This window comes from Neurospora tetrasperma (assembly GCF_000213175.1).
Source record: "Neurospora tetrasperma FGSC 2508 unplaced genomic scaffold NEUTE1scaffold_81, whole genome shotgun sequence".
Lineage (NCBI taxonomy): Eukaryota > Fungi > Ascomycota > Sordariomycetes > Sordariales > Sordariaceae > Neurospora > Neurospora tetrasperma.
Window position 1 is genome coordinate 2,902,701 of NW_009799179.1, and position 140,521 is coordinate 3,043,221.

At 42.8% G+C, this 140,521-nt stretch overlaps 33 protein-coding genes across 33 annotated transcripts in view; 16 read left to right on the forward strand and 17 right to left on the reverse strand.

Annotated features, from left to right (window-relative positions):
* Window positions 1-12,118: 12,118 nt before the first annotated feature.
* NEUTE1DRAFT_149678 (uncharacterized protein) lies at window positions 12,119-13,592 on the forward strand (the record flags this gene model as incomplete). Its single annotated transcript, XM_009857406.1, has 2 exons — window positions 12,119-12,905; window positions 12,976-13,592. 2 exons carry the CDS (start codon window positions 12,119-12,121, stop codon window positions 13,377-13,379), a joined length of 1,191 nt encoding a protein of 396 aa, XP_009855708.1.
* Window positions 13,593-14,327: 735 nt separating this feature from the next.
* Window positions 14,328-15,667, reverse strand: NEUTE1DRAFT_89978 (uncharacterized protein; the record flags this gene model as incomplete). The annotated part of the gene is made up of 4 exons (XM_009857407.1): window positions 14,328-14,459; window positions 14,547-14,693; window positions 14,903-15,038; window positions 15,136-15,667. The coding sequence occupies 4 exons, from the start codon at window positions 15,603-15,605 to the stop codon at window positions 14,328-14,330; spliced, it is 885 nt and encodes a 294-aa protein (XP_009855709.1).
* Window positions 15,668-16,737: 1,070 nt separating this feature from the next.
* NEUTE1DRAFT_105066 (uncharacterized protein) lies at window positions 16,738-18,207 on the reverse strand (the record flags this gene model as incomplete). The annotated part of the gene is made up of 3 exons (XM_009857408.1): window positions 16,738-16,866; window positions 16,973-17,990; window positions 18,026-18,207. 3 exons carry the CDS (start codon window positions 18,205-18,207, stop codon window positions 16,738-16,740), a joined length of 1,329 nt encoding a protein of 442 aa, XP_009855710.1.
* A 533-nt stretch (window positions 18,208-18,740) lies between these two features.
* Window positions 18,741-19,905, forward strand: NEUTE1DRAFT_125624 (uncharacterized protein; the record flags this gene model as incomplete). Its single annotated transcript, XM_009857409.1, has 1 exon — window positions 18,741-19,905. The coding sequence occupies one exon, from the start codon at window positions 18,791-18,793 to the stop codon at window positions 19,811-19,813; it is 1,023 nt and encodes a 340-aa protein (XP_009855711.1).
* Window positions 19,906-20,162: 257 nt separating this feature from the next.
* Window positions 20,163-21,278, reverse strand: NEUTE1DRAFT_55102 (uncharacterized protein; the record flags this gene model as incomplete). Its single annotated transcript, XM_009857410.1, has 2 exons — window positions 20,163-20,923; window positions 21,008-21,278. The coding sequence occupies 2 exons, from the start codon at window positions 21,276-21,278 to the stop codon at window positions 20,163-20,165; spliced, it is 1,032 nt and encodes a 343-aa protein (XP_009855712.1).
* A 20,291-nt stretch (window positions 21,279-41,569) lies between these two features.
* Window positions 41,570-44,661, forward strand: NEUTE1DRAFT_105069 (uncharacterized protein; the record flags this gene model as incomplete). Its single annotated transcript, XM_009857411.1, has 4 exons — window positions 41,570-42,076; window positions 42,112-43,686; window positions 43,966-43,967; window positions 44,154-44,661. 4 exons carry the CDS (start codon window positions 41,570-41,572, stop codon window positions 44,659-44,661), a joined length of 2,592 nt encoding a protein of 863 aa, XP_009855713.1.
* Window positions 44,662-46,918: 2,257 nt separating this feature from the next.
* Window positions 46,919-47,688, forward strand: NEUTE1DRAFT_55426 (uncharacterized protein; the record flags this gene model as incomplete). Its single annotated transcript, XM_009857412.1, has 4 exons — window positions 46,919-46,962; window positions 47,040-47,093; window positions 47,187-47,311; window positions 47,429-47,688. 4 exons carry the CDS (start codon window positions 46,919-46,921, stop codon window positions 47,686-47,688), a joined length of 483 nt encoding a protein of 160 aa, XP_009855714.1.
* Window positions 47,689-49,014: 1,326 nt separating this feature from the next.
* NEUTE1DRAFT_118621 (uncharacterized protein) lies at window positions 49,015-49,996 on the forward strand (the record flags this gene model as incomplete). The annotated part of the gene is made up of 2 exons (XM_009857413.1): window positions 49,015-49,538; window positions 49,620-49,996. The coding sequence occupies 2 exons, from the start codon at window positions 49,115-49,117 to the stop codon at window positions 49,889-49,891; spliced, it is 696 nt and encodes a 231-aa protein (XP_009855715.1).
* Window positions 49,997-50,346: 350 nt separating this feature from the next.
* Window positions 50,347-50,499, forward strand: NEUTE1DRAFT_53567 (uncharacterized protein; the record flags this gene model as incomplete). Its single annotated transcript, XM_009857414.1, has 1 exon — window positions 50,347-50,499. A coding segment is annotated over one exon (153 nt), but the record flags the coding sequence as incomplete, so codon positions are not given.
* Window positions 50,500-50,685: 186 nt separating this feature from the next.
* On the reverse strand, window positions 50,686-52,635 carry NEUTE1DRAFT_105072 (uncharacterized protein; the record flags this gene model as incomplete). The annotated part of the gene is made up of 4 exons (XM_009857415.1): window positions 50,686-51,596; window positions 51,926-52,126; window positions 52,197-52,485; window positions 52,540-52,635. 4 exons carry the CDS (start codon window positions 52,633-52,635, stop codon window positions 50,686-50,688), a joined length of 1,497 nt encoding a protein of 498 aa, XP_009855717.1.
* A 1,691-nt stretch (window positions 52,636-54,326) lies between these two features.
* Window positions 54,327-55,952, forward strand: NEUTE1DRAFT_125626 (uncharacterized protein; the record flags this gene model as incomplete). The annotated part of the gene is made up of 2 exons (XM_009857416.1): window positions 54,327-55,076; window positions 55,148-55,952. 2 exons carry the CDS (start codon window positions 54,327-54,329, stop codon window positions 55,850-55,852), a joined length of 1,455 nt encoding a protein of 484 aa, XP_009855718.1.
* A 133-nt stretch (window positions 55,953-56,085) lies between these two features.
* On the reverse strand, window positions 56,086-57,532 carry NEUTE1DRAFT_149684 (uncharacterized protein; the record flags this gene model as incomplete). The annotated part of the gene is made up of 7 exons (XM_009857417.1): window positions 56,086-56,307; window positions 56,384-56,479; window positions 56,539-56,915; window positions 56,976-57,049; window positions 57,129-57,165; window positions 57,233-57,252; window positions 57,340-57,532. Coding segments are annotated over 7 exons (1,017 nt in total), but the record flags the coding sequence as incomplete, so codon positions are not given.
* Window positions 57,533-61,698: 4,166 nt separating this feature from the next.
* On the forward strand, window positions 61,699-64,690 carry NEUTE1DRAFT_50659 (uncharacterized protein; the record flags this gene model as incomplete). Its single annotated transcript, XM_009856637.1, has 6 exons — window positions 61,699-62,469; window positions 62,526-62,962; window positions 63,030-63,266; window positions 63,320-63,403; window positions 63,656-64,538; window positions 64,658-64,690. 6 exons carry the CDS (start codon window positions 61,699-61,701, stop codon window positions 64,688-64,690), a joined length of 2,445 nt encoding a protein of 814 aa, XP_009854939.1.
* Window positions 64,691-64,958: 268 nt separating this feature from the next.
* On the reverse strand, window positions 64,959-65,903 carry NEUTE1DRAFT_51060 (uncharacterized protein; the record flags this gene model as incomplete). Its single annotated transcript, XM_009856653.1, has 1 exon — window positions 64,959-65,903. One exon carries the CDS (start codon window positions 65,901-65,903, stop codon window positions 64,959-64,961), a length of 945 nt encoding a protein of 314 aa, XP_009854955.1.
* Window positions 65,904-67,435: 1,532 nt separating this feature from the next.
* NEUTE1DRAFT_125629 (uncharacterized protein) lies at window positions 67,436-69,029 on the reverse strand (the record flags this gene model as incomplete). Its single annotated transcript, XM_009857418.1, has 1 exon — window positions 67,436-69,029. The coding sequence occupies one exon, from the start codon at window positions 68,990-68,992 to the stop codon at window positions 67,436-67,438; it is 1,557 nt and encodes a 518-aa protein (XP_009855720.1).
* A 1,673-nt stretch (window positions 69,030-70,702) lies between these two features.
* On the forward strand, window positions 70,703-72,617 carry NEUTE1DRAFT_114089 (uncharacterized protein; the record flags this gene model as incomplete). The annotated part of the gene is made up of 6 exons (XM_009857419.1): window positions 70,703-70,791; window positions 71,014-71,359; window positions 71,750-71,833; window positions 72,084-72,218; window positions 72,266-72,429; window positions 72,464-72,617. 6 exons carry the CDS (start codon window positions 70,703-70,705, stop codon window positions 72,615-72,617), a joined length of 972 nt encoding a protein of 323 aa, XP_009855721.1.
* Window positions 72,618-73,441: 824 nt separating this feature from the next.
* NEUTE1DRAFT_141989 (uncharacterized protein) lies at window positions 73,442-73,732 on the forward strand (the record flags this gene model as incomplete). The annotated part of the gene is made up of 2 exons (XM_009857420.1): window positions 73,442-73,463; window positions 73,563-73,732. 2 exons carry the CDS (start codon window positions 73,442-73,444, stop codon window positions 73,730-73,732), a joined length of 192 nt encoding a protein of 63 aa, XP_009855722.1.
* An 874-nt stretch (window positions 73,733-74,606) lies between these two features.
* Window positions 74,607-78,151, reverse strand: NEUTE1DRAFT_89996 (uncharacterized protein; the record flags this gene model as incomplete). The annotated part of the gene is made up of 4 exons (XM_009857421.1): window positions 74,607-74,715; window positions 74,784-74,923; window positions 77,313-77,581; window positions 77,676-78,151. The coding sequence occupies 4 exons, from the start codon at window positions 77,923-77,925 to the stop codon at window positions 74,607-74,609; spliced, it is 768 nt and encodes a 255-aa protein (XP_009855723.1).
* Window positions 78,152-82,025: 3,874 nt separating this feature from the next.
* Window positions 82,026-83,012, forward strand: NEUTE1DRAFT_114091 (uncharacterized protein; the record flags this gene model as incomplete). Its single annotated transcript, XM_009857422.1, has 1 exon — window positions 82,026-83,012. The coding sequence occupies one exon, from the start codon at window positions 82,026-82,028 to the stop codon at window positions 83,010-83,012; it is 987 nt and encodes a 328-aa protein (XP_009855724.1).
* A 1,305-nt stretch (window positions 83,013-84,317) lies between these two features.
* On the reverse strand, window positions 84,318-85,157 carry NEUTE1DRAFT_53326 (uncharacterized protein; the record flags this gene model as incomplete). The annotated part of the gene is made up of 1 exon (XM_009857423.1): window positions 84,318-85,157. The coding sequence occupies one exon, from the start codon at window positions 85,155-85,157 to the stop codon at window positions 84,318-84,320; it is 840 nt and encodes a 279-aa protein (XP_009855725.1).
* A 1,569-nt stretch (window positions 85,158-86,726) lies between these two features.
* Window positions 86,727-88,007, reverse strand: NEUTE1DRAFT_89997 (uncharacterized protein; the record flags this gene model as incomplete). Its single annotated transcript, XM_009857424.1, has 1 exon — window positions 86,727-88,007. One exon carries the CDS (start codon window positions 88,005-88,007, stop codon window positions 86,727-86,729), a length of 1,281 nt encoding a protein of 426 aa, XP_009855726.1.
* Window positions 88,008-91,596: 3,589 nt separating this feature from the next.
* Window positions 91,597-92,218, reverse strand: NEUTE1DRAFT_125632 (uncharacterized protein; the record flags this gene model as incomplete). Its single annotated transcript, XM_009857425.1, has 3 exons — window positions 91,597-91,735; window positions 91,796-91,944; window positions 92,016-92,218. The coding sequence occupies 3 exons, from the start codon at window positions 92,124-92,126 to the stop codon at window positions 91,597-91,599; spliced, it is 399 nt and encodes a 132-aa protein (XP_009855727.1).
* A 780-nt stretch (window positions 92,219-92,998) lies between these two features.
* Window positions 92,999-93,259, reverse strand: NEUTE1DRAFT_118625 (uncharacterized protein; the record flags this gene model as incomplete). Its single annotated transcript, XM_009857426.1, has 1 exon — window positions 92,999-93,259. One exon carries the CDS (start codon window positions 93,213-93,215, stop codon window positions 93,042-93,044), a length of 174 nt encoding a protein of 57 aa, XP_009855728.1.
* A 44-nt stretch (window positions 93,260-93,303) lies between these two features.
* NEUTE1DRAFT_125634 (uncharacterized protein) lies at window positions 93,304-95,526 on the reverse strand (the record flags this gene model as incomplete). Its single annotated transcript, XM_009857427.1, has 3 exons — window positions 93,304-94,823; window positions 95,186-95,274; window positions 95,336-95,526. The coding sequence occupies 3 exons, from the start codon at window positions 95,524-95,526 to the stop codon at window positions 93,517-93,519; spliced, it is 1,587 nt and encodes a 528-aa protein (XP_009855729.1).
* A 581-nt stretch (window positions 95,527-96,107) lies between these two features.
* Window positions 96,108-97,940, reverse strand: NEUTE1DRAFT_141996 (uncharacterized protein; the record flags this gene model as incomplete). Its single annotated transcript, XM_009857428.1, has 1 exon — window positions 96,108-97,940. One exon carries the CDS (start codon window positions 97,938-97,940, stop codon window positions 96,108-96,110), a length of 1,833 nt encoding a protein of 610 aa, XP_009855730.1.
* A 5,719-nt stretch (window positions 97,941-103,659) lies between these two features.
* Window positions 103,660-104,470, forward strand: NEUTE1DRAFT_90003 (uncharacterized protein; the record flags this gene model as incomplete). The annotated part of the gene is made up of 2 exons (XM_009857429.1): window positions 103,660-104,346; window positions 104,411-104,470. 2 exons carry the CDS (start codon window positions 103,660-103,662, stop codon window positions 104,468-104,470), a joined length of 747 nt encoding a protein of 248 aa, XP_009855731.1.
* A 2,903-nt stretch (window positions 104,471-107,373) lies between these two features.
* Window positions 107,374-109,113, forward strand: NEUTE1DRAFT_125636 (uncharacterized protein; the record flags this gene model as incomplete). The annotated part of the gene is made up of 3 exons (XM_009857430.1): window positions 107,374-107,668; window positions 107,753-107,920; window positions 107,984-109,113. 3 exons carry the CDS (start codon window positions 107,641-107,643, stop codon window positions 109,111-109,113), a joined length of 1,326 nt encoding a protein of 441 aa, XP_009855732.1.
* A 1,190-nt stretch (window positions 109,114-110,303) lies between these two features.
* NEUTE1DRAFT_149693 (uncharacterized protein) lies at window positions 110,304-112,183 on the forward strand (the record flags this gene model as incomplete). The annotated part of the gene is made up of 7 exons (XM_009857431.1): window positions 110,304-110,391; window positions 110,445-110,494; window positions 110,556-110,811; window positions 110,882-110,954; window positions 111,012-111,132; window positions 111,197-111,445; window positions 111,545-112,183. The coding sequence occupies 7 exons, from the start codon at window positions 110,304-110,306 to the stop codon at window positions 112,181-112,183; spliced, it is 1,476 nt and encodes a 491-aa protein (XP_009855733.1).
* A 21,629-nt stretch (window positions 112,184-133,812) lies between these two features.
* Window positions 133,813-135,452, forward strand: NEUTE1DRAFT_125638 (uncharacterized protein; the record flags this gene model as incomplete). Its single annotated transcript, XM_009857432.1, has 3 exons — window positions 133,813-133,825; window positions 133,891-134,442; window positions 134,515-135,452. 3 exons carry the CDS (start codon window positions 133,813-133,815, stop codon window positions 135,450-135,452), a joined length of 1,503 nt encoding a protein of 500 aa, XP_009855734.1.
* Window positions 135,453-135,653: 201 nt separating this feature from the next.
* Window positions 135,654-136,976, reverse strand: NEUTE1DRAFT_149695 (uncharacterized protein; the record flags this gene model as incomplete). The annotated part of the gene is made up of 1 exon (XM_009857433.1): window positions 135,654-136,976. The coding sequence occupies one exon, from the start codon at window positions 136,974-136,976 to the stop codon at window positions 135,654-135,656; it is 1,323 nt and encodes a 440-aa protein (XP_009855735.1).
* Window positions 136,977-137,432: 456 nt separating this feature from the next.
* On the forward strand, window positions 137,433-138,443 carry NEUTE1DRAFT_142003 (uncharacterized protein; the record flags this gene model as incomplete). The annotated part of the gene is made up of 2 exons (XM_009857434.1): window positions 137,433-137,666; window positions 137,826-138,443. 2 exons carry the CDS (start codon window positions 137,433-137,435, stop codon window positions 138,441-138,443), a joined length of 852 nt encoding a protein of 283 aa, XP_009855736.1.
* A 249-nt stretch (window positions 138,444-138,692) lies between these two features.
* Window positions 138,693-140,060, reverse strand: NEUTE1DRAFT_105092 (oxalate decarboxylase oxdC; the record flags this gene model as incomplete). Its single annotated transcript, XM_009857435.1, has 1 exon — window positions 138,693-140,060. One exon carries the CDS (start codon window positions 140,058-140,060, stop codon window positions 138,693-138,695), a length of 1,368 nt encoding a protein of 455 aa, XP_009855737.1.
* A 52-nt stretch (window positions 140,061-140,112) lies between these two features.
* The window catches only part of NEUTE1DRAFT_149698 (uncharacterized protein), a gene marked incomplete at both ends in the record, with an annotated part of 584 nt that continues 175 nt past the window's right edge, over window positions 140,113-140,521 (reverse strand). Inside the window, one exon of the mRNA XM_009857436.1 lies at window positions 140,113-140,521. This exon is cut by the window's right edge and continues 175 nt beyond it. Within this exon, the coding sequence (XP_009855738.1) occupies window positions 140,113-140,521 (409 nt within the window).

The following is a 140,521-nucleotide window of genomic DNA, read 5'->3' on the forward strand; positions in this document are numbered from 1 at the left end:
AATGCTATAATCATAAAATTCGGACCTAAAGAATAGAAAATACACTATAAATAAAAAAAATATTAGAAATAAAGTCTATATTATATACCAAATTTATATAAAAGTAACTCTATCCTATTATTATTCGTCGCTGTCGCTATTTCTATACTCTCTATTATTATTATTCCTAGTAGTATTTTATTAAAAGTTAAAATTAAATAAAGGAAGTTAGAAATATTTCTAAAATTTGTTCTTAGTAAAACGTGAATATTTAGCAGCCGATTTCTTTATTACTTTAGTCTTTAATTTAAAAACAAAATCTTTCTTTTTTAGCTTATTACTATTAGATTAATTATCTATAAGAGTCTCTTAAAGTTTAATAAGCTCTTCGTCGTTATAATCGTACATTTTAGGAAGGTTCTCCTTATAGACTATATTAGTATAATAGTCCCATATCTTAGCTATAGTTATAATTTGGTAGTAGATGCCTATTTTTTTTATTAGTTTATATATTTTATAGTAAAAATAATTATAATTCACTATGAACCTAATATTAGGCTTTAGGAAACGACGCTCTAATATTAAAGCCTATAAACTAATAAAATACTCTAATAAACTTATTAATACCGCCGGACTCTTCTTAACACTACTAAAAGAAATATTCAATCGTCTTTACGTCCTTATAGCTGGTAAATAGTATATTATTAGTATTAATAAATTCAATTTTAACTTTCGCCCTCTTTAGAATACCAAAACGCTATTAACCGAAATTATTATCCTATTTACTTTAAACTTCCTAGTACGCTTATACCCGTCTATCCTCCCCCTCGATACCTTCGACGCTAATAGTATAAATTCTATTATACTTCGCCTATTAATTTCTAATATAAATTATATTATATAAGCGTTGAATAACATAAAACTAGGTTTAATAAACGGTTATTTTAGGTTTGTAGAGTTTATATTAGGTAACATCTTTATATTATTTATCCGAAATTCCCTCCTCTTTAATAGCCTCTTTTCTGTTTTCTTCGATTATTATAATATCGGCTAATATGCCGACGTCCTTAAATTGCCTCTTAGGACGGGCCGCTTCTACATCCTTCTTATTGCGGCGCTTCTTACGGTTAGCTAATCGGGCCGCTTTATTAGAAGTATCCTATAAAAAAATTAATAAAAGTAAAATAACATTAATATATTAAAATAATTTATAGTATTAATTTAGAAAGGATCCGAAGGGTTAATCTAATTACCCGGGGGTTGAATTTATTAACCGGAAAATAATTAGCCTCCCAATTACTATATTTAAATACTTAAAAAATTAGTCTATTAATCAGTAGGAGGATAGCCTCCCGGTTACTACGTTTAAATATTTAAAAAATTAATCTATTAACCGGAAAATAGTTGGCCTTCCGATTATTACGTTTAAATACCCGAAAAATTAATCTATTAATTATTAGGAGGATAGCCTCCTGGTTACTATATTTAAATATCCGGTTACTACGTTTAATTACCGGGAAAATATAATAATTAAATACTAGATTAGTACTAGGGAAACTTGGGCGGGGGCTATTAAGAAGATGAGGGGGCTATAAAAATAAAAAATTAATATAATAGTAGTATAAAAAAAATAGAGAGGAAGAAACTTATATAGGATAAGGTATATTAGCCTAGTCCGGGCTAAAATAAATTGGTTAATATTATAGTAGATTGAAATAATATATAGATAGAGAAAATTGAGGGCGGACGTATAGTAAATAAAAGAAACTTAAACGAATATATATATTGCTATTAGGGCGTTTTATTAATATAAATAATACTTTAGGGTAGTAATAGTATAGTAATTATAAAGTAAATATAATATAGTAATAACAATTATAATAGTATTTAGGGAGGGATAAAAAAAAGAAAAAAATAAATATTAGACGAGGAATTATTTAATGAAATTAAAGTGAATTAGAGTTAAGGTTATTATTAATTTAGGGATTAGTAATTGAAGGAGGAAGAAAGGAGGAGTAAATTTAGAGAAGGAGAGGATAAGGAGGGGAAGTAAAAATTAAATAGTTTTGAGCTTTATTATATAATAATTATAAGGTTGAAGGGTAACTTCGTTTTATCGAACTTTTATTTTAAGTATATATTTAGTAGTATAATTAAGGAGTATTCCCTACTATTCCTAATTCGGATTAGGTAATATAGGAGCCTTCAATAATAACGATAGGGATAGGGTTTTATAGTTATATAAAAATATAAATAAAGAAAAGGGATCGGTTAAATTAGTAATAAATATATATATATATATATATAAAATTAACCCTAACTCTACTATCTACTAACGGTTTAAAATTAATTGGCCGATAGTATTGTAATAATTATATATTTATATACCCCTCTTCACTAGACAATAAGTAGCTTTTATAATATTTAATTATTATTATATTTTATACTTATCCTCGCTATATTTCGATATAGTAATAATACTATAGAATTATTATTCTTTATTCCTACTATAGTAGGGGAGTAATTTTGGACTGCTAAAAGGAAGCGGGAGCTAAGCAACGCTAATGACTCTTCTAATATACATATAGATTAGAATTGTATTGAAAATTCCAATTCTAGGAGCGAAGTAGAAAGTAGGAGTAGAATAAATATAGAGTAGCCAGGTAGCGAGTAAGTTAAATTAAATATTACTATTTAATTAAATACAATTACCGTCCTTAATACTACATTATTAGATAGGGTTATAGTATAGGTTAATAATTATAATATTTTCAGAAATGATTAAAATATTAATATATTACCTATTGAGCCCGATAAGGCTTTTACTAGGGTATTCGGCTATAAAATCCCTGAGGAGGAATAAATAATATTAGATATTATTAATACTATATTAGAGAACCCGAATATTATAAACGAATAGGATAATATATTAGATATAAATATAAAAATAATCGAGCGGGAGTTAAATAAGGAAGAGGCTTAGAAGTGGATAAAGTTCGGCATTACCAATTTAGAAGACGACGCTATATTCGAAGTAAATAAAATAGGTAGCGATTTTAATAAAGGAAATATTAATAATAAGGGAACTAAATATGGAACGGATACTATAGACTCGGTAATATTCGATTTAACTATAATAATAAATATTAATACAAATTAAGATTTACCCCTGGATAACGTTCGTAGTACCGAATATATACTTATACCTATACCTTTATTTACAATTATACTCTAAATAGCCTTTAAGGTTCTAATTATAAATACCCATATCTCCGAGGAAGCTATAGGTATATTTAATCCTATAATAGAAGAACCTTGGATTTAAAAGGATATTAAAATAATATTTTTTTAGGATATCTTTGTATTATAGTTATAGGATATTAAAATATTACGAGAATAGTATAAGAAATTTATTTATACTTTCAAAGCGGTTATAAATATTAATAAATTTTATAATTTACTTATTTTTAAAGAAATTCTAATTAAGAAGTTTAAGAATAATTTACCTTGGGGTAAAATACGAAGCTACTTTATTATACTTAATACCCGCTCTCTCCCCAACCAAGTTTTATAGTAAAAAAAATATTATATTATTAATATTAAATATATATTTAAAATAATCTTTAGTTTAGTATATATACGGAATAAAGTATATAGGGGTATAGTAATTTATACCAATAAACTAATTATTGAGCTATAGGAGTATCTTTAGTAGGGATAATCCTTACGTACTATATTAGGGTAATATTTTAAATACCCGGATAGTACCCTTTTATTCTCGTTAGATTTTATTTATTAGTATAATTGTAGTAATATATATTATAAATACTTAAAGTAAAAGTATAAAACCGTTTATATAGGAAGGGTGGTTCATTATAGTTTTAATTATTCAATTCGTATATAATGAAAGGAGAGGATTAGCGATAAAATTCTATAAATTTAGCGAATTATTATAAAAGATTAATTTAATAATTATATAAAAAGAGTTTATTAATCTCTTTTATTCCTACGATTAAAGCCGAATTCCAAAGAAATATTTATTATCGAGGACAATTATATTATAATTAGCCGACGGTAAATATTTAGGTATATAAGTAACGTTAAAATTAATTACAACTTTAACCTTAAGCTTCCTACTATATAAATAAAATATAGCGCTCCTTTTACAATTCGGTATTATTTTAATAAGGGAGAAGTCTAATTCCGGCCAACTATTACTATATTATTACTATAAAGGGAATTTAAATTATATATATATTTTAGAATGTATTTTATAAATAAATAGGCTTAATAAGAGACGGATATATAATTATTACTATTATAAATATTTATAAACGAATTCGGGTTATTTCGTTCTATATAGTAGTTAATATTAGAAATATACCTATTTTACTAATTTCTACCCAAGACTATTCGAGAGCGACAATCTAGCGTAGTCCTTATTATATTTAGACTATTTGGAGTATACCTAGCAAATATTCTAGAGTTATTCGTTTATATAATTAAATTAAATAGAGGGATAGAAATTAATATTAAGAATAATAAATAAATTTTTATTCATCCCTTTCTTAATACTCTAATTAGCGATATACTTTAATAGTAGAAAATATTTAAGTATCTTTTATATATAATTAAAAGACCTTATTAGTTTTATTTAATATGGAAAGAAAAGCGATCTGATTTCAAATTTAATATATAGAATTAGGGCTATTACTACTTTTAATATTTTAGAAATATTGCTAAAATTGAAGAGATGCTAGTACAATATTAGAAAGTAAAGTTTACTAAATTAGGGTTATTATTTAATTTCCGGGTATTAGATATATTAAAGAATTTATTCTTAGTATTAAATATTATTTGATCATAATTAGACGATACTGCTTATTTAGAATATTAAGGTTTCGGAAAATATTTCCTCCATTTAATCTTCGATATAAATAAAGGTAGTTTTTTAATTAAAAAGGCCTCCGACGAAATTATCGTCAAGTTTAAAAATTTTCTATTTCCTAGCGGTTAGAGTTAAATTCTATTTATTAAAAAATATATCAACTTTATAAATATATAGTAAGCCGGTAGAATAATAATTATAGTACTAGTATTTCTTTATACTTAGTTTAAAGACGAATATATTAAGAAGAATTTAATTAGACTTATTAATTAATTAGGTAATAACGAAAAGTATTATAAATACTTTAATTTAATAGAATTAAAAAATTCCTTTCTAAAAGGAATATACTTAATTGTACGATATTATATTATATTTATATTTTGGATATTCGTATTGAGCTTTATAGTAATAAACGGGAAGTAGAATAGATAATAGAACCGGGGTTTATTTAAATTAATAGTACTAGTAGGTAGGAAGGCTATTCAATTTATATTTTATATCCAAAAAGATACATTATTTAAAGATAAGAAAGATAGGAAATTTATAAAGCTAGTAAAACCCTAACGAGATATAGGGTTATATAACTTAATTATTTATTTCCGGTTTAAAACTCTAGTTTTAATACTATAGTACCTAGGGTCCCCCAATATTAGACCTAATACTTCTCGTATTCCCTTAGTAATATTACAGCTAGCCTTAACAATATTAAGTAAAGTATTAAATAGAGTATTAAGTAAAGTATTAAGCCGGGCGGAGGGGAGAATAGATATAGATAATAGTAATAGTAATAAGTTGATCGAAGTAGTGGGGAATAAAATAGAAGTTAGAAATTTCAATAATATAAACGGGGGGAATAAAGGTAGGTAGGGTAGAAAATTAACGCTACCTAATATTTATTAGGGGCTTTACTATTATAATACAATAAGTAAATATAGCATTCTCTATATAATTTCTATACTACTTAGTAAATTATAGTATAGATAAATAATAAGTTGGGAATTCTCTCCTTCTTTATTTATTATACTAACTACGCTTTTTTTTTAGGAAATATAAATCTAACATTAGTTCGACGAACTTATATAATATAGTATTTATATTATTATAGAGGGATTAATTACGGTAAATTATTATATATTTTTTTTATTAGCTGCTTCGAATATACAAATACTATTAACTATAAGAGATTTACTAAATTTAAGGAATTATATCCTAGTATTGTAAAAGTATACAATCCGTAGCTTAAAGAATAATTTAAGGAGGAGGGGGATATTTTAATATTCGAAGTAATATATACCTTAAAGTACCTTTTACCGTCTATATACTTCCGGATTAATACAAAAGTTGTTAAACAGCGGTAAAATAAACTTCTTAGCGTCTACTAAGTAGAGGAAGGTATAGATTTTACTATACTCCTTCGCTCCGTATTTTACGCTAACTATAATATACAATCGGAATTTTTAGAGGATTTGGAACGTTATAATCTAATGTAGTACAAGAAAGCTTTATTTATAGATAAGTACAATAAAGAATTCGATTTTAATATTAGTAGGTTTATTAAAATTAAACACTATGCTGAAAATTCGTATTAGTTTAAATATAGTAAGGTTAAGGGAATTTTTAATTATAAAATAATTATATAGTTTCAGGTATTTATTATTTTAATATATTTCAATACCCCCGATAGGGGTAAAAAGACGGAGCCTATTATTAATTACCCGATATATTAGTAGGGAAATAATTATAATATTGTTAGGCTTCCGGTAGTCGTCCTAGAATGTATATAGATAGTGCCGAGGTTAGAAGGCGATAGATTTATATATATTCGTTATAATATTTACTTTATTTAATATCTCTAAGTTATTTAAGTTAGTAGCTACTATAGGTTTTATATTATATATATATATATATTAGGGGTTTTATATTATAATATTAAATACGTTATATAGCCGAGAGGTAGTATATTGGTAATTATTTATTTATATAATAACCTATCTACTAAAGTATATTATAAATAACTTTTTGTATTGTAGGAAAGAGTATAATAGATTCTAATATCGTTACTTCCCAATTATATATAATATTGTTATTATTTTGGTCGATTTTATTAGAAATACTATTAATCGGATATATAAAAGAAGGTGTAAAATATTACCAGTTTTTTTAATTTCCTACTATAAAAAAAATAGACTTTATTTATAATTTCCCTCCCGCTATATATTTTAGTACTTCAACCTGCGTTTCCTTCTACTTACTATACGTACGATTGCGAAGGAAACTCCCGTTTATTCTATAATTTAGAAATCTTTTACTTTTTTTATTTTTTTATACTAATTACCAATTCTCCGCCAGGGATAACCTTGGTTATTGTAATTCCTATTGTTACTGTATAGTAATTTTATTTCCCGTTTTTAATAAAAGTAAAAGTATTATTACTAATTATATATTTATTTTCCCCCCGCCCTTCTATTATTTATTTTCGTAGTATATTTCCTCCCTCCTATTTATCCTTCCTTATATTTCCTCTACCTATAAATTGCTACCCTACTTATATTACTAAACTATAATTAAAAATATAATACTTAAGTTTAATAAAGTAAATTATAAAATCCAATAGTAAATTTTACTATATATTTACTATTTTTAGAAGATATATATAATAATCGAACGCCGAAGTAGATACGATCGTGCGTTTAAAGTATAATAATATAGTAAGGATCTATAAAATTATTAACTCCCGTTTTTCCTCCCCTCTTTCTTCTTTCTTCTTCCGTTTATTATTCCCCCCTTTTATTATTCTCCTTTCTCCTCCCACTCCCTCGTCCTTCTCTTTTCTTTTTCCTTTTATTATTATTTCTTTTTTTTTTATTATTCTTATTTCTTTTTATCTCTTCCCTCCTTCGTCCCCCCTAACTATCTTTATCCCTTATCTTTTTCCTTTCGAAGGTTATATTAGTATTCCTATTAATATTAGCCTAACTTTATTTTAAATTTATAAAAGTCCTACCCTACTACCTTTAAAGTTAGCGTTAGTATATATAAAAAATAAATTAACTTATTCCCGGTAATATAAATTATATTAGAAAAAACTAACTACTTTTATAAGTAAAATAAAATATTAAATAGAGTTTAATATTAATTTATACTTACTTTATACTCCTATACTAATAACCCGCCGGTACTATTTTAATTCCTAATTTAATTATTAAATTTATATTCTATTTATTATACTCTGGTTTAATTATTTAACCCCCTAATATAGTTATTAAATAATTATCCATACTCTAAAATCCTAGTCTAATTATTTACCCCTCTAATTTAATTATTAAACATCTATCTATATTTTAGGATTTTGGTTTAATTATCGAAGGTCCGGCTTATTTATTGAAATTTAAGTTTAACGACCGAAGTTCTGGTTTGACCGTCGAAGTCTTAGTTAGATAATTAATTATATAGAAAGTTAAATATAATTAGGAAGTTAATAAACTTTAATTTTAAATATAATTATAATATAAATTAATTGCTTTGTTTTATAAGTACCTTATTATTTTCTATAGTTAGTTATTTGCTAATTGGAGGGGGTTAGTTCTCTATTGTTAGTACTTATTGGGCGAATTCGGGGTTTTAAGGTATATTGACGCTATTAATTAGAAAACCTACTAATTAGATATAAAGAATATTAATTCGATATTAAACTAATAGTAGTTCAACTTTTCTAATACTATTAAATATAAGTAAATTTCTTACTTTATTATATATAAGCGGTACTAATATAATAGTGCGTTGGGTTATTGTAGGTATTCTTGGGGATAAATGAAGGAAGAGGTAATAAAGTTTATAGTATATAAATAGGGTAAGGGAGAGAAAAGAAGAATAGGTTTTAAATTTATAAGGTTACTAATTTGGAATAATAAGAAGAAATTCCCCTCGCCATTGCTAAATACCTAATAATTCCCGCTACTCTTCATTCCTTCTTTTAATTATATATATACTTTTATTTAAGTATAAATATTAATTACCTATTTAATTTATATTATATATTTATACCTTTCTTACTATCTACCTAATATTTGAGCTTTATTGGGGTAGAGTTCTAAGTAGGATATTAAATATAGTTTGCCGAAGGTTCGGGGTAGGGATTGGTAGGGTAGGGATCCTCTAATATAATATTAAGGGAATTATTATAAATATAAATATATAAGTAGGATAGTGTAGTATTCTATATATACCTTTTATACGTAGGGGACTTCTATAAGTATAGGGTAAAAATAAAGGTAGCAACCCTTAACTCCTACCCCTATCCCCCTTAAGTATATAATATTTATTAATATAATATAATAAAATTACCCATACTTATAGATATTTATTAATATTATTATATAGTTTCCGCCTAATAATATATAAATATTAGTAGAGAATACTACTAATAGCTGAGACCCTATAATATATATTAAGGTACTATATAAAGTCCCAAGAAAAAGCAAAGGGTAAGCGATATCCTATACTAAAGTATAAAATAGAAGGAGGAGTAAACGACTACTATTAGTTGGCAAGTGGAGAGTTTAATTAGTAGCCTAGAGTAGTAGAGTAGTAGAATAGTAGAGTAATAGAGTAGTAGAGCAGCAGAGCAGTAGAGTAGCAGAGCAGTAGAGTAGTAGAGTAGTAGAGCAATAGAGTAGTAAAGTAGTAGAATAATAGTAGAAGTCAGCGCCGGGAGGCATTACGATAGCTTTAGAGTAGAAATACATTATAGATCCTTTACACCTTTCATTAGCCAAATATACAGCGAGAGCAAATGTCCAATTACACTACTAAATATATAGCGAGAGTAAATATCCAACTACACTACTAAATATATAATAAAAGCTAATTCCCATTTACAATTCAAATATACTTCGAAAGACAAAATATAACTATAGACAAATATATACCGGAATAAAAATAATAATATACTAAAATATTCTTTTATTATCGGGCAATATTTATATACGCGATACGATAATATAAATATAGGAATATTGAAAGTAAAAGGTTTATTTATTATTCAAAATTATTTTATTTTATATAATAGATTAAAAATTAAACGAGTTGCTAATATAATTATATAGTTGTACGTACAACGGGAAGCGTTATTGAACGCTCCGTTGGTTTTTAAATTCGCCGTTGAAGCGTGCAGCGTAGTTGGCTATATTGCGTACGGTTCAATCGAGCCAAAACATTAAGCACAGGATACAGCGACCATATAAACGCACTATAATACTACTACAATTGTTATCTTCAATATATAATTATCTTAACAGTATATGTGCAGCCAGATATTTTTTAAGACCCCGTTAGTCAACCAACGACACGTTGAGCCCCTGTTGAATATACTATTATTAGCCCCTCTTCTACCTCCAGTGTAACTAGTGGCTCGCCCGCTAGTCTGACGGTCGATTTTGTAGACCTGACGAGTAGTTGTATAACATGGCTAATAGCAGGGGGGGTGGTTCTGTTAAGGCCCTGATCGGCATCCTGCACACTCGGGGCGTGCAGAGGGTTTTCAATAAATTTTGGACGTTTAGTTACAATGCAAATGGATAACCTCTTCTTTTATCACAGCCGCCTTTCCTTTCTCGTCGACGCCCGGGCCTTTTTTGGTCTCTGTACGCGTAGTCGCTAAGACCGGATGTATCTTTTTCTCTACCGTATCTACCTATAGGCTAAGCACCAATAGAAATTAGAATTTCGTCTGCACGCGCACCCTTATTGATGGTTTTTTGGTGTTTTCAACAATAGTCCTCAGACCAGTATTTTTGAGCTCGTGCAGAACACCTCGTGCAGACACCTCGTATAGACAACGATACTTTCTCCCCGCCCTACCTAGAGCTCTACACTTCTCAAGTACCTAGCACCGTCTGCACGCCCCCAGTGTGCAGGATACCGATCAGGGCCTAAGCAGGGAGAGGACGTTTGCCCCTGCTCTCTAACTGGGGCACGGGTTGTCGAGATCAGGTGGTTGTTACCGGGAAGGATCAAAGAACTGAAGCGTTCGCAGACGGGATGAGAACAAGTTCCCGTCGGCATGGATGCCGCTGGATGGGATGGAAGGGAAGCCCGGGTCCTGCCGATTGTTGAAGACTTCGTTATACACCTCATATGAAGTTAGTGTAGGGATTCACAGTGCACATCAAGCTGGAGAACAATCGTTTACGCGGGCGCCCAACCCCAAATCGAATTCCTGATGCCAAGCCTGTAGTGCACTGCCTGACACAGCCCGCTCCCCGCCTTCCCGTTGGCACTTCTACCTAATTTTTAGGTTTGTTCTTGACCCAGTTTTGGTCCATTTTTCTCCGCATTTTCGGGTCAAAAAAAAACCCAACGCGATGATGATCATGTCCACCATTTCACCACTCTTAACGAGACATCCCTCGACCTCACCAAATCCGACCCTCCCACACCGGCCCAGCCTCAAACGCCAAAGTCATCATACCATATCTCGACATGCGCAAGGTATGCAATGAGAGCTGGGGTGTTCATCAAAGTCCGCCACAGAGACGATGACGACCCAGCCGTCGTCGAAGGGTCTCCCGCCGGTGGATCGCCATCCTTTTTCTCTTTCCGTCAGGCGTCCGCCAACAAGCCGTCTGCCAATTTGTCATTCACATTTCACCGCCAGCACCGACTGGATGCAGCAATGCAGGCTGGGTCACAGCAGAAGTGGAAGGACAATACTGTCGTCTTCTGCATTCAAACCTGGGCGAGAACAACATAACTTTCAAGAACCCCTTGCCTTGCTGGGCGGACGGTTCAGTTAGCATGTTGAAGTGTATGCCCGCACTGGGGACACTGCGTCTCTTCGTGTTCCCCTCGTGCTGGAACCCAATTAGAATGGTGCTGCCTTCGGGCCAAGCCTTTCCATGTCAGCTTTTGGCTCATCCTTTGATGAAACCTTCTTCACTTGTCGTTACTCCTTTGGGTAAGGTTGATTTCAGCCCATCAAGGCCACCTCTTTGGTCATGATCATGGTCCGTCTTGGGTCCCGGGTCCAGTATCAACTGCACTCGTTTTCCAGCCATTGTTCTTACTGGCCCATCCTCTACAAGCATTGGAATCCCGTCAGCTACCATATGATGTAAAAAGCTTTGGGATTGCCTACGTGCAGGTTCTTGAACCTCTCCCTTTTATCTCTTCTCGTCGTCAACCTCTTCCCGTCCAGTCCCAAGATTTCCTCCCTCTCCCATTCCTGATTCCCATCATACCACTGGACTCACCATGGCAAGCAGTGCAGAGGTCATCTCTCAACTCATCGCATACTGGGGCTTCTCGTGCCCAAAGGATGGAAGCTTCTACATCTGTCCTGAAATGAAGCACGAGTTTCTCGGTTGCTGCACCGTCGACCCATGCACCGAGGAACGAAATGGTGTCTGCCCGGACGACGAACTCCAAGTTGCATCCTTTTCTTCCGCAAAATACAAACTTCTTCCGGGTCAATCATGCGACGTCTCAATTCAAGAGGCAGTATTCTACACATGCGCAAATGCTGCGCCTCCATTTATGGGTTGTTGCGCTGACAATCCCTGTAACGCTGGTTGTCCCAAGGATAAATTAAGACCGACGGTTTTGAACAAGTTCCCGGGTGAGGAATGGAAACGTGACTATATACTCAACCCTGCCGGCACCGGCATCAGCTATAACAGCACCAAGACCAAACCCGAGTCCCCCAGCAGCAGCAGCAGCAGTACCGAGCCCAAGCCCGAGCCCCCCAGCAGCAGCACTAGAGGACTATCCACTGGCGCCATTGCCGGAATCGCTGTCGGGGCTGTTATTGCAGTCCTCATCATTGTTGCTGGGATTCTGTGGAAGTGTGGATGGTTCCCAAGGAAGAAGAAGGAAGGGGATGTGCAGGAAGGGGATGTGCCCGGAGCAGCCATGTCTCAAATGGGTCCCATGACTCCCATGGGCCAGCAAGCATACCTACACCAAGGACATCAAGGATACGGCTACGTCGATGAGAGCGGACGGTCAGTCATGAGCAGCCCAAGCACAGGCTACATGCGAGGTAAGAGCCAAGATTCTACTATCCTCTGTTCTTCCCCGCCATCGCACTAATCAGACCGGCTAATGCTCAGTCTCCCAAAATGCAGACTCATATGTGAGTGGCCTCACTGCTACCGGCAGCCAGTATGGCCCTCTCTCTCCCGCCCTTTCCAAGGCAGGTTTCCAGAGCCAACACACGTCACCGAATCTTGGGCACGAAGGCTTTGATCAAAAGTACGGCTACAATGCTTTCACAGGCTACCAGAACAACGGGTTGGGACTAGATACTGTTTCAGAATTACCCGTCGCCGACCACCATTTTGGCGCGCAGGAACTACCCGCGGGGAATCATCCCGGATTTGAAATGGACGCCGGCACCGTTCAGCGCCCACAGGAACAAAATCAGCCACAGCAGCATGTGGGCCACCAGGAGGGCGACCGGCAGGACGTTAACCAGGAGCAAGCTACTTTGCATGGCGATGAGATGAGGAATTGACCAGAAAGAACATTGAAAATTAAAAAGGAAAAATAGAAAAAGAGGGATGGGCAAATAAGAGGATGGAGAGGGAGCCATTGCCCACAGAAGTAATGATATTATGGAAATTCAAGATACCACGGCGTCATGGCGAACAAGGGCATCGGACGTTATATATGCACGCATATTACTCCCCCAAACCGGGGCCTTAATGCAGATATCTATGTTTGTGATATCTGTGAAATACCTCTTTATCCTTTGGCAATCTGACCGCATATCATTTTACTTCTCCTGCAGCCTGCTTTCAGTTTCTACCATTTACCGTACTGATAAAGCTTCCTTACTGGGCCTTCAAGGTTTATGCATATTATGGATTGATACCAGACTTGTACCTTATCTACTATTGAAGAGCAGCCGCAAAGAATACACGGCAACGCTTATCTTAAGACCTTCATGTCCTCTTTCCCCAACACAAGACATTTGACCAATAACCACTTTGCCCGGTGCCCATATTCCCCCGAATATCCCAGTACAACGCCAGCAAGTCACATCACAAACACCTTGTCTTTACTACAGTCGCCTGTGGGCACCTTGATGTAAACCTGGATGCAAGTACGATTTTGAATCGCTACTAGGTATGATGCTATATCAAACGACCAATCTATTCCAAACATACAAGACCGTGGCCTGATGCTTGCACCAGCACTTCCACCAACGGCCAAGTGAAGAAGTAAAAGAACTATATACAGATATCAGGGGGCCTTTCGCTCCCAGCCGAGTGTGCTATCACCGACCAAAAGCGCGAATGCCCCAAATTGAAGTTATTCACAAGAATATTAAAATTTCCCTTTCCCCTTCCTTCTCCTCTTCCAGGTCAAGTCCCACATGCAGCCCATCACCCTCTTCTCAATCCATGCTCCTCACTCCTTCCCCTTCATTCCCCTTCCCTTCTCATAAGGACGGGGGCCCTTACAAACACTGCGAGTAATAGTCATTGCCAATTTTGCAGGTCGACCCGCTAGCGCAGCTCGTGCACCCGCTGTATCCAATGCCACCGCACTGTCCGTACTTGGCCACCGTGCAGCCCGAAGGGCTGGTGGGCTGGCTGCCTGAAGAAGAGGCCGACGAAGTGGTGCTGCTGCTCTTGGTCGTGGCGACGACAGTCGAAGTCTTGAGGGTGGTTGCGACAATGGTCGAAGTCGGGAGGGTGGTAGAAGTGGTCGGCTGGGATGGGGGGGTAGTAGAGCCGGAGCCGGAGCCGGAACCGGAGCCGGAACCGCTGCAGGTGAATACTTCGGGGCCAGGGACGGTGTAGTTGTTGAAGTTTGAGTAGATCTGTTCAGTTTGGGGGGCTCGGGGTTAGTAGAGGTACTTGGTAAGTACAACTGATAGGCGAGGAGAGGGGTTGAATCGGATCATATGTAGTGGCAGGACAATGGATGGACCCGACTTCAGAAGGTTTCTAGGCAAGAACCCCACCAGAAGGATAATATAGGCAGGAGCGACCTGGTGATCTGGGCAAAAGTAGGACAGAAAGAACTTACGTTGACAGTGTAGCCGGGATCGGTCTCCTTGAAGGCTCCAGGGATGGAGACAGTGGCGGGGGAGGCGCTACCACCGCCCGTCACGGAGATGTGAGCGCAGGAGAGATAGAACTGGGGAACACCTGCGGGCCAGGGGCTGTTGTTGGAGGACGATTTCGTTAGCTCTGTGTCCATCCTTTCTTGTTCCTCGATCACGTCACGGCACGGCACGGCACGGCAATGGTTCAACTCACTTGTGGATACCAATCTGCTGAATACGCAAAAGGTAATCACCCGAGGGAATGCACGAAGGGATCGTGAAAGTGTAAGTATCCGACAAAGTCCATTCACCACCGGGGAAGGTAGCGCCCCAGTCCTTGATCTTGAACCAACCGCCCGAGCCATCGTAGCTGGAAAGGGAACCGTCGGCCTTGGAGAGGTAGACGGAAGTGGGACCCTGGTGGTAGACGGCCGTGTCGGTCTTGAAGGTGACCTGGGAGCCGGCGGCAACGGAGAGGGTTTCGACACCCTCAGCGCTGGCGCCGACGTTGCACACAAGGTCTTTGGAAGTCAAGTCGGTCACGGGCGAGTTGTAGTTGGTGTGCTTGCGGATGTACTTCCAAACCGGGTTGACCGAGGTCCCGGCGCCGACTTGCTGGAAGATGTAGTGGGCCGAGGCCTCGCTGGCGGCGAGAGAAAGGGCGGCAGCGACTGAAAGCTTCATGATGGGCTATTGGTGTAAAGTGATGTCGGGTGGTACAGAATGGGTTGTTGAAGCTGCGATTTGACCGTGCTAGCAGGAAGATCCGAAGTCTGGTGTCTTGGGGCTGAAGGCTTGAGGGATGGAGAGGTAAAGGGAACAAGAGCTGGCAGAGTGCGCCCCGGATGGATATATACCACTTGACCCAAAGACCATGTTCCGTCCTTGAACACACCATCTACCATCCGAACTTGAACACATCGATCCCAAACCTGATAATCTGTGATATTGGAGGATGGGAAGCCCCCACCTCGACGGCGACACCATCCCAGAATTTGGCACCAACGTTGCATGGCGCGACAAACCGCGGCCCGGTAACCGGATTCACGGTGCCTGGAAGCCGTACTTGGACCTCGGCGAGCAAAGACTTGGTGTTCTTGTCGAATCCAGTCATGTTCAGTGGAAGTGGTTCCGGTTCCCGTTACGGACATCGACCTCCGCCATTCCCAAAGCGGTTCTAAGTCGTGGTTATGCGGACCAATGGGCATTCAGGGGGGTAATTAAGGGCCATGCGAACAGCTTCCTTGCACCCCACAACCCGATGACAAACTCGAAGAGCTAAGAGCGTGCTTGGGCTTAGCGCCGAATTGTTTTGGTGATCAGTGTCACCTTCTTGGCATCTATCATGAGTTTCGGAACGTGGCCCTCCTTGTCTACCTCTACACTAGGGCCTGGGCGGTGATCGGAACCACGGGACCGCAGTTAGGTCGAAAACTCCACATGTTTCATCAACATCCCTCCCCGGCGGCACAATGTTTCATGAAGGCGACCAATGTCCATGCTTGCCGTTGAACTGCCTTTCACTTTGCTGCATCCACAACCTGGGCGATGGTCGGTACATGGTGGTTTGCAATCTAAATCTTCCATGTCAAGCGATGGCCCTGTCTATGTTGAGGAAGCATTCTTGGGAATTGCGATGGATGAGCCGCTTATGCGTGGGCAAGATTGCGTAAAGGGGTGAAGGGAAGATAGTCCAATCCGTTGATATGTCGGGAGTTCCCTTGTATTGAGGGTCATTGTCTAGGTACTAGCATCTTGAACACACAATACGTCGTATCTCGTTCTCTGAATTTCCAGTCAGGACTGCAAAAACTCTTTAGTCGTCCGTCTCCAGAATACCTCTTGCGGGCTTCCACTCAAAGTGGTGTTTACCCGTCACCGGCTTACCCGGCTCAGCAGTTTTTAGGTCGAACATGTGAGCCCCGAAGTAGTCCAACTCGGCCTCCTGGAATTGGGTGGGTATGTAGTTCAGTCGAACCCGAGTACTTGTAGTATTCGAGACTGGTGCCCAGCGCTCCAGCATGTAGATCAAACTCGATAGCCTTCAGTACAACCCTCTTGAGCGACGGGTACGTTTTTGCGAGCTCGCCAGCAATCGTTTGGTGTCCTAGGAGATCATCGTTGTCGTGCTCCCTCGAGCGATACACAGTCTCGAGCAAATCGGCAATTCCGTCGCTTTGAATGATGCATCCATTGCGCCAGAGCTGCAGGACATCAGCAAAGTCGAGCTTCCAGTCGTTTTCCTCGTTTGCCTTGGAAAGGACGTGCAGGCCCTGGATGAAGCACATGAGGAAGGAGGCATAGACGGCGTTGTACAAGTCTTCCAGGAACTTGTCCTTATCGACACCCTCGATTCGAGCCGGCTTCACCCCCTTTCCGTTCAACGCCTTGCTGACTGTCAGTCTCCTCGCTGCATCTGCTGAAGCTACCCGGAAAAGGTGCGAAACGGCAATGGTTGGATCTGGCACATGGAGTCTGGTACCCTCCTGGACCGACCACGTTCCCGTCCCCTCGGAGTTGTCTACATCCTGAACGACCTTGTCACGCACGTTGGCCAGCACATAGTTGCCCTTCTCATCCTTGGTCCGGCAGATATCGGCACCAATGTCAATCAAGAAGTTGTCCCTCAATGGCCTTTCCTTGTCACCATTCCACTTCTCAAACACGGTGCCGATCTCTTCGTAGTCCATGCCCAAGCCGATGTTCATGATGGCCCAGGCTTCACAGAGGGCAGTCATCATTCCGTGCTCAATGCCGTTATGGATCATCTTGACGTAGTGCCCGCATCCGCCCGGTCCAAGCTTGGCCACGCATGGTTGTCCCTTTTTGTCTTTGGACGCGATTTTCTGGAGGAAGGGGAACACTTTGTCGAGGGCCTCCTTGCTGCCACCCGGGGAGATGGAAGGACCATGGCGAGCAGACTGGTAGCCCCCAGAGACGCCCATTCCAATGTAATGGATTCCCTTTGGCTCAAGGCGGGCCTGTCGTCTCTCGGTCGCCTTCCAGTGCTCGTTGGAGGCGTCCATGATGATGTCGCCTGGCTTGAGGTAGGGTTCGAGGGCATCGATACTGTCGTCGGCGGGGCCGCCATGGGGATGCTGAACATGAAGACCTTGGGCTTATCACCGTCCTCTAGAGCCTCGCACAATGACTTGTGGTCGTCGTGGTAGGTGATCTTGTCTTCGTGCTTGCTTTCCTTGGCGTGGGATTGGAGGGCTTCGATGTTCTTCTTGGAAGGGTCGTAGTAGTGCGTATGAATTCCGTACTCGGCGAACAGAAGAGACATCATGCCGCCCATGCTGCCGGTTCCAATCATTCCAATCTGAAAACGCCATGATCATCAGCTAAGCCGCATCTGTCGAGTGTCTCGGGAGCATCCGTACTTTTTCAACGTCCATTTTGGTCCAATGTTGCCGGGGTTAGGGTCTCGCGTGGGGTCTTCTGTACTGCAGTGGTCTTCAGGGATGATTGGTGCTGTTGCAAATGTCTTCAACAGAACCAGGAATCGTGTCGGTAAAGTTGTTGGATGAAAGGCTATATGGCTCTTGTCTTATCTTTTGATGTCGTTAATGCAAACGCTCTTCGTTTCAAGTGAGAACCCTCCATTTTGTAGTTGTGTCTCTGTTGGGAGAAGCGGTTGTTGTCGGTGTTGTGGGGCATCGACAACCTGATATAATGTGGGACGAACCGCCTGGGGTGACAATCGTTGACATCATCGACAGCCAGCAAGGTGCCCACCGAGCCGTCAAAACAACACAAACAACACCTCAGAAACCACCCCCAACAATAAATCACATAAATTCCTACCATACTTTGATTATCAATCTCTGCGTCATTTTCGATCCCAAATTGTCCATACAGCAAGCACAATGCCGTTCGCTCTCGCCTCCTGCTCCATCGGCCTTCCCAAACACACGCTCCACCAAAAGATCGAAGCCATCCGTCACGCCGGCTTCGACGGCATCGAGCTCTCCTTCCCCGACCTCCAGTCCTACGCCAACCTGCACTTCGGCCGCGACATTGCCGAAGACGACTACGACACCCTCTGCGAAGCCGGGCAAGCAGTTCGAACCCTCGTCGAGCGCCACAACCTCAAGATCTTCGTCCTACAGCCCTTCTCCAACTTTGAAGGATGGCCCGAGGGCAGCAAGAAGCGTGAGGACGCCTTTGCGCGTGCAAGAGGATGGATAAGAATTATGGAAGCAGTGGGGACGGACATGCTCCAGGTTGGCTCGTCCGATTCCGAGGGCATCGCCACCGATCCCGAGCGAGTGGCAGCCGATCTTCGAGAGTTGGCGGACATGCTGGCCGAGAAGGGGTTCAAGCTTGCGTATGAGAACTGGTGCTGGTCCACGCACGCCCCAAAATGGTCGGATGTTTGGAACATTGTGCAAAAGGTGGACAGGCCCAACGTCGGACTGTGCCTTGATACGTTCCAGTCCGCTGGAGGGGAGTGGGGAGATCCTACAACTGAGTCTGGCAGGATCGAGACGCCGGCCATCACGGAGATGGAGTTGTCTGTCAGATACAGAGCTAGCTTAAAGGAGTTGGCCGAGACAGTGCCGGCCGACAAGATCTTCTTCTTCCAGATCAGCGATGCGTACAAGGTCCAGCCACCGTTGGATGACAAGCCCGATCCGGAGTCGGGATTGCGGCCGAGGGGGCGTTGGAGTCACGACTATCGTCCGCTTCCCTACGACGGTGGTTACCTCCCCATTGAGCAGTTTGCCAAAGCAGTGTTAGACACGGGCTTCAAGGGATGGTTCAGCGTGGAAGTGTTTGACGGGAAGTTTGAGGAGAAGTTTGGCCAGGACTTGAACAAGTATGCTCAGAAGGCGATGGATTCCTGCAAGGAGTTACTCTCAAAAGCGAAGGAAAAGGAGACCCAGTGAATGTCATAAAGACAACTACGGCACTTCTTACCTTACAGGACACCCCACGATTAGACACAGCGAATCTTGTTAGCCATTATTCTCTCTCTTTCACTACTTCTCTTCCTCATTTTGTTCTTTGCTTCTGTTTCCTTGGCCATCTGGGTGATGCAGCGTTGTTAAGGTATCTAACAACAATCAGGCCGCAAAAGCGTGTTGACCTCGACGATAAGCCGATTGTCAATAGTACGCTAACCCATGCTTCCTTCTTGGGAGATCCGGGATCCTCATGAGGTGAAGCTTCTTCACTACGCTCAGTCTTTTCCTGGGCCTCTTTCTTAGGAGCCTCGGTGCTGGCAGCGGACTCCTACTATATCGTCCCCTCCTCCTTTTCACCACCGTTCTCCTTGTGCTCTTTCTCCGTCGTCAAATCACTTCCATGTAGAGACATGTTGCTGTCATCCTCGTCAAACGCATGACTAGCCCCCTCCTCCATCCACGCCCCCAATGCGCCACTCCAGGGCAACTCATCCGTCAACTTCTTTCCCGAGACCTTTTCGTCCGAGAACTCCTCCAAGTATATATCCTCACCCGTCCACTTCAACTGCACCATGAAATCCTCAAGTTCTTGCGTACACTCAGGGTTATTCTTCTTCTTCTGCTCTCCATGCGCCCGCACGCGTTCCTCAAACTCGCAACGTTCCAGGCACCACTCCATTGTGGCCACCTTCTCCTTGAAGGAACGGAAGTGCGTGACCACGATCTCCATCATAAAGAGTTTGTCAACCATGAAATCCAGTTTCATGCGTGAAAAGTACTTGATGGCGGTGCGCATATCGTGAGCTTCCTTCGCTAGCTCTTTGGCACGGTCAAACAGCCGCTTCACCTCCAAACTGTGACTCTCGCCATTCTCCTTGTAAGACTTCATCCACCGCTTACATCCCTCGTGGAGGTTCGACAGCTGATTTGTCGAGAGCTTCTCAATATCCACAGGTTCGGCATGGTTGACAGGCCGGGAGCCCTCCTTGGCCAGGCGCTCGCGGAGTTCGATGAAGCGCAGGTACGGAGACATGTTACCCCAGCGGGGCCAGAGCGTGGCGGCTTCCTTGGAAACATAATGAGGATTGGCCACTATAAAAAGTCAAAAATGGTCAGGCACAACTGAAGGGACTTCTGTGAAGCGCTTGCCTCAATTTGATCTCAGGTCGGACTTACTTTGCGCCTCCAAAACACCGATGCGGCCGGCTTCAACGAGTAGCTCAGCTTGCTGGTAAACGGGGTAGTTGCTACTGCCATCGATGATCTCCTTGTACACATCCTCCACCATCTCCTCGGGTCCATCGTAGATGCCCTTCTCCCTCAGGACCTCCTCAGTTTTCTCTTGCGTTCTCTTAAGCTTGATCTTGGCGATGTCACGCAAGTGCTTGCGAATCTCCTGGCTCGAGGTAGTCACGCACACGAAAACACCATCCTTCTTGACCTCCATCTTGGCCTGTGTCTTCTTTGTCACGACTAAGGGAAGTTCCGGTGTCCTGAAGTTGAGCTTGAGCTACAGGCGCGCCCGATGAGAGCGCTTTTGTGAAGGGAGTGTTAGGAACTTCATAAACAGAAGGTGTGTTGGTTGTCAACTTCTTCATACCTTGAAATCTTCGATGGCGCTCCTTCTGAAGTTGAGTCTGAGCTGGGCCCGGTGAGAGCAGCTTTGTGGAGTGAGTGTTGTGAACTTCATAAACAGAAGGTGTGTTGGATGTTGACATCTTCATACCTTGAAATCTTCGATGACGCCGCGCCCCTCAAAAGTAAAGGGAAGTGTCGTGCCAACCCACAATAGGGGCAGGAAATCCGGGCCCTTGATGGGGGGTGTATGAACCAAAGGCGCGGTCGCAAATCGTTTCAGCTTTATCTGGTGACCTTGGAGGAAGGTCATACTGAAAGGGAGAACTGTAACAAAGTCGCGGGCTGTTTTGATGATCAAGAAGCGAGGATCAAGAAAGCGACTGTGGGGTGAGAGGTGTTGCTTCTTGGTGGGTGAAGGAGGGGAAGGAAGTGAAGGAAGGTAATTCTTGCTTGTGGTCGAGGTTTCTGGGTCAACCCAGTGCTGTGGCTGGGGTAGGGCTCTCTGCCAGCTGTAAAGCAATGACGACGGGAGTGACAACGGAAGGAAGGCAATCGGATGAATGGGGGCTGACTAGTACTCGCTCTTGAGGACTTTCTACCCGTATACAACGTATTACGACTTGTGATACGCCGCTGCCTGGGTGCCTGTGTTATCAAGTACCAACCTGATTTAACCTTCTCATACCTCTAGATACCTCTGCCCATTGGCTACATCATCACATTTGACACCTTCTGGACATCCTCGTCATAGACATCGTCTTTAGCAATATGTCAACTTCCACTCATCAAGGACGCAGGTATTATGCCACCTGACGAACTTCTACTGTCTTGAAGACAAAATTTGTAGATTGTCGCAACTCATCTCAGGTTCGCGTTTGCATCTATTTTCTCTATAGGTGGGTGGCTCCCTCTGCAACAAAGATCTAAGGCAGTACCATATCACCAGACCAATCGACAAATGATGAGTACCTACTACATGTTATCCCTCAACTTCGCAAAGGAAAGAAACCTTTCTGTCTGGCGGATCCAAGCCGTCTTTACTATTGAAGTGAAGCGAGACATCACGAGGGTAAGCGAGTGTGGTGGTGAACTTATTGATTGAAGGATGAAGAAGAAGGAGAAGAGGAGAGTAGAAGTGTAAAGAATATATATAAGATATGAAACGAGAACGAGTAAGTTATCTATATGTGGATCGAAATACCAATTATTCAATACTCCCCCTCGAGCTAAATATGGTTCGGAAGTTGAAGTTATTCGTACTCCTTTCTTCTTAAGCTACCAAACGATAAGTACGGGCTAGTAAAAAACCCAGTGGGAAAAAGGTCCCCGTACTATCGGTAAAGAGAAATATTGTATTTTAGAACGAAATTGGTTATACTTCGCTATAGAAGTATGGTATGATAAAACGGAAATAAGATTCGGAATTTGTTCGTTGAGTTGAATACGATGGTGGGTAGAAATGCTACGAAAGGTTGAAGTTCGTCGTAAGACGATTTTTCGCAAATCCTATATAAATAAATTTCGCGGGAATTCGAAAGTCGCGATTTAGACCGTCCGATCATACGTACCTTAAGGTAGAGGTCGTAGGGACTATAATAGGACCGAGCCGAAAGATAGTAAATAATTGAATAGTGCTAAGACCTTTGTAGTTTAGTACTATAATAATTAATGTAGTAATTAAGTATAGGCTTTAGGGTTCTAAAGTTATTAGAGTATATACTTAACGGTATAAATAAGTAGTAATTATATAGTATTAAAGTAGATTAGTAAAGCCCCAATATATTACAAAATCTAACGAATGCGTCAATTAGTAACGCTTTAGTTAGGCTATCGGCGACTTATTTACTAGTAGGTATATATTGGAAATTGACCTTTTCGGAGGTTTACTTCTTATAGTAGAAGAACTATTGAATATCTATATATTTCGTTCTAGTATAAAACTTTAAATTCTTTATTAAAGATAGAGCTCCTTAATTATTACTATAAATAATAGTTATTAATATAGGGTACTTGTCTAATTCGTTTAGTAGCCGTTGTAGTTAGATCGCCTCTTTAATAGCCTACGTTTACTTAATTAATTCTATTTCGTAAAAGGATAGGGTAGTAGTAACCTATCTTTTTGAGCTCTAATTAATAATAGTACTACTAACGTTGAATATATAGCCGGAGGTAAACCGGCGTATTTAGGAATTACTAACCCAATCTACGTCGGTAAAACCGGTAAGGGGCTTAATATTCCCGGAATATATTAATTCGAACTTGATAGTACTATATAAGTATCTAAAGATCCGTTTGACTGCGCTAATATACGCTGCGGTAGGTCTTATTATACACCGATTATAGAAGGATACTGCGAAAGCTATATTTGGACGTATCCTAAGTATAGCGTATATTAACGAGTTAATTGTACTAGTATACTAGGTTTTAGTTTTATTGTTAGTTTCGAAATCGTTAGGTAGTTCTACTATTTTGGAGGTTTAAATAGGCGTCTTAACCTGGGCAACGTCCTAGAGCCCGAACTGTCTAATAATTTTTTTAAGGTAGGCTTTCTAAGATAGTCTAATTGACCGGTTGCGGCGGTCGCGTAAGATAGCCATGCCTAAATAGAATAAACAAGGTTTTATGTCGGATATTTTAAAGCGTTTATTGAGGGCGTCCTTTAGGGACTGTACCTCGGCCTTAGTTAGGCCGGCGATAAGCAAATTATTAATATATATTGTAATGTAAACGTGTCCTTTAATAAATACCCTATCGTCCGTACTGAGGGGTGAAAAACCGAGCTGTTTTAGAAAGGTGGACAGCTGTAAGATGAATAGCCCGATGGTTATGCTAATGATCTGATAGTATTGATTAGTCTAAGTCTAAGCTGCTGTCTAAAGGTTTTTAGCGCTGGGTTTTATACCTAAGCGCTTGAGCAGTTGAGCGCCCTGTTGGGCTTGCTCTTGCTCGTCGGTCTTGCTTGTCGGGCTTGCCCGACAGTGGTCGTCCCCGACTGCCATCCTTCTACTCCTCTCACAATGCCCCCTCCGTAATAATAATCGTCCTAATCATTTCTAAATACATGGCAGTGGGTGGTCTCAATCTGGTACGACCGTGAGAATGGAAATAATAACCGGCAACGAAGATTTAAAGCTGTAGATAAAAAAGGAAAAAGAAATCTGAGTTAGCGTTTAGTAAAATAGTTGGTAGATTACGCCCGTTTATTTTACGTAATAGTTACCTTGAGAGTAGCAGCGTACAGTTGGGAGCTATACAATAATAAAGAAGAAAAGGAAGATAGTAGTCTCGTTTGAAAATAGTACCTCGGTTATTAAAAAATAGAAAAACTTTTTATTCAGGAAAGCAAGAAAAGGAAATAGCAACCTACAAATTTATTAGTGGAAAATAAAAAAAAACGTTTTATTGAGGAAAGTAAAGAAAAGGAAAAAGCAGCGTCCAAGTTTATTGGCTTACAGTTTTTCTATAGAAGGTAGCGCGCAAAGTATCCCGTCCGTTAACGCTACGAACTAGAAAAGGCGGTAACGACGTTTACTCCTAGGATAAAGAATCCTATTTGTTTATATTATCCTTAGGTATCTCTTACTAGGCCGCTAGTTCGTTATAGCCGTTATTGTAACCGTAACTATTAAATATACTTCCTATATTAATAGGTTTCTCGAATCCGCCCTACAAACCTTCCTTAATATATATAAATTACTATAATCCATAGTAATAAATATTGTAAACGTACTACTTACTACTATTAATAGGGCCGATAGTATTATTAAATTCGAAGAGGTATATATCGTTCTAGGCAGCTTTTATTAATTATAGTAATTAAAATATTAATTCGAAGGCTAATAGCCGGAATGCCCTAATTACTACCGCTTTAATATTTATTTACGCGTTTAATCCGTTGGGGGCGCCGGCGGGCATATTATAAACTAGCCTAAAAAACTAAGTATAACGATAATTCGATACTTATATTGCGGCTACAATACCTTCGAAGGTATTATATTTTACAGTTAGGGCGTCATATTAATTAAATTTATCCGTTATTTCAATCATTAGTATAGCGAATATTTTAATAACCTTATTCAATTTTATAATAGTTGCATCGAACTTCGCAATAATCGTATTGAACTATTCTTAAAAAATCTCCCGCTTTTTCTATTTCTTAATTATACCCTCGGCGGAAGTCTTAGCTATACGTTTAGGGATGGTTGAATTAGCGGTAATTAATTAAATTTCGAACCCGTTAGTAGTGAAGGGACTCAGCGGAATTTAGGCGATTGGAGGGTTAATCGACCTAGTAGTATTATAATTACTATTATCTACAATAATAGGCGTTTAATTGTCCGCAGGCCTAATAGTCGCGGGTATAGCTACGGTAATTGAGGGTATAACGGTAGTAATTAATAGTATAGCTAGGGCGTTATCTAATAAATTTAATAAAGTTTAATTATTTATTGCCTACGGGTACTATTTAAGCCAATTGTAATGTAGTCCGGTAATATTAGTGTATTAACTATTAATAAATCCCGCGGTTCTTAAATATACGGTTATTACTTCGTATACTTTAAACTTCAATTTATTTTTACTAATAATTATTTAGGGTTTTACTTCGTTTAATACTTTAATTACCTTGTTAATAATATAATTAAGTAAATGTCTTATAGGGTTGTATATTAAAGCGACTATTCCGTAATCCTATAGTATAAAAATTACCGACGGATTTAATTTATAGAAGTATTCGCCCTTTTTATAGATTATTAATTCTAATCCAGCCTTCTTTATACGTATCGATTAATTTAATTTCTTAGTCGGGTTAAAAGTAGTAATAGTAAAATATATAACTTTAATTATAGTATAATTAATTAAGCGGAGGTTATCGGCTAATATAATAGCTTCGTTAATATTTTTAACTTTATTAATAATATCGAAGGACTTATAGCTTTGGTTATAATAATTATTATTTAAAATACGGCTACAAACGCTATAATCGTTAAATATAGCTATAACTTCGGTTTTCTCATCGTTTATAAGTGTATTACCGATAATTTACTCAATATGATTCTATAAACTATCTTTCGCCCCTTTAACTTTAGGCTTATTCGTACGTTTAATCGATAGGAGTATATTCTAAAAGGGACCCGGTATATTTTGTACTATTACGAACTAAGTAATGAAGTTTATACTTATTATATTAGTAACGGCTATAGTAACGGTAGGTTAAAATATAAATAAATAATTATTAATTTGAGGCGTATAGTATTAATTAACGGCGCGGACGGTTATAATAGGCTAAAATATAAATAACCGGCTATTAATTTAAGGCGTATAGTGCCGGTAAAGGAAGTAATTGGGTAAATATAAATAACGTTCTAATAATACCGACGATTAGCGGAGCGACGGTAATATTAAGGTTAATATTAGTTGGGGAGGAGGGGAAGTTTATAAAGATAGTCGAAGTAATAGTACCGACGTTAGTTAGGGAGGAAGAAACGTTTTTAAAGATAGTCGAAGTAATAATAGTAACGTTAGTTAGGGAGGAGAAAGGATTTATAACGATAGGTAAGGTAGTAAAAACAGCGTTTTAATATTAGTAATATATTTTTTTATTTTTTTTTATTATAAGCGAGGGTTGAATTAGCGTTGTAAGTAACGCCGCCTCTAACGCCTCGTTGCGTTTGTTTTTTCTTATTAGGATAGTAATAATAATATTAAACTTGGGAATTTAATTAACTTCTATAGTTCCGTTTAATACTAGCTTATTTGCGCGAGTAAGTAGTTTGGGATCGATAGAATAACGTTCTTTATAGTTACACACAAAGTCTTAAGCGTTTTCTATTAATTTATTAATATATAGGCTACCTTTAGAGTATTATTTATTATACTCTATACTATAAATTTTATATTTTAATTAATACTTAATTAATAGCTTACTACTATACTACGAAACTTTATAATCTATGATTTTTTCGATTTTGTATAACTACCAATCGTTGGTATTACTTTCAATTATAATATGCTCTCTTAATTATTCCTCGCAATAAAATAGGTTTTTGCCTTTAGAGTATTTTCTAAGATAGCTAACCGAAATAACGGGATGAATCTTCTATATATAGGGTAGTTCGAATTCGTATATAAGATCGTCGATTTTTCGTTTAATTTTAAATAGGCCGGTACGTTAGTCGGCGTATTTATATAATTTAGTACTAGGCTAGGTATATCCTTTATACAATTATAATATAACTTTATTCCCTTCAGTAAATTGGAGTAGCCGGTGACTTTTATTAAATATAAATTTATATTTCGTCGCCGCCCAATCGATAACTTTAATTACTTCGTAATTATATAATTTCCTAATAACCTCTAGATTATCGGCTTTATTATCAGGTTTAAAAAGGTCTAGCGCTATATTAGGTTTAAATCCTATTATAAGTTTATTAGGGGTATAACCTAATAGTATTAATAGATTATTATTAAGGTTATACTATAGAGTAGAAAGAATATTTAGCTATAGAATTTCCGGGTTCTTTATTATATAGTATTAAATCGCTAGCTCGACCTTTTAGTTTCGTCGTTCGATTTAGCCGTTCGACTTCGAGTTCTATATTATAGTATATATTAATATTGTGTTTAATTTTTGGAAAATTGTTTTTTATACTACGAATAAAAATTTTATATTTCGATTAGAAATGGATATTCGGAATAGACCCCAATCGTAGAGTAGTAATATAGTAATTAGACGTTCGGCCTATTACTCCGCTATATAGTTTGTACAGCTAGGGATTAATAGGGTTTTTTTACTAAAGTTATAAATAATAATTATTATTACATTATATTAGTCTCTACCCTAGACTATTAATTAATTTATTTACTTTAAAAGTCCTATAATAAAATCTATATAAATAGTATAGAACGGTATAGGGTAGGGTCGAATAGGTTTTATTAGTCCGGGGGTAGCCTTATAATCGGTTCTAGATTTGAGGCATTATAAATAATATTCTACGTATTACCTCAAGGCTTTTATTATATAAGGAAAATAAAGTCCTTCTAACTCCTATATTATTCTTACTAAACTAAAATAGTAGTATTTATTATATACGAAAGCAAATACTTCTTATAAAATATTGCTAAGGACGTATAGTTTTACCTTACCTACGCAAGGAAAGTAATATAGTAAGCCGTCTTTAAACCAGAAGGGGAATTATTTATTAGTATTAAAACTAAGCCTTATACTATATTTATTATATTCTTTAAACTTCTATACAACAGTAGCGTAGTATTTATCTTTTCTATAGCCGTTAATAAACTTTATTTTCGTATCCTTATTTATATAAACGTAAGTTGCGTAAGCGGCGTTTTTCTAAATATTATTAAACTCGCTCGTATTTAGTCGTAGTTCAACCTTGGCGCCGGGTAGCCTAAATAAAGCATCCAGGATGATATTGACTTTACCTAATATATAGCGAACGTCGAAATTAAATTAAAATAAATATATTAAAGCAACGATAAGCTTTAAATTCAACTTTATAAGGTCGGTAGTATCTAAGTTGGTTTACTTAATAATATTAATTAATACCTAATAGTTTATTAAAATAACGACGGGCTTAGTGCAAAACTATACTAATTAGCGGAGAGATCGGTAAGCTTAAATTAAATAGGCTATTTCTAACTTTATTAGCTAATAATTCTTTTCAGCGGCGGACAACCGTTTACTATAAAATAAAATAGACTAGATTTTGTAAATAGAAATAGATTTCCTATCCTACCAATCGCCTTCGATATAGAAGACTATAATTCCAAATTCCTATCTTTTTAAAGCGTTGATCTTAAAAAAATATAATCCGATTCGGGTAATAGTAGAAGACTATTATCTCCTTTATTAATTAATTTTATAAAATAGTGAATGCTTCTTTTTTAAGATCTATTAAAATAAAGTTTAATATATTAATAAACGTCTTCTATACTACTAGGGATTTCTTCTCTAGTATTTTACCTTCCTTTTTACTAAATTCAATAAATTTAACTTTCCTTTCTTCCAACGGACTGATTTTCTAAATAAATTAAAGGATAAACCTTTTTAAGAAATTAGCTAAACTGATATAGTACTCCAACAATACTAAATCAATTGGTTATTAGATATTTCGGATAACTACAATACGGTCCGTAATAATAACTATACCTAGCCTGTCTATACGGTAATTTAATAATTGAATAGAGGGATAAGCGACGAATAACTTCTTTAGTATAATATTAAGGTTAATGTCTTTAAATAGCTTAAGAATAATCTCTAAGTATTTTAAATAATCTTTAACTATATTGCTAAATATTATAATATTATTAATATATCCTACTGTAAAGGCGTGGTATAAATAGAGCTTTCAGTCGATAAATCGTTAGGCGTAAATTAGCGAATTTTTATACCCTATTAATACAATGTTTAATCATTCCAATCCTTTCGGACTAATTAGGATTATTCTATCTTAATAAGGCGGGTAAATACTAATTTAGTAGAAGAACGCTAAACTATCGAAATAGCTAGTAAAATTCTTACTTCTTATCTTAGCAATAATTAAGTCCTAGGTTAGTAATAGATACAAATTGCTAATAGTTATTCGGTTCAACGGCCGTAAATCAATTACAATACGGCCTTTATAAATGCTATTAATAGTATATTAAATAATAAAATAGAAGCAATTAAATAACGTTACTTTATATATTTACTCGAATTTACCGTATTCGTACATTTTATTTAGTATTTTATTGAGCAATTAGCGGTCTTAGATTCCTAATTGGTATAGTTTAAATAAGACTTTTTATTTATATTAATTTTCGACAAGGTTTACGCGAAGTATATTTTCGTTGTTTATTTTAATAATACTACGCCTATTATATATATTATATTTATCTAATAGTATTTTAATATATTACACGTACTTAGGGTCGCAATTATAAATTTTAACGCTGTAAATAGATTCGATTTCCAGAATATTTTTATCTTTACTAATATTTAAGGAGGGGCTCCGTTTTAATAATTTATAGAGGAGCTTCAACGCGTCTTCCTTAATTAGTTTGTAATTAGGGACGTCTTCGGTAATATTATTAATATTGCGTACGATCTTCGTATCGGGAGATAATATAATATTCTCTAACTCTATTATAAATGCGAATTCTTCGCCGGATTATATTTTTACTGCGGCTAGCAGAGCTTGAACTTATATAAAAGAAATAGCTCAGTAACTATTACTATTAAGATCTTTAATAGTACCTATTTACTAGGAGCGATAAATACGTATTAGTTTATTAGTAATATTAATAACGTTTATAAACTTAAGGGTTTTAATATTAAAAAGATAATTTTAAACGTAGGGATACCTACCTTCGAAAATATATTCTTTAAGTACGCCTACTAGTAACCTATCGGTAACGTATATAAAATTAATAGGGATAAAACGTTTAAAATATAATAAAATCATTATATTATATATTACTAATACTCTTCAGCGAAGTAGCTTCGCTGTACAATTAATTGCAATAATTATATTACTATATATCGGGATTTTTATAGAATCTTTTAAAGAGTTAATAACGATTTAATTTAATTGAGTCTATTATATTCCTAATAATAATCTCGTAGCCAGTCCTTTAATTACCTATACGGTTAATATAATAGCCTATTATATCAGACGATTATCGATAGTTCCTTTAATAAAGAAGTCGAATATTATTTGTCTAATAAGGATAACGTAGCTACCAATAATATTGAAGGACTTTATTTCGGAATTATCGAATTATATATTTAGGCTTTTAGAAATCTATTATTTATCGACTAAAATATTCGAATAACCGGTATCTATATAAATAGGGTATTTATTACCCTCTAGCTCTAGGCGAACGTTTATCCGTAGGTAGCCGTACTATATAAGGTTATTTAAAGGATTAAATAGACTTTAATAAATTCGTTCTATTACTCTAAAAGCTTCAGTTATCTCATCGCTTTTAATATTTATTACGAAGCCTACCGAACTATAGGTTTAATTAATGTACGGTAGTAGTTAATTAGATTGGCAGGGTTTAGGTTGATTGAGTTCGGGTCTTGAACCTAATAGCTTTAGGTTGGTATATAAATTAATATAAACGTAGGTAAATATTTCATTACATATATGGAAGACTTCGTTATACTTTCTATACGTTCGGCGATTTATATCGTCGTACAATAATAAATAAGTAGAACCGGGATTAATATTAGATTTAGAGTTGGTAGTAGTAGGGATACTTATTAATATATTATCCAACGACGGTTCTACGGCTAGGAATACTTCTTCCTCTTCCGAATTATAGTTTTAATTAACCTTTTTAAAACCTTATTCTTTAAGACGCTCTCCTTCAAAATCGGGCTCGTCTATTTCTCTATACGTTTTATATTTATTTTTAATAGTATAAACGCTATTATATACTAGACTAGGTTTAATATATTAATAATAAATATATTAGTACGGGCGATTTTGATAATATTAACTCCGACTAGACGAACTACTACGCTAGCTAGATAACGGGCCGTTATACCTACGAAATAATCCCTAATATTTATATAAGCCTCCCTAATATAATATTAAACTACTTCGGTAGCCGCCGGATAATAAGCCCTAGTATAATAACGATCCGCTATAATATTTATTGAACGACGGGTTTCTATAATTAGTAGAGAACGAAGATAATCGGTAATTATTGGTACGGTTGAAGGATGGATTGCAATAACCGCGCTAATTATTATCTCTCCCCTATAGCGCTATATTCGGGTCTTCTTTAGCGTCTTCTTCTTACTTTATAAAATTAATAGTTTCAATAGCTTTAATATTTAGGAATTTACTATCGAATTCAACCCTCAATATACGTTTATTAAAACTACTATTATAACTTCCCAAATTATCGATAATCTTAAAATAATATATTTCGGCCCGGCGATTTAAATAAATTAACTATTTATCGAAAGTTATATTATCGGCAGGTTTAACGACCAAATCCTTCAAGCCGGGGTATAGATAATTATAAATATATATTATATATATACCTTTATTCTTTTTACTTAACTCTTTAGAATATTAGATAATTTCTATTACAATATTATAGGGTAGTTTACTAAAGCGGTAATCCTTATATAAATACTCTAATGTATTGAATTTAGCTAATGCTTAGGCGCGGGGCATCTTCTAATATATAAGAATTGCAACGTACTAACTCTTAAAGCTTTATTTTATTATAGTTTAAATCTTTATATTGAATTAATTTATATACTATACTTTTATTCCGCCTATAAATAATTAGTAGAAATTCTTCTGGAGTATATTTACTTTCAAATTATTATTAACCATATTATTTCTAATAAATTTAATAAAGAAGTATAATAAAATAATATATATTTTATCTTTTAATTAAAAATAATTATTTCCTATATTACTATCTTTCTCTTTTACGTCGGGCTAGAAGTAGCCAGTTATCGAAATCTTTTAACTGTTAAGTATAGTAGATTAAAGGGATATAGTAAAGCGATTAGCTATAGCTTCGAGTTTGTTATTATTAATTTTGCCTATAGTTTAAACTATATATATAATATAGTAGAGTTCTTCGTCGGCGGTTATCTCCAATTCACCGGCTGTACCAACGTCATTATTGCCTATACTTTCGCTATAGTTATTATCTCCGGTAGTAGCGTTGCTACCGGTATTTACCTACGCGGAACTTATATTACTAATTTTAATTAGTTAACGCTGGCGTTAGATAGCTGCTTGGAGCCTACGAAGTATACGAAGTAGACTCTATAATACTTTCTATAGTTATTCAAACGACTAGGAACTAGAGGGCAGTTCAATTACGTATTAATCTTTAGGGGGTAGTCTAAATATATTTAGGGAAAGCGAGGGTTTTACTAATAAATATAACTTTAATAAGGGCGCGAATATAATACCGGCGGGACCTTGTAATTTATATTAGAGGGTATAAGGATAAGGGAGAATGAAGTTTGGGAGCGGGGTTTTAATAGATTTAAAAAGGGCGAATAATAATTTAGTTTTAGCTAGTACTTTCCTTTTCTATTATCTTAACAGCCTAGATAGCGTTATTAATTAAATATCTTACTATTTATTATACTATATTAAAGAAGGAGCTTATAGGCTTTATTATTTAAGTACCTTCTTAGGCGGTTCTAAAGATATTATTCGGCTATTTGGCGGTCGTTTATTATTAGTTGGGGTCGGATTATAGGGAATTGTTAATAAACTTAAGTTAATTATAATAATAATTAGTATTTCGATCGGTTCGTTCCTTCCGATATCTATTATTACTATATTAGTATCCTTAAGCAGTATTGGGGTAGTATAATCGGCGTTTAAACTAAAATCGGAGGAAATAACGATCGTAGCCCTAATTTATATCTACTATAATAGGTCGTATATTAATAGTTCTAACCTTATTTATAGGAAAGTCTATTGAAATCCAACGTTTACTAAGTATTAGGCGGTTTAATAAATAAAACTAATTATTATATTAGGTAATATATTAGGTATAGAAATATCCGACTCGGCTGATATAGAGGGTAAATTAGTACGGGGCTATAATATTAAATTCAATCCGTACTGATTAAACTATACTAGTAGTTCGTTTATTATTATATTATATTCTACCTTTGTATCGACTATTTCTATATTAACGTCTTCGATTATATTATTACATAGCGATATATTATTAAAGAGATAATAGTTAACATTTTTATTATCGTTATCCGGTTCTTTAAAGAGCCGACTATCGTTGTTACTAATAAATATCCTAATGTTTAGCGAGGAAAATAGCTCATCTATTAAATCGAAAAGACTTCAGCCCTCGAAATTGAACAATATAAGTAGAGTAGGCGTTCCAATATCCCTACTCAATTAAATATCTTCTTCAATATTATTTATAAGTAGTTGGTCGGGCGGTTGATCGTTAGACTATAAATATAGAGGAGGTGATTCTACCGGCGTAATCAACTTTAGAAGTTCGGCTTTATCTTGAGGAATTTATTAATAGCCGAATAGCGGTTCGTTATTAGTATTATCGGTATTCTAAATTATAGGTTCGTTCGAAACGTTTGTACTTTACTAGTTTAGGTTATTTTCTAGAGTAATATCCGCTCCTACATTAATATTAGGCGTTTAGTCGCCTCGTATATCCTTTCGGGTAACGGTCGGTTTATTACTAGGATGTTGTTAGGTAACGGAGGGTTCGTTATAACGGTTATCGATAGTTTTAACGGTGCGTATTTCGGTAGAAGGTCGATTATCTAATAGTTAATTCTCGTCTTATTCTATTATAGTAGGGAGAGGTGTAAGGAGTGGTTGATAGTTAGTAACTAGTTAATTTTCTTATTATTTATTATATTATTCGATCGGACGGGGAACCAGTGACGGTACAAGCTTAACCGCTGCGTCAAATAGTTATTTAGGGATATAGTAATTGAGAATCCAATTATTTGGGTAGGAGGATAAAAATGCCCGTTGTAATCGACGTATTATTCGCATCGTAAATGATAATAAAGCAACCGACATATTCTTATCGAAGGGGGGGAGAATTGTAATAATACGGTTAAAAGCTTTGTATTTTAATTAATTTAACCGTTCGACCTATTTAAAGCGTAGGTTTAAATAAATAAAATCTAATACGTAGCGTAGATCTTTAATAGTAGCCGGGTCGGCTATATCTATTTTAAGTATAGTATTAATAAATAATAATAATTAATTAGTTAGTTAATAGCGGTCCGGGAGCCGGCATACAGCTTACGTAAGCGAAGTGCAGTAGTCGGGCGAAGCGCTTGTCAACAAAGAGATAATTTCCAAAAGAAATCTAATAGTATAGTATAAGATGAATAGTTTACATCAACTGTTATTTAGGCACTATTGTAAAATAAATAGCCCGATAGTTATACTAATAATCTAATAATATTAATTAGTCTAAGTCTAAACTACTATCTAAAGGTTTTCAGCGCTAGGTTTTATACCTAAGCGCTTAAACAGTTAAGCGCCCTATTAGGCTTACTCTTACTCGTTAGTCTTACTTGTCGGGCTTGCCCAATAGTAGTCGTCCCCGACTGCCATCCTTCTACTCCTCTCACAACAGCATATTATACTAAATTCTTAACGACTATTTCAGCCTATACAGCGCCTTATTGAGTCGGTATATAAGACTCTTATCCTAATCAAAGCCTAGGGGCTATTCCACGTAAATTTCTTTATTAACTGAACTATGAAGAAAAGCTGTTTGTACATCTATTTACTCGAATTCTAAGTCGAGCGTAGCGGTAATAGCGAAAATAAGCTTGTAGCTTATAGGCTTAACTATAGCTGCAAAAGTTTTATTATAGTTAATACCCTCTTATTATTCAAAGCCCTTAACTACTTATCGGGCTTTGTAGTAGGTAATTTCGCTATTTATACTTATCTTAATCTTATAAACCTATTTTCTAGAAAGAATGCGCCGGCCAATAGGTTTAAATATTAAATTCTATATTTTATTATCTACTAAGGAATAATATTTACTATCTATTACTTACTTCCAATTTAGTTAGTATAGATCTTATAGCGCTTATCGGTAGGTTTTAGGTTTAAATAATATATTGTTATTTATAATAATACTAGCTAGTACGTAAAGTAAAGAAATAGTAATATTGGAGGTAAGCGCCGAAGGCGGCGGCGCTTATAATTTGGGATAGCGGTTAGTAATTTCCTAAATATACTACTAATCGTAAAAGTAGGGGTCGCCTCCGACTATAATTATATCCTTAACCAATAAAAGTAATAAAGGTACTAATAATAATAACAATAGTACTAATAATAATAGTAAGGATAGTAATACTAGTAATAGTAGTAGCTCTTAGGCTTTACTAGTACTAAAGGAATTCGGCTATTGAAATATATCCGATTCTAATTCTCCCTCTAATTAAATAGGCGGATTACTGAAGGGTATTCCCCTAACTTCCAAGCTGGAGTTAATTATCAGCGGGATGTATAGTCTAACTCTACGCCTATCGGCGGCTATAGAGTATTAAAATATAGTATAGTCTATAGTATAAGGGAATTATTTATTAAAAACTATATTATTAATAGTAATAACCCGGTTATTCTTAGTAAGTATAATATAATTCCGGGAGCTGTTATAACCTAATAAACGGTAAAGTACTCCAATAGGATTGAATTTTCCTTAGAAAGCCTTTCTAATTAAACGGTAAAACCCGGGTAAACCTAATACCTGTAAATAGGATAGGTCGGATTTATTACTAAATTAAGCTTCGTAGGGGGTTCTACTAATAATAGAACTTAGCGAGCGATTTTTTAAATATATAACAGATTAAATTAAATAAAGTTAATACTTAGGGGAGAATCCAATTTAGTAAAGGAGAATGGTAATTCGTTCTAGTAATATTTTATTTAATTACTCAATTATACTATTTTATTAATACTATTTTATAACTGTATAGTATAATATAATATAACGGTCGTAATACTATACCTTTAGCACTTCGCTAAAATTCTCCCCGGCCTAATCTAAATATATATTAAGAACTTTACGCTCTATTATCTCGTAGCGGTTAACTTAACGAATAAATACCTTATATAAATCTAACCTTCTTTTAAAGGTATAAATCTATGTAAATTATATAGAATTATCTATAATAACTAATTAGTAGTACTCTTTATTTATACCGTTCAAAGTAAATGGACTAGCGATATTTATATATATTTACTCTAGTAGTCGGGTATTATAGTAAATAATACTAGTATAAGGAATTTGCTTTAATTGACCGGTAGTATAATTCTTATAAAAGTACGCCGCTTTAATAGGTTTTATACCTATAAATATTATTTATAATGCTTGTAAATTCCTTTTACTAAAATAACCTAAACGATAATACTATAATTATATAATTTTATTAAATAAGTAATATATTTTTAGGGTAATACCGGTAGTAGTAGAGCGGGCTACTTAATTAAGGAAATATAGCCCCCTAACTTCGGACTTTCAAAAACGAAATTAGTTGCCCGAGGAGATGGTTAAATAACCGTCCCGGACTATAATATTATAAAAAATACTAATTTTTCGGAGTTAGGATACGGAAATAAGGTTGTAGGTAATTATAGGGTATAAATATATATTAATTAGTAATAAATAATCCGGTTTACTATTTAGAACTATCCGTATTTTAAACGTACGAATATAAGTTGGTATAAGCGAAATATTACCGATTTCTAATATAGGTAGGCTATTATATAGTTTAAGCGAAACGAAGTTACTTCTATAGGCGAAATAATTAGTAGCGCCCGTATTTAGGACGTAAAGTTCCTTTAAAGAATTTAAAAATCTATCCGCGCCTCCTACGGCGGATAGAATAGTAATAATTAAACTGAAGGAAAACCCTATAGGGGGTATAATAGTAATAGATTATATATTAGATATTACTATTGCGTTTAACTATTCCGAAGAGAGTTTAATATTAATTAGTTTAAATTAGTTCGGATAAGTAACGGGATAGAGGGATCCCTAATAGTAGTACTTAGCCGGTGGTTCGTTGGATTCGCTAATAAAAAATAAATTATTAATTTCTATATTAGAAGTATTTAGATTATCGTTTCTAACTGATAGGTAATTATATTATTATTTATTGGTAGAACTACTAATTCTCGGATCCTTTATAATATATTTTCCTAAATCCAACCCTTTAAATTGTTCGTATAATTTAAAATATTATCTAAAGTAATAATTATTACTATATTTTGGGTCTTTATAAATATTGTAAGGGGACTAAGTAATTTTTCGTTTAAATCCCTTTATAATAGTTACTCTAGTAGTATAAAGGACCTTTTCCTTAGTTTAATTCGTATATTCGGTCTCGGATATTTATACTTTAATTAGTACTTCGGATAGGGTAAGACCTATATTAGAGATTTTTTTATTGATTCGAATAAATAAAAGCCGGTTATTTTAAAAAAGGTTATCCCTAAATTAATAGTACTAGTTACCTAATTTATATAGAAAGTGTAAGGTTAGGAGTAGTTTAAAGATTTTTAATAATTTACCAAATTAAATTATATTATTATAAATTTCAGTATAGGTTATATAATAATTATTAATACTATTATATTAAAAAAGTGAGATAGTTTCTTATTTCTAAATTAATTTTTAATAAAATAGTCCCGTTTATTTATTAATATAGATATTCTTAATTAGGCGTTTAAATACTTAGTAGATTATATAAATTAATTTTAAAGGCAGTTTAGATTCTTCTAAGGATAAATAAATAACTCTATTAGTAGGTATATAAATAATTTTAATAAATTATAATTAGTAAATACCCTAATTAATATAGAATTTACAGTAATTATTATCCTTCTAAAGAGGACTTTATAACGGAGGTTAATTTCCGGTAAGGGCCGCCCTGAAACCTATAATACGGATATAATTACGGACGGCCCGATTTTATTTTGCTTATTCTTTAATATCTTTTAGGATTAAGATCTTTTTATAGCCGGTAATATTTAGGGTAAGACTTATAATTACTAATATTTTATAATTTGGAAGTTCGGGATAAATCCTAGGCGTTAGAATACAAAAATTAGGACGGTAATAAAATTAGAATAATTAAAAAACCCTAAATATTTAAGGGGTTAAGTAGTAATAATAGTAGTAATAGTGATAGTAATTAAGAAGAATAATACGAAGGTAATTTCGATGGTAGTAAAAAAGATGGGTCTTTAATATTTATAGAAAATGCGTTTGGCGGTGCGGATGTAATTTTTTCTATTAGATATAGGAAATCGGATTAGTTTAAGTATCTTTTAGATGTCGGCGGTCTAATTCGGGGCTGCATATTATATTAGTAGTATTTACAGATTTAATAATGGTAGTAGCTACGGATTTTAGTATCGGGACGTTTAAGCGGACGGTTATTGAAATTCTCGGGTTTTAGTATTGTATTTCAAATATAGTTTTAAATTCTAGATTAGTTTAGGGTAAATAGAATTATAGTAAGGAATTTAATCGTAATAGATCGATTTTAGTATTTTGCTAGGTGGTAGCAATTCTAGTACGTTTCTAATAATCTAAATTTTAGGTGGCTAAAACTACGGTAATTTAAAATAAGTAGGGCGAAGGTACGGTCTAGGCGGTAATCCGTACGCAATCTTAGCATTATAAGTGCGGCGGTTTCTGGTAATTGTGAGGTTCTAGTTTTAGCGCGTATAAGAGGAAGTTATCGCGAGGTGAGAAAAGGATAATATAAGAAGGCGAGAAAGATAAATAATTGAGTTTAAATTGAGGGTAGACGAGGACTTCAATATGCGTGTAGTATTTGGGCTTATAACTTATTAAAGTGAAGCGAGACATCACGAGGGTAAGCGAGTGTGGTGATGAATTTATTGATTGAAGGATGAAGAAGAAGGAGAAGAGGAGAGTAGAAGTGTAAAGAATATACACAAGATGTGAAACGAGAACGAGTAAGTTATCCATATGTGGATCGAAATACCAATCATTTAACATTTACCTCCATTTGCTCCATGGTCTTGAGCCTGATCAAGTCCATCTGGCATTTGTCGTTCTGCTTAGCGGCCTGAATGCTGGTCCTTGTGTTTCCCGACCAAACCATTTTTTCATCATCCTAGCAGGGTTTTGGTACCTCGAGGCGGCTGGTTGCAGTCGTGGTATGTGTGTATTTCGCGGCAGAAGCAGGAGTCGGAGTTGAGAGGTCGATAGCGTGTGAAGCCAGACGCTAAGGATCTGGGTGGACTAGTTTCCGATTTAAGTATTTTGCTTCGACTCGCTCTTCATCTTATAATTGTCCCCTACCCCAGTCTTCGCTCTTCTCTAGGTAAGTGTACCTCTGTCTAGCTGGAGAGTCGGCCTTCCTCCTGGGTCTTCTCTTCTTCTACTAGATCAATCCAACTGACATTCTTTCGTTGTTGGGTTCAACCATGATTTCAGCTCTCAAGTTTCCGGTCTGGAGGTGACTTAAAGATTACCTCTAAGATATATTGTAAGTGGTTGAGCCTTTCGGTGGTATGTGCGTTGGAAGTAACTGATTTTTTGCAGCTACAAAGAAGCATTCCCGCCGCCTTTTCCACCCTCCGTTCCTTCTTTTCTTCATCTCCTTCCGTTCAGTACCACTCGTGAAGCAGCGACAATGGGACTGAACTCTAGAAGTTGGGAGTTGACAGGCATTATCCAACACTTAGACCTTCAATCGATTTCCACATCCAAAATTGCTCGAAAGGGCAAGAAGAGGTAAAAGTCGCACGGAGAAGTGCCTGCCGCCAAAAGTGCCTGACGCCAGGGGCAAGAAAACGCTCTTTCTCTTCGTCTTCTCCCACCACCCAGTAATGTACTACCAGGTACTTACCAGGAATCAAAGAGCCCCTAGCATGCAAGGCGAGTGACGTCTCTCGTACCTTCCTTGTACTTCTCATGTGACGCTTGTTTATTCTGGGAACCTGTGACTTTCCACCACTGTGTTGTTATCAGCTTGTTCTTCCACCTAGCAACTTTCTTTCAGTTTTGACAATGCGCAGGATGTTCTGCGGTGTATTGGTCATCCCTAGAGGTATGTAATAAAGATTCCTCCATTTTCTTCGTTTGGCCGACAAATTCCATGACTCGACCAGTCTTGCAGATTGACTACTTTTATAGCTCCAATAAGGTAGGGTATTTGACACCTCCAATCACCTAGCTGACTGGAGTAATCCCTTTCTTGTGGCTCCAGTTGCTAACTTCTTCACTTTTCTATTGCAAACTACAGCCAGAACCTCTACCGAAACTGTGGGGCCTAGTCCTACCTATAAGCTTCTCGATGTAAACAGAACTGGTGCCTTACCTCTACCAGGAAGCACTATCACCAGTCACCATCGCCAACAGTGGACTACAAAATACGCTTCTTAGGACTTAGAGCAGACGACTCCATCGGTATACCCTCGAAGTAAAAGCGGAGGCATAACAACCCGTACCAAGTCGGTAAAGCGCTACCTTAAACCTCTCGCAAGGATTCACCCGTTGTTAGGGGCTACAATACCTCAATAAGACGGGCCGTAATAGGAAAGAGACCGAATACGTCGACGAAAAGGCTGTCCAACGATCACGCAGTCCCATAACAGCGAGGTCATGTCTACCGTAAACGACGGATCAGCGTCCGAGGACAGGCAGCCCAGCAAGCTCGAAGCAAATCATGGTCGTCTTCAAGCAGACCCGATTACAAGCCAAGCTTACTCCTGCCTAATTGCAGAGAATCAACGACTGGAAGCCAAGATTCAGGAGTTATTGAGTGAACTCTCTAAGAGGACACAGTACATCGATAGGCAGAAAGATTCGTTGGCAAAGAGTGCGACTAAAGCTTATGAATACAAAAGGCTAGCCACTTGTCAAAAAAAGGAAGCCGCAGAAGCAAAGGAGCGCCATCTCAAACAGCAAGGAAGTGCAACAATCAGAATTGAGGGGTTCAAGCCGATAAATCGTCGAGACCACTCAGAAGACCACATGCACGCTCCTCAAAAGCAGCAAGCTGAAGCTCACAGAACTAATGAGCTGGAGCGGGAGTGCAACAATCTGAAGAGACAGCTAGTGGAGGTTGAGAAAAATTGGGCTACTGAGCGACAAGCCGCAACGGAGAAGGTTGCAAAGCTGGAGGCCAAGTACGAATTCTTGAGAGAAAAGATAACAAGCAAACGGAGAACAATCACCATGATGCATTGAACAAATGTAAGAGATGGAAAGATTGCTATCATGAAGAGCTTGAGAAGATGAAGGCACTGCAAGAAAAGCACGACCAGTTGGAGGACCAACTGGACATCGCTAAACACGAACTCAACACAAAAGCTGAGGAAGCCCGCATTGCCGACTCGGACAGAGAGGCTGCCACCAACAAACTCAAAGAGCTCGAAAAAGAATGTGAACAGCTAAAGGAACAGCTGACTGTCGTCCAAAACGAACGCAATTATGAGCAACAGGCCGCAACCAACAAAGTCAGCGAGATGTCAAAGGAGTGTGGTCGGTTGAAGAAACAGATCATTACGATACAGAGCGAGTCGGCCGCAAAAGTCGAAGAAGCCCTTGATGCCCAGAAAGATTCCTCAACTCGGACGGTTGCCAAAATCGAGGAAGAACGTGAAAAGCTGAAAGAACAGGTGGCCACTGCTCAAGAACAATTAGCCACCCAGGCCAAGAAAGCTCTAGAGGCCGAAGTCAAAGTGAAATATGCCACCAAGAAAGTTACAGAACTTGAAGAAGGGTGCAAAGCGTTGGAGAAGCAGTTATTAACTTGTGAAACCCGGCTAGATGAGGAAGCCGCAGACAAAGCGGCTGTTACCGTCACCTTGGAGCAAGTGACAAAACGAAAAGCAGAGCTCGAGGAAGAGTGTAATCGGCTCAGGGAAAAAATGACTGCTGACACGAAGAATGCATCCGACCAAATTTCTGAGCTCAAGAAGAAATGCCACATCGACAAGGAGCAGGCCGCTAAATTTGAACAGAAATTCCTCGAATACCAGAAGCAAGCTGCCACCGTTGAATGCCAACTAGAGGCAGCTATTACCTCAGGGGAACGAAGTCGGGAACAGCTAGCAAGAACTGAGAGACAGCTGGCCATCAAGACCGAAGAAGCTCAGGAGGTCAACGCCAAACTACAGAATGCCGGTACAAGAATCAACGAACTTGAAGAAGCACGAAAACCTATCGAAAAAGAGATCACCACTCTTAAAGGACTGTTGAGCTTAGAAACAAGCGCCAAAAAATATCGTACTGCCGAACTGGAGCAAGCATCCATGCGAGTGAGGGAACTGCAACAACAAAATAAACATCTCCGCAGGGAACAGATTCAAACTGCTGCCGCAAAAGCACAAGCGCTTGACCAAAGTACGAAGCTCAAGGAGGAATGCGACCGTTACCAAGTGCAGGTCAACAATCTCGAAGAAAAACATCGCCGCTACAGCGAGGAAGTCACCAGACTAGAACAAGAATGCCTCGGTCACCAGAAGCGTATTTTCACTATTGAAAGTCAACTGGAAATAGCTGTGGAATTAGATAACCGAAGCCGCGCGTCCGTAAAACTGGTGGACGAGTTATCACAAAAGATTGCTGCCCTCAAGGAGGAATGCCGTCAATACACTCTTACGGAAACCAACGAGAATGACCTGGCGGTAGTAACCACAAGGCTCAACGCAACGGAGGAATTGGCAGCTCTTCGAGACGCTGTCAACAATGGCTTGAGCAGAAAGGCGCAGGCAGTCAGTATGACTTGTAGGGTTATCCGGATCAGCTTCGAAGGGCAATCGAATACAGGGACAGGCGTGTTCTCAGTTATCCCGATGCTTTTGTATACCGTTTCCGAGCTGGATAATGCCGTCAAGGAAGTCATAGACCGGTTGGGGTGCTTACCTACAAATTGAAGGGCTATGGGGTAACTACTAGATACCTCTAGGTACTAGAGGCCTTAATACGGTAGAACGAGGGAGTTTCAGTCTTATGAGAAGTTCCGCTATTACTGTGATAATATACCTAAATAGAGGTAAATGCGGTAGGAATAGAACTTGGAAAGACTACCGCTATAGAAGCGTTTTGTGTGCAGGAAACGCTTCTAACACCTATTAGAAGGTCTATCAGCAAAGACGAAATGCCTCAACTAGGAAGAGGCAAACAAGAAGTAGGTACTTTGCTCAAATATTGTAAGGATCCTCCCACAACCATTCATCAGCTCCTACTCCCACGTCAAAGCCCTGGCCAGCTGCACCCTGACCTACGTCCTCCTCAAATTTCTTTACAACCTGCTTCAAATCCTCCAACATGCTTGCGAGCAGATCGCTCGCCGCCGGAACACTGCCCTCCTTGACCAGCTCACGAACCACTTTTCCCACGCGACTCACTTGCTTGGCCTTGGTAAGTATGGCCGCGAGGCCCTTCTCCATGCCCTCTTCCTTGACTTCCAGCGCGCGGCCCTTCTCCTCGACTTCTCTGGTACGACGCGCAAGGTTCTGGGCTCTGACGTGGAGCTGACCCGTCTCCAAGTTGCGACGATTGACGAGGTCACTCAGCCAGCGGCACTCAAGCTCGAGCTCGGCATATGTCATCGTGTCGGATCCAGAGCTTTCTTCGGTGCCGGTTTCGCCCTCATCGTAAACCTCGATCTCTTCTGTCTCCTTGCCGATCATGTGCACTCGCGTGCTTTGTTGTGCCTCGACTTTGGCGAGGGTCTCGTCGATTGATGCAAACTTGAGCATCGGGATTGTGACCTGCCCCTGGTCTTTGACTTTCTTGTTGAGCAGTTGCTCGTTCTGGGCCTCTAGGTTTGTGATCTTGTTGGAGAGTTTGACTTTCTCCGCAGCACTGTCGTCCTTGAACTTTTTCAGTTCAGCTGCTAGGACACGCTGATGCGCAATTTCCGCCTTCAGATGGGCGGCACTTTCCTCGTTGACCTGCCTCAGCTTGGCTTCCAAAATCGCGACCTTGCTCGCCATCGTCTGCTCCGTGACTTCCTTAGCAATCTCGGCTTGCTTGACCTCTTCCTTCAGCCCGTTGATGACTTCATTGTATGCGGTTGCAATCGCATTTTTCTCAGCCAAGGCCTGTTCGTGCCCCTCGATTTCCTCGTGCAACCTGTCGATTTTCCTTGAGAGGTGCCGATTTTCGTTCTCAGAGGCAGTGAAACGGCGCCTAAGCTCCTCAGCAGTGTAGCCCGAATCGTCAGGGCAAACTGAGAACAATGTCAGGTGAGCGATCAGCAACTATTCAAACCTCTGTTGTGTTTCCTTAGTGTTTCTTTGTACGGAGCCACTTACTGTACTTGTGCCAAATCTGGCAATCCACAAAGAAGTCTTGAAAGTCGTTCGCGTAAGTCGGGTGAATTGCACTAAAGCACTGGACACGTGCAGGCGCAATCGACCTCGCCCACCATCTCTTCATGGACTCCATTTCTAGCTGAAGCTCTACTCTTGACACATCCGGGTGAAGTAAACGAACGTGTCGGAGTATTCCCATTAGATTCGGCACGTACACCCTCGGGGGTCCGTGGACGTGCGGCGACATTTGCGGTTGCTGTACCGCCGAATACGGCGGAGGAGGAACAGGGGGAGAGGGAGCCTCGTCTGACATCGTGATTTCCCTTGTTTGGTCGTTGTTGATCACTGACGAAAATGAGGAAGAAGATGATGAAGAAGATAGAAGGGGGAAGGAGAAGTGTACGGTCAAGATTAGAGTGGGCTTGAAGGAAACCGAGCTTGGCTCTTGAAAAGAGAAAAGAAGTGAAAAGGGCACTAATGTGAGGGTCATTAAAAGTACCCCGCGGCAGATAGCACGCAGACTATTGCGGCCTAAAACCTCGTCCTCGTCTGAAGTATGAAACGCGTGAGTTGAGATAAGGGGGCACTTTGGAGAGAGCATCATTAGCTCAAGCTCTGGATTAACGTTTGGTACAAACTCTTGCCAAGTAATGGCACACAATATGCAGTCCAGTATCGCTATTCTCGAGCCGAAACATCCTTAACACTCCTGTCTATTGTAATCCAAGTATATCAAGATGGATTTCCGTCTGGTGATTGGATATCCCACAGTGGATGCAAGCTCAACGGGTCAATACATGTAACCCATTGTCTGAACCATGCGAGTCCTGAGCCAAGATATCTGTTTGCGACTCTCAATGCTCTTGATCGCTCAAAGGGATGTATGATCTTGCGAGATCCACATGAAAGAGACCACAACTTGTGAGGTTAAGGCTCCTTCCTGCTTGAAGTGCAGATCTACCTAGCTGTCATGTCACATACAGGGGCTTGGGCTACCGTGTGCTTGTAACAAGAAGACGAACTCGTCCGCTCCGTTTGCTCGCCACATAGCCGCCGTGCCATCTGCCTGTCATCAGAAACAGCTACTGGATCATACCTGTTATAACTCGGAATTTCATCCGATAAAGGTATTATCAAACGTAATCCAAGGCATATTGCCTGTCTGTTGATGCGTTTTGTGTGTAAATAAAGACCTAGTGCAGGCGCTGGGTATGACGACCCTCGGCCGAGGTATCTTGCGTTGCTCAGGCTAGAGTGAGTATAATCGTGCCTAGGGCGATGAATGACGGGGTAACATGGGGTGGGTAAATAGGTGCAGTAGAGATACTTACTTCTACCGTTTGAATTTGGTATCTCTGAATCGTACCTAGAGGCACTCGTACCTGCTGCCTGACGGTAGCCCTCCTTCAATTTCTCACCTCTTCTTGTGGTTTTACCGTAGGTCTGTGGCTGTCACCGGCTGTCCAAGTTTACTGCCGGCCCTTCTTCAAGTTCTTGCCGGGCAGTGCCCCCCCACCCTACGGCTTGGTATAAATTTCCTCCTTCTTCCCCTCCATCCACGTATCTCTTTTCCTCTCTTTCCCACCTACATCACACTTACAAGCAAGCGTTGTCGCTTTCTGACCTTCCCCGGTGCATTCAAGGGCCTTTGTCACTTTCTTTCTACCGCCGCAAGCAAACCACGATGCCGATCCGTCCCCCTGGCAACCCTCACCCGGTCAGCGAGCCGTAAGTCAGCCCACATCACCTTAAATCTCGATGACTCAAGCACTCCGTCCCCGCTCACGTTATTTCCTTGCTTGTAGGACCCTTCGCTCGGTCTTCTGGGACCTAAACCATCTGGCCATGGGCCACTGGGGGTAAGTCGACATGATTCATGCCAACACCTAACTCTACCCTTGTATCTGAAGCTAGGTATCTCGTCTTCGTGCTGCTAATCATCAGTCTCACAGTACCGGGTATGAATACCTCCACACCTTTGACCATGCATTCCAGACCTGGTGTCGGCAGGCCGGCATCGACCCCGATACTCCGTTCCGCGCCAACGGCAGGATCTTGCCCATCGTTCCGCTGGGTAGTAGGTACGTGGCCAATCCATCTAAACATTTGCTGAACAAAAAGTGATATACTGCCTGCCTCGTGTCATGTCGCTAACCTTGGTCGTCTGCTGTAGCAAGCTGTAAGCGCACACCAGCGGAGGACCTGCGCGAAGAAGCGCGCAAGGAAAGCTATGTCACCGTGGGTGGCGTGAAGACTTTCCGCACCGAGGTCAGAGCAGCAGAGGTTCATGGACGCTCGAAGGCCAAGGCCGACACACATTCAATCCATGAGCTCATGGTCATTTACACAGACCCATCGGATATTCCACCTACGCCCAAGTCGCCTGCTTACAAGCCTTCGCTTGATAGCGACAGCCTCGGCCTCGCCACCATCAAAGAATCCTTCGCAGTTTGAACGTGGTCGTGGCGGATACAACAACTCGTACAACAACCGCCACAATGACTTGACCGAAGCTGATGAGGACTGTCGAGGAAGCACATGGCATGGAGGATTTATCAACCTCAGGGACTGGGTTAGATCATTAGACCAAACATCAGCCGTCTTCACATCTTGCTGCGTGCGCCTTGATACCTCTGCTTGTGATATAGTCAAGTGCATTGTTGATGTAGTGTGACTACCCCTGGAATTGCGTCACGGTGTAAGTTGTCTTTGAGTGCGGGTAGGTTTTCTCCTCATGATAGAGAGAGCCTGAGGCACTTCACTCAGCTTTTTTGCGTTGCACCGCTTCTTCCTGCTTGGCTTCCAGCAGGGTATGTTACCTACCTCGAGGACGGGGTGGAAAGCATGCGTGATTCGAAGGGAGATTTAAGTCTTGTTCCGCAACATGGTATGGATCTCAGCATTTCTCCAGGTGCTTCTTTCCTCGAGCGTTGCAGGCGAAGGTCTCTATCTCTTTACCGGATTCCTTGGCTTTCGTTGCCACCGGGTGGTTGACGACAATGCTCTTGGTGAGTACATCAGTCTGGTCGAGGGATGTTTGACATGAAGGGTCGATTGATTCATATCATGATACAGTGTCTCAAAGATCGACAGAATGACTAGATCGTTGGTACTCCAAAGGCCATTGGGAATTCATAATTGGGAACATTGGTGATTTGATGAATGCCGTAATCTGTATGGGGCACTGGGCACATAGGCTGTCGTATTAAGAGGAATATCACCCAAACTCCCGTCAACATAGGTGTTGTAGCTAGGTAATCAGCTCGTCTTCCGGCTGTTTGTGGTGGTGTCCTTGTTCTGCCATGGCCCATGTAAATGTCATCTTTCGTCGTGCCACAAGGAACGTCGATAGGAAGGATTGAGTTGCTTTCTGATAGCTGAATGGATTACTTGGCAAGCCTTCATATGCTGTCGGATGATGGCTGTGCGCATTTTTAAACAGTGATGGTTGATGGTGAAGAAAAGAAAGAAGGACGAAAGTCAAGAAAACGACCGACGTCGAAAGTGGGTCTCTCACGTGAAGATAGCACACCAATGATATGGAACTTTATTTCTGCTTCCCGTGGGGTTCGGCGGGTTTTCAGGGCTAGCGCCAACCGAAACCCACTGAAGCCCCTCTTCGTTCCGGGGCTTCCCCTTCCACCGTTCCACTCGCTGCAGCAAAATTTCGGCTGCTGTCACGTCATTGGGTTCCGGTCGATGTCCGAGGGAAAACGAGGGACCTGGACCCAATCACTCACACACACCACACCACATCAACTTTCTTGGACACCACTGCTGCACTCTCACCCTTTCTTTCACTTCTCACTCTCACTCTTCACACGTCAAGGACCACATACTTCCCTTACCCATCCGCCACCGGCCTTCCCAGTCGCCCGCCATGTCCTCCCCCGCAGAGTGCCGCATCCTCGTCTTCGCCTCCGGCAACGGCTCCAACTTCCAGGCGCTCGTCGACGCCCTGGCCGCCGGCAACATCCCCAACGCGCGCATCACCCGCTTGATCGTGAACAGGGGCAAGGCGTACGCGACGACGCGCGCCGAGAAGGCCGGGATCCCGTGGGAGTACTACAACCTGATCTCGCACGGGTTCCAGGAGCGCGGTGAGACGGATCCGGTGAAGCTGCAGGAGGCGCGCAACAAGTACGATGCCGCCCTGGCCGAGAAGGTGCTCGCGCTGGATGAGAAGACGGAAAGGCCGCATCTGATTGTACTTGCGGGGTGGATGTATATCTTTGGCAAGCACTTTTTGGCGCCCATCGCGGAAAAGGGAATCAAGGTCATTAACTTGCATCCGGCGCTTCCTGGTAGGTCATTGGATGAGAGGCTGTACGCTGTGGGAGGAAAAAGGGGGATTGTCCGCTGACATCTCATGCGCTCTGCACTAGGCAAGTACGACGGTACACACGCCATTGACAGGGCGTACGCCGACTTCCAGGCTGGAAAGCTGGAGAACAACAAGACCGGCATCATGGTGCACTATGTAATCGAGGCCGTTGACCAGGGTGCGCCGGTCCTTGTGCGCGAGATCGAGTGCCGTGAGGGTGAGAGCCTGGAGCAGCTAGAGGAGAGGATACACTCTCATGAGCATTCTCTCATTGTTGAAGCCACCGCCAAGATTGCCGGCGAGATCGTCGCCTCTCAGCAGGCGCAAAAATGATTTGGTATCGGCAGCTTGAATGAGGATGTGGTACAGCAATGATGAAAGACGCCAAGGAAATAGACACGAAAAAACCGGCACGACACAAGGATTTGAGCCATGTTGAACATCACAGGCTCAACCGCATAGATGTGCAAATCGACAGGGCAAATGAGGTTTCAAACGAAAAAGGACTAAGCATTGGATGGATACAAAACAGACCAAGGGGTTTATGCGTTTCAACACTAAATATACCTAGTACAGGGTACCGGGAGACCGGCGTGATGACATGAACTACAACGCTTCAAGGCTTCCCTCAACGATCAGAGCGGAGACGCGCGTTCAAGATGAAGGACGCTTTTCCGCGGCTATGTTCTGAATCGTGGGACAAAAACCCAAAACATTCATGTCGCAATCAAAAACGATGAGTCAGAAGAGGACAGGGATGGTTGGTCGAGCTTGTGCGAGCTGGGCAAAAAGTACAAAAAACATACAACACCAGGGATTCGCTGGTCGTCACCGACCCAACTACTAGTCTGGCCCTCACTGGCTTATCTATGGGAGAGCGGACGGGATCCCGAGTTTTCCAGTGGGTATGGTCGTATGTGATGATCGTGAACGAGGAATAGGTTGAAGTGTGTGTATTTGACAAAAGGAAGACGGCTGTTGTTTGTGATCTCTTCAATGTGGGTCCCGTGAAACACCCCTTTTTTAGTGTAAACAATCGAGGATCCACCAGCAAACCGGTACGGCCACTGACATAGTACTTCTATGATCCGAACCCAGGTATGTTGACTGGAGGAAAAAACCGACTGTTAGCCGATATGAGGTACATACCGAGACCAGTTAGGTACCAGGTATGCAGAGTCCGGGAGATGAGCAAGGTTGATGAAGCAAACCACCACCAAGTAAAGCCGTGCCAAGGTGTAAATGACCAGAAGCAACATGACAATGGTGTCAAAGATGACCTTGTAAACGAAAAAAAGAATTGAAAGCATCATGTATGCGACATGTTCCCATCTCTTGATCATATCTTCGTCAAAGCCTTCCCAGGGTTGTGGAAACAGTCGAATAATCTTGCGTATATTACACATGACCCATGATATTAGCAGGGAGATCCAGTCCTCGGGCTTGACCTTCGCTTGGATGTTTTGGAGGAAGATGTGTATCTCGGTGATCCTCCCAAACGGATCTTGCCAGAACGGCGGAAACAAGCTCCACGAGGCGACGAGGAAGGCCGGGATGATGGTGGCTGTCATGGATAGGCTCGACACCCTCCACAGCGTCTTTTCAATCTCGGTGAAGAAAGGTGCATTCCAGGCAACGCAATGGAGACCACCGTAGATAAATCCAAAAATGCTGAATCCCAAGCAAAATTCGAAGTGTGTGCCGGTTTCTCCAAACCGAGGAAAGTTTCCAATGCGATCCTTCAGAAGGTTGGAAGGGACAGTGTCGAAATCATCATAGAGAAGGGAGAGTTGCCACCGCCGGACGTCAGAATGGAGGACTCGCACATAAGGAACTAACCGATTGATCTCCGCCAACCGCCTCGCTGGGCTTGAATCGTCTATAGGCCTGTCAAAGAATCCAGCGCCACGTAACTCGATACTATCCCAGTCGTTACCCTGCTTCATATCGCAAGCAGCTTTCTCGTTGGCCCCAGCAGGTGTCAGTTGGACAAGGTGCAAAAGATCTTCGGATTTGTCCACCTTCAGGAAAAGAGGCTCTCGAGAAGTCCTACAAGGTTTAGCTAGTGGTTAGCAAACTTGGTGGCCAGAGGATACTGACAGGCAGCTGCGAATGTGTTGGAAACTCACTTGTGCCTGTCCGAGAAATGGTAGTCCAAAGGCGTGTAAACGAGATCTTCGAAAGCCGTCCGCCGAGCACCAAACATACCGAATTTTCTCTTGACTGGCCCCTTTCGGTTGATACTGATCCTGTGCTCAAGCTTTTCGGTATCCTTTGGTTCGACAGGAAACACGAAACTTTGCACATCTTTGTGGAGGTGTGCTGATTCTGACACTCTGTAGTCCAGCTTACTCTTGGTGCACATACTTGCAAGAAGCTTTGTCTCCACAGTTATACCTTGGGGGTCGAATGTCATTTTTTCCGGCTCGTCAATGCTCAACGGCTTGCTCCACAACAAGCTGTAGATGATCAAGGTACACATTGCCTGGCCAAAGGTGTTGAGTTCTAGTAAACTTACTGCTAGACCCTGGGCGAACCTCGTGAAGCATTGGGCACAGAACCATAATACTGCCAGACGATCATGTCTGTTAGCATCTGTGAGAATTACGACAAGTTTTGGCAAGCATAGTGCACTCACTTTGTAAGCAAACCAGTGCCTTGGCTAGGGTGTCTGCTTTGCTCTTGTTCTGTATGTGTTCGAGTGATGGCCTGGGAATCAGGGAGTATAGTTTTTTCTCCTTAAAGAAGGACAGGGCTTCCGGAGCCAACGTAAGCCGTGTTCGGCGTGTCCCGTTCGACTTCCCAGGGAGGAAGGATTGTATCTCCGCCTTGTCCTTGCTTCCGGGCTGATTCTTCATTTCGACAACGAAGCCGCCCATGACGGCCAGAAAGCTGTGCATCATTGTCCACTCGGGTGTGAAGGAGGTCTATGTCAAGGTGTTAGCTCCTGGCGACGTTCGTTGGCTGGTAGTGCAATATACCTCCAAGTCCATTGTGCACCTGCGACGCCTGAAGCAAGATGACATGCGTGTCCAAAACCGTGAAGGGTAACCATGGGTCTGTTTAGGTGGGTTCATTGCTTTGGTGAGCTTCTTTGCCTGTGTGTATTGCTGAAGCGCAGCAAAGGCAACCTTTTGTCGTTCAAAGTGTTAATGCAGACAAGACCGAAACAAAGGGGAGAACATCTTACAAGTTCTGGACAGACAAGGCCCATTATCGTCCATCCAATCTTGCGTAAGAACTGCCTCGTGCCGCTCTCATTGTGTTTAGGGAGATTGAAATGGAGAGAAGTCCATACACAAAGACTGAGTGTTACGCAACATGTTGAGAAGATGGCAAACGTTCCTCGGCGGTCAGGCTCTGGTTCAAAGCGAGGGTCAGCTGGGCCGGTGAAAGCACTTCCGAAGATTCCAGAGTGGAACATTGCAGATAACTTGAAGTGAGAGTAGAAGAATGAAGGGCGTGAGTCAGGGGAGCGAACAAATCTCGGGGTGTCAACAAGGACTATGATGCAAGAGTCAGCAGTAAGTCCAAGATAGCTGCGAAGGGAGAAGCCCGCAATATATGTGGGAGAAGGCTCTCAAGAACCTCTTATTCGTACCGCTCCAGCTATAGGTAGGTCTCGGGTGTTGTTGTACGACCAAGGAGAAGCATCTAGACTTAGCCCAGGTCGCTAGGCACAGTAGAAACCAGCCGTGGCGTACCCTACACCACTAGCCCTGAATATGAGTCCGCGAACCATCAATTGCATCACGATAGCCGAGGGCTGAATTTTGAACAGCTGGCAGCCAGGCCTATCAGAAAAAGGAAGTATCAAAAGCACACCTATGGTCGTGAAACTTGTCAACTGGAGGCTGAAAGCCACGAAGGCAGACTAGAGCTAGTGCATGCATTCGACCCTAGGGGCTTGCGCCGGACATGATCGGGGAGGGGCACGTCAAAAATGGAAAATTTAGGGCGGGTGACGGAGTGGATTGACGAACCTGAACGGTACATCATCAGCCTCAACGCTCCATTAATACCTAGCAAAGAGGGGTTTCCTACGGGGTGAATGTACATAATGCATAGCGGTCCAAGCTAACTCACAGCAAACAGCTTCAACACGGCCTAACCCGAAGTACGTGAGCATGACAAGGCGACCAATCCCAAGGACGAGATATATCGTATCTAGCTCGGTGAGCAAGCAGCTGGCTTGCAGCCGCCTTTGCGCCTATTAGGCTAAGGGGGTAGAAGTCGAGGAGGGGGGCAGAGCCTAGAACGGCTTGTCCACTCTGTGGCGGCGAAGTGGTGAGGTCAAAAAAAAGAAACAAAAGCAGTGGAATGCTAGAAGCTCAGTGTCAAACGTTGCTTCGGACATAGACTGTAATCGGAAGTGCTGCCTGTCAAGGTCGAAGTGTCGTCGCAGAATTTGTCTCTATTACCCCTCCATCGATCCAATTGAGAGGATAGGCAGGGACGGGGTGTTACTTCCTGGCTTGCGCAGAGTCCAGGTGCAACATCAAGAAGACGGGAAGGAAGCTGCCTCCCACGTTACACAACTTACCTCTATAGGCAAAGAGGGGCAATCATTCGTTCTTTCCAAACTCGAACTGAATGACTGACAATTGTCACTGCCGTGTTACCCCGCCCTTTTCCCTTACCAGCTAGAGCCCCCATCGAGGTACTCGACCCTGAACCCTTGCGGTTCTCGCGATGTGCTCAACTTTCTTCCCGCATCTAAACCATGATAGCGTCAAGGACCAGCGGCATGCTCGCACAACGACACCTCATGGCCCAATGGCCCTCAAGATCACAGCTCCCTTTCCGAGCAGTTGTTCCCCTACAAATCTCAAACCGAATGAATCACCTGTCTCGGCCTCAAATCAGATCCTACTATGACGAGCCAACCACCCCCTCGCACCTGGACGCCATCTACCGCGACCCCAAGTACTCGCGCATCCTGCGCAAAGTCTACGGCGCGCCCTTCCAAAGCCTCGCCAAGCCGCGAATAGACGAATGGTTTGCATATTGCCTCCAACGTACCTCCCCCTATTCCGGAACACAAATGACTATCCGAGACCGCACCCGCGCCAAACACGAATGGGCCCAAGAAGTCCTCCACCTGCGCGAACCCTACAACCGCACGCCCTGGCGGTGGGACTCGCTCAGTCAGCGGTCCGAGCCGCCGGTGGGTGTGCGGCAACCTGGGGAGCCAGTCGCGGATTTTCTGGACAGACTGCCGCCAGTTCCGGGGCCAAAAATGGGCGGAAAGAATGACCGGTTTGTGCCGCGGTGGTATGTGGTTGAGAACCCCAACCGGGAGGCGTACTATGTAAAGGGGTATTTGGATCATGGGAAGGCGCATGAGCCGCATCGGTTTGGGCTTTGGATTGCGAACCTGAGAAATGCATACATGACGTTTTTTGAGCAGGTGGCGTATAAGAGGAGGATTGGGAGGATGAGTGAGGAGAGGTATCGGGAGGAACTGAGGGAGTTTATTGGGAGGAAGGCCAGGCAATTCAGGTTGGTAAGAGGGGAGGTACGTACAAACAGATCCTTGGTGTCTTTACTTGAATGCCAACTGGCTGTCAAGCTAACTTGTTTTCCCAGTGGATGATTTCCGTCCCAACATCTGAAGCGACCAAAGTCTGGTCGGAAATAGCCCAAGCAACCGACCTCAACATCCTCGGCACCTCCGCCCGGATCGCCACCTCTTCCCTCATAGACTACCCAAACCACCAGCTAATCGCCGTCCAGACGGTCGACTTCTCCAACCACGAAGATGTGGAACGCGTCCTTCGCCGCCTTGAGGGCATGGGCATCGTAGACCGCACCAGCACACCGCCCATCAGCTATCAAACTGAAGCATATTACTTTCTCGGTATAGGACCCAACAACATCCACAATCTGCCTACAGCCTTTTACACCAGCGAGCAGTTCTTCAACGACGAACTGAGATCCATTTTAAGACGGGGGCGGCCAGGGCAAATCCTGGATGAATCCTTGCTGCGAGGAAGCGAAGAATTGCAAAGGAAGCAGCAGGAGGAGCAGGAGGAACAGGAGGAAATTGCGGACTTTGGCCGAATTTGGAATCAGGAGCCCGAGGAGAAGAAACGGATGTGGATACCGCCGCAAGTGATGGTGCAGAGGGATCCGAACGTGTTCCAGGAGCTGGAGATCGCCAAGGCGGAGGCGGAAAGGGAGAGGACTGGGAGGAAGAAGAAGGTGAAGAGAATGACGATGAAGGAGTGGAAGGAGACGGAGGATGATGATGATCCGGTTGCGATGGCGTTGAATGCAAAGAGGGTTGAGTGAATGGGCCGGTAAGCGGTTCGTGACGGGTCAAGTACTTCTGTTTCTTGGTGTTTGACTGCTATTAAAGAGTGGTATGTAGAATTTTGAAGACGTTGTCTAGCTTGTGCTTCCAGATGTTGTTGCCGGAGCTGTCGCCTGGTGCTTGTCCTGATTTCGGTCCCCTGGCCTTTCTCTTTCTGGATTAACTACATCTTCGATTGGACGTCAGGTCCGTTGGTGCTACTTCTGCGTCATTCTCTACAGCGTGGTTTGCCCGCAATGCTGTCCAGTCGATCCGCCTTTGCGCTACATCGATTGAGGTGTCTCGGTCCGTCATGCTGGCGTCTGATATAGTTTCCAAGTCTCTCACTTGCGGGACTGCTCTCAGCCAGCGAGCCCGAGGAAAGACGCGGACGAGCAATGGCTTTAGACAGGGCATGCAAGCGCATATGATGGCGACGTTCATTTCTACTATGCTGTTACGGTCAAGAGTGTGACTCTGGTTAGCTTGACTAAACGAGTGTCGCCACGGGGTTTGAAAAGACTACTTGCCCCCAGATATAGTTGAATGCCAGGCGCCAAGTGCGATCTTCATCTTCCCTATCCAGGATGGTCAAGATGAAGCGAAAAAGGCTGACTCCCAGCACGCTGGATTGCCTTCGTGTCAGCTACAGCCTTGGTCGAAAGTGTGAGCTGCGAGAACTTACAAGCCGCCTGTCCCCAGGATAGCGCCGATGGCAACCTTTTGAGCAAACGCCACTCTCAAGGGCCTGATGATAAATATGGGCAGCAACAAGATAATGACGTCGGTCACAACATTGATTCCCAGGAGCGATATATACCAGGTATCACTTTTCACACATTTTCCTCCCTCCCAATGCTTCCAGAAGGTCTCGATCGGTTGGCACCAATAAAGGACGCCTGTTGCTCCGACAAAATTGAAGGCAAAGCCGAGAGCAATGGTGAAATAGACGGTATAAGTGAAGCCACGGCTCGTTGTAAAGCGCAGGTAGAAAGAGAGAATTGAGAATTTGGTGAAGAAGTTGGCAATTGGATACGTGCCAGTGACTCCAAATGCGCTGACCTAAAGGACGTGATAAGTATCGGGGGACTGTTTCGGAGATGGGATATGAGAATGACATACGAGAAGATACTTGGTGTAGGTATTTTTGAAATCTGGAAGGTCATCCAAATGCCTACCAAGCCCATATTGTGTTTCTAGGTGAACACCCCTGAGATTAGCCCCTTGTCTCAAACTTTAACCTTGGTGGTGCACAGGAGAGACGAGGACACATACGTATCGTTACAGATACTGAGAAGAGGATGGAGAATATCTGGGGATAACATTAGTTCAGCCTGTATTTTTAATGGGTATGTATGCTCATATGGTTGGTATCGTACCAACGCAACGAGAATGTACCCTGTGTTGTATGCAGAGTTAGCGAGGCTGCAGCATTTCCCCTAGGATCAATATACCTGATTCCGGGAGGCAGGTTCTTTCAGCTTACAATCTTCCTTTGGCTTGGATTTTAGGATGCGGCGGGTCGTGTAAAATCTAGCGCAGACAAATATGGCGGGGAAGACGGGAACAAGCCAAGCAGTTACAATAAGTTGAGGGACAAGCGTTTCACCTTCACCATGTGGCTTCCTCATTCGCGCGACCAAAACATTGCTGGATGGGCTTTGATGTTGGACGTCCATGGATGGAGACGTGCAGTTCAATGCCAGAGTGCGGCCTTGCACAGAATGAGGGCGGCGTGATATCGCAGTCTTTAAAAGGACATTCGCTTGCAATCTCCTATCTCGTCCGCTAGGACGTTTGTTCTTGTCATTCCCACACTCAATCGCCTATGCAGTCTTGGCAAGAGGTGCGTGCGTGCATACATATACACACATACACCGCACTTCTGTATTGTACAACTTCGTCAAAATTCATCATTTGACGACAATTTCTAAATCATTTTGAAGTTATTTTAATATATAAAGTAATTAAAATACTAGTAATTAATCAAATCTATTGTAATAATACCTCCTAAGACGATTTTCAATTTAAAACCCACTGGTGTAAAGTACTTCTATACTCGAAGCAATATACTAATAGTCTACTTTAATAAAGATTAAGATAAGGAAGATCCTAGCCTAATAATTCTAATAACTCTATAATACGCTTCCTTTCGCCCTAGAAAGAAGAGCCGTAAAGCTAAGTAATCTATTAAAATTATCTTTCAAATTATTCTTCTTAAAAAGAAGGCTACTTCTATTAAGATTGCCCTTAAAAAGGCTACCGTTAAAAAGATTGCTATTAAAAAGGGGAAGGCTTCTACTAAAGATCCGGCGTTAATAAGGTAATAGCCGCTTTTAGTATTAGTAATAGTAGTAGTAAATGTAAAGGAGGAGGTAATAATTTACTAATTAATATTAATATTATTGATAATATTAATAGCAGTAATAGTAGTACTAATATAGAGACTATAGATAGTCTATTATAAACTATATTAAGGAGGGATAATTTTAGAGGTCTATACTAACTATACCTTCCTCCCCTATACCTACTATACCCGCTATTATACTAATATTTCCCTCCTTACTTTCAATTTCCTTAAGTTTAGTTACCTCCTCCTTATACCGCCGGCGGCTCTATAGCTATTTTAGTAATTATAGGTAATTATAATTATAATATAGCGGGCGCTCTCCCCCTACTAGGTAAAATAGTAATTATCGATTTATATACGCCCTTAAACTACTTTACTATTATATTCTATAGGTACCCGACCGACTGCGAGACTCTTATTACTAGGCGCGCTAATATTAACCTTCCTCTTATTTCTATAGTAATTATAATTTTTATTTAGCTACTAGTACTATTATTAATTATATTGCTGTTAATAGCGGGCGAGGAGGACGAAGGTAAGGAAATTAGAAAATCCCTAATAGAAATTAGAAAGTTATTTATACTATATCCGTCCGTACTCTCAATTTTCAGTCTTCGTTCGTTACTACTACCTTCCGCCCCACTTAATCAATTAATTAAAGAGATTATTACTAAGTTTTTTAAAGCGTTCTATAAACGTTATTGTATTAGAATATTAATTAAAGTAATACTAGTATATAGAGTTTTAATTGCTTTAAGGAATAATTTTGGAATAAAGAAACGCCTCCTAATATATTTATATTTAGAGAATAGTTAGTAGAATAATTTACGAGGCTGGGGTTTAATTACGACTTTTATATGGTATTTAGGGACGGTATTAAAAATTTCCTTAAAATTAAGCACATAGTATTAGTAATATAGTTAAACTATAGTAAGTATGCCTTTTAACCCCTATTACTGTGATTTAATTAATTAGTATATATTTTAGACCTTTAATTTAATACTATATTCGAATATAGCGTTATTAGAACTCTCACTTCTATAGTGGGTAGTACTATTATTAACAGTCCTAGCGAGGGATAATAATATTATAAATCAATTTATAATGAAAGAGGGGGGTTTCTAGCATTTTAATATTATTATATAAATAAATACAATTTCTAACACTTCTAACACTTTTAATACTTCTAATATTTCTAGTATTTTTAGTATATAATTTAATTTAATATATATAAATCTATTTCTCCCTTCTATATTCTCTACCGCCGCCTAAATATAGTACCCGTCTCTCTATATTCGATTAGTTTGTTAATATACAACTCCCTATACTCTTTATTAATATTATTAGATCGATTTATTACTAACTTTACATTCTTAAAGTAACTATAGATTTACTATACTCTATACCCTACGTCCTACGCTAATTGTTTAAAGAACGTAGTAAAGTTATTATTTAATATTTTATTACTACCCTTGTTATAATATACCCTTTTAAACTACCGTTTAAAGTCATTAAAATATACTTTGATAGAATGAAATTTAAGAAAGTATAGTAATAAATATTATAATAGAACCCCCTTCTAATTATTCGTATTTTAGAATTCGGTATGGGGGTATTAATTAGCGTTATTTATTACTAAAATACTATTACAATTAAGAAATAAATTTATTTTAGGGAATAAGTATTTTACTATCCAATTCTAAACCCTAATTAAGTTTATTATATTTCTAAATATTAATATATCGAATAGCCTATCTACTATAATAGTTAGAAGGAAGTAATATTATATACTATAAATAAATTTGTTTAATACTATTGTAATAACGCTATAGAGTACTTAATTAGTACGATAAATACTATTCCTTTAACCTATACTAGATTCGTTATAAAATACGAATATCTCTATAGTAAATAAAGAGATTTTTAATATTTATTTAACTACTAATATAGGGGATTATTATAATACTTTTATATAGAGTCGCTTCTTCTTCCACTTCTCCTATCGAAGGTGCCGCCGTACGGTCTCGGTCGAAACGTACACATTATACTCGTTAGCTAGAAAAGTATAGATTTCGTCGAAGTATAAATCGGGTTTTAATATAAAGAGGTTTATAACTTCCTTTATAATATTAATTATAATTATAAAGTATAGGAAGTAATATAGTATATATTATACTTTAAACGCTTATATAGGAAGCTTTCTAATATTTTAGGAAATTTGTAATAGTAGAAATACCTTATTAGTATCCGTTAAAATATACTTATATTTCCACATACTCCTTACGCTTATATTAATAGTTTTAGTAATATTATTAGAATACTTATTATTTATTAGTATTATTATTATTAATACCTTCTAGCGGGTATTAAGGTAGTATATTATATCGATAACAGTTCAAAAGACAATGTAAATATTAAAATAGACAATTGTACGATGTAGAGTATTAAAATATCGACTTTTTACACCAGTTTTGGCTAGATTTCGATATTGAACGATTGAGTTGAGTCGTGTAAAGCGATATCAAATGGCCAGATTTGTCAAATGCGGTGTGTGTGTGTGTGTGTGTGTGCACGTACATACCCCGCCAAGACTGCACAGGCGATTGAGTGTGGGAACATGAAGGTCAGACAAAGTTAGCAAAGGCCCACCCCGTTTGTGACTTGCGGGACCGACGCGCGAGGGGATCTAGACAGAAGGGGTTAGGCTGGAGCGGGTAGAAATTGGCGTTTCACTGTTCTCAGCCCAGACCATTCCTCAAACTGCTACACTCCTTTCCATAGTCCGTAGGGCGTCCACGATCACCGCTCATCGCTTCCAGGCACTACAGTAGTGCTAACGACCGAGGGTTTGTGATGGTAATGGAGCGCGTGGCGGCGAGGATCGAGGGATCGATGGAACTTTTTACACGCTAGTTCCGGGCATGCACAACGGTACGGGTCGTTGCCTGGCCTCACCGTGCCGGATTGATGAGGCCGGGGTTCGGATTGTGATCGACCCAGTGATCGAGATTCATTTGGTGTGCTTACTACGTAGACATATTCATTGGAAGAGTGATGAAAGGGTGAGCTTGAAGACTAAGACACGATGTTCGATCGAGGAAGGAAGTTGCAGTGTAAAAGAAGCAAAGGTACCCAAAACATTGGTTCGTTAGTTGCATGGGATGTGCGCAGAGGATTCTACGATTGGTCACCTGCAGTCGGCTTAATCACCTAGATCAGCCCCTATCTCGTTAGGGTGATTCGTGCGGGAAATAGAACGCGTCGCGTATGCCCCTCTAGGTACACCTAAAATTTACCCCGCCATGGGTGGGAACCTTGATGGCCTCTTTCGGGTTTTCCTGGATTCGTCCTTAGCTTTTACACTGCAATAAGTCATTCCTTCCAATATCCTGGAAAGTGGAAGCCACGGCTTTTTCTGGGTTTCTGAAAGTTGCATTTCTGCATTCTACCTACCTACCTAGCCCTAATGTGATCGGCGGCATCCTGCACACTGCAATGTCTCATCCGCCGCCATTTGTAGCGGCCCCTGCCGGCGATTCGCAATCCGACGTTCCTCAAGTCCGCGACCCAATTCCTGGTCCGAATGTCAAAGCTGTGATGGTCGATACGGCAACACAAACCGACTATCCTCCATTGTACATCCCTGTACCTCCGCCAAGGGTGATACTGCAGAGCTCGCCATTCTTTAGAGTCTTCCGAACCGCCTACGAGAAAGCGGATGCCTCTTTGGTCCGCGAGTCACTGCTGTCGTGGCCGGAAAAATACTTACATCCAGAGCCTTCGGCGATCCTTTTCGGCCTTCCAGGTACCGAAGGGACATGCTTTAATTCCCTCCGACAATTAGACCACGATGCGGCGCGACGGATGGAAATTGTCTGCCGCGGCGCAAGAGCTGCTGGCTGGGACGTGTTCTTCGCCAGCGTCAGGGCCTTGTGGTCTGGTCCCACCATCTCAAAACCTTACCAGAGTTTTCTGCGTTGGCCCGATCACGACCCAGAATCCGGCCTGTTCGAACATTTGCGTTGCCGAGATCTTACTAGCGCCTTGTTCGACGTTGAGATCATGTCCGTATACGACTTGGATGGGGGAGTCGTATTGCCGCCGTGGGCTCACGACCACCATGCAACAAGGTTTTCCCTATTACACACGGTTCATGGTCTAATACACGAGGAACTGTTCCGTAACCAGCCTGATGCAGAATACCCGGTGCAGCCGGGCCTTGGACAGCCTGACCGTAAATGGACCCAGCAAACCTGGTACAGAGATGTGAGTCTGCCACACTAGCTGAATGTTTGACCGTGTGCTAAAGTGTTATATGGCAGACTGTCCTCCTCATACCTCAAGCGCAATCCCCATACGTACTGTCTTCCGCGGTCGTCGCTCCTTCACCCTGGCAGGACCTTCAAATCCAAAATATCGCAAAGTACTTTCTGGGATTAGCACTTCAGCCCCATCCCGGATTTCCCAAGCCCAGCCTGACAGTCCACAATGCCTATCTCGTCGTTGAAATGTTGTACCAAGTTATGACTACTGCCTCGTGGGGGTCGCTAAACGCTGAAGCGATGATGACCCCCGTAGTGAAGTCTCAAATACTCATGTTGGCCGGCGAGCAATGCGACCATTCGCTCTTTCTTCGGGCTTGCACTCGTCAAAGCGCTTTCGATAGTGCCCCCGACCATCAATCCTTCATCCCCTGGCTCCATCGTCTCGTGAAGAGCAGGCGCCTGATGAATTTTTGGGCTCCATATCTCAACAAATGGTTTGTCCCATCGTCTAGCATCCACCACACGTATTCAAGTAGCTGACGTGTAGCCAAAAATGAGTAGCTTAACCCAGGTCATCTTGTCTTACGAGAACATGCATGATAGAGTCATGTTCGCGCTCAACTTGCCAAAGCAAATCACTGGTCAACATTCCCTACCCTACCTCCTTGCGTCATCATGGCTCAAACCGTTGCTCATTCCCGACGACTTGCGAACAAGTGCCCTTTGCTCACTAAAGGATGGAGAAGCCCTAGCCAAGGCCGCGCTCCGCTTTGACAGCAAAGCGGCTATTGTTCAAGAGTATGCCGAGTGCCCTTCATAGCGTTCAAGCATAGTTGCTAACTTTGAACTAGACTCATCACGGCTGTTGTCAATCAAATGCAGCTGCCCACGGAGCCAATGCCATGGATCGCGGGTTTTATCAAATATATAGGCACGTACATTGGCGCCCGAAACAAACGGCTACTTTGCGAAAGGTTCATTCAATTCGATCACTTCCTCACAACCCGACACATATCCAAATACGCATCTGGCTGTCTGTCTGAAGACATCGCTACCTCTATCATTGACTTTCTCCTATACCTCACAAGGGTGGTCGATTACAGCCTCTACCCAGCGTGGATAGCTGGTCTCAGCAGATCGATCAAGCAATGGGACTGTCTTCACCCTGACTTTGTGTCCTGTCTTAGTAATATCTTTACACATGCAGCCAGAATTGGGCGGTTAGGAGACCCAATATGCGCCGCATTGCTGAAGCAGTGGTACCGGATACTGGTCAAGCCAGTGCAAGCTCGCTTAAACTGTCCCCAGGATCTGTCACGGAAGCCATCCCAACCGGTTGATCCCAGAGACCATATTGCCATGGAAGGGTACCGCTTTTTGGTGGATGCAAGCCAAGAGACAGCGAGGTTCAGATGGACAGCTCTCGAACGGGACTTGGCCCAGTGGTTGTGGAAAGACACCCGTGTTTCCACCAGTCTTGATACGTCCACGCAGCCTCCTACTTTGGTGGTAAAGAAGCGCTCTACATCCAACGACGACTGGCTTGAACGGAGAAAGATGGCTGCGAAATCATGCACAGAATTGGAAGAGATTCGCCACAGCATCCTACAGTATGACCCAGCATACGGCGGCTTGCTCACAGCGAGAGATCTCGTGGACTGGTCCTTTGCGGAGGGTACCGGTCCAGATCCAGCATGGATCTCTGAATATGATCCAGCGGATCCATCCATCGAAGAGCCGTATACACCAAGACGTCCAACGCTAGCCAGGATCGTCTCGCCTGGAAGCTCCCCCACATCTGCTTCGCCTGCCGGGAGCACAGTGACTCCGCGGAACCCTGAGCCAGATCAGGACCGCGACAACAAAACAGACTCAGAGTCGAAGGAGCTCGATAAGGCCGAAGCTCTCAAGTCCCTTACACTCGAAGAGTACCTGAAGCGCAGGGCCAGGATGAAACTGAAGGGGCGATGGGACCAACTTCATGAAGAGGACGAGGAGGATTTGCAGGAGCTTTACTTGCTTCTGGGGCGTCGCAAGAGTCTTCCAGAGGGAGCATACATTACCGAGGAGGTGATGGAACTCGTTGAAAGTCCTTCCGTTGGACTTTGTTCTTGGTCGCGCGGGAGTGATATTGTCGGAACGAGACGCATCTTGGAGACATCTTGGATAAGGCGACTTTGGGAACACAGAAAAGGGATCAAGTTGATCACCCCAGCCGATGATCCAACCTATGACCACTCTCCGCACGGGATCAAAAGGAAGCGCGACGATGACGATTCAGAAAGCGAAGGCTTATGGTGATAGGTGATTTATCAAGTTTTTTTCTTCTTTTCTTTTGCCGTCTTGTACATATTTACGGATACCCCCCAAAACAAAAAATCGGCAAAAAGGGTGCCGGTAAACGGAATGTCCCCGATCATGCATCGCTCGCCCATACCACCCATCAGCATATCATGCACACCACCAACATTCTCCATTCCCACAAGCCTCCTACTCTTCATCCTCATAAAACACCAAGCACCTAACCTCGATACTCTCCCGTCCCGGTGTCCCCTCGGGCGTCGCGGGATCCACAAAAGCCGTATGCGGCGTCCAGCCCGCCACTCCCTTCTTCCCCTTACCCCACGGCTCCTCCAGTCCCTCGCCCCAACTATCAAAGCACTTGATGAGCACCACCTCCTCCGGCTTCATATCCTTGACATAATAAAACTTGTGTGTCTCATTCGGAACAACGCCGTACGTCTCCCCCTTGACTTCATACCCTTCCGTTTTGGGGTATGTCTCCTCAGCAGGGGCTACCTCCTTGCCGCGATCATCGCCGTCGTCTTCAGGCTCCGACCGCTTGGGGTAGAGCAGATCAATAGGAACCAGATCACCCGGGGACGTAGAGCGCCAATCAATAAAGGCCAGCGGGAAATCGGTCGCCGGGTGCGAAATGGGCCGCCAGACGTTGATGATTTGGTACCTCCCCTTCAGCAGCTTCTCAGCCTCTTCGGGGGGAGACACATGTCTCCGGACGCGCGTGGCGGCAGCAGCGGGCGTCTGATCGACATGCACCTGCTGCACGGGCCTCCTCGCTGCCGACCCGTTGTTCCTCCGAATGGTGTGGTCAAAGATCTCGACGCGCTTGATCCCTGGCAACTTCTCTCGCAGCAAGGCTTCCACCTCGGCGTAGTACCCCGACCAGATGGCGCGCTCGTCGGTGAAGGCCGTTTCCTTGGCTGGGTGGGTGTACAGCGCGAAGCCGGAGACGTCGACGCCGAAATCTGAGGGGGAGGATTCAACAGCCGAGCGGAGGTCGTGAACGGGCTTGGAAACGGAGACGCGCGAGAAGGACGAGTAGTCGACGTCTACTTTAGACCAGGACTTGATGAAGGGGGTGGTGGAGCGGTTGATGGTTGCTGGGTCGGCGTAACGGAAGGTACCGGTTGTCATCTTGGCGGTTTGGGTTGGGGTTGTGGTGATAGTGCGAGCGGGTTGTGTTCGGAATATGTTGTGCCCAGGAATGCGCGGAGTTCTGATGGTGGTCCTTATAAGTGAAGTAGTGACTGCTTGCATTGACTACTGCCGCTGTGTGAGATTGATGGTGATGCAGATATGTGTGTGTGTGTTATAAATGCTTCTGCTCCGTGTGAATTTTGACGGCGTCCGGGAGATGTTGTCGTACATCGCGGGGAGTTATATATATAACGGTTCGGACGACTGCGGGAAAGGCGGGATAGGCGGGGCCCGGATTGCGCCACCGGTAGTCCCGCTGGCGATATCTCCACAATCGCCGAGATGGATTAGTAATAACATTGGCGGCTTGGTAATGTTGTTGTGATTGCATCAGCGACTTTGTTTTCATGGCGTTTCTGTAAATCTCGCCAGATATTAATGGTCTTAGTATATGTGACTGTGAGGGAGGTATTCGTGTAGTGGATTTGTCAACGTGGGTGTGAAGGAACTGGATTGTGGTGGCCTTGGGTTGTTGTCGCCATGCTGGGAGTGGGAAAAACAACGGAGGAAAGAACGTTAACAGAATCACAAGGGACTTTGCAGTGCAACTGTTAACGACTCAGTTGCTTGCTTGCTTTGCTTGTAGGTCCGCCGCGTCTCCCATTACCACAGGCAAAATTTCATGTCGAACGGGCAGATGCCCCTGTGTCCATGGAGGTCTCCGAGTCTCGAATGTGCTCTGTGTCCCTCAATTTGCCTTTTTTCCTCCTACTCTCTGCATGGCGACAACAACCCAAGGCCACCACTCAGCTCACCACTACGGTCGATGGTCAAGTGGATTACTGAGGTAAACTCTATGTATTTCGGCCGATGGGATTCTTCAGCGCATGCGCATGTTGATGCAAGGGTCTAGAACTACAGACATCGCGATTCGCGTTTCACAATGCGCTGCGGCCGTCATGCTGTCATGCATCGGCCGAAACGAGCAGTACATGCCTAGAGGTAGGTACCTTATGTACAAGTGGGCTGTAAGACACGGATCGCATTTCTTCATGCACTCACTGCTAACTGATGGCTGCACCTCACGAGACAAGCACGCACGTGTGGTTCATTTTGCAATGCGATAGGTATGTGGTATTGTCAAAAGATCGTGACGACCTTTTTATGTATGGTCTTGTATTAATGAGGTATATCTCTAAGGTGGTATCGTGCTAGTCCCGAGGCCTGTCTGTTCCTTTCTTTCTTTCTTTAGGAACCCCAACCAACCCGCCCAACCCGTGCATATAACGATCGTGTGTGGTATATGTCATCATGATATGTAAGTCATGGTCTTCTTGTCTTTCGTAACGTTCGAACCCGCCGCGTTTCCGTTCGTGGTTATAAAAACATCAAAAATATTACGCCTTTTGTTTTTTTTTTGCGCCGCGCTTGGTATCCAATTTGCAATAAAGATAACAACAAAAAATTCTGTACAAAGCAACAAAAACTTGACCAAAGAAAAAGAAAAAAAAGACAGTGAATGAGCCAGCTCAACTGTCAAAGATGGGGCCATAGGCAGGAATGCCTCGCATCTCGCACCCATGCACGATTTTCTTGGTCATCATGGGGTTGCTGATGCAGCACACCGCCTCGGCGTTGAACTCCTTGAAGAGCCGGAGAACGATAGGCAGCATGTCCACGCGACCCGTGATGGAGGTGTCAAGAATGACGGGGTTGCTATCCATCCTGTGAACGAGATCCAGGGTGCGCTGGCCATAAGTCTTGAGGGGAGACTTGGTTTGCCAGATGACGCGCATATCGGGCCTGTTGGCATCCTCGATGAAGGAGAGGCAGGGGCCAATGCCGGAGCCGGTGGTGACGACGATGATCTTGGGGAACATGCGAAGCACGTAGCCGAAGCCGTAAGTGGGGACGCCGCGCTTCCAGAGGTGGGTGGGCTGGTCGTTGATGGTGGACTTGGTCCAGTCGCCGACCTTGGAGACGATGCACGAGAACTTGGCGTCGGGGGTGTCGAACTTGTCCGTGAAGCAGGCGAAGCTGTGCCAGTCCTTGAGAGGGTGCTTGGCGACCGAGATGCCCTGGCCAAAGACGACTTCGGTGTGGCTGAAGTGAAGACGGATGGCGTGGGCGGAGAGAGGCTCGGGCTTGACGGGGATCTTGCGGAGCAGCAGCCACGGGTGGATGGTGGCAAGCGTGAGGACGATGATGATCCAGAAGGCGGGGAGATGAAGGAGGAAGTGACCCAGATTGGCCTCCTGCTTGCCCAACAAGATGAGCAGGATCCAAAAGAGGACGAGGATGATCCAGTTTGCGAAGCGGTGGGTCAGCTCAAAGTAGTCGTGCAACCTCATGCGGAACGTGGGGTAGGCGACGATGACGATGGAGAGGAGGAAGCCCAGTACAAGCCAGACAAAGGTCAGGACGGTGGTGTTGATGACGGATGGCGTGTAGTTGTATGTGAAGACGGCGGCGAAGCCAATGTACCAGATGACCGATGCCACACCTGTCCCGCTGTGGACGCCGCCAAAATGGAAGATCTTGCACGCCAAGCGGCGGATCCTGATGGGGGCAGATCTGGGGATGGATCCGAAGATGAGGAAGAGGGCGTTGATGACAAGGGGTTGACGGCACAGACCGCAGACAGCGATGTTGACGGCAGCAGCGTTGACCAGGTCCATGGGAGCGGCACCCTTGATCATCATGATGATAAAAGCAATGGCATTGCCCATAAAGGCTACAGTGAAGAGCCGGCGGTAAATGGTGAGGATCGCGTATCGGACACGGCCCAAGGGCTTCTGCTTGTATTCATCCTCCTCGGTCTGGGCCTCGAGGTCAACGATGGTCGGGCATGTCGACTGGTAAGTGAGACGCTTCTCGTTGACGATGAGGGGCTTTTCCGAGTTGGTCGATGATGTGGAGATGGCGGAAGCTTGGGAGAAGGTGGATGAGACGGAGTCGTTCTGCCTGGTATGGCCGAACTTCTTCCCGCTGGGATCGTTTGGTGTGGTTGTGGTCTCAATCGTAACTGTGATCCCTGCCGGCGAGGGCTTCTCCTCTACAGGAGATGTGTGTGGTTTGTCCTCCATGATGGGATGTCTGATGGTAATTTCGACTACAGATTCCGAAGGGTGAAGTTTCGGACTTGGTCGTTGGAATATGTGATAGAAGAGATTGCGATCAACTTGGACTTGGGACGGGGCAGAGGACAACGGGATGGTACCATGATATATCAGCATCGAAAGTCCGTCGTCCCTGGATCCATACATACATAAAGCCAAGGGCAGGCCCACCCCTTGAAGTTCGATGCTGGGTGGTCACTGAGCACATGTCGCCGCATTCGTCGAGTAATTGGGAGACTCTCCATCCCTTTCTGGTGGTCCACGGCACGGTCTTGTTGCGGAGTTTGCGGAGTCACTTTGTGGTCCATCTTGTCCACACTCACCCACACGGAACCAACATTGCGGTAAACGATCTACGGCCAGCCCACTTTGACATTGTCAGTGGATGGAAACTGATAAAAGGAATGGCGGGAACCGTACACTACACAGTAGTTGCACATCTTCACGACAAGCTACCGGTTACACAGTACACAGCTAGACAACCACTTGGAGCTGGAGAACGAGCGGGTCGAATCCGACAACGGAACCTCACAAGCCAATGCCCCTACTGCATGACGACACAAGCTCGAGTCAATCCGAGACGGTGACTGGCCTAGAGACAACAACGGCGGAGATTTTTGGCGGGGGAGGTTGAGGTGTTGGCATGCAAATTCTTCTGCAGCTAAGACCGTGTTGAAGGAAAAGGGGTTCTAGTGTATGGGAAGGTAAACAAGAAATTGGCCGGGACCGGGACAGGAATGCTCTTCCACTTGACGGTGTATGGGTTGGCATCCAGGGCTATCCAGGTTCCCATGCCCGGCATCGCGGGCTCCAGAATGCCGGAGTATCTTTTGAGGTGTCTAGTTTGGCAAGGGCGATGAAGATCACGACAGTCCTTCCAGCTCTGCATGCAAAAACAGTTTTTGGAGGGCAGCTGCCAGCTGCAGGTCCCAAAGTCATGTGATGATAGCCCAACACTATCAGAGATGTCTCGGCCTTCGGGCCCGAGCAGCCCTGGACAGCTGGACAACAGCGGGTCGCACTCCCCACAAACAGCACTGACCGACATAAGAAGTGGAAAGGAGGACTTGATCTGATTTGACGGCCATGAAAAGCACAGGCCACCAGATGCTGCTGCTGCTGCTGCTGCTGCTGCTATCGCAACGTTCCCGTCCCCAACCTTTTGAGGCTCTTTTGATCAGCAGAGAGCTTGCGCTAACCTAATATGCCCTAGCACCTCGTCGTTCGCTAAAGTACCTCTAGCTACTATTGACTGCAGCTTGTCTGTGCCTGTCTTTCCTTCTTTAACCTTCCGCTTTTCTTCTCACATCTTTCATCCGTCTTCTCTCGCAGCATTCTGTTACCATCACTGCAAGCCACTTCAGCTTTTCGCCCTGTGATTGATTGATTGACTGACTGTCAGACACTCAATTTGTGTCAACGCCATGTTCTCACGGACATTCAATTGTCTGACCGGGCCCTTGGGCTTCTCCGTGTCCCCATTCCCACTGCTACCGGAATGATCAGCGCCATTATCCGCATCCACATCGTGCTGACGGCTGACAGGGAGCTGGCAAGGGGACCTGCCATATCGGCTCGCTTCCCTTTTCGCACCACAAAACAACGAACAAACAACGCCCTGTATTCGTGTCATGCCATTGGTCCCCGAGGCCAGTCTGGTGCCCACCCAACTACACCATGTCTGGACTACACTACCGTCGTCGAGTATCAACGTCTTCGACATTAGCTTACGCCTGGAATTATGGACTGTGCCTGGCCAGATCGAGGTGCGCAGAAATGGCACAGTGGTCCTGGCGGGCTCTGCTGCTGCGAGAAAGCAATCATCATGGCTGGCCTCGCTGTATAACTACTTGTTCTTCATTCCAGACATGAAGGAAGTTTGCGAGAAACTCGCTTACCGACGCTTCGGATTGTCGATAGCCGATCCGATCGCCTAACCACGGTGGAGTCGTCATCTGTGTTCTTCCGTTGTTGCTACTGTGTAGTAGTTGCCAAGCCCAAACCAGGTGTACTACGCAGTACACTACACACCGTCTACACCATGGGCTGTCTTCCCAGCCGTCCTCAACCTTCACTACACGTGCTGCGGGACCAGGCGAGAGGATTCCTATCTCGGATCTCGTCAGCTCCGCACTCGACAGGCAGCATCTCCATGACCAGAACAAGCCGCTCTTCGTGGATGCCCATGACCCTATCCTCTCGTTATCTGCCAGTCAAACGACAGCATTGGTGTTCAGACTGGTCGCAGGGTTGCGTGCGGCCGGATTCAAAAAGGGCCATGTTGTGTTATCGCATCCCCGAAACCATCCGAGTATAATTTTCGGACCTACTCTTGTGCGTTGTTCTTTCTGTCCTCCACTCTGCTCCGCATCCGGGCCAACGAAGATTGCAGCAATGGTCGCCGACGTCCCCCTTTTTTTCCTTTCTCATCCGGGATCTACATATCTAAGCAGAACATAGACCCACCCACGCTGGCCCCATTGTCCGGGTCCCTGTCCCGTCCAAGAACGGCCCTTCCCCAGCTTTGCTCCTCCTTTCTTCCGGACTGCGGACTCCATGCTGCGTAGTGTACACTTCACTATGTACCGCTTTGATGATTGGAGTTTTTTTGCAGTCAGATTTTGACTCACCAACAACTCATTACAGTATCTCTACGCTGCCCTGTTCTTTACCATCGTTGGCGCAGGTGGCATCTGTTTCGCCTGCTTTAACCCGGCCCACTAGTTCCAAGATCCAAACCATGTTGCTTGTCTTTCAGCCCCCAGATTCATGATCACAACCCAGACCAAGACGGCTATCGTGCACGAGGTATGCACGAAACAAAGCATCCCGCCCTACAATGTCTTCCTTGTGGAATCCTTCAACCACCAGGTTCTTCAACAAATCCTCCGCAGCCTGAGTCGGGTGGACAGCAGTTCGGAACCATCGTAGCCCATGATGCCCCAGGCAGGCCACTCACTGATTTCCTTCGCCATGATCAAATTGCGACCGGATTATACTGAACAGCAAATTTGCCATGAAGCAAACAACTGCTTGCTACCTACTATTCCGCGCTTAGTTCTACGGGCAGCCCCAAATCGGTCTACGCCCTCGTAGCTCAACACATGGCGATTCGTCCGGGGAATCAGCCCTACAGCGAGTCCGTGGTCCGGCTAACATGTCTCCCGCTCTACACTACAACATGTTTCGCATCGTGTGGAACCTCCTTGCCGCTGTACACTACTGTACACTACGATATAGCCGTCCCGTGTACATCATGTCCAAATCTATTGCAAGCCCTTTATCCACTACCTCGACATCTATCGGGTATTTGAAACATATCTTACGCCATCGATCATCAAGATCCTCACTAACCTTGATGAACTTGGCTTCGAGAAAGCTTGGACACTCCCCGCTACTTTGGCGTGGGTGGAGGGCCGATCGACTCGGTTGCCCTAGGAAGCTGAAGGCCGTCCTCCACCCGGAAGCTACCGCATCTCAGATCCGGGGGATGACGGAGTTCGGGGTTTCTGCGCTTTTTCGCTGGGGCGAGCAAGATGAGACAGGATCCGTCGGCCCGGCTACTCGAAGGGTACCGGATTCGCCTGGTTGAACACAATGGTCATGATACCACGATAAAAGGCCGGCCCGGAAAGCTGCTTGTTCGATCGCCAAGTCTCATGACCGGGTATATAAGCATGTTGCCCTACGTTGGAGTCGATCAAGAGGACTGGTCACGAACTTGCACCGGCACCATTGTTTCTGTCAAGAGTGATAGGCTTTACGTTCATGTTGTTGGCAAGGCAATGGAGTCATCCAAAACCTCGAGAAGCACACATTCCGGATATCTCTCACCTGCTCTGAGTTCAGAAGAAGTATCAAGAGGACGTTGGTACAGGAACGAGATTGGGACCCAAGTGGCGTCGCCAAATATTCATCGGCAATTGCCGTGGCGTCTTCATACCTCTACTAAAGACATCCAGCTCTGCCTAGCTGCAGCTTACCATTCATCATATACACCGCTTGATTGAGATAAAAAGGTTAAAGGTAATCGAACCTGCATCTAGGCCGGTGCAAAACACCTTTCTCGCACTGAATCGCCTGCACCTTCTCCTCGGCCAATCGGAGCTTTTCTTTCGACGACATCCACAACGTTCGCGGGTGATACGGAGATCACTGCGATGCGTGGGTCGAAAGCGAGCTGGCGAGTAAGCTGAATTTGCCAAGCTGTGCTGCAGGAGGAGACTTAAACACAAGATGTTTGCTGATCCGCAATGGCATGATATCATGGATATGGTTCTAGAGTTGAAGAATGGTGGCAGCTTCCACAACTGAACAGCGAGATATTGGTGCGCTCTCCATTCATGGCTGATTCTCAGGTGCACCTTCGCCGAGGTGACAAATTTGTCAAGAAATAGCAACTGTGGAAGTGACAAGATGGAAAGCATGACCGTGGTTTGTAGGTCGATCAGACCTTTCTCATTGCCTCTAGTTTACATCTTTGCGTGATCCGCCCTTTCTGTTCAAAGGTCTGTTTCGCAATCCTGCATCGATCTAGACCTTGAGGAACTCCTTGCCACCGAGATCACCTTCAAGCCAGCTTTTGGTAGCCCAGTTATCCCCGAAAAGCCGATCCCCCATGCAAGCGAACCACCTCAGAAACAGACTTTAAGTCTGTTCCGCAAGAAGACCATCCTGGAGACGCCCAAAATCAGAACACCCCAGTAATCTCACGACTTCGAGGCTTCCCCAATTTTGTCTGACGTCGCGAAGTCCTCCATGTTCCTCGCACCGTTTTCCTTCAGGGGCACCGCTGCAACCCGGACCAAGGCCAGATCTGTCGCTATATAAAAACTCAGCTTAGTCGATAGGCAACGCCGTGATAACGACCAGAGACCTTTGGATACGTCTCTGTTGCACGGCCAAGTGCGCGTAGCTGTTGTTGTGCAGGTGTGTGTACCCAACTTGTCTGGAGGTATGCAATCTTGCCGAGGCTCAGGCAGTCCTGCAGCTTTGCTTTGAGTTCGTCAATCTCCTGGTTTGTCTCGGTCGTGGCCGTTGGCATATTTAATACCGGTATTTGCATATTGACCACGACATGAGGGCTTTGGTTCTGGAACCAAATTCGTATGTTTGATGTCCAAGGTGAGAAACGCCCGGGAAAGTTAACTCGGGAGATCTGAGCTTACCTATATAGGAATACTGAGCATAGGTAGGTTGGCAATGCTCTTTACTGTTTCTCGTTGTTAATTTTGTTTTCTTCTATCGTTTTCCTCCGACCTTGTGGTATCAGCCTAGATGCCCACCTTTTGTTGCTTTGCTTTGCTTTGCTTTGCTTTGCTTTGCTTTGCTTTGCTTTGCTTTGCTTTGCTTTGCTTTGCTTTGCTTTGCTTTGCTTTGCTTTGCTTTGCTTTGCTTTGCTTTGCTTTGCTTTGCTTTGCTCGAGTACCCTTCATCCCATTCCCATCGTCAAACACTCAGCAGTGCGAACCGATCTGATCTTGGAATGGGAACCAAAACAAAGCACAAAAACGTTATTGAACTGTATCTCGGCAACTCATGGTCTTTTCAGATTCCCCAGTAGTTCCTATGTTACCCTCGCCTAGGTAGTCCGTTCCACCAATTTCCTAGTCAAGATCTTGATTTCCACCTCCAACATCTTGTTCCCGTTCTTGAGCTCATCGATATACTCCAGTCTTCGAGCGCTTTCTCTATTTGAGCAGCCTGAATAGCCGTGTAGTGAGAAGAGCTTATCGACGCTTCCGCACTCTCCACGTACTCGGCGAGGCCCTTGTGCTTCTTCAGCTCGGCGACCTTATCTTCAAGATCCTTGATTCTGTCCTGCTTCCTCTTCACGTCCTTCTCAAGGTCCATCTTCGCCCCCAAAAGCACCTCGAATTTGTCAAACTGCTCCTCCCGCTCATCGAGCAGAGTTGGGAATTAGTACAGTACTAATTAGTAGTACTAGAGTACTAGACTTTAGTACTAGTACTAGTACTAGACTCTAGTATACTAAAAATACTAATTTTTGAAAATTGATATTTTATAATATTTAAAGCTGTGTATAAATTATATAAAAATCAATAAGTAAAAAAATGCTATAACCACTCAGTAGGGATTTTTCTTTATTTAAATAATAGATTCTTTAATTAGAGTTGGTAAAGAAGTAGAATAATTAAATGAGGAAAAGTATATTCAATATTCTAATTGTAGGTATAAAATCTACTATTTTTATTATTATATACTATATTTAGAATATTTATAAAATCTTCTATTTTAAACAATGCTAAAATACTAATTAGTACTACTCTAGTAGTCTTAGTACTAGAGTAGTACTAGAGTAGTACTAGAGTAGTACTAGAGTAGTACTAATTAGTATTTTTAATTGTACTAATTAGCATTTTTAGTAGTATAAGTATAAATTTACCTTAAGAAATACTAGAATAGTAATATAAATACTAAAGTAAATCTATTAACTATACTAATATTTAATAAGGTTTTATATAGTATTATTATTAAATATTAATTATAATTTATATATATGTTGAATAATAAAAGAAAATAACATTATAGTTGTAATATTATTAAATATTATAAAACGAAGAAGGCAAATAGTAATAATAATAATAATAATAATAATAATAATAATAATAATAATAATAATAATAATAATAATAATAATAATAATAATAATAATAATAATAATAATAATAATAATAATAATAATAATAATAATAATAATAATAATAATAATAATAATAATAATAATAATAATAATAATAGTAGTAGTAGTAATATAATACCTTTATTCTTCTTATACCCCCTAATAACTAATACCCTTTAAACCTCTACGTTTTTAAAGTTCCAAATCTACTATTTTACCCTCCCTAAATTCTTTTCGGTCCTTTTTTCAATACGAAAATAGAATTGTACGTTTTTACGAACCCCTAGTTGTCAGTTGACTATATAATATAAACGTGCCTACCCTCCATTCCTCAAATCCTAGTTTCCTATTTTAACTAAGATTTTTATATCTTCTAATTCAATATATTACTTTTAATAAAAATAATAGTATTTATATATATATATATATATATATATATATATATTTAGTTATCTATTTACTAATTATTTATTATTATTATTATAGGATAATAAGATTTTCTGGATCTATGATAATTCCCGTTGCAATTAGCGATTTCTTAATAAGTATACTTTATAGTACTACTAGCGCTAGCAGTAGGATTTAAAGAAGGAGGGTAAGGTTTATAAGGCTTGCTTTAAAGGAATATAAGTCTTATATTAATAAATAATAATAAGAATCCTAATTATTATTATTATATAAGTATTGAGGATTTTTTATCTATTTGCTTTTTATTTTCTTATATTATTATATAATATAGTAGATTGGATATATGTATATATATTGTTATAGGGCTTGCTGCCCGTAGCTAGAGTAACTAATAGTCTTGCTAGTCTAAGTCCCAGCCGGCAGGTAACCGATACGATTAATTAGGTCCCTTGCCGCAGCGGCACGTTCGTAGCCCGTACGTACGTACGTCCCTTAAAAAGGATAGCTAGCTATACCCGCCTAGAGGGCGCTCTTTTCCCCTTTTTTCTTCTTTATAGAACCTTATTAATTGATTAAAGCTAGCATCTGTATCAACTGTACTGCACTCCTTATATATATATATACGTATATGTTATTTTTATATATATAATAATAAAAAGTATTAGAATTAAATATTATATTTATATATATACTATTATATAGAAGTGTTATATAGTTCTATATAATAATTATTATTATTAATATATAAAAAGTAATTATATAGCTATAAAGAGGTATTATATATTAGCATTTACTATATATAATAGTATAATTCTGAATAAGTATTAGAAATACTAGTCTAATATCCCTAGTACTAGATTAGTATTTCTAGTACTAGATTAGTATTTCTCGTACTAGACTAGTATTTCTAGTACTAGACTAGTATTTCTAGTACTAATTCTAGTATTTTTAGTATTAGATTAGTATTTCTAGTACTAATTCGTACTAATTAGTATTTTATTTTTCTTAATAACTTTTTAGTTTTTTACTATTTTGAAAAACCGTTGTTAGTACTCAGAAGAGCTCGTTTTCTAGTATATTTTCTTTACTAAAACTATTTTTTGAAAATACTAAAAATACTTTAGTAGTACTAGATACTGGAGTACTAATTAGTATTAGTACTGGGTCTAGTACTAGTACTAGAGGTCTAGTACTAGTACTGGTCAAATACTAGACTAGAGTAGTACTAATCCCAACTCTGACATCGAGCAAAGCCTGATTGAGGCGCTTGACCTCCGCGTTCTCCTCCTTGAGGCGCTCGTTCTCGGCCGACAGCTCTTTGATCTGGCTGCTGTAGTCCGCGCAGGCGCCCTTGTAGAAGGCTTCATAGACGGCTCTATGCTCGCTCTGGAGCTTCTTCCTCTCCGCAGCATGCGCCTCCTTAAGCTCAGCGATCTTGGCTCTGAACTTGGCGACGAGCTTTGTGCCCTGTTGCAGGGTGAGGCCAACCTCAGGCTTGTCGTAGACTAGAGGAGTAAAAGAGGATCATATTAGTACGGTACTCGAGAAAAGCTTCTTGTCTTTCATATCAACTTCAGGCTGAAAACTAGAGGTACTTACTGTAACGGGTCCACATCAACTCATCGGCAACGAGCGCCTTGAACGCATCGACTTGGTCGCGCGAGATGTGGTAAAAGGCGCCGTACTCCTCAAAAAGCTTGGTGGCGTACGAGCCCTCAACTTTGGTTTTGAACTCGTTCTCGAGCTCTTCTGTGGTGAGGTTGGGGTGCTTCTTGGTGATTTCTGCGAACAGGTAGCTGTGGTGCGAGTAGTACACAGGCACGGTGGTGTCGTCTTGATTGCCAGACATCTTGAAGTTGAGGCCTTGAGGTAAGTGCGAGAGGGGAGCTCTTGCAAAGTGAGGGCGACAAGAATGAGGTTGAGGTAAGTGCAAGGAGGATGGAGGCTCTTGCAGAGTGTGTGTGCAAGAAAGAGAAGATAGAGGTAGAGATACCTGCCCGTACAACGATGATCTTGCTGTCGTAGCTTCCTGACTAGGTGACTGAAGTTGGAGGTTGCAAGTTATTGTAAGCTGTTGCAAGATTTGAAAAAGCCGAAGAAGGAGAAGGTAGAAAAGGCAGCGCGGGGTACTGGTGAGTAGTTGTGGGAGTCGTCTGAAGTCAGGTCATAATTTCAAACGCACAAGGCAGAATAGGCGAACGCGGGGTACAATACGTCTACTGTTGAGTAATCGTGCAGGTACAGAGGTCGTCCTATGTCTGGTTTCAGCTGTCTACGACTGGCAGTGGGTGCTGAAAGACCAGACGATGATTTACAAACAGCATATTCCATGGAAGGAGGGGGCAGGTCATACACTATGGTCAGCCGGGATTACGTACACCTTATGGGAGATATTGGCGGTCTTAGCCACCACCTCCACGCTGTAGGACTTCCAGACTTTTTTTCGGGAGTGTAGGGGCCATCAGGGCGGGTACGGAACTCAGATATTATTCTTGAATAAGGCATGTCCATCCTCAGATAAGTTTCTCTTAATAACTTGATTGTAGCATACGAAACAGGTGTAGCCAGTGTTCAGTTCTCCGTTCAAGCATCGCTTACCCTTGAGGAGACTGGAGCTTGCCACTCGACGGTTGGATGAAGAAAACGTAAGCCATAGCGGTTCCCGGTTTTGCAGGTATATAGGTACCTCGACTACCTGTAGAAGAAGGAACTTACTGTGCGGATATCTTCGCGGCGTTCGATGGCAAATAAGGACGGTTATTGTCCGTTTAACCACGAATTGGCAAAAGGATTAAAGGAAGGATGAAAGTTCTTGCCTGGCAGCAGCCAATGTACCTCTACAGAGGTAGACCATCCGCAGCGACTGCAGATAGCCAGACTTTAATCGTCGGAGACCACTATTTTGGTAGAGTGGGTATTGTGAGGTGACGAGAGCATAGGAGGAACTCCAGTCTCACTCCAAGTCGTGAGTCTAATCTGATGTGTGCGTGGGATCGCGGTATTTCCTCTTGACTATAGGTTCCACCTACATGTCGTGTAGCGTAGAGGTAGGCTTTCCGACAGCTTCCATGTACCACTTATCTCTTCCACGTCGTCTCAAAGATTTCTGTTCCTTCCATCCGATCCCAAGAGAACTTTGGTATTGTTCCCGCTCCTTAATACAGTGAATAGGTAAGAGTTGTTGAATCGGTCAGGATCAAGATTGGATATTCCAGTAATTTGCAAGAACCATTCCGTTTTGCTTTTTCCTATCCTTTGCTTATCTCCAACTTGCGATCAAGGAAGCTAGAGATCAACTTACAGCCTTGCCTAGGTAGGTACCTACCTACCTAATCATCATACACCACTACCTCCAACGATCTGCCTTGTAAGTTCATTACCTTACTTTTATCATTGTGGAATAATCATCAGCCACTCCATGCTGTATATGTCAGATAGCCGAGTTTGACACAGTAACAACCCCCCTGACGCTGTTGCTGTTAAGGGGGCATCCTTGAACCGACACAGTGATGTCTCCGGAAAGCAGAGCCGCGCGGCATTAGTTACCAGGGGTATCCGTGTCCATGATTTCTACCTGCAGATAGGCTGCAGGTACTAGCACACCAAGCTCCTTTGGCAACTATCCGTGCCATCCTGAGTAGAGGTATGGAAGTTATACGAACGAGTTGACCCAGAATGCCTGTTCATGGTCTCAACTTACGGTCTAAGCCCCTGTGTGCTTTGCATCCTATGGAAGCTGATAGTGTCAGGAAGGGAAATGCTGTGAAAGCAAAGATCATACCTCTATATAAAAATGCTTAAATTGGATGGCTGAAAATATTTTGGCGGCGGTTGTTGTTGTTGTGTTTGATGGGTAGAATGAGGAAGTAGGAGCAAGTCTCAGGTGGTTGACGACGGAGATGGAATTCTTTTTCAAGCAAAACTGAGGTCACATTGAGCACAAAAGCTCAGTATATGACAAAGGCAGCTCGTTGGATTCGGGAGTTTGTTGCCTCACCGGCTCACCCACTCGCTCAGTTTCTCGCTCAGGCCCGCGAAGTGGATCATCTTCACTGCATGATACGAGGGGATGTAGAAGGCTCTTAAGTTAGAAGTTATTTGGGCATGGGTTAGGTGAAGGGATGAACCTCCGGTCTAGCTTGAGCTTGAGCCCCGGCGCGCTTCAAACCGTCTTTTGCTCCGATTGGACGTCATCGAATGGACCGAGCTCTGTACAACTTTCGGGTTTTACTCCGGATAGCGAGTTTGGGTTGGGGTTTGTATGTAAATGTTTGACGATGGGAAAGGCCAGCAGCCTTATTGGGATCATCATTCGGTATAGCCAGTGTCGTGAACTCATGATAGCGCCAAATGCGTGCCTTCCGTCTTGTCGAATCGGTATTCATTCGATTTTCAGTCCGCTTTATTTCAACGTCAAACTGGTCGTCTCGACTCATTTATGCGATGAAACACTTTTGTCCAGACTGTGTCCTGTTACTCCAATAACCCTGTATTCGAGAGCCGGTTCTAGAACTCCAAGACACTCAGGGTCAGCTGCATGGGAGTGTCAGACCCAAAGGTGATCATTGTGAGTCTAGTCCATAGAACGGCGTGACCCTGAAAATCGACCTCCCCGGTAGAACGAGACATGTCTTGGTATCACGCAGGGTAACAACCCCCCAAGCAGTGCAAGCTATAGCAGCCTTTCGGGATACACGAAGCCGAAATTGTGCGACCGATGCCAGGACCCGATGGAATGGGTGAAGAAGCAGTGAAATGTGCTTACAGCCAAGATGCCCTCAACAGGTCTTGGCTAGCTGAGGAATGTCATAGACGGAGCAAAAGGACGTTCGAGAACAAGGGCGCTGTAGTTGTCCGCCCACAGGGTCTGATGACGTTGTCCACGTGGTACTCTTTGCAGCAAAGATCTTCCCCGTGACGGAGTGGACAACCGACGATCAGTACGGACTGGGGATCCCGAATGCTGGATTGTGGAGAAGTGATGTAAGGATACAGATCGGTCCAGACTCCAGGCGACCGGATTGATCCGACGATCTCGAGAACCCTGAGGTTATGTCAACAATCTCGTGGACTGTCATTCTGTCTTCGATGCGTACTGAATCTCAGGGTTCAATTGTCAGGATGATCGACGAGAGAGCACCAGCGCAAGGGTGCTACCCTGACGATCACCAGAATCCATGACGATAGTTGTCCAGAGCAAGAGTGAGAGAAACGTGCTTCGAGTTTCCTGTCGGAGCTGTTGTTCTGACGTGTGCCTTAGAAACGAAACATAAAGGTCGAGTTGTATCATACTGGCACGTTCGACAATGTTGAAGACACAACCACAACCAACGCCGGGGCACATGGGATTCACAAAGAATCCCATGCTTTATTGAACCTAAAACTCTGTGCAATCCATCAGCCCTTTGATCCATAGTCATTTGCTATAGTGGTTAGTTGTTACAACCGTTCTCCTCCGAAGAACAGCCCCTTACAATCACAAGACAATTCGAAGTTGCTGACGTTCCGCTCGTAGGTGGAATACTCCTTCGCTGAGAACAGCGGTGAATTTCTCCTGCTTGAACGGAGGTGTCTGTTTGCTTCAAGCCCCAGCAGGCCGTTCACCCTAGGGGTCGGGACCTTGGTCCTCAGCGTTACTCGGTTCGAGTCAGCCTCCGGACCTTCGGTCCCGCAACTTTGCGCAACCTCACCAAGCCCGGCATCTGATATTGAGAAAGGACTCGACAGCGCAACCAAAACTCTCCGGCAATAAGTAGCTCGACGGCCTATATAAGCTTCACCATCTTGATCTTTGAAGTCCTCTCCACTCCTACCATTTCCCGCGACCTGGAACAAGAACCGTTAGCCTGTGTTTGAACAGCTTCCCCAATCTCGGCACGGACACTCACATACCGAGCACCCCTTGTATGAGCCTGCTATAAAGGAAAAGAACAACCACTACCCTAAACCATGCAGCTCACTACTCTCTGTTCCGCCATTGCGGCCCTGGCCATAGCCCCCCTAACATCTTTGGCCTCCCCAGCTGAGACCCTGGGTAACAGGGACTTCCCCGACCCAGCAATCATTCTTGACCCTCGCACTGACGAGTGGTACGCTTTCGCAACCAGCAGCAACGGCAAGAACGTACAGGCTGCTTACAGCCCCAATCCTCATGACGGCCCTTGGACATATGTCGAGCACGACCTCCTCCCCACCCCGGGCAAGTGGGTCAACCCCGACCAACCCGACATTTGGGCGCCTGATGTGCACTACTTTGAGGCAAGCGATTGTTTTGTCATGTATTACTCGGGTCTTTTGGCGGACTCCCCTTACCACTGCATTGGTATTGCCACTGCCGAGAACATCACCGGCCCGTATGAAGCCTTTGATGAGCCATTTGCCTGCCCGGATTCCGAGGGTGGCGCTATCGACGCAAGCGGCTACCTTGATCCTATCGATGGCTCTTTCTTCGTTGTGTACAAGGTGGATGGTAGCGCCAAGGGCCCCGGTGGTCCTTGCGGCAACGGTGACCCCCCCGGCGAGCCGACTCCCATCCGCCTTCAGCGTGTCGATGAAAGCGACGGCATCACTCCCATCGGCCATTACACCGAGATCCTTGACCGCGATCCGGAGCTTGATGGCCCGCTTATTGAGGCACCCAACCTCATCCGCACCTTCAACGGCACATTTGTGTTGTTCTACTCCTCCCATTGTTACAACACTCCGGAATATGACATCAAGTACGCCACGGCGGACAAGATCGAGGGACCATACCACCGCCGTGGAGAACTGATGGGCTCGAACACCAATTCCTATGGCTTTGATGGTCCAGGAGGAGCAAGTAGTGTCTTCGGCGGTGGAATCTTGGTATTTCACGCCAACTGCGATGCCGGTCGTTGCATGTATGTAACAGAATTCGAAGTCGAGGAGGAAGGCATCGTGACGCTACTGGATTGATCTGTTTTCAAGGTTTATCAGCACATGAAATGAGAAGAAATGAGTGATGTGGAGTTATTGGGTACAGCGTTGGCTTTTGGCATGCATAAGGTACCACAGGAGCACAGGCGTTTCTTTGGTTGTCTCTTGTTTTTCTTTTGGTTTTGTTTTAGCGATAGGCGTATGGCATTCGTTCAATGGAACACAGTAAACACTGCACAAAGCTCTGTCTTTACATCAAATGATACTGCGATCACAATGATATGGTGTAGTACTGGGCCAAGTGTAGGTGGTCTTTGAACAATTAATCGAAATTGGTGTGGGATGTGGAAGCAAACGAGGGAAGACAAAACGGCGGGAAAGATTCCAGACGCGGACAAGATGCACCTGCCTTCTGTAAGAAACTGCAGTGACGATGCGCTAAACTACAGTAACTATGGTGGCTCGCTCTTTCGACATCGACATGCGGGGAAGCCAGGAGGAACAACAACGACATAACGAGCCTTTGCACGCGGTCTTGCCATTTACTCATAAAAGATGACAAGTCGCAGTATCAACACTTTGGAAATGAACTAAACATCCTTTTACGATTCTCCAATAGATTCCAGGTTGTATTGAACTTTCGACTGACAAAGACAAGCGCCCACTTGTATGGTTCGGACATGGCGCTGAACTCTCCTTTTATTAAGGAACGACCATGGTCGCCCCGAGCGGACTTGCTCAAGTACTGACCATTGAATCCATCGGGAAAGGCGAGAAGAAAACTGGAAGTGACGGTTCATGCTGGATCTCCATGGCGACGGGCAGAGGTAATCCTCTTTCCGCGATCGAACAGAACAAAGATGTTATTGTGGTAGCGATGTCCTTGAGGAGTGATCGCGGAGAAGTTGGAGTTCTGAATTTATTTCGGGTTGTTGATGGTAGCGAAAGGATAGCACCAGTTGTCGATGGCAGCGAAAGGATAGCACCAAAGATTTGACATTGGTTAAGGAGAAGTCATGGTACCTCTATATTGTATGAATGGTGAAGGGAAGATCTCCCCCTTGCTTGTTCCAAAGGCATACATTGCCTACACACTCTTCTAGTATCGTTGTATCTTCACTTGATCTCCATAACTTCAACTGGGGGTAATTAATAGATGAGTACGTGCCACCTCTTTCCGCCGCTGATTTTGGGTTTGTGTCGTTGCGACTACCTTAGGATATCCATCCAAGCAAAAACCGCTGGACCGAATAGGGTTCATTCTTGCCAATTCAACAACAGCCGGAATGATGAACAACAAGATTTGATGCAGTTAATCCATCCACCCCCTTACGATCTTTGCCCCTAAAACAAGTTGAAACACTTATTAATCCCCTCCCAATCCGGATGCTCCTCCTTTCCCTTAACCAGCTCACTTGCCCAAGACCCCCTAGGGGCCTTCTGCGATTCCTTCAAAGCCTGTCGCACGATAGCATCCCCAAGCTGCTTCTTGATCTCCAACCTTGGCAGCTGCCACTTGATCAAATTCGCCGAAGTAGCTCCTCCCGGCAGACTATCAGCCGGCGGTACGGGACAAAACCCAAAGTCCGCCCGTTTGGCAAATCGCAGAGCGCGCGCGGCGCCGCTCAACCGCTCCGCAATAGTCGGATTCGTATGTAAAGCGATAGCCAGCCAAGCCTCGCGGACCGCCAGGGCCGGGATGTTATGCGAGTGTAGCAAATGGGCGGCTACGTCCGCCCCGATGAGCTCGAACTGCTCGGCGATGGCATCGTACTCGGGAGCCAGCCCTATGGCGTGGAGAATACAGACGACGAATAAGATGTGCGGCGGAGTACTGGTCGCGCATTCTCCGTAGACAGGGCTGATGCGTACTATACCAGGGGAGTTGAGCAGCAAGGAAGGGTCGGCCGGGTCGGTCCAAGGGGTGATCCGCATGGAGGCTTGGGCGTACATGTAGACGCGAAAACTATGGTAGAGGATTGTGGCGGGAAGATGGGTGCGGGCAAGGACGAGGGCATCGGTGCAGACGGGGTGGGTTGGCATCAGGGCGCGAAGGGCGGCGGTGATAGTGCCTTGGTCGGATACTGAAGGCGACGATACAGACCCAGAATCAGAACCGGGATCGGTGCCAACCGCGCCGGTTGAGGAGATGGAGGAGGAGTTGCTGGACGTCCGACTGCCCATGGCGCGATGGCGGCTACCGTGGTAGACACTGCTTGCTTGATCGGGATCACGAGAGGAGAAACCTTATGGTTTTTGAAATACTAGAGAATGGGGTTCGAAGCTAAGGAGTCCACTGGTTAAATACCTAGGTTTTGACTTGCCAGACCTTCTGGAACTTGTGAGTGGTTGCTGTAGCTGCAATGCAAGCAATGGAACTGTCGGTGTCGATGCGGGTCAACTGGATAAATGTCATTGCGAGCACCGACGCTGCGAAACCAGATGGCTCGACCCGTTGCTGTCATGCTACCCTTCACTTTCTCGGATCTTTCGTATACAGGATATCACAGGATGTCAGTATCTGAATACTTTATGCTTAGACTCCTGGTATCGATGCTGTTCTTCCGCAGTGTACGCCTACGAAGCACAACCGTCCGAGACACTCAAACTTGATATTCCAAGATATCATTTGAGGTGATACCCGTCCTGGCGTTCCAAGTCTGTCGTTTTCACTCAATCCTCTGGTAAGCCTTCTACCATCTAAGTCGGCAACAAGCAGAAGTATCGATGGTAGAGTTTAAGTACTCACTCAGTCTCCATTCTGTGGGCTCGCAAAGGCCAAAAAGTAAACATATGTTCTGATATGGATATGAAGCCCGAAATACGAAGAGAAGGTGATCGATAGGTTGTAAGGCGGGTGAAATAGCTTTTTTGGAGACCTGAGAGGACGTTTTGAGGATGTGTATCATGTTAGAGGAAGGTACTCTTGGAAGAATGGGAGGAAGGAAGGAACATGTGAATGGGCGGAAGACAATGGAGTGGCTGCCTTAGAAGTGTCTTAAACTTCAAAAGGGAAGCAGTTTGGGGAAAGAGCAACTGGTCGTGGGATAAGCCGGGCCAAACGGCCATGCAACATACCATCAGGGCAAGAGCGCTAGAAAGCTTTTTAAGGAGCTCGAAGCCTCTCTTCAGGTTGCCTGGCACTTTATTCTTCTCGGGGTACCTAGCAGTTCTTTGATGGCATAAACCCGAACACGTCGTTCCAGATACAGGCAGTAACTTGTCTTTGGTCGATGGCAAGGCATTCTAAGGGTAGGCTTGCAACATGAAATTCAAGACGTATCGAGATAGGTAGCATTTGGACTACCAAGCTAGATACCTATTGTTACACTGTACGTGATGGCTGATAACCTGACTGAGTATTGTTGTCTAATAATAATACACAATCAAACCTATGCAGATAATATGCTACTTGCAAGAGCCAGAGATACTCCAACAGATATGGTCCTTTTTTGAATCACCTCCAATTCCAGCCAGATGATGATGAGCCCCGCAATGATGCCTGAAAGGTAATGATGCAACACCAGAAAGCCATTTACAAAGCCATCTTTCAACCAGCCGCCCTGTCGAACATACTGAGCCCCCATAAGGGCCTCTGTCTCCAAGTAAGTTCAAAACCCTTGTCCCGTCAATACTGGTACACAACCTTCCCAAAGTAGGGTAATACACTTTGATCCCCAGGAAGACATTGCCGGCTTCCGGACTTTGATTGGCACTCTGTTGCCGTAACTCCAACACATACTCCCTTCCACTCTACAAGTCCCCCATATGAGCCTGCCTGACCAAACTGTTGATCTCCTTCGGCTGGAACTCAGGCTCATACCTACCCGCATGGCTCAAATCATCAGGTGGCATCAGCACCGGGTAATCCGGACCTGCCTGTCCTTGCTCCGTTGCCTCCGCATCATCGGTAGCAGTAGCAGTAGTAACAACCCCCCTCATACTCTTCGCAAACTCTTCATAAGCCCTCTTCGCCTCCTTCCGATCTTCCTCCCTGAACCTCTCAACAATGCCCTCCACCACACTCTCCACCTCCTCCCTTCCCGCCATCCACCACTCCAACAGCTTTGCCTGGGCTTTGACCAGCCTCGTAGCAACCTCGTTCCCCACCGCCTTCTCCTCCTTGCACTCCGTACAAACCATGGGCACCGCTCTCTCAGTCTTTACCTTTTCCCTGGCATCCCTCTGCATCTCCATCAAGAACCGCATCCGCTCCACCTCAAAATGTCCTGACCTCAAAGCACGGAACCAAGCACCCAGAAATCCCATCCGGTTCCAGGCCGCATCGGACATCTCCGGGGTTGCCAAGGCACAGAGCAGGGGGGTCTCCATTCGCCGCCAGAGCTCGTTGTCGTCCTCTTCGGCGCGGCCTTCGTCTTCAGCGAAGGACTCGATAAACTCGCGGATGCTCATTCCCAAAGCGACCTGCTTGAACGAGAGCACATTCTTTTGCTCTTCGGGGTTATCAGAGCCGGCGACGAAGGAACCGGGTGCCATGCGGGTGAAGGTGGTGGAGAGAACGTGTTTGCAGAAAGTTGCGGGGCTGAGGGATAATCCGTTGGAAGAGTGGGAAGGGGAGGTGGAAAAGTTGCTGCTGCTGCTGGCGCCGCCGCCGCCGCTTTCGCGGATGTGGTCGCGGATGGAGGTCAAGCGGCGGGTGGATACTTGGGTTTGGAGAGTGCTGGTTTGGAGGAGGAGGTCGCTGTCGGGGCCGTAGATCTCGTTCCAGGTCAGGGCGTGGTCGAGGGCGACATGTTGGTGATGGGATTCGGTGACGGAAGGGGGAATGTCAAGGTGAAGCTCGATCGAGGTGAGGAGCTCGGCTTGGGACTGTTGTACGCGCAGCGAGGATTCGATGTGCGACAGATACTGATCGGCGCGACCTTGGAGATCGAGGAAGGCGGCTATGAGCTGGCTTTTGCTGAGTGAGAGGAGGTCGGCGCGCGTGTAATGTGGCTCGCGAGGGACTTCATCCACGGAAGAGTCAAAGTCGTGCGACAACAGCAGATGCTGTGTCTCGGGTGGTAAAGGCATCCTTGCGTGCTTACGGCGCGATGAAGGTCGCCTACGTCAGTCTGGGAGTCCTGCGCGGGGTAGTGATGATACCAGGCAAATGCTTAACGAGGAGAGCAAGTAGTCGGCTGAGGAAAGATGAGAGAAATGGGATGCACTATCATGTTGGTTTGCTTGTTGGCTTGTCAGCTTGTTGGCACGTTGGTTGGTGGGAACGGGCAAACATACCACCTAGCGTAGCTTCAAGGGAGATGGTTACTGCCTACTTTGTTGGAGCATTCACATTGCACCCTGCTTCCAGGTTGCACCAACTGGACAAGACGAGGTGAATGGGAAGTGCAAGGTCCGCGAAGAGCTACAGAACCCGCGGCGCTGAGACGGCGCAGAGCCTCCCGGTACCGTGGAAACGGTCTCCAGATATCCCAGGCACAAACACAAACACGTGGCAGTGTCAGTCGTAGAGTGGAAGGAACAGGCACCACTCACCAGACAGCCGCCGCGCCGACCACGGGTTCATCTCAAGAACCCACCCTCTTTGGCCACCTTTGACAAACAATCCTGGAAAGCTCGCGTGGCATACCATAATGAAAACCAACGCACAGCTTGATCCTCAGACTGATCTCCCCCTTCTCTATCTGCAACGGGTCCTCCCAATCTCCTATCACAGCAAACCCATGCTTGGCTCCTGGATACACCACAGCCTCACGCGCATTCGGTATAATCGGCCTATCCGCCCCCTCGGCCTCCTTCACTGACGCTCTGTTCTTGACTTTTAGAATGCTCATCACCCTCTTCATCTTCTCCTGTCCCATGAACGAATCGTTCTCCCCGTTCGCCAAGCAGAGCGGCAGCTGCACCTCATGGATATGCCTCGGCAACTTGAGTATCGACGGACGGGCAGTGAGGGCGCAGTCAATCAGCGGGACCTTTTTTGCATCCCACAGAGACACCCAGAATTCGCGGGGTTTTGAGTAATGGTAAGGCCGACAGAATAAAGCCCACCCCAGCAAAACCCAGCAACGCCGACTTTGGGAGGTTCACCATTCGCCGTCGGTGTCTTTCGCACAGCAGCCAGGAAGGATCGCACACGCGGCCAACTAACGGAAAGGACGGGTGCAGTAAAGCCAGAAGAGACAAAAGGGGACGGCCTTGATAATATTCTAGGACCGACTCAAGATACGGAAGATCCAGAGAGAGTTGGGATCGGGTTTGGATTCGAATGAGGCCATGAGCGAGAGGGGGATAACTTTGCCGTCCATGAAGTCAGGAACACGAATGAATTGGCGAGGGCGCGTGTATTGCGGAGGGACCACCCAAAGGCATCGGTGATGAGGACTACCGTGCCTAGCGGTTTTACCCAGGGCTTCGGGGTCGCGATGTATGTGAGAAGTCCGTGAATGACATCCTCGTGGCCGGTGGGGATGACATCGCCGCGGAGGGTTCCTTTGAAGCAATCGGGACAAACGGGATGGAGATTGTCGCTGTATCATCGATACAGATGGTATAATGGAACAAATCGAAATAGTGCGCGAACAATTGGTTTCCAGGCTGTCATGCCGATGAATTTACTGAAGTCATTATGTAGTTGCCGAGGTTGAAAGCGGGGGAAAAGACGAGCTGCGGTACAGCGTTCAATGCAGCGAGTTTTCAGGAACAAGCCGGAAAAGGAAGGTTACGTGAGCATCGGGTTAGGGTTGGGTAGGTATGCACCAGCCATTCACCAGCCGCCCCGTTAACGGTTCACAGTTCACACCAGTGAATGGCCCGGGGACGGAACATGTCTCCAAACACCAAAAAGCCACAACTCCATGATATCGCCAGAAACACGCAAAAAAGTCATCATCGCAAGCTTCGTGAGGCATTAATGCCCACAGCCAGAATCGAACAGACGACCTAGGACGGGGTGGACCGTTTGCCCCCACGACGACTTTTCAAGAAGCAACAATTTCTATCACTTGGTTCTCTCCTTCATCAACATTTCCTCCCTGAACCTGTTGCTCCTTCCCCAGAAGTCGGACACTAGCTTATAACCCCCTTCAGTCCATGCTTCCTTCCTGATCAATCCTCTCCATAATCCACAAGTCCACACCCCCTTCCTCTCTATTGACAGCAGACAGTCGTTGCCCTCATTGCCCAAATTACCCACATTCCTCATCGAATGATCTCATCAATCGCCAAATCCCCTCCTCCCACCTTTTATCTACATTTCTCACCTTTCATTCACATCTCCCACCTTTCATCCACATCTCCCTCCTCCATCTCATCCCTCAACTCAACACCTTTTCCCTCTCCTCTCTCAGTCTGTTCAATTCTACTTTCATACTCCTTATACGCTCTTGAGTACTGGTGATGCGCTCTACCATTAACACTGAGCCATGCGGGCTTTGATGATTATCCTGGCTTCAAAAATGAAGTTTTATCCCTAGTTCTCCACCGGATCCGGAGCCTCCGCCGCGCCGACGAAGGTATCACGCCCCGCCCGAACCGAAGATGATACCCGGATGAAAGCGAGACGGCCATGTCAAAACAGGCGAGTTTATTCAACCACTGGGTAGAGTCTCGTGCTCGCTGGTTTGAACGGTCATGTTCCGGATCGAGTTGGTGTGTCCATGCAGCAGGTATGTCTGGTGTTCGGTGTTCACAAGGACCATTGAATGTGCCAATGGCCGTCGGGGGTTACACCTTCAATAGATAAAGGAGGAAAAGCCGACTTATCTACCGTTTATGGGGCCCCGTCTCCTTTTGTTACAATGACGGAGCCTTGCGATTTTCAAAGAAAAGTTGGTTTGAATCGATGAGGATAATGATCATGAGAGGAATAGAACAGAAGTAGGTGCAGTGGTGATGCAGTGTTCCCGCTTATAAGCGCTAACTGCTAACAATTATGGCCAAGCCACTCCCCTGCACCTTCTGAGTCGGCTACCTGCGCCTCACCCGGGCCACCGCCCCATTCTCGGCGCCTGATAGCGATAGCGGTCGGCATGCTAGACCCGGCCCCTCCTCCGCATTTCTTTCGCATCCGCCCCTCCACCTCATACCGATTTCGATGCCGTCTTGGAGGTTGTCGTCATTGAGAAGTAGCGGGCGTCCCATTGTTACCAAGACCCAAATCACCGTCGCAGTGCTTCCTGAAGGCCTGATGCACGTTCTTGACTAACTACAGAAATATCACGGAACGAGAAAAGGTTCGCTTACCCGTATGCCTTCTACTGCGTGGCCGAGATCCGAATGCGGCCTCGTCTGGAATTCCAAAGTCCGAGTTGACAGGTATGCTGTATGACAGGACGAATCTGCTGTCTGATGCAGAGCGGAAGAGGCATGTTTTAGGTGACTGACCATCTGTTTTGGTACTTGAATGGAAGAAAACAGGTGATCGGTGACGGTTGAGAGTTCGAAGAACACAGAATTTGGAGATGGGGAAGATTAAAAGCGCCAAACTACAGATACAATGGCAAAGGATGGATTATATTAGGCCCAACATCATTATATGTACTGGTGACCTTATCAAGCAGACAAACCACCTTATGTACCTTCCTCAAGGGTGCCATCTCATTTATACAGCCCCCTCCCATGAGCACAACCAGTTCATCATATCGTCAACCCAGCTGCTTTATACGCAGTTGGTGCACTGGCGGCACTGGATGTAATGCGCCTGATGACCAGCATCATTGCCATTGACCGTGTTGTACAAGTTGGCATCGCCGGGGTACATAAGGATAGCGAGGCCGGAGCCGGTGCAGTCTCCGTTGCTAAACTCCAAATGTTAGCACGTGTGTCAACAGTAGGGAAAGGCACTCAGAGGTACGTACGCAAAGAGACGGCAAATGGCGCCCTGGTCAGGGCCAGCAGAGCCAATATGGCCATCGTAGGTGGAAGGAAGCCTGGTGCAGGTGCCTGTGATGCCCAGGCTCAGAACCTCGCACGTGTTTTGCCAGTTGGAGCCGGTGCAGACGTAAACCTGAACGGAGAAAATGGTGAGCTTCATGGCCTTTGATGAAAACTCTGGGGAGAGAAAATTCGTGGACTAACATTGCCGGGAGTACGAGCGACAAGCTGAGGATGCTCAGCCGAGGAAGGAGCAGCGAGGACGGGGGAAAGGACAGACAAGAGGGTGATTGTGATGGCGAGAATGGACTGCATTTTGGCGGTTGTTGGTGGTATTAGTTGAGAAGTTCCTAGTCGAGGGAGAGTAATAAGAGTTGAGAGTTGAGAGTTGAGTAGATGATGTTGTGATGGAAGCTGTGGATGTTGAGATTATTGAAATATCTGCCTCAATTGGAGGGGGGTTCCAGCTTTTTATACTCAGAGAGCTGAGTTAATGCCTCTTAGGCTTCCCCAACACCACAAAGCTATCACCGGCTAAGCATAGCTACGAGTCTACGACACGAAGCATACTCATCAACCGTACAACATCCACTCTTTTTTCACTGCATCGCTCCAGCCACAGTCGTCATGATGGTCATGGCCCTAGTCAGAATCCAGAGGCGTGCTGGGTCTGGAGGATATCGGCATGATCTCACATGCAACTACAAATTGCAGTGAGATACAAAACTGAAGCAGCTCGGCCGTCAATATGGTCCACGGCCATGGAATATTCGAACTGATGATACCTCGCAACGCGTACTGCTTTTTCCAGTCCAACAACGTTTGGTTTCCTGGCCCCGAAGCGGGTTGGTGATCCTTTGAAATTCCTGTAGATCAGAAGACTAATAATTGTTGTCTGGTAGACAATAAACGTTAGGTACTCTGGTATGTAAGGTTCAAAAAGGTGCATTTCGTGACCTTTCAGATGGTTGAATGGTGCATTTTCCATTGTAGCTCTGTGAGGTGCCTTTTGTTTAGTAGGGTTGCCTTTTCTCAGCCGCAAGGATACATGAACACGTTCCCGCCGCAGCCACGATTTGGATTGTCACACGGACGGAATACGAGGTTACTAAGCCGTCCTCTCGTGTCATGGCTAGCCGTATGTTAACAACCGCTATCATTGGCGGGTATCAGCGAATGGAAGCACGTCCAGATATTGACTTCCCGAAAAGCACCCACGGGCCGACGACATCAATTGTAATTATAGAGATGCTGCGGATCATGTCTCAACTTTGGTGAAGGCATCATAAGGCAACGACCGAGTACATCCGAGATCAACGAGCGACTCAATCGGCCTGGAAGAGCATCCAGCAAAAACGGAAGGAAGCTAGTGACCTGACTAGGACAGAAATTCGTTGGCACCATGTCGCTGTCTAGCGCTGACTGCGCTATCAAGTCACGACGTGCCTCTCGAAGTTTGGTAGGAAAATCGGGGATTTTGGTGGTTGAGCATCGCTAGTGCCGGAAGGATTCAACTACTTCAATTGTCGTGATGTTGCTGCCTAGTGGACTCCAATAGTCTCCCCTATTTTGCTCAACACAGCGAGGCACATGACGCCTTAGTAAGCCGCCACAGAGCGGTGATCGAGGATGCGACTCTTCCACTTTGCCGGATACCGTAGTCTTGAACAGTGCTTTGGCTGATTCGCAACACGGCCTCGTACTACTAGTAATCAAGTTGCGACTTGAAATCCGCCCAGTCGACAATCGTCAAGACATGCGAGATCTTGCCATGCTCGAGCCAGTAAAAGGCATGCTCAGCGAAATGCACCCGGCGCCCATTGGGCGTAGCACCACCAAATGGCTTGATGGGCAGCCCAGAAAATTCGATACGGACAGCAATCTGCTGCTTCGCCTCGTCGATCAGAACGGTCCGTGGCACAAACTGCAGGCCGGCAATAGCGTCAAACGCATTCTCCATCAGCTGGCCGTAGTGGTTCAGAGCCATTTCCGCTCCATTCCAGATCACCGTCTCCTTGCAGTATTGGTGTAAGTCTTGTTGCATGGTTTGCCCGTTGATACACGCGATATAATCGTCATAAAACTGTCGTAGGTCGATGGAAGACGGAGGCGGTGGGGGCCTGAACTTGGGAACTGGCACAATGTTGGGCGACTGCCGACGCTTCTCGGCTTTATCGACAATGTCTTGAATCTCGCTGATTTTTTCGTCAATAAAGTAGACAAACATATGTCGCGTGTATTCAGTCTGCTTTCTTTGTGAGGAAGCCATAAAAGGTGCTTGTACCAGAAGATCCTTGACCTTCAACCTCGCTGCGACAGGCTCCTCTTCTTCTGGCGTGCCAGTAATCAGGGTGACAATTTCCATTTGGGTACATGATCTGTGTGAAAATTCCTGTTTGAAGGACTCCACGAACTGGTATAGTGAGATATCCTCTTTGTTATAGGTAATTGTCCCGTGGACTTCATTGCTCAGGAAGCTCCATTGGCGTCGGTTGATGCGGTCAATGAATGATCTGAAGCGGCTTTTGTTGTTGACTTCGGTTGGAAGCGTGACGGTACGCTCCGAGTCAAATGACGAACTTGCCAGCGGGAGAGAATCGGAGAACGAAGGAGTTGCCACTGCGACAGAATCGGAAAACGAAGGAGTTTTGAACTCGGACTGGCCCAGCTGTTCTAACATTCTCGCGCGTCTAGCGGCATGCTCATTCAGTTCGGATATGCCAAGAAAAGAATTGTGGAGGACCGGATCACGAAGTTCAGCGTCTTGACGGAAGGTTAGGGTGGTTGAGGGATGGTGGGAAGGCAATGGAAGAATGTTGTGCGGCTCGGAGTCATCATCGCGTGCTGGTAATAATAGTGCGTCGTCTTCCTGGCTGGTCGAAAGGGAGGAGCGCGAGATGAAGGACAAGAGAGCTGCTTGTCCTGACGCTGGTTCGTCCAGCGAGGGATCCTCTGGGGCGTGTGAGTACGACATGGTAGCCTGAGTACGTGGAGTGAAGAATAAAAGAACCCCTCCGAAAGAAAGATTCAAATAGAAAAGAGAGTAAAATCCGTCAAAACTTGGGCGGAGCGTGTTGCACGGGGATGGAAGTGGTCGAGAGTAAGGGCCCAGACGGAAGACAAGGATGGGAGCTCGCGCGAGAGACATGACAGTGGACCCCGCCCATGTCGCGCTTTCACGTGCTGATAAGGTTGATGATAAGAAACAGCGCGGGGTTCAAGGCCGCCAGTTCCCTTCGGCTGTCCGTCCTGGCCCCACTTCACCCCAGGCCCGCCCAACAGTCGGTACCTCTACCTCTACGGGTATTACTGACCCACGACCCGACCCGGGCCTTTTCGGCCACTGGCTGCAATCCTTCCTCGAGCAACTTCACTGTTTCCGTCATCTTTCCACTTCCACTTCCACCTCCACTTCTCCCACCAACCTTCTTGCTGACCTCGCCCTTTCCAACTCGTCTCTTCCCTGTCCCTTGCTCATCCCAGGGATCCAAGCGCCAAACTGACCTTCTTCCGAATAGACACACATAACATGGCCTTTCGCTGCATCGACGCCCTCGAAAGCTTGACCATGCCAGTTACACCGTCCCGCTGCTGAAGTTCTGCCATGGGCTCGCCGGAACAATGATGTTGGAACACCAACACGATGACCGCACTTATCTCGCAACGTTGACTGCCGTGGCAAAACGTCAAAATCTGGTCTCACCCAAGACGGCATTGTTATGGACACACGCCGCTAGTGCCACGGTATCACCAAGTCACGGCAGCGTTCCAGTGCTACGGTGACATGCTTCTGTCATTATGCGAGTAGTACAGAGTACAACTACTCTTTGTGCTCCCGGCCGAACAAGCAGCATCCAGACTACAGCGCAAAAGAAATGGAAAAGAAAGCAGAGAATGGAGTGAAGACATCACGCCGCAATGACAGCAGCAGGCACGAGATTTGACAGGAAATTGTTCAAATGACTCGAATCAAGAATAAGAAAAGAAGAAACAAAAAGGAGGGAAAACAAAAGCATCTCGCCAGACTTTTGCCTATCCATCCGTTATGATGTTATCCGACCAACTGACAACCCATTCTCCAAAACACCAAACGCCATTCACCCACCCCCAATGCATAATCATAGAGGTTTATCTGACAGAAAAAAAGAAAAAAGGACAAAGGTTGGAACTGGGTATAGTGTATGTGTCATCACCATCGTGTACTGACCCTCCATCTCTTTCCTTTTTCTTTCTCGTGCTCGTTTACCCTTACACTTTTCGCCAACCTCCTCCTTCTCAACACGCACACGCATCATCTCAAGCCATGTCGGTGTCCTTCCAACTAACTACCTCTCGAGTAACCTCCGAGGACTCGACCTTGTGCTTCAGGTCAAAGTCACTATCGAGGCCCCTCCTCAGTTTCACCTGTCTCTCCAGCAGTGTGACGAGCAAGCCGGTTCCTGCGAGACCCAGGAAAATGATCCACGGCGCCCTTAACCCCAGTGCAAAGAGTGACACAATCTGGGCCTTGACCTCCTCTCCAAAGCTGCCGACGAACTGGGCCGACGCGTGCTCGTATGCTCTTCCTTGGGTCAGCGCCTCCTGTGCCTCCCTGTTGGTAATGGTATGCAGGAGAGTTGCCACCTGAGCATTGAAAGCGGCATTGGGGACGGCAACGCCAAGGAGCGACCCGAGTCCACGCAAGAATGCCCATGACCCGGTTGCCGCCGCGTTATCCTTGTCTGTAAGCTCTACCAGCACGCTGGGAAGCGTCGTCGACACAATAATTCCGGATCCAATGCCGACAAGGAAGGAGAACACGATCCATTCCACCACTCTCGACTTCTCGGCGTAGGCGACGCAGCATGCGAATCCGACCAGCATAAGAGTAAACCCAGCTTGGTGCATGTGTCGATATCTGCCAAATTTTGCCAGTAACGGGCCACCGACGGCGGATAGCACTACGATTGTCAAAGTGCAGGGTAGAATGAGAACACCCGACTTGGTAGGGGAGGCGTTCAGCACGGCTTGGAAGAACGGGGGCAAATAGAACTGGTAACCGTATGTCAGGAATCCGTGGATGATGGTGACGATGAAGCCGGCAACGGTTGTCCGGTTGGAAAAGACGTGTGGAGGCATGATGGGGTGCTCACACCATCGGCAACGTTCCCAGAATGCAAAGCAGAGAACCCCTGTGAGACCAGCGGCGCCAGTGCCAAGTACCATTGGGGATGTCCAGGCGTAGGCCGCGCCGCCGAGTGTGAGCGAGAAGAGAAGGAACACAACGGAAGACGTCAACAACCCAATCCCAAGAAAGTCCACGCGCCCGAGTTGCTTAAATATTGTCAGCTTGTCGCTGTCTGTCGAGCGGCCGCTGCTGACCTGAAGCCACATCCACATCATGACAAGGGATATCGCGCACACCGGGATGTTGACGCCAAAGCACCATCTCCAGCCAACCTCAGCAAAGATACCACCGAGCACAGGGCCTACGGTTGTCCCCAGAGCATACACGGCAGCCTTGATTGCGACATAGTGACCTCTGCGCTTAAGTGGAATGATGTCGCAAAGGATAAGCTCTGCAAACAAGTCAATGCCACCCGATCCAAGGCCCTGAAAGATACGGCCAAAGATCAGCACGGCCCCTGAGTTGGCAAATCCCGAGACGGCGCTGCCGGCACAAAAGATAACCACCGCCACCATCATCAGATGTCGGCGGCCCCAGATGTCGGCTAGTTGGCCGTACAAGGGCTGGCAGATGATGGATGCCAGCAGGAACGCCGTGGCAACCCAAGATGAGTTTGGCCCAAGGCCTAGGTCTCGTGAGATTGTCGGGAGGGCGGTGCTCACCACGCTTCCCTCAAAGGCTGAGAGTAGGATGGGAACACAGAGCCCAATGAAGCACCGCCAAAACCCGACTCCTCGAACCCATTCGTTGGCATTGACCTCGGCAACTTCCGTCTTTTCGGACAGCGACACAGTCGATGGTGTGCTGTTCTCACCGAAGCTGGTACATGATGAGGACTTGAAGTCGGGGTCCTTTTCGTCGCGGCAGTATGCTGGGCTCGGCGGGTTCATCATGGCATTGGCCTTCAAAGCGGCTCGGACATTTTCTGGAAACTCCGTCGAGGTCGCGTCTGGCGTTCGCATTGTATTCGAATGATCCGAACGTGTGATGGTATAGCTGTTGAAGAAGGGATAGGAATCTTGTTCCTGGATAGACAAAAGATATGATGATGGTTGAGGACCAAAGCATTGAGGTAAGTCGCCCGGAATTTTGAGCCATCACCGTTGCATTTAATACACCCTCTGGATACAAATTTGCTTTGAGTCAATGTTCAACATCGAGAGGCATTGGTCCCGCGATCTGTGAAGCGTTGTCTTGACGATCCAATGACACCGTCACAGACTCACTGGCATTTTTTTCCCCACCACACCGAGGCCAAGGGCTATCTCCATCACATCACTCATGGCAGGGACGAGTGCACATCCACGAGGCGAGTTGCCAGTACAGTGGTATGTACTTTAGGTGTGATGAGAACTTTCTCTTTGGTTGGGTCGGTTTCTTGGCCCCTATCACGGTTGGAATGCTACCTATTTCACAGTGGCCATCCACGATCGACCTCATCTCCTCCTTCACCTTTCATCCCAATCCCCGCGGCCAGACCAAAGCAGTCTCCCCGTGCAACTGCAGGACTGTCGGTATGGCTGTTGTTGACGGTTGACGGTCACCTTGGGAACGCTGTGCTGCCTAATACAAAGATTACTGCTCCTTTCCTATCTTCTGTCAGATTCAAGGACTTTCTGCCACGTCCGTGGACCGGTAGTACAACAAGTCGAGGCAACCAAGATTTTACATCTGTCATGGACTGTAGCCCAATGGCTTGCCTTGGCCACACGGGTCTCTCAAAGTGGCCAACTGTTTACCTAACAGTTACTGACTGCCCTGGGAATGAGCATTGTGCCGTCATCAAGCGGCGGCTACGACAGTGTACTCAGTGACTGTCTACTTGTCACGAATGACAATCTATACCAAAAAAATGATAGATTGGAGAGGCTGTTGTACCCAGGATCGCGCGAGTGGATTCGGAAGTACCCCGTCCACCATTCGATACGCCGACCTTTACATCATCTAGGCTCTCTTCAGCTACTCGAATCCAAACAGGCAAGAGCTTGCGGCTAAGTACCGTGGGGCCTGTTGAAATGACATTTGTCCCTGTGCTCTACCTTGCTCTTCCTGGGATGTAATTCATCAATTCTGGCACGAGGCTCGGACAGCCTCGAGATGGGTATGACACAAGGCATTATCTACGAATCAGAATGAGCTGGTCCCTTGCAGCACCTGCCAGCTTGACATATCAATGATTTTTTTCATTGGGTACCATTACTTCGACTCATCCCTTAGCCAGAAGCATCTAGATTCTTTACACATCCGAGTACATTGCCAGTCTCAGAAAAGAAAAATGGTTCCCTACCTTGTGCTCTTGGTATAGAAGGAGCCTTCTCGTTTGCGCAAGGTTGGAGAATTCTCAGCAAGGCAAAATTCTGATTCAGTAGAACGTCGTATTCTACGAGTCTTCTGTTACACCAGATTTGGAACAGGTTCGGGGGCTCGAACCTAACATGCGAGTGCTCTTTTTCTGCCGATTTCGGAAGCCGAGAACCTCTGACCTCGAAATCGGATCACAAGGCACTGCCTTGCCTGTCGGTTTTCCCATCCCCACGGTTCAGAATCTGGCCCATTACACGTCAGGCGAGTAGGACACAGAAGCTCCCGAAGGGGTTTCGGCAGTCCACATCAGGAGAAGAACATAGTCCGTGGTGGATGTTGTCATACCTCACAAATCATCTGAAACATCTGTTTTGCAGCTTCTGCATGTCTCAGAGGTCGTGGTGTCGAGGACTGAGGAGGCATTTTTTCCCTCGGGGCTATCCGTCACTTCGATCTTGCGGTTGTCTATAAGGTTTTGGATGTGGTAATAGCGCGCCGTCCACTCTTTTCACTTCATCCGTAACACAGCACATACAGCACATGACGCAGCACACTTTTACCTTTGTTCTAATTCACCTGCAGCATGACCGTAACACTGACATCAGACATTCGGCACACGACTCCCTAGACTCGAGGCTGACTACAGGTCGCAGAGTTGCTTAGTCCAGTTCCACCTACAAGGTCGCAATTTGTGCGATAATATCACTCACATCGTTTTCATGCAGCTCATGGAGTTGCCGCAAGACTGCCAAGCCAATAATCTTTCATACAGGCACCAGACATGGACGCCGTTAGGGAGGCGCAGCGGTTGTTATCATGACACTGCATGTTATCTGGCACTTTCGGGATCCCAATCGGGTAATGCGGATGCAAATTGACTTGGGATGAGATGTGAGTGTAAGACTGCGGAAAATCGGTGAAAGAAGAGACCACGACCAGCTGACCATATCCAAGAGGAAAGATTACCTACCTAATCTTCACAAATATGCGAAGACCTGGATGAAGATCTCCCGGTGAAGATCTCCCGTTAACATGACTTAAAAGACAGTAAGTGATCACATTCCTGCGCAGGCTTGGCACTCAGTCCCTAATTATGTTTTCTCCCGCAGCTGGTTTCCGTTACAAATACGCATTCCCTCTTGAAGTTGGTGCTGCTCAGCATTAGTAGGGATGTCCTTGCTCTTGAAGCGCTCTCACCGACTTTGCTTCTTGGTTGCTCGTCAGAGATGAGTGAAGAAATCTTTGTCGACCAAAGGCACAGTTCGGCCTGGAACAATACGGCACAGGACCTCAAAGTCCAATAGCTCTATTTCGCCAAGGCTGGGGAATGTTATGATCAACCCCGGGCTCGGACCCTGACATCTCAGCTACCAACCGCTGATGCGCCACCGTCTGACGTCAACATCAGCCTTTTCTCCTTTTAACTTTATCATTCTTGATACCTAACATGACACTGATTGGTGTTATGATACGCGGATTGCATACGCTTGTGAGCCTCTTACTGTCCCCAACAGCCCTATACCTTGCCGTCATGCGGGTGTCCGTTAAGATCATGAACATGTCCTGATCTGAATCATGAAAAGGCCCTCCGATAATCCTGATTTCCCGTAAGCTTCGATTCAATAAAATCCAGCCAAGGAACACCCAAGCCTCTTAGCATACCGCACATGAAGAGCACCGACTCGCCTATGTGGCCGCAGCCATGATCACGGCATGAACTCTCCGAGCTTTCCCCTCCTCAACCTCCAGACATTCAGTTTGTCGGTCTCATATGGCTCCCTCCTTTACTCGGTGCTGGTGGTCGGTGGTTGGAGGTCGGTTGGTCTTGGCTTTTGTCAATGGGGTGGTAAGCATAAGCCAACATTCCGTCCGTATGGGGTTATGATCTAGTCTACCTCCGCCCCTGGGCCCCGGCCAGCCGCAGCCGCACATGTTCAATTCTCCCAACATGGACGGCGGATGCTGACCTGATATCGACACTCCGTACCCATATTCATAACACCAAATCCAGGTTTGCCCCGAGAGCCAAGCGACGGGTATATGGGAGGAGGGAACCTTCAGCAAGCCGGCTACGTACGGGCCAACGGGACGTGTTGACATGTTCATGATCCTCAGATTATCTTTTCTTTACACTTACCTAACCTATTCACGTCCTGAATGGTAACGAGAAAAAATCATTCTCCGAGTAAGACGCCAATTCGCCAATTCGTCAGATGAGCACCTTGCCAATGCCAAATGGTAGTATTGTTATTGTCATTGACATGTAACAGAAAGTAGTACGCTATGTTAATGCCAAGTTCTTGCCCATTTTCGCGTGGACGCGGTACAACGTGAGGATGCAAGTATCCGGTAACATTGGCATTGACAATTGGACTCTGGATTCTAGAGAGAGAGTTTGCACCGTGCCTTGATCAGGCGATCTCATTTGAGGAAGCTCAAAACTGACTTCAGTCCGTGTCTTATGAGGATGTTGGAGAGGTATATTTCCACATCTGGTGAAGCTGCAGTTGGTTTAAGAATTGCCTAAAGGGATTACAGATGGCCTCTCCAATGTCAGGTATTGCCTACCTAAGCGAGTACGGGGAATCTTCATCGACCAGTACCTAGCTACGGGCTTGTTTGAACAAGTCTCCCATCATTTTATGTTACTTCCTTGTGTGCACATCGTCGTTTGCATGCCGTCCGGTGAGTGAGTCGGCCACTCAATGGTACTGTACGTAGGGGTAGGTAGGTAGTCGCTTCCCGATTCCCCTCGGGAGTTCAAACAAAGAAGTGGAGGAATGGGGCCCGGGCTCGGATGACAACCAGCCGTTCGCCGAGCGTTCAGGAAGCACCTAATCTCTCACCTACCTACCTACCTACCCACAACCTCAATTTTATCAAACTTTTTCAGTCCCGGACTCGATTTCCGATTTCAATGCGGGGCTAAAGCGTTGCCACTTTTCGCAAGCGAATGTTCGTCGGGATGGTATCATTCCTTCAAGTTTCCCCCCTGACTGAATGGTTTAGCCCACGATCGCCAAGCATTTCAATGATCGACTTTTAGTTATTAAATTAGTGCACAGGGGGTAAGTAAATGTTAGCGGGAGAGCAGCGCTACAGCACGACATTGTCACGCTACACTACCACTTACACTACACAACACGCAAAACATCTTGACCGTAAGTAGGTAATCTCAATCCTATTCTAGATGCTCCACATTTATTCCCGCTCCAGCTCCTCGGTCGAATTCCTTTTTGTCTGAAATGGCGTCAACTTGCATTTCATCCCCATGCGAGAATGTGTTAGTAGAAACCCACTCAAACTACACTACCAGATATAAGATTGAATTTTCGGTAAACCAAGCCTGGGTACTAAGGACTGCACGAATAAGGGGTAGGGCTAGCTAGGTAGGTCCCCGGCCGTCTGCACCGGACCTGGCTCCCGGCGTTCATGTCACGACAAAAAAGTTATGCGCGCCCGCGCGTAGGCCAAGCATACATTCAGTCAGGTTGTCTGTCTGTGACTGTGATGAGAATGTATGTATTTCCCGAATCCATCCATGTGCCTTATAAGAAAAAGTGGAGAGATGCTCGCCAAGGCCGTAGAAAGAGGGTGGTACATAAACCCGGATTTGTTTGGCGTCAGCCTCCCAAATGAGTCGGCGTAGATCTACCACGCGCCAACCGATTGGTCTAGTCCGATCTTGGATTTAGACTACATTCCATCTCAAACAGGGTACTTTCCCCCTCCTCCTCCACACCCAAAGGGGGTAGCGTAGTACAATACGGTGAAGAGAAGCTACAAACGGCTTCATCTTCCACCCCCCGGCCCCTCATCGTGATCCGGAGAATCAGCTAACCTAGGTACCTAATCTTAGCCGAGACCCGAGTTATTCGTACACCGAGTTCTTTACCTGCTGACTCGTTGGAGGCTCAATGGCTTGCGTTGGTGTGTGTGGGGAGATGAAAGTGAGGCACCTCGAGGGCTGTGGAATGAGGGGAGGAGAGGGAGGGCTTGAGGATGACTTGTGCAGAGGCAGGTTATGACCCGTTGGGGCAGTGGCATCGGCCAAGGCCAAAGGCAAGAGCGTCAGGCTAAAGAGGGTCTATATAAGACCCTTACCATGTCTGCCTCGATGTTGTCATTTCCCATCACAATCCAAACATCGCCCTCATCGGACCGATCAGCAAGCTACCAGACTCCAGAGACCGCACGGTTTCAGACATTGTTGTCTTACTTTCCAATCTTCCGAGTTTGCGGCAGCTTCCTATACATTCATATTTCCTCAGCTTGTCCCACAAAGCCCACCACCGGTCCGGGCCAAAACATACCTTACCAACTTCCATCAAAAACTTCCTGCGATACATCTTGTTAGTGTCACACAAGTCACAAGCAATGATTGTCACCCAAGTCCTCCTCCTGGTCGGCATGGCCTTCAGCGCCACAACCGTCACCGCCGACCCCATCATCAAAACCTGCCAAAATGTCAAGTGTGCCGTCCGATGCCAGATGGTCAATGGTCACCCTACCTGCGTGGATGGTGGCCCTCCCAAAGCTGTCGCAGCCGCCTCTGAGGAACTCGTCAACGACAACAAAACCTCCGTCGTCACAGGCGAGAAGTGCGGTATCACAACCTGCCCCACCGGACAAACCTGCTGCAACGCCTCCTGCGGCCTCTGCGTCTCTCCAGGCATGGCATGCACTCAACAAATCTGCGAGCCCGCCGGCGTGCAATGTGGCCCCAACGTTTGCTCCGGAGACACACCTGTCTGCTGCAATAAGAGCTGTGGAATCTGCACCGCTCCGCGTGGATTCTGTACGCAGCAGTTTTGCGAACGCGGGTTTACCCCCAGCGAGAGCAAGAGGAACGAGGAGGCCGATAAGATCAAGTTGGGAAACCAAAAGTGCGGGAAGGCGACTTGCCCTGAAGGAATGAGCTGCTGTAACTCTAGCTGTGGCATCTGTGTGAAGCCGGGAGGTGTGTGCACTCAGCAGTTTTGCGAACACGGTTTTATTTCTGGCGAGAGCAAGAGAGAAGAGGACGCTGAGGAGATCAAGTCGGGGAACGAAACTTGCGGGAAGGTGACTTGCCCTGAGGGGACGAGCTACTGTAACTCTAGCTGTGGAATCTGTGTGAAGCCGGGAGATGGGTGCACTAAGCAGTTTTGCACCTAGTGCGGATGCTCAGACTGTTGAGGATGCTTGAAGGGGTTGAAGGGCGTGGTGGCGGTATGATGACATAGGATAACAGGGAGTAGTGGAGGTGGCTGGCCGGGCTGATTCGAGGTGAGAGGCTGCTGGCTACCGAGCGGGAGGGTTATGGTTGGTACGGGTACCTCGCGTTGGAATGGGTGAAGATGTCCGGTAGGAATGGCGGATGACCGGCATCCTGGTGGAGGGTGGAGAGGGTTTGATGATTTCATTCCATTGGGTTGGGTTTTGTCTGATGTGTCCTTGTTGGGGGCACAATGGGAGTATAAGGGATGATCACGGTAGTTATGGGACAGGGAATCACGTACTCGATTTTTGGGAGGTTTCTTTAGATAATTTTCGATTGCTTCATCCTCTGTGTAGTTGGAGGTGATGCTCTTTGTTGGTATTGCGTTTCAGTTGGAAGGCATTCGACCTTGTTAATGGTGTATTCTTTTCTTCGATATTCATGTTCTTGTTCTGATTGAGTGTTCGTCATCTCGTCCTATCGTGAAGTTGCTTTGTCGATTTGATCTGACAATGCATGTCTACCTGCCCAAAGTTTCTGTGAGCTGTCAACACTTGATGGTATGAGCTGGAAACTGGAGATTGGGTAGCCGTAGAAAACGAACCGTACCACTGGCGCGGGCGGGCCGTCAAGTACTCCAAGTAAACCGATATATTCGGCTCTTTCTGTTCTCTGGATCCTGCGACGGCTGTCGACAAGTCAGATGGCTAGTGTAACCACCCAGTGGCCTACATGGCTTTTTCTTGTAGTCTAGAGTCTGCCTCCTTCGCTGCCAAAGCAACCCGAAGGGGGAGGTTTGAGTGCGGGAATGCGATCGTGATGGCCCAAGCTTTCTTATATCGAGGTAGAAGTAAGATGTCAGAGGCAAAGCGGTGGTAGGATTGTTGAATTGATTGCTTACACGAAGAAGATTGCAGAGGAGAGGGATTCAGGTCAACACCCCGGAGTACTGTACATACCTAGAAACAGCAAAATGACATTCAGTTGGTAATCCACGGCTTCCATACATCGTCGAGGTCAAGATTTCCAGTGAAGGATCATCGGTTTGGTTGGGAAGGAGCAGGCAAAGACTGCAGACTGTCCAGGCATGCCGCATTGTACATCTGGCAAAGTGGCCAGCACCTGCCCCAGAACACCCGGCAGCAGCAGGAGCCTGGGCAGAGCAGGTTCGACCTTGGTCATGGGCCGCTGTTTCCTTTCTCTTTTCTTTCTCTGTCTTTTCTTTTTTTTCTTTCTTTTCTTCTTCAATTCTTTTCTTTTTTGTCCTTGCTCCCTTCCTTTAGCCTCTTGGTTCCCTTCATCATTCCAAGAAGACCAAAGAATCTTGTTTAGTATCCTGTCGAACAAACACTGCCCCCTTCAAGGTATTTGAAATCATTTTTCGTCATCAAGAGTGTGGAGTGTCCAGATATGCGACCTCTGTCGAGACGGTCTCCTCGTGTGCACCCATCACGGCAGCCATACAACCACAATTATCAGTCGCCGTAATAGCCACACCTTGAACTCCATGTTGCCGGACTGATTTAATTTCCGGGTCTCGATGGGAACCACACCCTGGGCTTTTTCTTTTTTTTTTTTTTTTNTTTTTTTTTTTTTTTCGTCGAGCCCCGGTTGACGGGAGTGACTGGCCGGTTCGCTGGTCGGCTATCGCCAGGCTGACACTGAACCTCGATACTGTCTCCGTGTCCAACATAGGAACCCCTCCCCACGCAGTCGTTTCTTCCGGATCCGCTGCTCCCGCCCAAGTACACCACTCAGGATGGCGTTAAGGATATCCGGGTCGAGAAGGGTTCGAACTGCGTCCAAGCACCCGAGTAATGAAACGAGTGCCACCAGCCCGAGATCATTCAACTGCTACAGGAGTACCACTGCAGTTATGACCCGGACCACTCCCAAGAAAAGGTGGATGCCACTCGTAGCGGCAACACGGTGAATATTGCGGTCATGGCAGGCGGGAAGGCGGGCAAGTTCAAGGTCACCACCTCACTTCCATCAGGGGCATCAGCGTTGGAGAAGGCATCAGTCGTGATCAACATTGGCGGCATGCAGAACCAGCCATATTTGAGCGCGGAAATTGCCACTGGACGGTTCGGTTATACGTCGATGGCGCCACACAGCAACTCGAAGACCGGGGCGTTTTGGAACACCTAGAAGAGAAGAGATAGCGGTAAGTTGGATTCCCAGCAGAGATGGGAGCATGCTTGCCAGGCTGGCGATGCTAGCAGGCGCCTTGACAGCCTGGGCCTGTGGTTTCCACCGGACACTCGATGCGCTGAACATGATCGACGCGAGTCGGGTCGGCGTGACAGGGCGTTCCCGCTTAGTATAGAAAAGGGTGCTCTTGAAGCCGGGCTCTTTGACAGTCACCCACTTCGACTACCCTTCCCAAGGCGCAGTGAAAGGGACGTCGTGGCGTATCGCATCAGATGAAAGGGATCGAAAATCAAATTAGGGATGTTTTCCAGAGACACCATAAAACGGGATGTTATAGCGAGTTGTTTCAGCTCGAATCCATGTCATAGCGAGTTTCTGGGTCAGGTCCTATGGGAGATGGCACGTGCTAACTTCTTTTCGATAGTATGAAGACGGAAGATGACCAAGTTGGGAGCTTGGCTCGTTGAAATTGAAGTTGCATGTTCGAGGTTGGCCTTAGCAGAGACGGGACCTTCTCTGATTGGCTCAACTTTTGATATCCCCCCCTGCAGGCATCTAATCCTTGTTCGTCAATCGGCAGTCTCCAAAGCGGCGACTCCACCGGCAGCTTCAAGGGACACCCGGGGAGCATCCACAGGGGCCGTTGTAGCACCCGTCCCCTGCTGCGCCCCAAGCTTCTGGAAGTTGTTGCCAAGTGGAATTCCCAAACATCATCGCCTTCCGTTTTGTGTTCATCTTCAGTTTCATTATTCCCACTGCCCGAGCTTGGCTTTCCAGTTCAGTTCAGTTCAAGTTGTCTCAAGGCTGGAGCTGCCGGATTGCCCTAGCCGCCCTTCTAATCCTTCCCGTTTCCATCTTCCATTTTACACTACTTATCTTCTTTCCCGGGATCATCGACGTCACTGTCTCGTTCCCGTACGATCCGATCTGGCCTGTCGTGCCCTGGAGGATGCTGATTCGAATCTGGACTAGATACTGCTGCTGGAGACCAGGACACATTCGCCATGGACACGCTTCAATATGGGGCGCGAGGTCGGTCTTCTACCTTGTCTGAGCATCCATCATACGTGTGATCAGCCAATTGACCTCTTGCTAACATTCAGCTTCTTCTCTCAGACCTCCCATGGTCCTCGATTCCGACTGACCTCCTCCGCGCCGAGCTCTCGAAACGCGTCGATGCTACGGACAAATCCCGCCCGCAATGCGGTTCCGGCGAGAAGGGTGAATACAACACAGGGCTACATGTCTTTGCACTTGTCTTGATCCTCCTGTTGAGCACCTTGTGTATGTTGGACCGTCCTGTTCCCTTGTGGTTTCTATGGTACTGACTGCTGGACGACACGACAGCCTGCGGATTTCCTCTCTTCTCGCGCCGAGCCATGAAAGGCAGCAAATTGCAACGAAAGATCATATTCTTCAGCCAGTACTTCGGCACCGGCGTGCTGATGGCGACCGCTTTCGTCCACCTGCTCCCGACAGCCTTCATGTCTTTGACGGACCCTTGCCTACCATACGTCTTCAGCGAAGGATACAAACCGCTTGCCGGCTTGGTTTCCATGACTGCTGCCTTGGTCGTCGTTGCCCTCGAATCATACCTCACAACACGCGGAGCTAACCATTCGCATTCGCATTCGCATGCCATCTTCGAAGACGAGGAGGAAAACGGCCATATGCACAATGATACCCACCATGACTTCAAGGATACCCCGGAACGTATCCCGCTTCAGGATCGTGAGGTTGCTCAAGGCCTCATAGGCCGACAGTCTCCCATTGCCAGCACCAGCGCCCACCATTCTCCTTCCGACCAGCCCCGAGCTTTCCGAGACAATGACAGCGCTAATTCCCTTGATCTTGACTTGACCTTTGACGAGCTCCAGCCTATCCCAAACACCGATCATGACCAGCTTCTTGAGCCCAGAAACACCAGCCCTTATAGGACGGGACTGAAGCCTGCGGTAGCTCCCGATTCGCCAAACCCCGAAGAACAAAAGCGCATGTTGTTGCAGTGTTTGCTACTCGAAGCCGGTATCTTGTTCCACAGCGTCTTCATAGGCATGGCTTTGTCGGTCGCAACTGGGCCTCCGTTTATCGTGTTCCTGATCGCCATCGGCTTCCATCAAACGTTCGAAGGCCTTGCCCTGGGTACACGCATCGCCGCCATCCACTTCCCTCCTTCATCCCCACGGCCATGGCTCATGGTATTGGCGTTTGGCACCACCACTCCCATTGGACAAGCTATAGGTTTGCTTATCCACACTTTTTACGACCCCCTGAGCCAAACTGGCCTCCTCATGGTCGGCTTCATGAATGCCATCTCCAGCGGTCTTTTGTTGTTTGCTGGCTTGGTGCAGTTGCTCGCCGAGGACTTCCTGTCAGAGAAGAGTTACGCAACGCTTCATGGCCGGAAAAGACTACATGCCTATCTTGCTGTAGTAGCAGGAGCTGGGCTCATGTCTGCTGTCGGCGCCTTTGCTTGAAGCACAAATCTTCCGTTGATTTCTTGTTGATATATGGGCATGTTTTGCATCTACTTGTGGTTGCATCATTAGCGGCGTTATCTTTCTGTATAGAGCATTTCTGCCATCACTGGTACCCCGGCAAACTTGAACTCTACTTGCCTTTTTGCAATGCCTTTTGCCTTCCGTCTTTGAGAGCACGCATGGACGCACTCCTCCTTTGCGAGGGCTAACGGCATGATGACAGTATCATCATGATCCGCAAGAAATACCCGGACAAAGATGGAGTGTAATGATGGCAGGGCATACAAACAAACACGCCACCCTATGTTTTACCCCCCTTCTGGGAAGACCCAGTTCTCCCGGATCGTATTCTAGTAACAACATGCATCAGACCGGACAAACCGCATCAACTACCGCAAATCTCATCGGTCAACCACAGGCTCATGTGCTGTTTATATGAAGTGCACACACCACCGCCACAGCCAATAAACTTGAGGTTCGATCGATAAAATTCGCAGCGATGATAAGGAATGCCGTTGAACTCGCACGGTCAGCACCTTGCAGCACGTTTAGCCTTCTCCCTAATCTAGCCGCTTAATCTTCCTTTTCGGTATCCGGTCATCTGAATGTTGCATCGCAGTTGGCCTATGAGACGGTGTTTCCACGACTCTCTAACGGAATGTTGTAGGTTACATGCCAGATCAGGAATATACTACCGCTTTGAATGTGTTGATCATTGCCGGTACTCACCAACAAGGCTAGGTTTAGGCAATGTCAAACTTCCAACAGGTCCATATCGGCACGGAACCATACTGTCCCCGCTTGTTTGAGATGGGAACCACGTGGGTAAACGTGAATAAGCTACGGTGAGAAGCGAGTTGTACAAGATTTTCTGCCGCATGGCGAGCAATCTAATGTATATCTCCGCTGAGGTTGATGTTTGACTCGTCCTAGCTGATAGTGTTTGCCCCATGACCATGGTTTAGAATCCCATTCTGAGCTTGAGATTGCCTGCATACAAGGGGTTGGGGTTGAAGCTGTCCAAGTGAGCCAAACTATAGGATCAAGATGAGGGGTGAGTTACCCAGTATGGGGCTGCTGAGGCTTTGGGGATATAACACGGCCCTCGTACTTATGTTCGTGATCACTCTCTTCTTATTATCCGCCTTTCACATCATTCCCTTCGAACTCATCCACGATCCTACGATATGCGTCTCAAGGCAATTGGTATTGCGCTTGGCCTTTGTGCCGTTGGCGCTCAAGCCAAGGAGAAGGCAGTCGATATGTCACGTCATGGTAAGAGTTTAGCTGGTTGACATTATTCATCATGACTGACATAATCTCCATAGCGGAGTATAAATCGGGAACAGTAATGGATCGAATCATGGCCCACAAGTTCGTATGTACACACCGACATTCTTTGCAATCCAAGGCCATCGAGACTTAATGACAGATATTAGGAACAATGGAAAGCCAAACTTGCTAGCGGGGCTCTCAATAGCACCCAATGGCCTCGTCTCAACTATACCAAGTGTGTCAATGGCATCGCTGAAGCCGTCCAGGGTGATGCTTTACATACTTTCAGGTGCAAGAACATGGACCTGTATGACTTCATCAACCATGCGACTCTCGGCTCGCCATTGGCCACCGAGGACGGAGCAACTGGAAGCTCCATTTGGGGCTGGACAGACCCCAGGTCCGGCAGAGAGTTTATCGGTAGGCTCATGTCCCCTTGGCTAGATGGCATGATGGTCATTAAGTCAGGAATGCATACTGACTTGAGCAGCTGTGGGGATGTATCAAGGAACCGGCCTTGCTGAGATATTACCCAAGGGGAGACTGCTCGTTTTGGGTTTCCTGTAAGTGCCTTTCACAACCTCCATGTCGACGACATCATCTCTAACGGTGTCAAATAGACCTGCCCCTGCAGCACTTGGACAGCACGCACTTTGGAAGGAGATCCGTGCGTACAAGAACTATATGATCATAGGCAGTGAACTGGAAGACCACGGAATCCAAATCTTTGATATGCGAAAGGTGAACTATCCTTCGAGGTATTCCTTTCTTTTGTCTCTCGATTCATCGGCTGACATTACACAAGCTTCTTACAATCAACCCCAAGGACGCGCCCGTCACCTTCTCTGTCGACGACGTAACGGGTCACTTCAAGGACTTGCCTCTTGGTCGTACCCACAACGTCGTTGTCAATGAAGAACTCCAGTACGCCGTATCCGTCGGCGCCTCTCCTCGCGAAGACGCTTGCGGTGCCGGTCTCATCTTCATCGACCTCAAGGACCCATCCAAGCCCACGAGACTAGGTTGCAATGCTCAGGACGGTTATGTACACGATGTAAGTCGAGCCCCGAAACTCGACAACCCCTTTTTTCCCTCCGAAACTCCCAAAGGCTAAGGAATCACCCCACTGACATGCTTCGTTCCCTCTCAATAGGCCCAATGCATCCAATACCGCGGTCCCGACAAGCGCTACCTTGGTCATGACATCTGCTACGGCTACAACGAAGACAGTCTCACCATCTACGACGTCACCAACAAAGCTAACTCGTCCATCATCTCCCGCACTTCGTACGACGGTGCATCCTACACCCACCAAGGCTGGGTGCTCGACCCTTTGAACCAAGAATACCTCCTGCTGGACGACGAGTACGACGAGAGAGACGCCGTCGGCCCAGCCAAGGACGGGTACCCCGTCACTTATATCTGGGACATTCGCGACTTGCAGAACCCGAAAAATACGGGTTTCTACAAGGCGACGAATCGCGGGATCGATCATAATCAGTATGTTATTGATGGACTGAGTTATCAGAGTAGTTATGGGGCAGGCGTGAGGGTGTATGACGTTTCGAGTATTCCGGCTGATCCGACCGGAAACAGTGTGTGTGAGGTGGCGTATTTTGACATTTATCCGGAGGATGATGCAGAGCCAGGTGGGGGAAGAGTCGAGTTTGCGGGCAGTTGGGCGAGTTATGGGTATTTCAAGAGTGGGTTTATTGCTGTTAACACGTTTGAGAGAGGGGTGTATTTGGTCAAAATTACAAAGAGGGAGAGGTGTAAGAGGATACGTGCTTAGTAGGATGGAATCGGTTTGGGGGACAGACTCGTTTGCTGCGTGTCAGTCAGGATCATATACCCTAACCCTGATGACCAAAATGGGGTGTCAGAGAAGTGGATGTTCAACCACCGTCGAGTCAGGATCATGGGATCCAAGACGGCGGATCCCGTCCCAAAGCGAAGTCTGGAACACCAGAAAAAGAGATTGTCCTTGGATTCTCCCATCTGTAACATGTGATGATGCAATTCTTCTGGTCGGCAAAAGGGTAGCCGCCGAAAGATTTGGAGGCAAGTGTACGATCCGCAAGGCGTCTTGCAAAACCAATGGGGAAAAAAAGAGGATGGATACATGAGGAGATGTATCGCTCGACCATCCTGGGACTCGAACCCAGAACCTTTACCACCGGAAAGTAACGCGCTACCAATTGCGCCAAACGGCCTTCCTTGTCACAATATCAGCAACATGATCAGTTGGAAGCGGTAGTCCATGTCCAGATGTTCCGTTGAGTTTATGTGGCAATCGTTCCCACACTCAATCGCCTGTACAGTCTTGGCGGGGTATATGCGTGCACACACACACACACACCGCATTTGACAAATCTGGCCATTTGATATCGCTTTACACGATTCAACTCAATCGTTTAATATCGAAATCTAGCTAAAACTAGTACAAAAAATTGATATTTTAATACTCTACATCGTATAATTATCTATTTTGATATTTATATTATCTTTTAAACCGTTATTAATATAGTATACTATTCTAATACCCGCTAAAAGGTATTAATAATAATAATACTAGTAAATAATAAATATCCTAACAATATTGTTAAATTTGCTAGTATAAATATCAAGAGTATATAGAAATATAAATGTATTTTAGCAGATACTAATAAGTATTTCTACCGTCGCAAACTCCCTAAAATATTAGAAAGCTTCCTATATAAACGTTTGAAGTATAGCATATATTATATTGCTCTTTATATTTTATTAATTATAATTAATACTATAAAGGAAATTATAAACCTCTTTATATCAAAACCCAATTTATACCTCGACGAGATTTGTGCCTTTCTAGCTGACGAGTATAATATATATATTTCGACCGAGACTGTACGGCGGTACTTTCAATAGGAGAAGTAGAAGAAAAAGCCACTCTATATAAAAGTATTATAATAATCCTCTATATTAGTAATTGAGTAGATATTAAATATCTCTTTATTTATTACAAAAATAGTCGTATTTTATAATAAGTTTAGTATAAATCGAAGGAATAGCGTTCGTTATATTGGCTAGGTACTTAATACCGGACCGATATATTTACATAAATTTCTAGTAGTAAAGGTCATTAACTCACCCCTCCCGGCAGGCACTTACCTACCGGGCTTGCGCTTCCTTGCCCAATAAGATAACGATTACCATAGGATATATTAATCTTATCTTAAGGCAGTCGTTCTTATTAACCTTCTTAGAGGGCATTACTCTTTATAATATAATATTTTTATATACTCTAGAACTCCCGTATTAAATAGTAGCTACAATTAAAAGATTTAATTAACTAAACTAAACTACTAAATCAACTTTTACTCGAAAGATTAATAATTACCCTACTAGTAACGTATTTATTTATAGTTTACAACGATCGACCAAACCTTTTATACCCTTCGTATAACGACCCTTCGATTAATTTCTTTCTCGATTTGAACTTGCGTACGCCAGACGAACCCCGATTTATAATTACTACCTCCTATTCCTCCACCCTTCGAGAGACTAGTACAACGAATTTAGGTACTCGCGTAGGAATTGAAAAGACCCCTAAAAGAAGCCTCTCCCTATACTATCCTCAATACTACCCCTTTGTTTAATACGAAAGCTTACAATCGGATTTCTTTACAATACTTTAATCTAATTTTTAGGAACGGCGAATTCAAGTACCCGTTTAATAGATTGATTAATACTATAGGTTTTACCCCTCCCGCGGCGAATTTAAGTAACCGCCTAAAGCGTCCAATTCCTCTATATCCATTAATCCCTACACCGATCTCGTTTAATACGTAAGATTAAAACGAGAAAGAGCTGATAATTTATCGTAGAACCTTAAATACGCCCCTACAATTATATAAATCCTTACAAACTATAGCCGATAAATAGCCTCCCGAATTGGATTTCCCTCCCAACCCGACGGGACTATACTTTAAATTTTTACTACCCTTCGATACTATTACTAGAGGAATACTAATAGAAGGTAAAAGTCTAACCTCCTTATTAAATAACGAAGGTGGCACCCTACTTATAGTACTTACATTAAATACTGATACTAAATTAGTAACGTACAATAAACGAAAAAAAACTATACCCTTAATCCCGCGGGTAATATAAATAATATTTCGAATTATATCTAAAATACCGGGAAATAATAATAAATAAATAGCCGAACTAACGGAAGACAATATAAACAGATCTAACCTACTAATAATATTAAATAATAAAAATAAAAGAAAGGTATTAGATCCAATACTTAATAAAATATAATTATAAATCAAATTAATAGAAATAGGTAGTAATAAAAATATAATAGAATATTTCAAAACTACAATCTTAAATAATTATAGTATTCTAATTAACGAATTAAAAAATATTAAAAACGAAATAAATATTATAAAAACTTCTACAAATACCCTTTAAACTATTTTAGACTTAATTATTTAAAATAATAAGAACTTTCAATCAATTCTTTTATAAATTATTAATTCCCATCATTTATTATAATATTTTTCTCTAAAATCGAAAGTATTTACTATTATTATATTAAGAAGCCTTCCCCTATAAGGGGCGCCCCTATTAATAATTTTAAACTTTACTTATATACTATTAATTAGTCTAACTTCGGGTATTAAAAGTATAAACTCTTCAAATATAATTAATACTTCTACTCAAAACGACTTATAATAAAGTAAATAATAAAATACCGCCGCTACTTAAAATACTACCCTACTTCTTAATATAGCTATTACTTAAACTACCCTTCGTAATATAATTACTCGAATTACTATAACCTAAATAACTATCAATTAGGCCGCTACCCTCGCTATATAAATAATTTAATCCTAAAGAATTAATATCTAATAAGCCCCTCAAACTTAATAAACCCCCTAATTAACTAGTAACCTTATATCGTACTAAATTACCTAATTTATCCTGGTAGGAATAGTGCCGTCTATTATAATATAAAACGTTTAACCCCTATATATTTATAGCCGTTTTATTAAATTACCTAACTTTAACAGATATCTAACTTTTACCCTAATTATTATACTTTATTAATAGGGAATAGGAGTAACCCCCTAGCAACCCTAAGCCGGACCTACGTATATTATCGACCTAAACATTAAAATTAAAATTAAAGCCGAAGAAATTAGTATTTTCGACCCTTAATAAATTAATAACTAAAACAATATTAGAATAATTCGCAATAGTACGAAGGTAATTTAAACCAACGTATTAGCTTTTAAAAATTATATTTAAACTTACTTTAAAGACCCGACTATAAGAGATTAAATAGTAACCTAATTAATAATTATATTTCAAACTTTACTAATAGGGAGAGCTCTCTTTTAATAAAATATAGAACTATCCCTCGACTAATATACTAATATTCGAAATAGAAGTATTTTAATAGTAATTAACGCCCTATTTATCTGTTTTATATTAGATTTAACTACGGCTACCTAAAGGTTTACCAAATATAAATTAATTTTAAAGAATATAGTTAAGAACGAAGGATATTATAATATATATATCTAAAAGAAATTATACTATATTCGAATAGTAGGTATTATCGATTCGAATTAGATTAATTAGTAAGGAACTATTACTTAAATTTAGACTACCCTAAATTTTAAAATTAAATAATATTTAAAAGCTCTATTCTAATTTAAAGACTTCTAATTATATATAAAGGAGATTGCTAATACTAGAGAAGTTCTTATATTAATAGTAAAGTAATATTACTTATATATAAAGCTAATATTTTCGAATAGTAAGGTAGTATAAATTCTATCTAGCGTACAAGAAGAGTATAAAGAACTATCTACGCCCTAATACTAAAATATACAAAATAATAAAAATTGCTACGATCGCCGTAAAGGCTATAACTATTATAATAAATAAGACTGGTAATATTGCTACAATTACTATAAAATTAAGGACTATAGAAGAAACCCTAATAATAATTCTAAATATAACTACCGCTCCTATAACTAATTTAAAGACTTTTAATAAAACTATAATACTATTTAGCGCCCTTGCAATAATAACTATAGAAAAAACTCCCCTATACCCCGCAATTATATTAATTACGTAAATAAATAAAATACCGATAATAAAGGCTACTATACTAGATTAAACGCCGGATCCAAAGTAGGAAGGTCGGACAAAGAAGCTTACATTATCTTAAATATATTAGTTATATACTATAATTATTATAAAAGTTTTTCTAATTTAATCGAAATTAAATATTATATAAAAAGGTACCGGCCTTTAAAGGCCGTAAAGAAAGAACGTATTAAAACCCCTTTATTAATAATACTACCTAAAAGAATATATAGGTACTATAAATATATTTAGGACTTACAAAATATTTTATTTAAATACTTAAAGACGTACAAATATATTCAAAAGGGCTAAATCAAAGAAAATATAATAATATACTTTATTTAGCTAATTGTAATATTTAATAAAGATATAATAGTTATTTACAACGTAGGGAAGATCCTAATTATTAATAAAAAGTAAATACTCCTCCAGATTGTAAATATATATTCGGTAGAATAGATATTGGAACCGAACATATTACTGAACTATATCTACCTTTATATTTAAATTTATAATTAGCCTAGCTTTCTAATAACGGAGGTATATATTAATCCCGGAACTGAAAGAATAATAATCAGTAGAAGCTTCTTAGAAACCTTAAAATATATTATAGAAAGAAAGTAAAGTAAATTGTAAAGTATCAATAAAGACGTTATAAATATCAACGAATAGGCAATTTTTAATTTCTATATTCCTAGTACAATTAAAGAAGGAGAGAAAATCTTACTAAAAATTACTAAATCCGGATAGGTGATAGAAGAATTAGCGCTAAATATCCTCCTTAATAATAATTTTATAACCCTATATAATAGTAATATCAATTATAAAATAAAAAGGTTTATTTTAAAACCCTTAATACTACTTTCCCCTTCGAAATTAAAATAAACATTAAACTCTATATTTACTACATCTATAGCGTAAAAAATACGTATTATTTCTAGGCTAAAGTACCTATATTATAGTAGAATATAAACTATTACTATCGGACCGTTCATTTACGTTCAATTTAATATATTTAGTAATTATATACGTTAGAATTAACTATAAAACCCTAAAGGTGGTCTTAATAAAGAATAATACAAATAGTACTATAATTATCCGCAAAAGTACCCAATTAAATACTATTAATAAAATTATTAATAGCGGATACTTTATATTATTATAAAGTAGAGTACTAAAAGTAATAACGTTGGGCATAATTCTTACATTATCCTTAAATAGTATATTTATAATTAATATTAAAGCTTACAATATTATTAAAACTAATAGTATAGAGTTCCTACTTATTAACTTCATTATAGGAATCGCCTAAAACAATATACCAATCCTATTTATAATACCAATAGCCCCCATCGACATTTTCAAATAAAGTACAACCGTTATACTAGTAACCAATTAAATATACAATATAATAATTAAAAATAATAGTTCAAACTTAGTACCAGATAGTAACGGCCTTAAAACGCCCAAAAAACATTCAACCTTAGGATTAAAAATAATAGTAGATTAACCGGAGGCCCTAATACCCGAAGGGGTCTACATTTATAATAAGGATAAAAGGTAGGTACAACAATTAGTTAAAATTGTAATAAACTTCCTTAAGATTTGGTAAGACGGTAGAATAATGAAAATTGACAAAAAAGATATAATAAAGGTACTACTAGTAGAAAATTAGTAAAATTAGAAGGTAAATTCCTATATTTACCTATTGAACTAGAAAGATAGAGAGGTCGTTAATAAAATATTTAACGAATTGTACACCTAAAGTAAAATAAATTAGCAAATAGAAGTAACCCTATTCTTATACCTAATATTTATAATATAGAGGACAGTCTACAGCGAATAGAAAGGAAGGGTAGTAATTGATTTGAGGGTATTAAATAAAGTATCAGTACTAAATAATTACTTACTATTATTATAATTAAATATTATCAGAGTGCTAAGAGGCAAAGCCTATATTATAATAATTAATACTATATTATTTTTCTACTAATTCGGAGTATAGCTATTATATTATAACCGATTGACCTTAATAAACTACCGAAGATTCGAAACGCCGATAGTCGTATTAATAGGATATTAGAATTCCCTAACCTTTATTTAACAATATATAGACCGCCTTCTATCGAGCGTTACCTATTTCTATAAAGCCTTTATTAACAATATAATTATTTTTTCCGATACCCAAAATAAATATATTAAATACCTTCGTTAAATCTTCGCCCTATTTATATTATAACAAATAGCTATTTCGCTAAAGAAATTATTCTTAGGCTTTTCCAATATTAAACTCCTTAGATTTAGGGTAGATTCGTTAGGCCTTTCTAATACGAAAAATAGAATTAACACTTTTAAACAATTATACTTTCTAATCTATTTTAAAGTATTGAAATAATATATTAGAGGAATAGACTTCCTTCAATATTTAATCCCCTACTACGCCTAATTAGTAGAATTATTATAAGTAAAGAAAATTAATTTATTAGTCGAAGGAAGAAAGAATAGAAAATTAAAAGTTAGAAATACTATAAAATGTTAAAACTATTGCTAAATAATTAAATTTACCGTAACGGAGAAAAAATTAATAGTATTTACTATACTATAAAAAGTAATATATAAGGAATTAACAATCCTATACTATTATAATTCAATTAAATAATTATTCGTACAAATTGACGGCTCCTTAGAAAATAGATTTAGAATAATAGTTTTCTATTTAAAAGGGAATATAAGTAATAATTAGAAATTAGGAAGTTTAATTCCGTCGATAAACGTTTTGCTTGTAATATTTTTAAGTAAATATTTTATACCCCCGAATAATAATATAGCTTATTTAAATTAGAAGTAGCTTACTTAATATAGGCCGTTAAGAAATTTAGAATAATAATCTATTCTTCTAAGTACTTAATTGTAATACTAACTAACTACGTAATAATAAAAAGTATAATCAAATAAACGACCTTATATATGGGTTCGACCAATAGGGTAAACAAATAGATTTGGATAACCCATCTCCCTAGGGGTAATATACCGTAATTATTGATAATTTTATCCCTAACTATTTCTATATTCCCTTCTAGAGCGTTAAAGTAAATTTCTAGTCTCTATCGGAGATAATACTTTATAATATTCCCTAATTTAATAGTAGGATTTACTATACTATTATAATAGACTAATCTTCTATAGTATATATTAAATAGTTTAGAATAAGGTTAATTCTTTTAAATATTAGGTATATTATAATTATTAAATTATCGAAAATTTCCTTTCCGCCGTTAGGGAGGCTCTATAGGGTATTTATATTTAGTACCGTTAGTAATCCGATAATAAAATCAATAGCGATTATTCGTATAGGAATATTAGAGGTTCTAATAGGCTAATATTCTCTATTAGGTTTATTTCAGCTAATCTAATTTAATTCGTAATTAACATAATAGCGTACGTATTACTTAACTATATATATTTTATTCGGGAAAGTTACGGTCTTTAATTCGTATAATATTTAGTCTCTCTTAAAATAATATTTCTAATTATACATTTCTTTAAGGAATTTTTAAATAAAGTTGTATAGGATATAAAGGGTTCGCGTACCGTCTATCTATAAGCATTACTATATTAGGATATTAATTAAAATAGTACTAGCATATAGAACTCTAGTCGCTTTAAAGAATAAACTCCGGAATAAAGAGGCGCCTCCTAATATATTCGCGCTTAGAAAATAGCTGGTAGAATAGTTTATAAAGCTAGGGTTTAACTACGATTTCTATATATTATTTAAGGACGGTATTAAAAACTTCCTTAAAATTAAATATATAGTACTAGCAATATAATTAAACTATAATAAATATACCTTCTAACCTCTATTATTATAATTTAACTAACTAGTATATATTCTAAATCCCCGGTTTAATACTATATTTAAATATAGTATTACTAGAACTCTTACTTCTATAGTAGGCAATACTACTATTAGCGGTCCCAACGAAGGATAATAATATTATAAGTCGATTTATAACGAAAGAAGGGGGTTTCTAATATTTTAGTATTATTATATAGATAAATACAATTTTTAACACTTCTAATACTTCTAGTACTTTTAATATTTCTAGTATTTCTAGTATTTTTAGTATATAATTCAATTTCATACAAATAAATCTATCTCTCCCTTCTATACTTTCTACCGCCGCCTAAATACAATACCCGTCTCTCTATATTTAACTAACTTATTAATATATAACTCCCTATACTCTTTATTAATATTATTAAATTAATCTATTACCAACTTTACATTCTTAAAATAATTATAAATCTATTATACTCTATACCCTACATCCTATACTAGTTGCTTAAGGAACGTAATAAAATCGTTATCTAATATTTTATTACCGCCCTCGTTATAATATACCTGCTTAAACTACCGCTTAAAGTTGCTAAAATATACTTTGATAGGGTTGAATTCGGGAGAGTATAATAATAAATACTACAATAGAACCCCCTCCTAATTATATACGTACTAGAATTTAATACGGGGGTATTAGCTAGCGTTATTTATTATTAAAATACTATTACAACCGGGAAATAAATTTATTTTAGGGAGTAAGTATTTCACTATCTAGTTCCAAACCCTAGTTAAATCTATTATACTTCTAAATACTAATATATTAAGTAATCCATCTACTATAATAGCTAGGAAGAAGTTATACTACGTACTATGGATAAATTTATTTAATACTATTGTAATAACACTATAGGGTACTGATGCGGGAGCTCTAGAGTATGTAAAAATATTGTATTATGAAGAGTAATGCCCTCTAAGAAGGTTAATAAGAACGACTGCCTTAAAATAGGATTGATATATCCTATAGTAGTCGTTATTTTATCGGGCAAAGAAGCGCAAGCCCGGTAGGCAAGTGCCTGCTGGGAGGGGTGAGTCAATAACTTTTACCACCAGAAATCTATATAAATATATTCGTCCGGTATTAAATGCCGGCGCATAGAAAAAAATTTACTATCCTTAGTAATTATTACTTTCTTCTTTTATTAATTTGTTCCCAACAATATTTTTCTCCTTTAATCTGTCTATTCCTTATTCTATACGTCCTCCGGTCTATTTATCCGTTGCACCCTCCAATTATTTCTATATTACGTGCTTGCTCCTCTACTATGGTTCGAGCTTAGGTTATTTTATTTGCCAATACTCCCTAATAAACTCCGGTACATTTATATCCTTTTTTTTAACCTAATCATTATATTTATTACTCTAATTTTTCTATTTAACCCAATATTGTAGCCCTCCGTCGTCTTTGTATTTTAAAATAGTTTGTACTTTGTAAATGTTATTTCCATCGAATTATTTATCTTCGACGGGCTTAGGGGGCAATTATTATTTTAAAAAGGGATCTTCTCCCTCGGCGGTTGTACGAAGGTAGGCTATAGAAATAATTAAGTAAATTCGCTATTATATAAGTAAATCTAACTTATATATTAGGCGGTTTACTCTTCGTTTAATTTTAAATAGGCTGCTTTATTATTATAATAGTTTATAAGGGGGGGTTCTAGGTAAGTAGTACTTCTAGTATAATTTAAGGTAGATTATATCGCCTTCTTTAAATTTGATAGTAGTGTCAATTGAATTATATTGTCTTTTAATTATAGCGGCGGCGAAGTCTATAGTTAAGGCTACGTCCTTATAAATATAGTTTCTTAAAATTGTATAATTAAATTCGGAGATTCTAGCAGTATAAATAAAATTAATAGGATTTAGTAGTTTAAATCTATATAGTATCTCGTAGGGTAAAGTTTTAATAGGGGAGGATAGTATACCATTGAAATTCTATTAAAGGGCTAGTAAAATGTCGATTTATAGTTAATTAGAATATTTAAAATAATAATACTATAGTATAATTTCAACTATTTAATTCTTTCTTAAGCTCTTACTTAGAAGTATTGTAACGACCGATGCCCTCTTTCGCCTAACTAATCTTCGGCCTAGTAATATTAGAGTATTTAACGAGATAGGTTCGCGGGAAGGATAATCCGGCGCCGCGTTGTAGCAGTATGCTAGTATAGGACTCTACAACTATTAGCTACGACGGAGTAGAATTTATATTAGTATAAAAGAGGTTCGAAGGAGCTTCGTTCTTTATAGTCGGTAACTATTAATATATCTTTAAATTAACCCCTAACTTACCGTCCCCTATATATAGCTACGACCGTAGTTACCTTAGCCTACCTTCCTCCTACGTTCTAATATCTAATTCTAGTAATACGGGTAACCGGAGTGCTCTGCAAATAATAGTATAATGATATTTGAAAGCGTTATAAAAGATAATATAGAAGGAAGAATTAGAAGCTAACGGCTTGCCTAGAGGGCGCGCTTTATAAGGCCTTCTTATCTTATTATAGACCCAACTATTTAATTAGGTTTACGACCTGCCTGCCGGACTTAAGCGCCCAATGGCGTAGGTCCCTAGCGGTAGCCTATATACACGTTTGGCCGGGCGGGCCAATTATACGTAACTGGCCACACTATAGCCTTATCTAATCTATATATAATAATACGACTATCCGGTATTAAGTCCCGGTTTATAAAAGAAATTTCTAATATCCTCATTAGAATGCCCTCACTTCTTGGTCTAACTACGAGTAATACGTTTAGTACAACGCTTATCCTATTTACTACGTCCTCCCTTCCGTACCTAATATTCTTTAATTAATTCTTTTACATTATATAACTCTTCTTCAATCTTCTAACAATTGTATTAATAATTATAACTAAACTATTTAATATAATATTAGTACGTTCTATTGCTTATAAGCTTATAATTTAATAGAATTTCGACTTTGTAGTTGGTACCGTTTTTATTATCGGAGTTTTAAAAATCCTCGACGGGATTGGGAGGTGGAGCGGTTCGGTTAAAAGGATTATTTCCTTTGGGGGTAAGCTTCAAGTATATAATGGAAATAATTAGGTAAATCTTTATTTCTTCGAGGAGTTCTAATTTATATATAAATTTATTAATTTTGTAAATAATTTTAAATAGTCCTACACATTATTATAATAGTTTTTTCGAAGGACGATTTAGTAAGTAGTACCCTTTATACAATTTGAAAAATACTTCGTTACTAATATTTAATTCGAATTGTCGGTAGTTAACGTTATAGCGACGCTTAGTATCGGTAATAGCGAAGTCTATAGTAAGGTGAATATCTTTTCGAATATAGTTGCAAAGGACTTTATAGTCTTATATTTCCTTAGTAGTTATATTACCGGTAATTAGATTGATAGGAGCTATTAATTTATAGCCGAAAAGGTATTTATATAGGCAGGCTTTAATAGCTTTTATATAGGTACTATTGAGGTTCTATTGTAAATAAATAATTATATTAAATTATATTTTATTTGGGTAGTAGAAGATATAGAATTATTATACTATTTCGATAGTTTAGTTCTTACATTCTACTAGTCCGTCTCCCTAAGGGTAATATACGGTAGTTATTAATAATTTGGTATTTATAACTTTCTATATATTTTTCTATAATACTAATATAAATTTGCAGTTTCGGTTAGAAATAATAGCAATTAGTATTCCCTAATTATATAGTAGTAATATACGAATAAGGATTTTTCTTTAGTCTTTAGCAGTATATATAGAGTATTTAAGAATAAACAAAGATTGTTTAGAAGATTTATCAGTTATAGGCGCTATATAATTAAATATATTATATTTTTTTAAATACTAAGGGGTATTAATAGCCGATATTTTCAGGAGGCCGACGATAAAATCGATAGCAATTATTCGTATTAGTAGGGTATTCTCGGGTTAAATTAGCTAGTAATCTCTAATTAGTACGTTTCTATCAGTTTAGTTAAGGTTGTATGCTAGGTATTTTTAAATATAGTCTTTAATTAATCGGGTTTTATTAGGAAAAGAGAGGGTTTTTAAATTGTATATTATATAATCTCTATCGAAGTAATACTTCTTGTTATGTATAGATTAGAGGATTTCCTTAATGTAATTAAATAGTATATAGAGATTTTTAAATTTATTATTCTATTAATTATAGATTAAATTGTGCTTATTTATAAAGAATAGATATCCGGGCCGGTGAAAAAAGCTACTATCCTCGGTAGTATAGTCCTTTAAGTCGTTAACGACGGTTGAAAATTTTATATTGGATTTATAGCCGTCGATAAAACGTTTGTATATTACTTTATTTATTTAAGCCTTAGTATAAATATAAAAGACCTTTTAATTGTAGCGTTCTTCACTTATATACTAAATATTATTTAAAATTGCTTCGCCTTTAAGATTACTATTATTATCCTTTATTTTTAAGCGACTCAATATATCTAATAGGAAATTGAGCTTTCTAAGTAAGTAATAGACTTTAATATTGTATTAAAATAGGTAAATTAATATATTAATTAGGCGTTAATTTACTCTATTTATCGAGGAGGTTCGTAAGTTGGTTTGTTCTATAATCTCTTTTGTTGTAGAATAGTTAATTAAAACGATAATTATCTTATTATAAGAATAAATCTAAGTACGTAACCATCTAACGGCCTAGATTAGGTATACAACTTCTAACTTTAATAGCCTATATTTAATTTTAGCTAAAGTTAATACTTTATTTAGAAATATAATAGGTAAGATTTGGTTTGAGGAAATACTTAATCCGGGAATTTAATTATAATTTCCTTTGAAGTAGAATATTACAATACCAAAATTTCTCTCGAAGGATCTATCTATCTATAAGAAGGCTTATTAATTTAGGTCGAAATAGTTGAGTATAATTAGGTTATTGCAAATAGCGTTCTATAGTACTTCAAACATAGCGAGCTCTTATTTAGTAGGTTCGAATTTAGTCTTTATATAGTAAGCTATTCGCTTCCTATAGTTATCTATTTTATTTGCTTTTCTACCTTCGGCTAGTAGTATAATTTTTCTATTTTATAGTAGCTTAACGAATTAAGTATAGTAAGGTATTAAATATCGAAGAAACCTACTTCTATTAATATATTGCTCGAAGGCCTTTAATTATTTTAGAACAGCTAGGTTGCGTATTACTACGATTCTTTCTACCGTAATTAATAGGCCTAAAGAGTCTATATAGAAGCTAAGGAGCTCAATACTCGGGTAGCCGAAGTATAATTTCTTAGACGATAGTATAATATTTTTATTCGTAAAAATTTCGAAGATTATTATAAGATAGGTAATATATTTATTGGCTGTACTAGAGGTAATAATAATATTGTTAATATGTACCTAGTAGTATACTTTATAATCTTTAAATAGTATATTTATAAATTATTAAATATAAGTTAGTATATTCTTAAAACCTATTTAGACTACTATAGGTTGCTCTAGACTATAATAAATAATAAGGGTAAATTTATTATAATATTTCTACTATATACTAAATTAATAGAAAAAGGATATTGCATTAATAATTGTAATAAAAAGCTTACTTCGGATAAATATAATAATCTCGCCTTAGAGTAGTAGAGGGTAATTATTAAATATTATAACGCTATTAAGCGTTTTTACATCGATAATTAACTGACCTTTCGACCTAAATTTAATTATTCTCCAAACTACGAATATTAAATAGGTAAATAGCGTTACACGAAGAACGTATTTTATTTTACTTTACTTATAGAGTACGTTAAAGATTTCGTTAATTATAGTTTGGTCTTTCTTATTTAATAGGTATATTTTCATTATAATTCTTTACTTTTAATAGCCCTCTACAAGTAGGATTCTTATTATATCTTTTAGCAATATATTAATAATTCCTCCTTCCTTCTATAAATTAGGGAAAATTATTATAATTTCTTTTAATACTTTAACTAGGTTTAGGTCAATTGTATAAATATATATACCTTCGTTAGTAATAATCTCCGGAATTTCTTCTATACAAATACCTAGTATTGAATATTTTTCGGGAACGTTCGGCAATTTTAGTATATTAACCGCCGGGTTACAATATTATTCAGGGCTTAGTTTATTAGAGAGAAGAATTTTAATATTTAGCGGTAGTAGAAGGTTCTTAGTAATTTACTCTACTACGTCCGTAAGTATAATATTTAGGTTATTCTTAAGAATGGCCAGCGCTTATTCAATAATTGCAGCGGTATTGAAATTAGCCTATAAAATTATAAAGAAATTATTATTTTTATATTTGCCGATCGATCTAATGTAGAAGTTTTTTAGGATATTTATAATTACGTCGAATATATTCTTTATAGGGATTAGCCGGGGGGATTTAGCGTTAATAATTGTATAGGGAATTACTATATATTGTAACGTAAAGGTAAAAGAATAATTCTTTAATAAGGGTTTATAATAAATTAATACTATAGTTTATTCGCTTAGTAGTAGTAATACCTTTTTATTAATTGTAACCTTCTTATTATATTTATTAAACCTCTTAACTACCGAGAAGTTTATTACAAAATTGTTTTTAGGAAAGCGGATTAATTCGGCCTTATAATTAATATTAATTTATTATAGGTAGAGAAAAGAATTTACGAATAGAATATTTAGCGCTAAATTATTTATTATTTAAACATTTATTTTAGTCTTAAGTAAAGTATTTTTACTATTTTAATTAATATTTAGGAAATATATTATAAAGGTAGTTTATTCTTTTAGTTTAATTAATTCATTACCTACCCCTCGGACTACTATTGAGTAGTTTATTGAAATAGAGTATTAAAAACTGAGTAGGATTTTTTGGTCGATAATACTACGCCTCGCACTTAGGTCGAAATAGACTTTAAAATCCTCGCTTTCTAGTATAGTCTTTACTTTAATATGTAAGTAGGTATAATTTAATAGTAGGTTACTAATTAGGTTTTCACTTAAATATATTTTCGATTCCTTAATTTTATAGTCCGTAGGGCTGCTAGTATAGTATATAACTTTTAATACTTTCTCCTTCTCTTTATAAGTATCTATTAAAATATATTTATATTTCTTAATATATTTGAAAACAGCGTTCCGTAATAGGTATATTAAATAATATTAGTTGTAAATTCTCTAAATAATAGGGATTTTAGAGAGCGGTTAGATAGTTTTATATTTAATTGCTTTGTAGGGTAAATATTACTTTATATAGTACTTCTTTAATAATGTAGAATTAAACTCTTTAAAGTATTTGTAATAAGTTAATTCTCTATTATATATATAATAAACGTTACTAGCGTTACTATTTAAGTTTAAATCTTCTATAAATATTATATTATTTTATTTAATAGCTTTATTAGGGTTATCCTTTTACTCCTTAATATCTTTAGCGTAATAAGTACGGTTTATTTTATTATTTCTACCTCCTTTAATCCTATTATTGCGGCGGTTATTTTGGCGATTATTGTAATAAGTATCTTAACAATTATTATAACGGTCGCTACGTTGGTCGTTACGGCGGTTAGTACATTAATTATTACAACGGTTAATCCGGCGGTTATAGTCGTTATAACGCGAATTACAACCGGTAATCTTAGAATTACAATTATAGTATTAACGGGAATTATTATACGTTAAATCGTTAGTCGTATAATTTATAGGATTTATAATAGTATAGGAAGATTTAAGGAGAATATTAGGGTATTTATTTTTAGTTATAAATACGAGAAGTTCCTTAGTATTATTAATCTCTACTATATAATCGGTTGGGAAACTTACTTTACGGGGAGGGCGCAATAGAGTCTTAATATAAGTATCTATACTACTCTAAATATATATTGCAATACTATACTAATTATTTTTTATTTTAGAGAATATACCTATTATACGAATTAATTATAGTTTCTTTATAATATATATTGAGATTGCGTTCTTGTTTATAGTAACGTCCCTCAAAATAATAATCTTTTAATTAAATTTACAAATAATAGTAGTAGAATTTAATTTAAAACAAATAATTAATCTATTATATAAATTATTAAATCCTTTACTTCGTATTGTATAGTGTTAATTTAATTTAAACTAATTATACTATTATAATAGCGCTATTCCTTATAATAATTAGGGGAAGAGATAGATTAATTGAATTTCTATTTCCGTTCTAAAAGTAGGGAAATCTTTTAATATAGATAGGACACAGTTTATAAATATAATTATATTCGTATAAATAACGTTTTTACTATCTTATACTATACTAAGGTTATTAGGGTCAGAATAATAAGGGTTAAAATAACCGACCTCTTCTTTCTTAATTTTAATATATTCTTGAAAATAGCCTCCGTATATTCTAATTATAGGTTTATTATTAAGGGGAAAATTACTACCTCTTCCTTTAGGCGGGAAGCTTCCTCCTCTAAGCGGGAAGCCTCCTCCTTTAAGTAGGAAGCCTCCTCCTCTAAGCGGGAAGCTTCCTCTATTAAGTAGGAAACCTTTAGGAGATATTAAGTAATAAGTATTACTATTATTATTAGGATTGTTACTACTTAGGGTTCCTACGGTAATTACTTTTATAGGTTTATTAGGAGCGCCGTTCTTATAATTAAGGTTTGTATTCGAATTAGTTGTAAGTATAGTTTGTAATGTGGCTATTTAGGCGTTAATATTCTTTTTTATAGCTTTTATATTTTTAATTACTTATTTAAAGTTTTTCTTCAATTTTTTAAGTATTATATCGGCTGTACGGATTAATATAAATATTCTATAAATATTAGGAGTAGGTACCGTAGACCGGTAGAGTTTCAATAAGGTTAGAGTAAATTTCAATCTTTATAATTAAATAAGGATATATTAAAATAGTATAGTATAAATTATAAGTAGAGCGGGCGGAAGTTTTAGGGTTTTAATTTTGGTTTTAACTATAGGTTTTAAGGGTATAGCTTTAAGCGAGCCGAAGTTATAAATAAGGACGGCGGGTTTAAAACCGGTACTACTAATATTATTAATTAGGGGATTTTTGGATATTATACGCTTATATTAGTCTTTAGTAAATATTAGGCTAAGGGGTAGTTTAATAAAACGAAATATAGGACTATTAGAAGGAGGTTTATTAGTAGGGGTATAATATTAGGTAACTATCCGCTTTAAAATCTTTTAAATTAATTTTATCTTTAGAAGACGTAATTCTTCGTCTGTAATAAATTTTAAATATACGCTAGAGAGGGGGGTAAGGGGGGTTCTATTACTAAGTATTTTAATAATTAATAAAAGTTAATCTTTAATACACTTATTTAATTCGTTAGATTATTTTATTATAGTTCTAAATATAGCGAGATCTACCTATATCGAAATAATTTTACTACTTAACGAATTGAAGTTAATATTAATTTATATTACTTTAGTACTTATTATAGTAATTTTACTATCGATAGTATTAATTTTTATTTAAATATTATTATTAATTAGTTAAATAGTTTCGAAATAATTATTTACAAAGTTAATTAATCCTTTAATATTATAGTTTACTATAATAATTTAATTTAATAGGGCGGTAAAGTTGCGGCTTTGTTAGTTATTAATAAATACCGTTTTATCGATTAGAAATTGTATAGTTCTAACGTCCATTTTAAGACGTTTAGGGGTATTAGGACGCTCTAAATTAGATATAAATTCCTCCGTTTCGTATTCCAATTCGTCGGTTACTTCCGCGTTCTCTTTAGTATAATTATAGAGATTATTACATCCTATAATTATAGAATTATAATTATAGTACATTAAAGGGCGGTCTTTAGTAGGGTAATATTTAAAATACAATATATTATTTTTATTATTAAGGTTAATTTCAGAGGGTATAGCTTCCTTACTACCTTTAAATATACTCGTCGTAAAATTCGTAATATTTTTAATTTTCGAAGGGGAAGTAGGCTCCTTCTTAAGGGCTTCAACTACTAGTTTAATAGGTTTATTAGGAGTTATAAGGATAAAGGCCGGTTTTATTAATAATCCGTTAATTATAATTAGTAGATTATTTAATATAATAAAAATTATTTTAATTAGAAATCCCGCGGGGATTATTTTAGTTAGCAACGTTACGGGGAGTAATTATAGCTTTAGCAGTAAGGATAGAGGCTTAAGTAGTAGTAAAGACAGTAGAGGTAATAGTAATTTTATTAATTACTAAAATAATTTATAGGAATTGTACTCAGGGTTGGTCGAATTTAATTATTTAGAATTGGTCGAATTTATTTACTTGGAATTAGTCGAGTTTATCTACTTAGAATCGGTCGAATTTAATTATTTAATTTTATTAAATTACACTACTAAATTAGGAGGTAATTAAATTAACTAGGTAAAGGGTAGTCTACTACGGGTTGAAGGGTAATTTTTCTACCCAATAATAGTACTATTATAATTAATTAAGCTATTAAAATTATCAGTAAAGCAATTTTTAGTAAAACAATTTTCTTATCAAAGCAAATTATTACGCGTAGGTGAATTACTAAGCGGATTGTCAGCTAGACTATAATCGGCTATAGTATTAAAGTTAACTTCCTAATTTATAGTATACTTAATTACAATTGCCAATAAATAATAGTATTAAAAGTAAATAAGGTATTTAGTAGGATTATAAATAGGAATTTAGGGGGTATTTGAGAATTGAATAATTGGTAGATAGGGTTACCCTTCGTATCGAGGCCCATAAGTATTCGGATCGGAGTAGTACAATATAATACTCTAATTAATACGAGCTAATATAAGTAAATTAGTATAGTATAACGGGGAAGTACAGGGGAAAGTATAAAAGAAGGATAGAAGGGATTTAGAGACGTAAAGGTGAAGGATTGTTTATTATTATTAATTGCGATCGCAGGGTCGGTATTGTACGATATAGGGTCTTTGCGATTAGAAACTCGAAGTTTAGGAATTAATTAATTCACTTAGTTAAAGGCTTTAATCAAAAGGGGTTTGGTCTAGTTAATTAATTTTTAATTATAACTACTATTTAATACAGGTAACTGGAGTGCTTTGCAAATAATAGTATAATAATATTTGAAAGCGTTGTAAAAGATAATGTAGAAGGAAGAATTAAAAGTTAACGGCTTGCCTAGAGGGCGCGCCTTATAAGGCTTTCTTATCTTATCGTAGACCTAATTATTTAATTAGGTCTGCGACCTGCCTGCCGGACCCAAGCGCCCAATAGCGTAGGTCCCTAGCGGCAGCCTGCATGCACGTCTGGCCGGGCGGGCCAATCACACGTGACTGGCCACACTATAGCCTTATCTAATCTATATACAATGATACGACTGTCCGGTATCATCTAGCTTTAGCATCGGGTCTTTAGCGGCGGGGGCCTTCCCTTTCTTTTTAACGGCGGCCTTTTTAAGAATAATTTTAATAGGAGTAACTTTCTTTTTAGGAGTAGTTTTAAGGATAGCTTTAATAGATTGTTCGGCTTTACAATTCTTCTTTTTAGGGCAGGAGGAAGTATATTATAGAGTTATTAGGCTAGGATTTTCCTTATCTTAATCTTCATTGAAGTAGACTACTAGCGCGCCGCTTCAAATACGGGAACGTTTTACACTAGCGGGTTTTAAATTAAATATTATCTTAAGAGGTATTATCGCAATAGATTTGATTAATTACTAGTATTTTAATTACTTTATACGTTGAAATAGCTTCAAATTAATTTAGAAATTATTATAAAATAATGAATTTTGTCGAAGTTGTACAATACAGAAGTGCGGTGTATGTGTGTGTGTGTATGCACGCACGCACCTCTTGCCAAGACTGCACAGGCGATTGAGTGTGGGAACGTCAGCCACTAAAGGCTGTATTGATTCCAGACTGGAGCAGGCGGGGCATTCCTCTTATACCTCAATTCTTCTTCCAGACAAGCATCGATGGAATTTGACGAGACAATCTTTCCCGTGCTTTGTCGTCCTCTTCTTCTAGATCTGTTTCGACCGTTAAAATGTTTGTCCCAATCGAACCAGTCCTAAACCCATGAGCGTCGTCATCAGTTGAACTATCTACAGATCGCCTACCACCACCGCGTCAATATCACCTCTGTCGTCACCAGTCGTCGTAATCATCAGTGTTTGGGCCAAACCTCCGAGTGTTGTTGCATTGCCATCGAGTGCTACTGTACTTGGCTATATCCATTCGATAACCCACCTGGGGTAGGAACAAGCTTTTCCTGACATCCTTCAACCTATTCGATATTCTCCATGTCCCCCCAATCCCGAAACCCGAAAGAAAGAGATGTATCATTCATATAAAACAGAGATCAACCCGGGGAAGGCTGACAGCCTGAAATGGGGTTTTCTGGCTTCCACGATGGAAACTGGTACCCTCTACCTCACATATAATACAAGGATGGCCGGTCTTCCTCTAGTGCAACCAAGTCGACAATCGTCCAAGTCCAAGCACTGATGGTTTGACCAAGTTGAAAGTTGCTTTATTTTTCTTGTCTTTCGGAAAACCGTCTATTTCAGTTTTAATATCGTCTTTAGTTTTACAAACCAAATTCGGCGAAGTTAAGGCATTCTTGCATCACGAAGGACTACCTCTACACTAGATAGGTGATTACTGGTTTCGTGTGGTGGTCAACGTCCGAGTCCATGCCAAGCCCCTGCATTGACTGGATCGCCCTGGGCAGCCAGGGCCTCACAGCGCCGCTGCGTGGTGTTTCAGGCGATGGCTGACAGGGTTCCAGGGGCTGGCCTCCAGACGTCGACAGCCCATCATTCTCCACACACTCGACACATCACCAGGGGTCACCACTGGGCGAACAACACCACTGCTCCCACTTCTCACCAGAACACGGCACGAGATGTGAAACTCGAAGATTTTCGTCGTCGTGGTGTGGCTGATTCCGGGTCCATGAGATGCGATGGATGGATTATGGACTACTCCATTCGGTTGCAGTCTGGATTTGATTTGGGAGTGTCCAATGCCCAAAAAAAGAAAACCGTGGGGTGTCCCGCTCCCTCTCTCCCCGTTCAGAGTCAAGAAAAGCTCGGGATTCCCTCCCTCTTTTCCTTCTTTTGTACTATTACCCGTGTATTCACTGTGAACAATAAAGCAAGGTTGAAATTCAACTTTCTCCCTACATTCTTTCTCTTTTCTTCTTACAGCCAGCCTGGTGCTGGACACTTTTACATTTGCTACTCTTTTGTCACAGCAGGCCTGTCTTTCATATATACTCGACTTCTTGCTGGCTCAAGGAGCTAACTACGGCTCGGTGGTTGAAAATACCTAGTTGAAGCGGACGCAGGATTTCTGGATATGGGAGGATATTCGAGACGTAGCATTAAACGATGGGCGGACGACGTTCTACTACACGCTCGCAGTCAGGTCTTGGGCGATGAAGACGAAGAGTATAAACTGGGCGACGGAGTGACTCTGGAGGCTGGTGACAACGACAACCTATCGACAAGATCAGAAGAGGAAATCGAATTCGTCGATGGTCCAGTTGATGATACCCAGTCAACAGAGTCGGCGTCAGTAGCAGGATCAACGCCTACGGAGCCCGAGACGACAGCAGAGCACCCGACCCTCACTCAACCTCTTCCGCCACCTGCCACTTTCACCATCCGCACCATCACCGCATCCGCACAACCGCAGCCGCTAACCACACTCACGCCAATCACACATTCAGCCAGACCTCTACCCACGACGACAAGAGACAAGGATGACGATCCGGGGAAGACGAAGGATAGGGATAAGGATAGGGATGGGAAGCATGAGAAGACGGACTCAGCCTCCGTCACAGATGGATTCACGACCGTCACAACGTCTCTCAATAGCACTATCGCCATAACAACACCAACACCCACCGCCGTCTTCGCCAGCGCTACGTCTAGCGTGTTGATTTCAGCCACGGCGAGCCCAGCTATTAACAACGGAGCTGCTCTACAAGGAGCACAACAGAAGGGCACCAGTAGCGGGCACATGTCTGGGGGTGCAAAGGCTGGCATCGCCATTGGAGTTGCTGGTAAGCTCGCTGATCCTGACTTGCTTTTGTGGTACCAGGGCATGTAAGAAAACTAACCCTCCCCATCAACAGCCGGCGTGTCCATGCTCGCAATCGTCCTCTTTTGGCTCATCAAATGCTTCTGTTCACGCAAATCCGAAGCAGACACCGAGTCTTCCATCCGCGCCTTTCTTTCGGGTGGAAAGTCCGGTCCCGGTAACGGTGGCCTGCCACCCCCAGCCACTGCTGCAGGCGCAGGCGCAGGCCAGCTCTCGTCCAACTTTGACCCGCGCAGCAACTCCCAGATCCTCGACGAGCTGATCGCCGCTTCGTACGCCCACCAAAATGGCCAAGACAGCAGCATCCCCAACGGCTACGTCCTCTCCGATGAGAAGCAAGTCGACGGAGCCTACCCCGTGACCATCATCCAGCCCGCGCCTACCCATCAGCCCGAAATTCGCAAGTCCGTCGCCAGCTGGCTGCGCAAACACCATCCCCTGAAGCTGAACCCTCTTTCCATCAGAGGTAGCACCTTCTCGGCCTTTAGCAGCCGGCGCGCCTCATCAGCCTACGGCAGCTCCCAACAAGGAGGAGGAGGAGGAGGAGGAGGAGGGGGAGCACGTGACTCCATGGTTTCTGATTATCCTTCTCCCACCTCTTACGACCCGGATGCTCCCCCCTTGCCGGAAATCCCCGCTACGTATTTTAACGAGATCCCCAAGCCACTGAGTCCGATGCCCAAGAAGCTGCCGACTGCGGCGGCAAATATGAAGGCTATGAAGTTCCAGAGCGTGTGGTCGGATAGTAGTGCGGGGACGGATATGGATCGGTCGAGGATGACGGTTTCGACGGAGGGGAATGAGTCGTTGTTTAACTTGTATGAGGGCGGTGATGGCCAGGTAAGGGTCCCGTCGCAGGTTGTGACTTCGTTGTCGCCGCCGCCGCCGCCGCATTTGATGAATAAGGATCAGGACCAGGGACATGATCAGGGTCAGGGCCAGAGGGCGAGTTCGCCTACTTTGAGGCCGTAGATGGCGGTGGTCAAACGGAAGGGATGTGGCCGAGTGTGAAATTCTCTCAGGACAGGCCTGTTTGTGTGCGATAAGTGTGTCCGATAGTGCTAGAGTTTGGATGGATTTGGCATAGAGAGAGCTTAGTGGTCTTGTAATACTGTTGTTGTTAACCAACCAAGAAATTCTCTGTACCTCCCGGACCCTTACCTAGGGAGGTCTTTAAATTTGTTGGCCATTTGATAGCCCCAGGAGCTTTGCCATTGCCTCCGCAACGTCATGAGCAAAGCCCTTATCATTGACATGCCTCTCGTCATCCTTGACTAGAATGCCACTGCCCTTGAGACCCTCGCGAACAGTCTCAAAAAGCGCCTCGTCAGCATCTCTGTCCTCAAACGGCGCTCCCGCTACAGACAACATGCTTAACCCGCCCTTTGGAATCCACACCTGGATCTTGCTCGCATCTCCGCCCTCCAAGAGCCTCTCACACATCCGCATCCCAATCTCCCTGCACTCCTCCACCGACGTCCTCAGAAGCGTAACCGTAGGGTTATGCTCATAAAGCTTTCTTTCATTAGCATCCTTGCTACGAAACCTCTCCGGCACCGTCCCCGGCGGCCCGAAATTGACCATATCCAGCGCCCCCAGCGAAACAATGTACGGAATCCCCTTCCCAACCGCCGCCCGCATCCGGTCTGGCCCGGCACTCATCACCCCTCCCACCAGCTCGTCCGCCAACTCGGTTGTGGTCAGGTCAATCACCGCGTCCAGCTCTCCGGCCCGCACCAATCGTTCCATTGCTTTCCCGCCGTGGCCTGTGGCATGGAACACCATCGTTTCGATGACGCCGGGGTATTTGGATTCGAGATACTGACGGATGGCGTCGACGGAGGGAGTAGTAACGCCGAACATGGTGATTCCTACCACTTTGGCCTTTTTCTTTTTCTTTTCTTTCTTTGCCTCTATGTCCTCCCCTTCCCGTATCCTCCTTGTGCTCCTTTCATAGTACGCATTCGCCATGCCCACCACCGCCCCCGCCGCATTCCCCAACACGCCCCTCAAAACCTCATTCAGCCCCGCCACGTCCACAACACTATACATCATGGTGATATCCGTCTCGCCCACATAAGGACCCGTGTCCCCGCTCGCCACCGTCGACACCATCAACTTGGGAAACCCGATCGGTAGCGCATTTCTCATGACGGGGGCCGCGAGGGAGGTGGCGTTGGATCCGCCCAACGACACAATGCCGTGGATTATTTGACGAGAAAAGAGGGATTGGATATGGCATGTGCACAGCCGGGACATGAGTTCTACTAGCTGGTTTCGGGGAAGGGATTGGAGGGATTGCATGTCCATTCCTTCTTTGGCATAGTGGGAAAGCAGGTCGGGGGGCCCAAAGGTGATGGAAGGGTGAGAGACCGGGTGGCGGCCGACGTCGATGAGGAGGACGGTGGTGGAGGGGTGGAGGAGGATTTGAGAGCGGAGGTAGAGGAGTTCGGGAAGTTTGGTGTCGCAGGTGCCGAGGAGGGCGATGGTTGGCATTTTTCTTTTTTTTTGCTGGTGGTGATGGTTGTTGCTGTGACTCTTGGTAATGTGATGCTTGAGGACTGGGGTTCGGGTCGCTGTAGTGTAGTTGGGGAGAAGAGGGGTAAAATGCGGAGGTGGTGAGGTGGTTAAATCTACCACCCCTACCGATGATAAATCCAAATCACATGGGATGATGCTGTAGAGATCTGTATCACCTTGTTTACCCGTCCCACCCACGATCCAAAGGTTTACACTTCAGATGGAATCAACACATTTAATCGTGTGTTTCGTTACACTCGAAAAGACGACGATAACGGGACGATAACGATCGTGACACCAATGACGTAAAAGACACAATCCCTCCTCCGCAACACTCCACTTCCCCTTTTCGAATCCGGCAGTTTGTTTTGTTCAACTCCCCCGCCCTCATCCGTCCAAACTCAAGGCTGTCAGAAATCTTATCAAAAAAAAATGGCCCCCCAACTCACCCGCACTCAGATCCTAGAGAAGCTGCGCGGCCAAATCGCCCAAGGCAAGACCATTGTCGGCGCCGGCGCCGGCATCGGTCTCTCTGCCAAATTTGTCGAAGCCGGCGGCGGTGACCTCATCATCATCTACAACTCCGGTCGCTTCCGCATGGCCGGCCGGGGCTCACTCGCCGGACTGATGCCTTATGGCAACGCCAATGACATTGTTGTCGACATGGTACAGTACCTTACCTACCTACGTACCTCTCATTATAACCTGTTTCCACTACCTCTAATTTGTCACTCATGTCAAAATGGGTGGATGGGCTACGAGCATCATCGTGCAGTCGCTAACCAAAAAACCAAACCATTTTCTTCTTCTTTCCTACCCACACAGGCCAAAGAAGTCCTCCCCGTAGTCAAACACACGCCCGTCCTCGCCGGCGTCTGCGGCACCGACCCCTACGTCTCCATGCCGCGCTTCCTCGCCAAGCTGCGCGATCTCGGCTTCGCGGGGGTCCAAAACTTCCCCACCGTCGGGCTGATTGACGGAGAATTCCGCGCCGCCCTCGAAGAGACAGGCATGGGCTACGATTTGGAGGTGGAAATGATTGCGCTCGCGCGGTCCATGGACCTACTCACCACGCCCTATGTCTTCAACGTGGAAGAAGCAAAAAAGATGGCGAGCGCGGGTGCGGATATCCTGGTGGCGCATATGGGACTGACGACGGGCGGGTCGATTGGCAAAGGGGAGAAGAGTCACGGGACCAAGAGTCTGGATGATTGTGTGAAGCTGATTCAGGAGATCAGGAATACGGCAAAGGAAATTAACCCGGAGGTGATTGTGTTGTGCCATGGTGGGCCGATTGCGAAGCCGGAGGATGCGGAGTATGTGCTGAGCAGGACGGAGGGGGTGCATGGGTTTTATGGAGCGAGCTCTATGGAGAGGCTGCCGGTTGAGGAGGCAATTACGAACATTACAAAGAGCTTCAAAGCGTTGAAGACGGGGAAGTAGGCAGATCTCTGTCTTTGATTTCAATCGCCCAAGTTCCAGTTCTCACGGGAGACAACAGCGACAAAGGAAGAAGTTTGGTAGAGATACACACTTTTTGGACTAAATTTTAGCTGGATACATAAGTCATAACGTCAGAACAAATCGTAGGTAGGTTGCAGATCAGTCCTGACCACTCACTGACCTGGGCTCAAACCTAATGCGAAACCACAAATGCAGCCCCGCCAACATCTCCTCACAAACTCACTCACCTTACTGAGCCTCAGAACCCTTGGTGACCTCATCCTTCTTGGGATTGTTAATCGCATCCAAGAACTTCTGTCGCGCCTCCTCATCATCACTGAACAGCGTATCAGCCACCTGGCGCTGGGGGGTCTCACCCAGCCACTGGAACAGAGAAATATCACGGAATTCATCAGCCCTAAAGATCTCGAGCATGACCAACGGCTCATCGCCAATATTTTCAACAAAATGTCCCATGTTCCTGGGCACAATCCCGACGTCTCCAGGCAGGTAGTTGAACGTGCGGGCGTTACCCTCGGCAGCAAAGACGGTCACGCGGGCACGTCCGCTGATGAAGAAGGACCACTCGTCGGCGTTGGGATGCCAGTGCATCTCGCGCAGCGCACCGGGCTCGATGATGACGTGGGCCGCTGCCACGGTCTTGGAGACAGGGAAGTTTTTGGAGTCGGTGATGCGCACTTGACCACCCGAGGTGATCTTGGGGTCCTGGGCGAGCATCTTGTGGGTGAACTGGTACTTGGACTTTTTGACATTGCTGCCCTCAGGTCTTTCCTGGTCGATGGATCCCGGCTGCGAGCCCTGAAAGATGTACTTCTCCTTCTCGGGGAGGTGGGCAAAGACCTCTGGGGCCAGGTGAAAGTTCTTGGAGATAACTGATTTGGGGGTGTGGGCAAGCCAGTCCGTGACCAGGAAGGTGGACTCCTCGGAAAAGCTTCCGTCATCGAAAATGAGCAGGAACTCGGTGCCGTTGTCGCCCAAGCCCTGGAGAGAGTGGGGGATGCCGCTTGGGAAGTACCAGAGATCACCCTTTTCCAGGTCATCGATGAAGTTGCCGCCCTCGTAGTCCAAAGCGGTCACGCGGACCTTGCCCTCGAGGACATAGGCCCACTCGGCCTCCTTGTGCCAATGCAACTCGCGGATGACGCCTTTCTCGAGGCGCATGTTGACGCCAGCCAACTCAACGCTGGTGGGGAGCTCACGGACAGTGGTCTGGCGAGTCCAGCCTCCTTCTTCGATGCGTATATGGGAGTCGGCAAAGCTCCAACGCAGACTGGGCAGGTTGCCGTGGTCGGTGCTGGGTGGGCGGACCAAGTCAGGATTCTGACGGGAGCGGTCCTTGTTCCATGGTCCTAGGACGCTAGCTCCCTTGCCGTTCCGGAAGGGAAGAGGATCGAGACCCTCACCGACAGAGTCGACGGCGGTGTCATACGGATCACGATACGATGGGGTGTATGGGTCCGTGACGCTGACACTCCGGGTGCGGTACTTGGAGGGCAGAGGCTTGCCGTCAAGAAGGCGCTGGCGGGGGCTGTCCTGAAGAGGAACAGCCGATACGAGGGCAATTCCCAAGGCGAGGAGCGATCCCGTGAAGCGCATCTTGCTGAGGGTAGTTCTGGTACTGCTTCTGGAGAACTGTGATGAGACTGATCTACTGATGAATCTGGGACCAGACACGCTGGCCATCGACGCCTTTTATCCTCGAGCTGGCGTTCAGTCTGCTCATGGTCAGCATGATCCTGGTTCGCTTACACATCGCAGCATCACTCAGCGTCATTGACTCTACAGTGTATCCTGATGTCAATGTACGCTTCGTCTGTACACCCGCAGACACCATCTCGGAGAAGTCCCGGAAGGTTTCTGAGGGGTTAGGCCTGCGATATGTGTCAGCTCGCGGCAGTGTAACAGCAACCTGTAATCCGGATGGTCGCCTCGATGGCTGTTTTCGATCTCGAGGGTGGTGCGTGCCTTCCGGCTCTGGTCGCCAGGGCTCTTCCACCCTCACCCTCGAGTAGAAGGCTGGAGCGGTAGTGGTTGTTGTCGTCGTCGTCGTCGTCATC